Here is a 144,179-nt window from a genome sequence, read left to right on the forward strand (position 1 = left end):
TGATGTTGGACTCAGGAGGCTGTGGGAGCCACAGTGAACTGAAAAAATGTTAAAACTTTTCAGGACTTCATTTAAACAATAAGCAAAATTTTCATGAAACACATTAACATAATTACATGAAGAAAACTGCCCAACAGTAACAGCAAGAGACACTCAAATAGTAAAATGAAAGAAAAATTCCCATGTGCTTTACCAAGATGTATTTTAAACGTATTCTGAGTATGCAACTTTTGTATGTATTGTAACAGAGTATGCTAGGATTTGCTAGGATGCTAGGATGTGCTGGAATTTCTTTTGGCCCCAGAAACAAAGAACCCTGGGAATGTAGAAACCTGGGAACATGAGAGAATAGAATAGGGGATGCTATTTCTTCCTGTAGGGTAGTAGAGTGATTGAGTAGTTTGAACATGATAGCCTACTTTTAGATGTTCATCTTAAGTGAAGTGCTTCAATTAAAAATAGCTCATTTTAAAGCTTAGCAGTGTTAAGAAAAGAAATGTAAGATCGGTATTGAGTCTTATATTCAAGGTTTCAATACTGGTATTCGAAAGAAAAGGTGGTATAGTATGGAAGCATATCAGTATCAAAATTCAAATGAAAATATATTTGTATGCTTGCATTTAAATTTCCTACTCATACATGCAATGTTGAACTCAAAATGATATTTCATTTACACAAAGATTTACATGCTTTATGAGTAGCTTTATTTAAATTAAAATGTATTTTCAGAATGGCATATTCATGCTTAATGTGATTATGCCATAATTTGTCCCCTTGGAATTGTAAAGTTTATGTCTGTGTTTTGAGCAGTTTTGAGATACTGAGCTTCAAAGATTGTGCATTCCTAATAGCAAAACTGATATGTGGAACACGTCTCTTTACGTGAAAGTGACAGACACCAAAATCCTATCATATTTGTAATGAACTTTAATTGGAACAAGTCAGACTTCTAATTCTAAGAACTCACTTAGAATTATGAGGTTCTATCTGGCAAAACATGAAACGAAGCAACGATTTTCAAGGAACACAAACATAAAATTTGTGTTGTAGCAGAGTCAGTTTCATTATCAGATAGTTACAATTAATGCTTTCTATGACATTGTAATGAAATTTATTTTTATTATTTATTTATGTGTCATGACATTGATTTCTTGTTTTAGAACAAATAATTTCTTATTAGTTTCTTATTCAAAAAATCATTGCAGATTAAGTACAAAAGTCAGTTCTAAATATTTTGTCCAGTGCAGAGATCAGTTTCAGGTAGAAACCATTAGTTTCCTTTAGGTTAGACAGCAACAGCTACTGTAGCAAACTGTCCCAGCAAGTAAGCGTTGTCGGTCAGTTTAAAGGCAGTGTGAGGTTTTGTTTTATATCAGACATTTTGACTCTAATGAGCCAAAATGTCTTATTTTGGGAGAAAGAAAAAGAAAAGATGGATGAATGAATGAAATTAATGTTTATATTGTAATTAAGAGCCTATCAATTCAAATGGACACCATTTAACTACCTTTAAGGCTTAATATCTATAACATTTAAGACAACAAGACTTTTTAAAGATGATAGGCAGAGTTTCAGCAACATGTTTTCATGTTTCATAAAGTTTTATAAACTTTTCCTGCAGTCACTGAGAAGCAGAATCTGATTTGTCCTCTTGTGTGTATTCAAAGTGCTGATTGGCTTGCAGATAGAACCTTACAGAACTAAGTTAAAGTTTGACTTTGCACATAGAATCTTTTTGTTTTCTAGATAAAGAAACACCTCACATTATGTTATGAATTTGTCACAGAATAAGAATATGTGAATAACTAGTTTTGACTAAAATGTCAGATAGAACCTTATAATTCCAAGGGGATGAATTATGTCAATATAATAATTGAAATGTAATTTATCTTATATGCATTTTCACTTTCTATTAATGCAGTTGCATTGCATTATCAGAGAGAACAACAAGCTAGACAGAGGGCAAAATTCAAATGTAAATGGGAAACAGCGCCTCTTCTCTTTGCAGTTACATATTCTCGCCTGTTCTCATTCTGTGTCAAAATGCTTTGAAATGATTCGACCAGATTGCATTTTCATTTTCACTGACTTCCCAACCTGTCAATCATCCCATCAGGGCGGGGCCAACAGCACTCCCAGTGGAAAAGGCTTAATCTACGGCAGCCGATCTTTCTTTAGAAAAGGAGAAACAGGAGTGAAACAGAGCAATATAATATTTTGTTGTGATTACTTTGTCTTCATAAAGAATATTTAACCAAACATGTGGCAGATTTTTCTGTTTCAATCAGTTGATTGAAATTATTGTGTGTTAGCCAGCTGTCAGCTACAGATGTGGCAGAGATTAATTGAGGGCTATTTTCTAACTTACATATTGAACCTCAGATGTGTTTTATCTGTTTTATGTGCTTTATCTGTTATAAAAAAAATGTATTTAAAACATTATTTAGTTGTAATTGTACTGGTACACATAAACATGTGTAAATCAGACAACCATCTTGTCATAGGGGCTGAGCTGGTAACATTCACTACTGTGTTGGTACCCTGTTATATTTCAACTGAATTCAGCAGGTCTCTAATGTCCTGCTTTCCTTTTTAAAAAATAATATTGCAAAAATTGCTGGTATATGTGATTGACACAGTGAGCTGGGTCATGTTTGTCAGCTGGTAAAAGCAGCAGATGGGGTTTGTTTGGTTATGTTGCATTAGCTAGCATTAACAATGGCTTTTAGCTAGCTTAATTCTGCAGCCCTCCACAATTCACATGAGCGTATTAGCAGGTGAGCTGATAGCAGAGCAACATATCCACCTCTGCTGCTCACTATGTGGACGATATTGCTGCATGGCATCCACTTAGATCTTAGACGTCCAGCCTCACTTTCAGCCACCGTTCTCAGCTTATGAAACGAAGCTGAAGTTAGCTTCTTTTACGTTCCACCTTAAACAGTGCTGCTGTAACATTTGGCCACATTGAAACAGCAGAATGTAACTGCTGCACATGTTTAAGGTGGACCGGAAAATTTGAAAAAAGAAGTAATAATGAATATAATAACTGTGATAACTTTCTGTGAAGGCGCTTTTAGAGGTATTAAACTCTTTGGATGTCTGGTTCCTATCACTACCGCTGTGAACAAATCTGACTCAGTAAGTTTCTCTAGAACTGAACCATTATGTGGATATTTTTAAATTTATTTAAACAAAGTTACTCATAAAGCATCTAAATCATTGTGTAAATGAAATATCAATATGAGTATACCAAATTAACATCACAGTATTAAATTAGAATTTTCATTTTAGCTCAACATTGCATATATGAGTGGAAAATATAAATGCAAACATACAAATACATTAGTATTTTACATATTACATTTTCATTTTCATTTTGATACTATTATGCTTCTATAGTATCGTGTCATCTCTATAGAGTTCTCACACATACTGTAACTGCTGATCAATTATAGATTGAAATCTACTATTAAAACTGGTAGGATGGATTCTTTCGATACAAGTGAAGCTTCTTTTCCTTGAACCACCTGATCCACTGGCATTACAGCTACAAACTAGACTTTTTTCTAATTCTTACTGAGGTAAAACAAATAACATGGAAAAATAAAATCAATCTTTAGGCTAAAAACCCATCCTGATCAGGGATCCTCTACATAGGCCCCTTAAGGCTGCAATTTTAGCTTTGAGACACAAGATGGGAGCAAACACAAGTTTCTCTAGTGTACACAGTTTGGGTGGCTTTACCTAAACCCAGACATCACCAAAGCAACATTCAAACCTTAGTCTCTGAGTCCAAATCTCACTGTAAATTCCCTTTTTCTTATGTCAAAAACACCAATCACTAGCACAAATTTCAAGGTAAGTCAATCATTGAGATACCATTCAGAGTGATTTGATGTGAAATGGTTCACTGTAGAGAAACTTACCGACTCGGGTTTCTTTACAGTGGTGGTGATAGGAACCCAGGATCACAATGTCTGTAAAACAAAAATAGCCATTTTATTCACTATCCAAAAGACCAGTGAACCTACATGTGCCTACTCAGTTTTATATGTAAAATAGTGGTAGATAGGTTTTCTTGGGGCACTATTTTGCCTTGCATTGCCTGCACGCAGTTTTCCTATCGGAAAACAATGTGTCAGGTTTCAGGCAGATGTTTTATATAACTTTTAGGTAGCTTTTAAAGGCATTAAACACTTCAGACGTCTGGTTCCTATCACCACCACTGTAAACAATTCTAATTCAGTATGTTTACCTATGACTGAGCGTCTCACCTTGAACTGATATGAATGACTTTGTATACATCTTAACCACTTAAAAGGGAACAAAATTTCCGCGGAACTTAATGGTTAACATATGAACAGTCATTCCGAGTGCTTTAATGTGAAATGTGAAATGCTTTGCTCGCAGTGGTGGTGATAGGAACCAAATGTCTGAGGAGTTTAACGCCTCTAAAAGCTCCTCTCCCAGAAAAATATTACATTAAGTGGTTAGATATATGCTGCCTAATGCTGTCACATTGTCTTATGATGGTTTTGTGAAAATGTTTTGGCTTTCAGTCCTTTTATTTTCATCAATTCATGGCGGAGAGGTACATGCAGGGTGTTGTGAGGCAAAATAATCCCAAAAGAACACTAATTTTTTTTAGATTTATGATTATTTAACCATAATTAACACTACATATAAAAACCTACAATGTATGTGTTGGTTTTGGAAAATAAATAAAATGGATATATTTGTGTTGTAGACATCATAAACCCTGGTTCCTATCACCACCACTGTAAAGAAATCTGAGTCCGTTTGTTTCTCTACAATAAATCGTGTCACGTCAAATCACTCTGAAATTGTGCAATATTGGTGGAATTCCGCTTTAATTAAGCATACATTCTGGAAAACGCGAGGACTTCCTCTTTAAGGGAAAATGTCACTGAAGTGTATGTTTTACTGATTGTCGGTGAAAAATACTCACAGTCGACACAGGTTTATCCAGGATTGGGCTTTCATGTCCGGTCAAAAGGGCTCTAGCTAAATTCATCACTGAGGGCCTAAATTTGATTAATTTGGAACTCTGGAAGTTAATTCCAAACTTGTGATTCCATCCTGTAGCTACACAGCCGGTGCTACAGATCACTCCGCGCTCATTAGGCAGTTTGCCTGAGGATCACCGAGCATACAGTATGTGGGGAAAGGCCCAGCTAGCCTAACCAACCCAGTCGCCTCTCAGCAGCCTCCAAGCGGGCTCTCAGAGAGAGTTACAGCCCGGGCTAAAGGTGGTATCAACACATTTTTTTCCTCTTTTCTCTTTTTAATTAGAGTCTTCTCGCCATCTTCTCCAGGTCTCGTTAGCGCCTGTGTGTGCGCGCGCTTGGTTTTGCGCGTGTTAGTGAGGGAGGCGCGAGCCACAGACCGCAGCGCGTGTGGTTTCCGAATGAAGCTTTCTTTTGAACCGATTCACAATCAAACTGAATCGAACTTCCCAGTGGCATCAGCGCATTGTTTACGTCTTCGCGAGGGGCTGAAGACTTGCAGTGAAATTCGAAAAAAGGTCCTTCACAGGTTAAGATCACGTCGTGACATCAAACACTACATTGTACCACAGGCGGTTAAGAAAAACCCATTGAATTAGTTTATCATTTCTCTCTGTACACGGTTGCAGACTTTATCTTTACTGTATTAAGTAGAAGTAGTGGACACCAGACTCATTGACTGAATCCAGTATATCTGTATAGAATGGGGAAGATAAAGTTAACTTTAATTACTGTTGTGCCCCGCTCCAAATTCGGAGTGAAAATGAACGAATCAGATGTTTGATTCATTGAATCAAATGTTGTTATGGACGGCAGGGATTTAAATACATTCGCCTTGACTAACCGTCGTAAAAGATAAAGAGGATGGCCAGCAACAAGATGGATGCGTATCAAACAAATCACGAACATTAGGAAGCCTAATATCCAAAACAGACGACAGGACATAGAGAAACATCTATATGGTAGCCAGGAATCGGCATCGAATTGACGGCACTTAAAGGGGATGGGTTAAATGAGTTTGATGTGAACCAGGGGTCACCATGTCTAGAACACAAATAAAGCCAGTGAACCCACACGCTGCCTGCCTTCGGAGGTTTTATATGTGATGCAGATGATGGTAAAATAGTGATAAATCTGAAAAAGTAAGTTTTCTTTGGGGACTATTTTGCCTTACAACACCCTGCATGTACCCCTCCGACATGCCATGGATGGATTAAAATACTTTTTAAATTTTAAGCCAAAACTTCAGCACAAAATTGATAAAACAGTGTGTCAGACATCAAGCAACATATATCTAATTATGTCATATAATAACTTTCTGTGAGGGAGCTTTTTGAGGCATCAAACTCCTCAGACGTCTGGTTCCTATCACTACCATTGTGCACAGTTCTGACTAGTTAATTTTCTAGAACGGATATTTCAAACCTAACCCACAGTGAATGACTTTAAACATCTCAACCATTTAATTATGTAGAATTTTTTGAAAATTCGGTGGAGTTCTCCTGTAATAATAACCGTTGTATATGGGGTATGAGGCTGTTGACGACCAATCATTTTGGATATCTGTATCTGAACTGATGCTCTATGTGGAGGTGATGAGAATAAGGTTGACTTGCGAGTCAATGAATCATTGAATGGGACGACTCATTTACCGGGCAGCTGGAAAGAATCGGTTCACTAAAACCGAATCAAACTTCCCTTCGCTATAGTTCCACTCAGTTCGCCCAGGCAGGGCTGCTCGCTCCTTCGGTCTCTCGCTCCCTCCCTCTTTCCCTCCTTCCCTCCGTCGTTCCCCTCGAAATTTCTTCGCATGCTGGTCGCTTGAAACCTGCCGACGATGACGGACTCGAGTTCGGCTCCGGACGCCACCGGCACCCCGGACCCAGCCGTGGTGGACCCGGCTGCTCAGAACGGACAGCCGGACAGGGGGAGTGCCCCAGAGAGTTTCAGCGTGGAGCAGGAGATGAAGATAAGCGAGGTGGAGGATAAAGGTATGAGATGGAAACAACCTGAAGGTTTCGGAGGCACTTAGACATACCATTTTAACTGACGGCTGTCTGTTTTGTTTACTTATATCTGTCCCAGTCATAACCTGGATCACTACTAATGTTGAATGAGCTGTAAACAAAACTAGTCTTACGTTTTAAATGATATATTGAGCAGCGCAAGTTGCCTCAAACCGTTACTGACAGCCAGTATCTTACATTATACACCACTTCATTAAGTACACCTCCTTGTTTCTACACTCATTGTCCATTTTATCAGCTCCACTTCCATATAGGAGCACTTTGTAGACTGTAGTCCATCTGTTTCTCTTTGCTAGCCCCCTTTCACTCTGTTCTTCAATGGTCAGGACCCCCACAGAATCACCAAGGAGCAGGTATTATTTGGGTGGTGGATCATTCTCAGCACTGCAGTGACTCTGACATGATGGTCAATCCACTCACTGTCCACTCTATTAGACACTCTTGCCTTGTTGGGCCACCTTGTAGATGTAAAATCAGATATGATAGCTCATCTGTTGCTGCACAGTTTGTGTTGGTCATCCTCTAGTCCTTTATCAGTGGCCACAGGGTGCTGCCCACAGGATGCTGTTGTCTGGATATTTTTGGTTGGTGGACTATTCTCAGTCCAGCAGTGACACTGAGGTGTTTAAAAACTCCAGCAGCACTGCTGTCTGATCCACTCAGACCAGCGCAACACACACTAACACACCACCACCACGTCAGTGTTACTGCAGTGCTGAGAATGATCCACCACCCATATAGTACCTGCTCTGTGAGGGTCCTGTGGGGGTTATGACCATTGAAGAACAGGGTTAAAGGGGAAAACAGATGTACTACAGTCTGTAATTGTAGAACTAAAAAGTGCACCTTTATGGTAAGTGGAGCTGAAAAATGGACTGAGAGTGTAGAAACAAGGAGGTGGTGTTAACGAAGTGGCAATTTGGTGTATGTCCTAACGCCTGTAGACAGCTTTTATTTAGTAAATTCAGGTACTTTAATGTGTCCCCATTGCTGACTGGCTTTCAAGTGCACACACACAGCTTGTATATTTGCTATAGAAGAGCATTGCCAATAGAATGGGACACTCTTGATGCTCATGAGTTGTGCCCAGTGCAAAGAGTTGGCTAGAGGGGTATAAAGCCCCCAGCGTTTGGCTGTGGAGCAATAGAACTGCATTCTCTGGAGTGATGGAGCTCTATCCACTGCCTTTGGGATGAGTTGGAGTGACATCTGTGATCTAGAACTAATCATCCAAGATCAGTACCTGAACTCACTAAAGTTCTTGTGGTTGAATGCAATCAGATCCTCACAGCAACGTTCCAACAATCAGTGTAAAGCCTCCCTAGAGGAGTAGAGGCTGTTACTGCAGCAAAGGGGGGAGGGGGCTCCCAAACTTTGACGTGTAGTATATCATCAGATATGAAACTAAAGATGAATAACATCTCTAAGTGTTTACGAAATGTCTGGCTTTTTACAAATACAGTATAGGATTATACTGTTTCTTTTCTGTGGGATTAGATCTACTTGGGTTTAAGGTTAGGGTTAAAAGAGGACTAACTCTTCCAGAAATTCCTTGAAGTTCCTTATTCTTGTACTTACATATTCATGATGGTCCTGTTTGATTGAGTGAGATATTGATTTGGTTTGATTGACAGACCTCCTGGAGAGCAGCCTGCGTCTGAAACCCCACGAGGCACAGAGTTACCGTAAGAAGGCCCTGTGGGTGTCATGGGTGTCCATCGTGGTGACGCTGATCCTGGCCATAGCCGCGTTCAGTGAGTAACCTCTCCATCACTCTTCGTCACCACTCGTCATCCTCACACCTGCAAAGCAACAGTCTGCTCTCTGGATGTGTCGAATCTGGCTGAAAGTGTTTGGGTGATTAACATGAAAAATCAGATGTCAACTTTCCTAGACTGTCTGCACAGTAAACTCTTATTCTTTTGTTTTTCAGCTTTCAGACAGTGTGCAGAATAGGCTGTAGCATTAAGCAGATACTGAGCTTTGAGCTATATTCCTTGCTATGAAAGTACGTATAGCTCTCCTCTAAGTTATTTCATGCTAATCTCTGGTTGGCTGATATGGCAAAAATATAACATAAAGTCATTGTCATACTATGTCACATGTGTATTTATCTATTTATGTACCAGCTTTTAATTTAATGGTTACAACAACGAACAATGTAAGAAAGAACAGGAGGAAAAATAAAACAACTATATAAAAATAAATAAAATAAGATAATGCCATAATAAACTGACATCCAATCAGCTACTTGTTACTATGTAGATTATGTAGTTACTATACACTGGATGTTGTTGCTGTCAGGCAGTGTATCTGAATCTAAATTGGTCTTTTTTTTATTATATCTGCAATTGTTTGGAGTTTTAGGTGTTTTGGAAATACCCACAGTATACTCAAAAGCATTTTGTGATGTAATTAATCACATTAATGTGAATATTGTTGATATAATTTTTGATATAAAGCCCACTGACATTTGGGAACAAAAATGACGTCTGTAATTTTAATTCATTTTGATTTCATAGAAGGATTATGTTTCTTTATTTAAAGTATTGTAGTCATAGTTGTCTTATTTTAGTGTTAAGTTTGGTTGAAAACAAATTGGCCTGAGAAGTTTTAACCACCATAATTAAGTAGACAGTGAAATCAACCAGTCACATTTTGATGTACAATCAGTGGGACCAATTTTGAAAGAGATCATGATCCTCCAGGCCTTCAAGAAGGTCTAGATACACTATAGGGACAAAAGTATTAGGACACCCATCCTCATTATTGAGTAAAGTACGCTGCCACTGGACTCTGGAGCAGTGGAAACGTATTCTGTGGAGTGAGGAATCACGTTCTCTATCTGGCAGTCTGATGGACGAGTCTGGGTTTGGTGAATGTCAGGAGAACATCACCTGCCTGACTGCATTGTTCCAACTGTAAAGTTTGGTGGAGGAGGGATAATGCTATGGGGTTGTTTTTCAGTGGTTGGCCTAGGACCCTTAGTTCCAGTGAACGGAAATCTTAATGCTTCAGCAGACCAAGACATTTTGGACCATTGTATGCTTCCAACTTTGTGGGAACAGTTTGGGGAAGACCCTTTTCTGTTCCAGCATGACTGAGCCCCAGTGCACAAAGCAAGGTTCATAAAGGCATGGCTGGGTGGGTTTGGTGTGGAAGAACCTGACTGGCTCACACAGAGCTCTGACATCAACCCCACTGAGGATTGCGAGCCAACATTAAATGGACAGTCTTTTCAGTTCTGAGCCAAAAAGTGTTAAAATGCTCTTTATTGACTGTAATTTAGTGATTTTTAATTGACATTTTTTTAAATTAGTGTCAGATAGAACCAAAGAAGAACAATAACTGTTGGTTCTCATTTAGCCTTTAGCCCATTTTGATGAGCCTTCAAGGACTCAGCAGAGAAAGAAGACAGAAAAATCTCATGATAAAGTTGCTGTAATCTAAGTGCCCGCCAGCTAGGGAGGGGAATTTGTGCCAAATTGATAAGCAGTCAGTACAGTGGAAAAACCTGAAATGTAATGTACACATGACATTACTTACCCAGTGTGACATGAAGACCAATGGAAAACAAACCCTCTATTACGTTGTTTTCACATCACTCAACCTCTTGCTGAAAAACAGCACATGAGGATTTGCATTTTAGAAACAAAATGCTGAATTAATGTCAGAATTGAATACAATCCACCTTGGAATATAATAAAGGCTCAGTTACATTGCTTTCCACCGTGCAGCACTTTAAACAGATCTTCTTCATTGAAATGCAGTCATAACAGTGAAAACAGTGAAATGCAGTGCACACAGCATTACTTTTCCAAAGGTGACATGCAGAATACATGCCAAAATGGAAAGCAAAACCTCTATTACATTGTTTTCATATCTCTTGACCTCTTGTTTGTACTTCAAATGTATTTACTTCATTGAATTGCAGCCAAAACGCTGAAATGCAATGCACACATGAGACTGCATTTAAAGAGTAACTTGCAGAAAATGTGTCAAAATGAGAAGTTAAAGATACATTACATTGATATAACATTGTTTTAAGTGCTGCACAGTGGAAAGCAGTTTGAACATTTCAGGGTGGACTGTATTAAATTAAATCAATTGTATTAAATCCTCTATCATTGTTTTGAAGAAGTCAGGTGTCGCTAAAACAATGTAATAGAGGGTTTGGTTTTCATTTTGGCATGTATTCTGCATATCACAGTGGAAAAGTAATGTGTGCATTGCAATTCACGTTTTTCCACTATAGCGATTGCTTTCCAGTCTGGCATGAATTCCTCTCCATAGCAAGCATTCTGAATTGAGTTTATGTAAAAGAAAGACTGTATAAAAGAAGCTAAGAGGACTAAATGTACTGGCCTTCAAAACATAGAAAAGAGCTATTTTTCTAAAGAGACAGTTTTTTCTTCTCCAGCACTGCGACAGATGTCTTTGAAGGCTTCACACCCATATGTTATCCAACATTGTTCGATGTTTTATTTGACAGTAAGGCCTGAAATCAGTCTTTTGGTTTTCAGGTATGGGTTGCCTTTTAGCTGTTAGACCCGGCTTGCCTTTTTGAGTACTTTTCTTCTCTTTAAGTAAAAGTCTTAAAAGATGAGTTAAATGACACAATATTGATGTGTGTAATAATATTCTTTACGTTTTTTCAAAGGCTGCTCTATTTTGTACTTCTGTTGGCTCTCTGGTTTAAAGTCAGTATTCCGTTTCTTGGACTGCCTGGCTGCAAATGGCTGAGGAGAAATTCTGTTTTGCCTAGGTTGTTCTTGAAAAGCCAATGAACTCCACTCTCTTAACCTTTAATGACATCACCCGAGTGAAGCATGAGATTATTTGCCAAAACGTTACAGTTAACAGTGTGCAAAAAGCACTTAGTGGGAAATATACAAGGTTTATCTTTGTTTTTTTGTGGAAAAGTTTCTGTTGTATTTTGGTGTTTCCTGGCTCTGAGGCCAAGGAGTGTGACAGAGCTCGAGCCGCTGTATGGTGGGCTCCACAAGCGTGTTTGCGAGTTGATTTTCTTTCTGAGAGGGAGAGAGAGATTGTTGTTACCTTGAGCCGCATCCCGTTGGGAGCCCTTGTGACTCATCCATCTCTCTCTCTCTCTCTCTCTCTCTCAAGTCAGGCTGGGGCTCAGAGAATTCTGTTGCCAAGCTGTAAAAACTCCATCCTGTAGCAACGCAAATGAAGGAGTGACGGTTGACACTCTAGACTGTTGTTTCCTTTTTTAATCCAGCCCCTAAAATGCATTTGATATTAAACCCACACCTTTTCAAGCTCGAATCAGGTTTGATTGTGTAAACGATGCAACAATAAATACAATTCTCAGTTTCTTTCATCTGCTCAAATTGGGCTCAATGAGTCAAGACATGTTTAGTGACCGAAGTTTGCTTCTTTTTGGTTTTCACTGGAGCTTCGAGGCTAAAGAAGGCTAAAGGAAGTGTATATACCTCCAACTGGCATTATGCAAACTGAATGGCTAAATCAGGGGTGGGGAACTTCAGTCCTGGAGGGCCGGACTGCTGCACAGTTTGATGATTATCCTGCTCAAACACAGCTTGTTAGCTACATTATCTCCACCGCAATACTAAAGCAGCAACTATGGATATGAAATGTCTATTACATTTGGGGTAAGGGGAAAACTGTGTAGGCTTTTTTTGCTGAGCAAGAAGCTGCTTGCACACTCTGTGGCTGCTTTTGCAGGCATGGGGAGGCATTCTTAATTTATGCCTGAGCAAACCAAGAGACCAATTTGAGCACAGCTGTCAGGAATTCTTTAGCAGAAGGATCTCAAACTGCGGTCCTCGGGGGCCGGAGTCCAGCACAGTTTGGTGTTTCTCCCTGCCCTAACAAACCTGCTTCAACTCATTAGCTTATTAGCAAGCCCTTCAAGAGTTAAAGCAGGTGTGCCAGAACACAAAGAGAGCACCGAACAGCAGGTGCAGAGCTTACGAGAAGCTTGCTTTAGCAGTTTCTGAGGGAGGACCAGCGTCCAAACGTAAAGGCCTCTGTAAAGAGGAGAGTGTTTTACTGTGCAGACTCAGCATAAGAGGCCACAGCATTACCAAGCATGAATTAGACATTATGGCTCTCTTCTGCAGAGCCGTTAGACTCTTAAAAGGAACTGCTCCATACACTGTACACCCATTTTGAAGTTCTAATGTTTTGCCCTGTAGGGGAACCCTTGGTGGAGTAATGTAGACCCGCGAGTTCTAAAAGTAACCATTAATGAATGGATTTACCCTTGGCTGCCACAACCACGAGGACACTGAGGTCCAGACCTCTGTAGTTTTGGAAGGGTTTTATGAGATTCATTATGTGCATTTACATGCACTCAATAATCCGATCATAATCGAGAAATGTGATGAAGAAATCTGATAAAGAGAGTTGGATTCTAGCTCAATAATCAGATTTCTCAGTGCATGTGAACTCTTACTCTGATTTGCATTTTCAACCGTTTAGTGATTTTCTTGTAGCCATTTTCTTATTTGTCTAGCCCGGCGACCTTTTGTTGCACATTTTTGCTGTATTCCCTTTTCTTTCTCATAGTGATGGATGACGGAGGAAATTTGAAAATCTGTTTGTCACCTCATATTTATACTCCAGTGAAACATTGTCATGGCTGACCATTTAAGCACTCCTAATCATTCATCACTTTAAAATATAAAATATGAATGGAGTATGCTTTAGTTAGATTTTACTAAGAATTTCAAGGGATGCCCACAATTGTAGCACACATAGATCTAAGGAAAAATATTCATCACAAGATTACAAAAATTTTACAAGAAGATTTAGTTTTTTTCAAATAAAGGTTAGATTTTTGTTAATATTTTGAATTAAAGATCAAAAGAAAATGTAAGTTTACTGCGGCGCCCATATTTGTGGAGGGCACTGTGTAATTGCAATGATATATGGTACCATTATGTTCCCTATCTTATGGTACAGAAGATGAGGCTATGACATCAGTGATGCAAAGGGGTACTTTGTAATCAAACATGGAAGTTGAGAAGGTTTTTAAAGTATTGGTAATACCCACAATGAAAAACAAAGTGTGACATATTGTGATGTAAAATTATCGCAATAACGATAATTATTGTCATATTGCCCAGCTGTAGTTACAGTAACCTTCTGGTGGGCCGACTTGGGCCTGGGGGCCACCCTTCAGGCAGCTAGCTCTTCTCTGTATTCCATTTTGCTCTATATTTAGGCTAAGACACATACACAAACATACACACACACAAATACTCCCATATCACAGTGCTAATGCTATGAGGCCCACCACATGTAACTTCCTTCCTGCATTATCACTTCCGTCTTTACACACAAACGTTCTCCTGCTCTACCTAATGGTAGTCATGAGTCTCACTGTACCTGACTTTCTTTGTAGACACTAATTTTTCATACACACAGCACAGGTGATGAGCACACAGATACTGGTTAAAGATATAAGTGAACAGTGAAACAGAAATACCTGGAATAGTCCCTACACACACACACACAATCTCATTGTGCATCAGTATGTTGATGTGCATCCTGTTAGGCGCTTGGCTTTCAGCCAGAACTAATACACACCACGGCCCTTTCATCACCTGTTTGCAGTGGTATAATGGTATGCTGTGCTGAGTTAAGTATGGTGCTGTCGTCAGAGGTTCCTTTGCAGATACACTGGCACTGATCACAATCCAATTAAAAATCAACATATCCGTCCATCTGTGGCCATTATATGAGTTTGCATGAGCCAAGTGACGCATTCTTAAACAGATCTGTCCATGGTGGACCTTGTACAGTTTTATGTACCACATTTTCCATTCTGCTATATTACTCACATGTAGGAATGCTAGTTTTAATGATATATTGTGTTAGAAGTGGGAAATATGATGCTGTTTTATTTGAAACCAAAATTAACTTCATAGAATTGTACCTTTAGAAAATCTGCATAATTTAGTTGATGAGGTGTAAACAAAGTCATTCAGAGTGGTTTCATGTGAAATTCTGCATTGCAAAGAAACTTGCACACTAGGACGACTTTGTAATAGTGGTGATAAGAACCAAGAGATGTAGTTTCTGTCACCACATATGTCTTGTATTATTTTGGATTTACTGTCCAAAAAGCCCATTGAATCATTGAATCTTTTTTATATATGATGTCGATGATAGTGAAATGGTGATAAATGTGAAAAAATACGTCTATTTTATGTGCTATTTTGCTTTACAATGCCCCATGTACCTCTCCGCCATGAATGTTTTTTTAAAAACATGTTTTAGGCCAAGACTTTGTCTCAAAACTGTCATAAAACAGTGGCTCAGGCATCAGACAGCTTTTGGTTAGCTTGCTTTTAGAGACATTAAATTCAAAGGTTCCTGTCCACTGTGAACAATTTTCGGCAAGTTTCTCTAGAATGGAGAATTTCACATCAAACCACTCTGAATGACTTTGTTTACGTGTGAACAAGTTAATAGTGTAGATTTTGAAAAATCTGTGGGGTTCCCCCTTTTAATTCTTATGACTGTGTACGATTGCCAACTTTTTAAAGTCATGCTGGAAGTAAATGGGCTGCCACAGTCTCCCTGCAAAACGTGCCACTACAACGCATGTTTACATAGCTATAATCTGATTATGAACAGTAGTAACACTGATCATAATTTCATATTTATTTAAGTTTTTAAACTTCATTTTAAACATTTACAGTATATTTTAACGAGGGCTCAGAAACAGCATACAAAAACAAATGTATTAACTAAACCATTAGAACGATATGTAAACCTGGTTAAATGAGTTCTTTTTACATATGTAGGTCTAATATAATCAAATCATAAGTTTGGAAAGCTGTTAGAGCCCATTGTTTGTATTGATAAGGGCATAAATCTAAAAATAGGGATCTTCAAACTGTACCTTAAATTCAGTGACTAGTGTAAAGAACTCATTAGTAGGGGTATCCGCATACTCTTGGCCATCTAGAGTAGAGTTACAAAGCAGGTGGATCGCTAAAAATGGCCAGTGCAAGTACAAGGTAGGCGTTTCTGATAGAGTGGACAGTGAGTGTACTTCAAGGCTGTTTTCTGATCATTCCATTTGCATGCTGGGAGGGCACTTGACCAGCTCAGTCAATAGCATGAAGTGCACTCGAAGTGTACAATTACAGAGACTGGAAAATGGCTTGAGAGAGCGAGCTATGATCTGATCAGCTCTTCAGTTCTTGCATCGTGTAATCAGATTATTATACTGATCCTGGATCATTACTCTCGAGAAATGTGACACATACAAAGACCTACGCTCGCGTTCAACCACCGAGAGACCTCCGGTGCTCATATTTTCTGATTTAACTTGTCATTTTGCCAGGTGGGAATATGATTCGTGCTCATTTGGGGCTGTTTGCTGTTATTTTCTGTATTGCTGTATGTCTGCGGGACCTGTCAACTCTGTTGTTGTGAGCTTTGGCAATCTGTGGGTATATGAGGGCATGCTTGCATGCACGAGGAATAAAGAGAGAGATAGAGGGATAGAGGAGGAGAGATGGTGTAAATGTATGCTAGAGCCAAACCCCCAGACGCCTCACGGCTTCCGAAAGAGCCAATTAACACTCTCTCAGTGATGGCACGTCTACACGCATTCATTCTTACGTGCACACACACGCATTCTCATACACACAGCCTTATTTAATTGTATGTGTTTTTGTAGGAATAGCTGAACTTTGTTCCTGCTCAGATGGATAAAATATTCATCGTCCCAGATTTCACATCACGCGCCACTTACACTGTGATTTCAGCACTACAGTGATGGAGAAAAGCACACAGCATCTCCTGCAGAAGTCTACACGTCTATGCTTCCAGGCCTATGCTATAAAGGATACACATATGGGAGGTGCAAACTCCTCTGTGACCTGCAGATGCCAGAACTGAAGTGTAAATTAGCCAATCTAGCTAGTGAATGAGCTGTTTTCTTAGCTTAATAATAGTGCAGAGGATTAACCCTTAGGAGTCATAGAAGTCATTAATGTCATTGAGCTATATGTTCAATTTACATAATTATACATTCTAACGTTATGCTGTATTCATACATTTCACATGAGGCCACACTGTGCAGTTGCTAGAGGTATAATGGTTCAGTTCGGTCTCTGTTTTCTGGGTCACAGTTTGGTTTGTAAGCATCACTTGTTTTTTAAGCTTCCCTTTTATCGAGAGAGTACCAGGTAGAACAAGCTCAGATGTCCAGTTACCCATCATAGCTGCAATGAATTGTCTTTTACCCAGCTCCTTAAAAAGTTCTGCTATGTTTCTTGTGCATCTTTAGTACCATGTGTGTACTTGGAATTTCATACCACGGCTTGAGCACATTTAACTGCCAATTCCACCTGCTGGCTAGATCTGGCTGAGGCTAGTACATGCTTCCTCTGTGAGATATGAAGCAACACCGTATCTAATTGGACAGCTCATGCGCTTGGAGGAGAACACTAACTGCCAATTCTGCCAGTTTGTTAGCTAACAGATGCCAGCTTTGGCCAGCATCTCTCTGAGTAACGAGGGCCATCCCACCCAGCCACCCAGACAGAGCAAGGCCAATCGCACTCTCTTTGGATGGATGGCTGTGGCATCGTTGGGGAGTATGCGATCTCCCAGTGATGGGGAGAACCACTTGGAAGCCCCTCTTCATTTCTTTTTGTTGTGAGCTAATCTAGCTTTGTCTAATGGTCAATTTTACCTTCATCTAATGAAAAAATCACATTGCAGTAGTAGTGAGTTGCTAGTACTCGAAGCTTGTATAATCTTTATATAGAACGGGATGCTCTGGATAATCCACACATCACCATGTCCCATGCCAAGCGTCTGCTGAAGGGGTATAAAGCCCTCCAACATTGGGCTGTGGATCAGTGGAACTGTGTTCTCTTGAGTGATGGAGCTCCATCCAATACCTTTAGAATTTTTTAAGTGGCTGATCATCCAACATCACTTCCTGACCTCACTAATGCTTTTGTGGGTGAATGCGATCAAATCCTCACAGCAATGTTTTGGCTTATGTGCACAGAGCTTTACTAAAAATCAGACAGTTCAGCAGGTGTTGGGGAGGGGTTGCTGGAAAACTGATACAAAGGGAGATATATTGAAACGCAGGAGGACAGCAGAGAGAGTATGTGTGTGTGTGTGTGTGTGTGTGTGTGGGTGTGTGTGCACAGCAAGCTGACAGCAGCAGCAGGCCTGGAATGTAAATATCACAGCTTCGGATGAGAGAGAGAGAGAGAGAGAGAGAGAGAGAGAGAGAGAGAGACAGAGAGAGAGGGATGCAGACAGAAAAGAAGAGAGAGAGGGTTGAGAAAGAGAGAGGGAAAAAGCAAAACACAAAGAAAAATAGAAATAAGGAAAGTGAGCATGAGTGAGAAAGACAGATGAGAAAAGAGAGCAAGTTACAGGCAGAAAGGAAGACACAGGGTTAAAGAAAGAAAGAGAGTAAGAAAAAGAATGAAAGAATGAAAGAGAGAGACAGAAAGAGACGGAGAGAGAGGGAGCGGGAATGAGCAAGATACAGAGAGAGGGAGAGAGAGAGAGAGAGAGAGAGAGAAAGAGAGAGGGAGAGAGAGAGAGAGAGAGAGAGAGGGAGAGAGAGAGAGAGAGAGAGAGAGAGAGAGATAGAGAGAGAACCCACAGCACTCTGATATTAATGCATTCAGCACCAGCCTTTAAAAGCCAGAGCTAACCCCCAGAGCCCACAGTCTAAAAATAAGAGACAGAGGAAGACAGCAAAGGGGAAGAGGGATAGAGGGGGAGAGATAGAGAAAGAGAGGGTGGGGGTGGGGTGGGGTTATGTGCTACCACTTCTCCTCTCACCTCAGCAGGGGATCGAGAATGGAAGACTTCAGAACCTCGATTAGATATCGACCGTTTACTGGCTGCTCTGAGCGCCTTCTTCTCTCTCCGCTCTTCATACACAATCAGCTGTATGATAGGAAATCAGATTTCACTCGCTGTTGCTGTTGAAGTTTCAAAATGATCACTAAACAGTTCATACAGACCGTATGTGGACTAAGCTGCAGCAACAACGAATTTGTGATGTCACAACCATGAGCGCATTTACATACGAACATCTACTAAGCTGACAGCAGTTTAGCCACACATTCACTTTATGGTAAGGAGTCTTGTCACTGCAGTCTGTAGTTATTGTCTGTAGTTTTTGAGTAGTTGGTAGATGTGGGGCAAACAATTAAACATTGTACTGTTTCTGGCTGTCAGGAACATCTGAAAGGGGTGACTGAAGTTTCAGCTCGAACTTCACAGTTAGCTCCATGTATTTCAGCCCAGGCTGCAGGGGCTGAACATTTGTGGGCCTTAAGCAGTGTCCTACTGGAGGCCCACTACTCTCCCTAAATGTATTCCTTGGTATGAAAGAATAGAAACCGAAATAGTAAACTATTTGAACTCATTTTGATTAGGAAAAAGATATCGCCACTCACAGAGCTCCTTCTACAAACAATATAGAATAAAAATAAAGAACAGCACTGTGCAAAAGTCAGAGCCCACCATTCGTTTATTTAATTTCCAGTGAAACCATCCAAACAAAACTTCATGTTTCATGCACCATGTTTCAGAGTCAGGAAAACAAGCAGAAAACATAGAATATTTGCAGACTAAATATAATGTCTTTGTCAGTATTTAGAGAGTTCACTCTTTGTCTTTATTACAGCTTCTGTTCTTTTCAACAGACTTGCTTTCAGTTTTTCAGGGAAATCTGTAATCTCCAAAATTCAGTTTTAGAAATTGGTTGCCTTTTTGGTTGGTTGCAGCTTCTCAAACCGAGTTATCCCAAACACGTCCAATAGTGTTCAGGTCCGAGATCTGAGGTGGTCAGTATCATTGTTCTGAGAACACCAACAGCTTTTTTGTTTTTTCTTGACAGCTACACATCCTGCGTTGAGTTGTCTTCTCACAGTGGAAGGATGGACAGAAACACCTGTGGATTTTTCAGATCAGGAGCGAGAGTGGAGCTTGATTTTCTCCTCTCTCTCAAAGATGAAAGCTTTAAATACTGTTTATCTGATAGTGACAGTTTTGGTGGTCTACCAGGTCTTGCACTGTTGCTAGGAGGCCCATTTTCTTTGTATCTTTTAATAATATTTTGAAGTCCAGTTTTGGAAAAATCTGTTGTTTCACTTATTTTCTTTCAACTTTCCCCTTCCTAATGCAAGTGGATTATATTATATCTAATCTCAGGGCCAGCTCTGGTCTTTTGAGAGCCCTAAGCAGGATTTTTTGGGAGTACCCCATTTGCTAGCTGATGTACTGTAAAATTACAGGCTAACTAATAAAAATGACTACCACAAGTTGTCTAAATTCTATAAATTAATAATTTATGTTTTGCTGATGATTGGATGCTCCTATGGGGTTCTAATAAGATACAGTTTAAATTGCAGATAACTTTCTCAGCATTCTCAATCCAGGGCTCTGGTCTAACGCGGGTGGCAGTGGTGACTTTGCCTTATTATTATTATTAATGCTTGACGTTCCCCATATTTGGGTAATATGATTTGTTTTTCCTTCTTTGGTGACTCCTCCTCATACTTTACATGACTGACCATTTGTCATAAACGTCACGCTTTAATGTGCCAGAGCACAAAGATTAAGCCTGAGTATCTACACCTGCATTAAAAGAGAAAGTAGGTAACTGTGGTACAATGAATTAACCGTGTCTGTGTTTGTTGGCTTTTGTGAAGCTGAAACTCAGTCAGAAAGCCTGTCTATGTGGAAACTGCTTTGTTAGACAGATTCCATATGGACTACCTCTTGTTGTCAAACTACACATCAAAACAAATGGCATAACATTAGCGGCAAAAAGACAAAATACATTTACCTATAATCTTTCTCTCTTCATCTTCTCTGTAATATATACTTATTGGCTGTTTTGACAGGAAATTAAATCAAATGAAGAGTGGGCTCTGACTTTTGCACAGTACTGTACATACTCAGGACCTCCTAAGTGTCTGAAAATGCCACTTATAGCAAGAAACAGCCCTGCAGACAGGTTTTTGAATGAAGCACAATAGTGGGCAGCCCATCAGAACAGGAGTCATTTACATATATTGGCCTTAAACACACAGTATAAAAACAGCTTGTTTGATAAGTGATATGAAATGAACTGTTTTGGTACATCAAACCAAACAAAATGTATAAGTGGACTCCAAGAAGAGTGAGAAAAATGAGCCCATAAGGCATGGAGGAACAGGTGAATAGCTAATGGTAAATAGTGAGTAAACACTGGAAGCGGGAGCTGAAACTAGATTCGGCTGGGTAGAAGAAAGTTGAAAGTATGCTTTGCTCGCTAGTTCCAGTCTCCACAGACTTCTGTTATGTAATCATTTCTCAAAATAACATTAGCATATAGACGCAGAATGAAAAAAACCCTTCTAAACCAGAATAGTGGCCCACCTGCAGAACAGGCTTTAGGCGAACAACAAAAAAGAAAGAAAATAAGAGCCGCTCGGCCCCTGCGCTCCGTAATGAGATGGAAATGCATCCATCTATGCCTCACACCAAGGAACTGGACTAATTGTGGTGTTGTGGTGCGCTTTGTGGAACACACGCACACATTGCAGTCTCAAAACAATGGAGAATTTGCCCTATTTTCATAAAACTAACACCTACAGAGAAGCTCCCTTAGAGATCTGCGCAAACACACAGAAAGAGAATGATACATTATTAATGCCACACTTTATTACCATGAGAAATAATGAAATCTAATTAAAAACACCTTAAAAACTTCTTGTTTTGATTGTGATTAAAGCCTGTTTTGATTAATCTGGACCAATTCCAGTGTTCATTACTGCAATCTCTAAGAAGGAATCATTTTCCCTTTATTTTCAATTGCTTTTTAAGTAGTCTATCCATATCTAATGCTACTAGGTCTAATTTTTATCAAGGGCCCTTATATTTAGGACTTTCATGCTCCCTCTTTAATGATATTCAGATACCACCAGGGACTGGGATTGGGTGTTTTTTCACTGTTCACCACTGTTCATGTTGTGAAATAAATGATTTCTAGATCTCTCTTTTCCCCATGTCTGGAAACGTGTAAGTAGAGCTTGACCAACTTTTTGGAGCTAAAAATTTGGGTTGACAGTATCAGTTGTCATCAGTATGTGGTCAAAATGGTGATCATTCCCTAATATTCAAATTTAAAGCTACACTGTGAAAGTTTTGGGGATTTGGAGACCTCTCTGGTGAAAATGTGTAATTGCACACAATGTGTGGAAGAACACCATGTAACGTGACGTCAGTTGTGCTTTACTGAGCGGGTCTGATGACTGAGAGTGCGTTGAAAGAGTATTAAAAGAGAACTTAGTCAAAACTTGGTGAAGGACATGTCTTCCGAGTATGTAAGTGAATTACTCGACTCACACCTCTGAGACTCAAGACTCAAGACACAACTCGCACACCAGATACTCGAGAGTCAACTCAAACTAGCACCTCAGAGGCTCAAGACTTGACTCTGACTCACCTCCCAAAGACTAGAGACTCAACACTGACTCACCACCCAGGGACTCAAGACTCGACTAGGAGTTGCACATCAGAGACTCAAGACTCAACTTGGACTCGCACCTCAGAGACTCAGGACTCGACTTCGACTTGCACCTCATGGACTCAAGACTCGACTCAGACTCACATGACGCAACTAGTGAACAGGTGTGCTTATAGGCAAATTTATAGAACCTTAATAAGATATAAAATGATCTATAGTCACATGCAAAAGTTTGGGAACCATGGTCAAATTACATGTTTTATGAAATAAGTTCACATATTCTCTACAGAGAACACTCATCTGCTAAATTACTGTGCAGTAGTTAGGGCACATTTTCTATTTTATTTTTTCCGATTTGTTAAACGTAGCAAATAAAAAAAGTTAAATTGTACATTAAAATTAGCAGAGAAATACTATGTTTAAGTTTGTTCCCTGTGGAGGAAGTCTATTTTCACTTAGAACGACTGTATAAGTCAGGCCTTACTCACAAATCAGTCAGGCATCTTCCTCATCATGTGGCAAAATTAGTGCTTAGCATTCTCCTATGAGCGTGATGAAACTTTCAGTCTCACATTACAAAGCCCCAAACAATGTGATGATTTATTTGCGTTATGGGCTGGAGGATATGGAACGGGCCCTGTAACCGGAAGGTCACCGGTTCGATCCCCAGAGCCGACAGCACGTGACTGAGGTGTCCTTGAGCAAGGCACCTAATCCCGAACTGCTCCCTGTGCGCTGCGGATTGGCCTGCCCCCTCACTGTGTGCTCACTGCCCCCTAGTGTGTGTGCTCACTAGTGTGTATGTGGTGTTTCAGTTCACGGATGGGTTAAATGTGGAGGTGAAATTTCCCCGTTGTGGGACTTATAAGGGTCACTTAATCTTAATTAGGAACAATGTTTGTGAGAACTTGAGACTTTTATTTTAAATTGGTTGCAATTAAATTGATGGCAATATGAAAATGAGCACTCCTTTCAGCTATACTTACTAACCTGCGCCACTTGAAAGGATAATAAAGGTAATGCCCCGGCTCAAAGTAGTGATCCATTTAATTACAGTACGCTATAATTTGCAGTACGCTGTAATTAAAATGCTGTAATTATCTACTGTCACACAGCTCTAGACACCCAAGTGCTGTTCATGTGCTTTTATTACATCCAACAAAGACTTGTAAAAGGAGAATGGAGCTTCCAATTAATGCAACGTCTGAGAGAAAAGCTGAGTGCAAAACTGAGAAAGCGATACATGTATCTGTGGACTCTAGAGTGAAATTATCCAATGATCTGTTGCAGAGTTTCCAAATCCTGCTGTTAAAATAGCCTGAGTACATTTTGCTCAAACACAGCCATTCTAATCTCATGAAGGGCTTGTTAATGAGCTGATGAGTTGAGTCAGATGTGTTGAGAGCAGAGAAAATGCTCAAGGGCCAGAACATTGTTCTGTTGCGTTATGCTCACTCACTGGCCAACTTTATTAACGTCCACCTTGTACTTCCACTTACTGGCCATTTAATGAAGTCCACTAGATTTACAGGTGTACAGTTGTCATGCACAGTGTATGAGCCACCCTCTATCGGGCTTTATTGGGTGGACCATTTTCAACACAGCAGTGATACTGATGTTTTAGTGTATGGTGCTAGTACAGGTGTACTAGGCACAGTAATTTTGTTGGGGTCAGTGGAGTCAGCTTGTTTGGTAGTGCTCCACCATGCAAAATATCTGGACAACACAGGTTCTGTGCTCAGATGGCTTAAACAAAAATATGCATCAGATGCATCAACACCAGCAAGGTAAGTGTTTCTAATAAAGAGGCCAGTTGGTGTATATTAACAGCCTAACTGTATATAGATAGTGTTATAAAGACTGGCTGAGGTATCTGGATCTTGCCACATCTAGATGGAAAGCTTGTTAGATATTGTAAGCTTGTAAGCTTGGATCTAATTAGGTCAGGATGGTGTCCCATGGACGTTATCTCAGCCAGGATCAGGCCAACTTCTTTATTAAAATCTATGATGTTATGTGGGCTGCCTGTGGCAGCTGAGTCTGCAGTGTTAAGGCCTGGTCACACCAGCTTTTTTCAGTCAAATTTTGCAAGTGAAAGTGCATTCATTTCAAATAAATTTGCAGCGATTACCAGTTTCACATTTTGGGCTTCCAAATTGAATACATTTTGCATGTTGAACTTCGTGTCCAGTTCAACCTTCGTTTTTTTGTACCCAGTACCCCCCAGTTTAGTCTGGTCCAATTGCTAAGCTTCCCCCTATCACACAGTGCCACCAAGCTGGGAGGCTGGGAGACATATGAAGCCAGCCACTGCTTCTTTTTTCAAACGGTTGCTAAGGCATCATCACTGATGGCTCAACATCCCTGGAAGAGAACACTAAGCTGCAATATTGTTACGTGAGTTGGCTAGCGTCACGCTGAGTGTTGAGGGGAGAGGGAGGGCCGTCCTACCCATCCAGAGAGAGCGAGGCCAGCTGTGCTTTCTTGGACTTCCATCTACGGATGGCTGTGGCATCACTGGGGATTAAACTCATGATCTCCCGACAACGGAGCCAACACTTAGTTGCCACTTGGGAGCCCTACACTTTATGTCACAATTCAATGTGTAGCACTATTCTTTTGTGAGTGTATAAATACCTGGAATAAATATGTTTCTGTTTGTGTGTTTACTGTTTATGGTTGGTGAGTTACATGGCTTGTTAATTGCACGAAAATGGACGATAATTAACAACAGTTTCCATAATTTTCCAAACTTGTGGTCTAGCTGTAGTCACGGCTATCTGACAAGGCAACATGAAATTAAAATTACTATTGCTGACCAGTATTGGTGAGAAAAGTCATATTGTTGTAGGTTTTTCTAATAAATACTTATTAAATTCAAATAAATATTGAAAATTTTACACAAAATGGAGCTGATAATCACTCTCTAGCCATAGACAGGGTGTGATTAGAGAGAACTTAGGGCTGTAGTGTAGTTTTTCAGTTAAAATTGCACAATATAGACAATATTGGAATTGTTTGTCCTACATGTTTTGATTCCAGTATAACTAGTATATAACTAGTTTATCCAGTATATAAGTATGCCTTTCTTTTTCCAGTCTTTAGTCTGTCTAATTTAGCTTCCTTTTCACAGCTGTTTGAGTCTGTTGGTGATGGCGTTGCTGGGTTTCTTATGTTCTTTTGTTAATGTCTGATTAACCGGCGGCTGATAATCTGTCCACGTACACAGCGAGCCATTATGCGAACATGATTGCTGCGAAGCTTGTTTGAATTGTAAGCCGTATCATAGCTCAAACCTCCCAGGCTGCGGCGTCAGCACTCCTTGGAAAATTCCGCTGACCGCATTTGAATACCTGCGAACAAATGCATCCAGAATGGCTGGCAAAGTGTTATAGCGTTGACCGTATGGACACATTAGCTTCAAAAGCATATATAGTGAGTTGTTTGTCAGTGATGCCTGGCATAAACACAGAGCCATTACAGCCCAATAGCAAGCAAAGAGTCAGCAGTTCATTGCTTCAGGGATTTTAGGGGCCAATAATGATGTAGTGTGTTGTTATATTGTGTATGTGGTGTCCATAGCGCTTTTGATGGAGAATGTAAATGCATGGATTTGGTCTATTCATCTTTGTAAAGACGCAGAGATACACAGAGAGTAGTGCACGTTTTGTTTTTTGCTGAGTAATTTTTCAAATATTTGAGCAAGATTAATAACATTTTATACAAGCAACGGGCGCACAGTTCACCTGAAGGTGACGTGAATGCAAATGTATAGTGCTGTTGAATTTGTGAATGAATTAGTTCTTCTAAACTGATTCTTTTCAATCAAGTAGTTGAACTGATTATACAATCTTAACATTTTTGTAGCAAGTATATATAAAGTATACAGTACCGTGCAAAAGCCAGAGACCACCTGTCATTTATCTAATTTTAGTTTTCATTAAGAACGGCCATTACGAACAAGTTATTCATTTTTCAGCATCAATAATAAAGCAGAAAGCACACACTATATGTCCACATGTCTGTAGACATCTGCCTGTCCAGTGTTACTGAAATCAAGGCTATTAATAGGGAGTCTGTTCCCTCTTGTAAAGAGGCTTTACACTACATGTTGGAACATTGCTGTGACAATTCCCAAAGATATTGGAAAGCTCCATCACACGCAGTTACACAACACAGTTACACTGCACCACAGCCCAGGGTAAGGGGCTCCTCTGGCCAATGCTTGGAATTGGGCATAGAGACCTTACACTTATGTGTGGCTGCTCCAGAGTGTCCCATTTTATTGGCAGTGCTTTTGTATGTACAATTGAACAGCTGTGTCAGCAATAAGTGGACCTTAGATTAGCTGAATTGACCCATTAGAAGAGCATTGGTTAGACATGAGTGTATATTTGATAAATAATTACACAGAAGCCTCAACACATAAATATACAGGGTGATTCAAAAATATTCATGTGATTTCAAAATGATTGATTTCACTTGTACATCATTACACAACAATGCAGTAAATTGTAAATGGTTTAATTGAGCATAAAGTTTATTATGTCATTTTAGAAGTGCTCAATATGAACCTCCTCCAGCTGTACAGACAACATCAACGTGATAGTCAAATTCATCCCATACACGAGCATGTCGGGTGTCACTGTACTCACGGGTCTTTTAATGCGATTTCGGAGATCATCCAGTGTTGTGGAACCAACGACGAATTCTCGCAGACTGAAGGGAGCCATCTTACAGTGACAGCCAGAAACTCTATGATGCCCTCTTTCAATTGGTATGTGATTTGTTCCTAGGCGCACCTGTAGATTTTTTCAGATCTGAAGCAAGAGTGGAGCTTGATTTTCCCTCAGAGATAGACACTTTATATAAATAAATGTATGCAAATCTAATAAATAAATAAATTTATATGAACATGAAATTAAATGTCAGATGTTATTTCCCAATTGTAATTGGGGTCAATTGTAACACACTGAGGGGCTAGTAATAGTCACAAGAAATGTCTGGTAAATGTACGTAAATGCAATTAAATCAATATAATTCTGTTGTTTGATGCAGATGAGCTAAATGCAGAATGGCGTATGCATTAAAATAAATAAGATTAGCAAAAAGCAGCTGTGTCAAACCCTGGCAAATGCATTTTTGATCAGAAAGTAGAACAGCCCCCAACATTTTCTATAGATTTTCAATTTATCAACAAGCTACTGATTCTCCGCAGTGTCAGGGTTGGGGTTAAGATTACTACCAGGACCAGGATGCGGGTTACGTTTAGATTTTAGGTTAAGGTTAGAGTTACGGTTAGGCCAAGGTTCAAGGTTAGGGACAATTAAGGTAAAGTTAAATAAGTAAGTTAAATGCAAGACAAGCATATTTTAAACATTTACTACTGGCTATCCAAATAAAGTGTTGTCTTTATTGACTCAGACTTTTCAAATTAAAATGATCAGATAAAAGATTGATATTGTTATTGTCTGTGTGTGTATTGAGCTGCTAGTGAGCAATGAGGAGTGAATGGGGAGGGGTGAGAACCCCCTGCTGGAAAAACAAGTCACACCTCTCCACAAATATGGCATTGCTCAGAGAAAATGGACAGTACACTCGTAGCTTTCTTCTATCAAAAATCATGTACAACTGATTACACCTGCAATGTTTGTAACTCTGCACCTGGTACATTTATGCATATATTCTGGGAATATTCTGAAGTAGCAGATATATAGATCTGTACAGCAGATATATAATCTAAATGACTTGATCTCTGTGTTCCACTGTGGATTGCCCCACAGTTGAAATTTTACATATCTAGGTTTCAAAATATAGTTCAAATGGAAAAGCTTAACGCTAAGCTTAACAAAGCAAAGCTGTCAGCAATTAGTAACTGGGAGAATTTACATGACTCTATTCAAGAATTTTATTTTCCATTTGAATTATGCAATGTTTATCTTGTTATCTTGTTGTTTGTTTTACGTTGTCTTTGTCTTGTCTTTGATCTGTGTGTGTTTCTAACAGTGTATGTCACCGCCCTGCCTTCCCCAAGCTCTGTTGTAAAATGCAATAAAAAGTTGATCACTAAAAATCATGTACAACTGCCAGAATAAACAATAGCATTCAAACACAATGAAAAAACACTTTTATAAATGTCAGTGTGCTTACTAACCTACAAAGAATGAACATTATTAAGGAAGAAAATGCACAAGCAGAGTTCTTTATGGCTACTGTGAAAAGGGGTTAAGAACTGTGACAATTGAAAACAGTCATATCTCTCTAAAGCACTGTTTAAAAAACTGTTGCTGTATAAAATTTTAGCCCCTTACAATCTGTCAGCCACAAAATATTCATATCTTTAATAAAAGCCATTGCTTCATCTGCTTTTCCCCATTTCTGTATTTTAATATTTTATACTTATGTTAAAACCTTCTCTGTTCATTGTGCTCTTGTGTTATTGTTTGCTATCCGGTGTCGACCAGAGGAGGATGGGTTCTTCTTCTGAGTCTTGGTTCCTCCCAAGGTTTCTTCCTCTTACTCTTAAGGAGTTTTTCCTTGCCACTGTCACCACTGGCTTGGTGGCTTGGACCCAGATTTTTCTGTAAAGCTGCTTTGCGACAGCGCCTGTTGTAAAAAGCACTATATAAATAAACCTCGACTTGACTTGATATCAGTCGGGCCCTAACACACTTACACAGTCTACAGCCCAGAATGTACAGCCCAGAATATACAGCAAACCGGAGTTTATGAAGAGGAGAGAAAGGGAGGGAAAGAGAGAGAGAGAGAGTAGTAGGGAGAGCATGGAGATGAAGTGCATTTAAACACAGTTGACCCACTTAACCATGTAACTAATGAATGAAGTAGAGTGAATTCTTTATTTTGTCTGCAGTCAGTGAGGTTGGGTCTGGAAATGTGGTCCTGTGCTCGGCTGCCAGTATTGTTCAGTGAACTGAGAGATGGACAGACAGATGGAACTCTTGTTTTGTCTGTTGGTCAGTTCAGTGTGAGTGCAGTTACAACATGACTGATATGGATGAAACTAGTTGTGACCACAAAGTCTGATTGGTGGAACAGCGTTCTATTCATGCTGTCATCTGATAATTAAATGTTTCTTGTCCTTTTTAAACATATTGTAGTATAGTACATACAGGTATATAAGTACAAGAATATATTTACAGGAATCCTGGCTACAGGCCACGGCACCAGACGTGTCAGGAGACAGTGACCAGAGAGAATGACGCAACTCAGCATCTTACTCCTACTGTACTTTATTAAAACCAAACCACAAATCCATAGTAGGCAGGGATGCAAATTTAGTTTGACAAGTGAGGGGCCAATGTCGGGAAGCCAAAGTCTACATTTAGCACTTGAAATAAGAACTAGGCAAAAAAGAGTTACCATAGTCTCATATATAAATGGCTTGCAAATCATGCATAAAAATGTTTATTAACAAGAATAATGTCATGTATTTTCTGATACATACTCAGTATATCAGTTTTTGTCCTTTTACAGTAACAGATTTTGTTCTATTATTTGTCACTGAAATGTACTGAAATACTGTTTGTCTGGTCTGCATGTTGGGATGCATCAGGGTCCCCACGTTGTTCGCTTTTTTGTATTTTGTCTCATCAAGCACAGCTGATTCAACTCATAAACAACTAAACACAATACAAAAATGTGCAGAGCATAAGGTTACCAGCGCTGACATTGGAAACCCCTGTGATACTGGGATTGGGAACCCCTGTGATACTGGGATTAGGATCCCTTGTGATACTGCCATTGGAAACCCCTGTGATACTGAGATTGGAAAGCCCTGTGATACTAGGATTGGGAACCCCTGTGATAATGGGATTGGAAACCTCTGTGATACTGATATTGGAAACCCCTTTGATACTGGCACTGGAAACCCCTGTTATACTGGGATTGGGAACCCCTGTAATACTGGGATTATACTGGGATTAAGAAGCCCTGTGATAGTGGGATTAGGAATCTCTGTGATATTGGGATTGGGAACCCCTGTGATACTGGGATTATGAAGCCCTGTGATACTTGGTTTGGGAATTCCTGTGATACAAGGATTGGGCACCCCTGTGTCACTGGTATTGGAAACCTCTGTGATACTGGGATTGAGAACTTCTGTGATACTGAGATTGAGAACCCCTGTGATACTGGGATTGAGAACCTCTGGGATACTAGGATTGGGAACCCCTGTAATGCTGGGATTGGGAACCCCTGTGACACTGAGATTGAGAACCCCTGTGGTACTGGGATTGGGAACCCTTGTAAAACTAAATTGGAAAGCCCATTAATAGTTGTATTGGGACCCCCTGTGATACTGGTTTTGGAAACCTCTGTGATACTGGTAATGGGAACCCCTGTGATACGGGTATTGGGAACCAAAATGATTTTGGGATTGGGAGCCCCTGTCATAGTGGGATTGAGAGCTCTGTGATACTGGGTTTATGGAATCCTGTGATGCAGGAATTGGAAACCCCTGTGATACTGTTATTGAGTACTGTGTGATACTGGGATTGAGAACCCCTGTGATACTGGGACTTGGAACCCTTGTGAAACTAGATTGAAAAGCCCATTGATAGTTGTATTGGGACCCCCTGTGATACTGGGATTGGGAACCTCTGTGATACTGGTATTGAGAACTACTGTGTAACTGGGATTGGGTACCCCAAAGCAATAATAGGCAGAATTATGTTTGTATATAAAGTAGCTGAATGGTCTGCTTCAAATGGCACTTTTAATGACTTTTAATGGTGAAATAATGTTCGAATTTGTCCGTTTTGAAGTGCAAGCAAGCTAGTTCTACAGACATCTTTTATTCAAAAGAATTGTCAAATCAGTAACTTTACTTGTTAAAAAATATTTTTTCTTGAAGATACAAAACATTTGCTTACCCTGGGCAGCTCTCTGACTTGTGGTTGGGAAACTGTTTTAAGCCTAGTAGAACTATTGAGAAACGTATATGTAGGACAAACTAGTGATTCATTTGATAATGGCCATAAAACAAAGAGTTTTGTTTTTTGAAGTTTTTATTTGGTTTTCTGTTTCAGTTTCATTGATTTTCAGTTTATTTCAATGTGTTTTGCTGTGTGGTTTGTGCATAATGCAGAAAAAATAGCCTCCATGCATATTCTCTAAATACCACGCTTCAGTGCTCCATCCTTCCCTTATTGCTTAGTGATAGTAAACAGACAAGTCTTGGAATTTACATAGAGAAAAGTGTGAATGTAAAGTGTTTAAGATAAACAGGCAAATTCTAATTATTATTTTTTTTTATCTCAGCTAACATTAGTAACATAGCCACATTGTACTTCCCTGCATACCTTTTAGCTGAAAAACACACTTACTACCTCCGTGTGCTTATAAGCTTGGAACATTTGCTTCTATTTTATTATTACAGTGCAGTAACGTTACTTGTGGTAGAACTAAGAAATTGATAATGTTAAAAACATGTACTGCAAACTAGCTGGGTCTTCACAGCTTTAATGAAGAGCTGGATGTGGTTTTCGTGGATTGAGAGAAGTCTTGGGGATGTATTGACAAAAAAGATTTGGGTGACTATTTACTTCTATTGTTTGTTAGCAATATTAGCCTTGTAGCTTCAACACTAAACTAAGAAAGCAAATTTGGACATTTTTTTGCCGACTATTACTTTAATTCAGTATTTTTTGTACAACCCCATTTCCAAAAAAGTTGGGACTCTATATTTCATTGAAAATAGTACAAATACAACATATCAAATGTTGAAACTGAGAAATTTTATTTTTATTTAATTTAAAATTTAATTACAATTTTATTAAAAACTTTTTTAAATATTTGCCCATTTTGAATTTGATGCCAACAACACATTCCAAAAAAGTAGGGACGGGGACAACAAAAGGCTGGTAAAGTTGTGCAGTGCTAATAAAAAACACCTGGTGGTTAATCAGCAACAGGTCAGTAACATGATTAGGTATAAAAAGAGCAGCTCAGAGAGGCTGAGTCATTCAGAAGTAAAGATGAGGAGGGGTTCCTTGCTCTTTGAAAGACTGTGCAGGCAAATAATGCAACAATTCAAGAATAGTGTTTCTCAATAAAAAATAGCAATGAATTTTTGCTTTTCATCATCTACAGTACATAATAACATTAAAAGATTCAGAGAATCTGGAGAAATCTCTGCATTAAAAACAGACATGATTCTGTAGAGGAAATCACTGCATGGGGTCAGGAACACTTCTGAAAACCACTGTCTCTGAAAACAGTTCATTACTGCATCCACAAATGCAAGTTAAAACGGTAAAACGCAAAGAATAAACTGTACATAAACAGGATCCAGAAACCCACCTTCTCTGGGTCCGAGCTCATTTAAAATGGACTGAAGGGAAGTGGAGAAGTGTCCTCTGGTCCGACAAATCAAAATCTGAAATTCTTTTTGGAAATCATGGACGCTGTGTGCTTTGGGCTAAAGACCACTCAGCTTGTTATCAGTGCACAGTTCAAAAGCCAGTATTTATGATGGTATAGGGGTGCATTTGTGCACATGGCATGGGTGACTGGCACATCTGTGAAGGCACCATTAATGCTGAACGATATATACAGGTTTTGGCAACATATGCTGCCATCCAGACGATGTCTTTTTCAGGGAAGGTTTTACTTATTTCTGCAAGACAATGCAAAACCACATTCTGCATGTGTTACAGCAGCATGACTCTGTAGTAAAAGAGTCCGGTTGCTAAACTGGCCTGTCTGCAGTCCAGACTTGTCACCACTGACAACATTTGGCGCATTATGAAGTAAAAAAAATATGACAAAGGAGACCCTGAACTGATGAGCAGCAAATCCTATGTCAAACAAGAATGGGAAAACATTTTACTTTCAAAACTACAGCAGCTGGTATCCTTAGTTCCCAAATGCTTACAGTGTTGTTAAAAGAAGAGGTGATGAAACACAGTGGTAAATGTGCCCCCGTCACAACTTTTTTGGAACGTGTTGTTGGCATCAAATTCAAAATGGGCATATATTTTTTAAAAAACAATAAAATTTCTCAATTTCAACTTTTGATGTTGTCTTTGTATTTGTTTATTTGTATTTTTATTTAAATATAGGGTTTAAAGGATTTGCACATCATTGTATTCTATTTTTATTTACATTCTGCACAGCGTCCCAACTTTTTTGGAAATGGCATTGTATTTAAAGCATCAAAAAAGTGTTCTAGAATTAGTATTTAAGTAAAAGTATCAGAACTGATAACAGTATTGAAACATTTACAACAGTTCTAACAGTGATTATTTGCAACACAATCTCAAATTCTATTGCTTGGCTGCACTATGTAAGATTTTGTTTGTTAAAATTGAAAGAAGTAGCATTTCTGAGTCAGGGAAAAAAAATTGTCTGAATTAATAATTTAAAAATCAGAGGTGTCAGATCTGATTCGCTGGGTTTATGGGGAGTGTCATATGATTTTATGTATTAATGTCACATGCACAGGCCCAAAAATAAGGTCTTGGAAGTTTAGGTCTCAAATGCAAAATCAACATTATACTGATGACAACAGTAAATCATTTAATAACTTACCCAGAAGACACGTCCTTCACAAAGTTTTGACTTAGTTCTCTTTGAACACTCTTTTAAAATGCTCACAATCTTCAGATCTATCCACTCAGGAAGGGTTCAGAAGAACAACTGACATTACAAAACACATTTCCACCAAAGAGGTCAAAATCCCCCAAACTTACATGGTGTAGCTTCAAATAAAATGTGTTTTTTTGACCACAACAAAATCTGTTTATATTCCACTGTTGTGTCATCACATTTGTATATTCAGTGTTTTTACAAGTAATTGTAAAAACATTTCCTGATGCATTGAATCATTTCCTGAATTGCAATTGGATTAAGTCATTATGAAGTCAGGGAACTGCTCCACTGCAACGTGCAGTATATGGAAAACTGTGAAGAAGCTTTGGCTGACATATTTGTGGTAAAAACTGCAGCCCTATCTGGACTAGGCGGTTAATGATGATGATGATTTGTGGTAAAAGCGCTTGCTGAGATTGGTTTGAAATGTTAAACCAATATCACAGCACCAGAGAAGTTTGAAACTTCTCCATGAAAGTCCAGACACAGATGATATATTCAGGATGTCTTTTATGTCTGGCCTCAGTGGCCTTTTTATTCATGTGTCATGTTGGTCTGTTGGAAGAATTCTCTTTCTTTCTTTCTTTGTGTGTGTGTGTGTAGATGGTGAATTCAGGCTCTGCAGAAATACAGAGAGAGTGTCATTAGCCAGGTTTCCGTCCAGCTGTCGAATTAAATAGGAGAATAACTGAAATCTTGCAACAAAAATGCAAATCAGGTTGAGTTTCTGTCAGCTCTGTGGAATAGAATAAAACTGTCTATGTCTCACTGGACACTTCTTAGAAATGTGAAGCGAGTTTACAGAGAAACTTTGTGTTGCACTTTTTGTTGAAATTCTTGTTGTAGTTTTGTTTAATTATATTGCTCTGTTTTACATTGCAAGTGTGTGGCAAACATAATGACTGTTATGTCTGTTAGTCAGCTGTAGGCACATTATATCTGTCTACTGTCTAATATCACTTTTTAGATTTTTATTAGAAACTTAGAAAGGTACATTTTGAATGTCTGTCATGTTTTGTAGCTTTGGATTGGAAAAAATGGAAGTAGGAATGCACCAGTATAGGAATTGTGGGCCAATGCTGATGTCCAATATTGTTCTTGTACACACTTGAAAAAGATGGTTCTTAAAGGGTTCTTCAGTAAAGGCAATTGTTTTGTTTAGTTACTGGTTAAGCGGTTGTTTGCATGGTGAAATGTTTTTTCAGATTGATGGAGAATGTGTTGTGTGTGGTTCTATATAACACCAAAAAGGGTTCTTCTGTTGTTAGAAGCTTGACATGGAACACACAACATCACAAGCCTGATCAGAACGTGCTACACTGTGGCAAGAGACAACAAAATACACATAAAACTGACACAGGTGCTGACCAATCAGCTTGTAGATATGTGTCTCACCCGTAGTGAAGTCCAAAGATTCAGTACTGAAATGCACATCAAATGAGAGATATAATGGTCGTGACCCCCGATGTGGTCCTGGGGTGGGGTTGCAAGAGTGATGATACAAATACAGCTTAGAAAACACAGAGAAAGAATTTTGATGACAAGCTCTGCTGAATAGCTCCACCTACAGGCCACGGAACAGAGGCTAAAGCTGTAGTCACGTCGAAGTCTGGCTGGTGAAAAAGCCAATTAGCTTGAACAAGTGGTTCCCTCCAAAACCACCACAAACCAGGACGGCTCGTCATTACCTCACTTTTGTCCACCCCTGTGAAGAAAATAGCGAGCTGGCAGTCCGGCTTTTCATCCCGTTGCTAAGGGAGGGACTTGATTGAACTAAAAGATTGATTGAGTGCTAAACTTGAAATGCTTTCGCGGTGCAAGGCTAAAGATTTGTGGTTTGTTTTGAAGTGCTAGTTAAGAAATGCAGGCCCAGTCATCCCATTAAGTGGGGAGACTTATTGTTTGATTATTTCTCTGTCATTTTTATAAAGCGATTGTGGGTGAGTGTGGGGCGGTTCACAGGGGCAGGGGGAGGAAAAGGTGCAGGGGTGGAGGGTGAGTTGTGGGTATGTCACAAACTATTTTTCACCTTAAAAATGGGGTGCACTCTGAGGTTAGGAGCCCCTGGGCTATCTGTGTGTGTGTGTGTGTATTCATGAGTCCACATCCTGGATAAAAGCCTTCGTGTGTGTGTGTGTGTATGTGTGTATACTCGAGTCCATGTCCTGGATAAAAGCCTTTGTGTGTGTGTGTGTCTGTAAACACTGGTTGGCCTCATTACTGATCAGACCACTGATAGTTCAAGCCAAATTCCCTGCAGATTCCACAGAATGATGGTGAAACTCAAACACACGCATATGCACATGCGTAATAAATGTGTGTTTATTTCTGACCCAAGTATTTACTTTATTACTCTAATACATCTTTCTCCCTGAGACTCGGCATTACTTGCTTTTATACCGTGTTATTTCATGACCCTGGTCATATTAAGCAAGATTCATCACAATATACTGTTTAAAAATTGATATAAAATGTTATATGAAAAGATGACACGCATTATTGTCATTCATTATCATTTTATATCAACTTCAGAACAGAATAGTGTGATGAATTATGCTTAATATGACCCTTTTATAACCTATTCAGTCATGACCCTGGTCATATTAAGCATAATTCATCACAATATACTGTTTAAAAGTTTATATAAAATGATATGTGAAAAACTGTGCATGTTTCATTACAAGGAGATCATAAGTAGTCCTGTTTAATTGGATTTAGTGAAGTGCAGTGTGTGAACCACCGAGTAAAAATTAAAAATAAATAAAAAAAAGTCTTTTTAAATGTGGCACTGCTGGTTCTTTTTTCGTCTGTTCCAACTTATCAAACCTCAGGAAAAACAAATTTTGTGATTCATATCATATGAACAGGTAATGTGATGTTATGTTATGTATGTGATATGATGTTATGTTATGTATGTGATATGATATGATTTGTTATATTGCCCACCCATACTACACACTGCTCATGTACTGATAGTGCCCAAAAGTAGTATGCAGTATGTGAGTTTGCGAGATACCCGGATGATGTACTACTCAGGCCCAGTATTCCAGTTTGCAGTCAGAGCCATCTTAATGATTTACAGCATCCCATTCTGCAACGTGGTGATTTCACTAGGACGTAACCAGAGAGTGGGCTTGTTCAAGATAACCTGCTTCTCCTCTTGTCAGTCAGTGAGAGTAGCTGGTGGCAGTCGGGAAAGGAGCTGAGAAAAAAGCAATCAGCCGTCACCGTCTCGCGGTGTTGACATATCAGATATAACATTTCTTTAAAGAACAGAAATTTGAATTTCACACGTGACAGTAATATCCTCAAACACTACACATAATACTAGGTTACGTGCTGTTTTTAACACAGTTTGCATCTACATAGTTGTCAGCTGAGCAGCTAGCCTGTCATGATTAAGCTGTAACTCAGCTCACACTAGAAACAGTTTAACTTTTTGTTTTAAGCTGTTTAGTTCAGTTCCTTTAGGACTCGCTCTTAGGGCCCTCTAGCATTTTGCCATTAAGTTTTTGACATAATAAGAGAAATAGGAAGTGGCCATGGTCCCCTTAAGCAGGCTCTTATGTAACCATGCATCATGGTACAGAAAGAAAATGCATTATGATTACCAAATCACATTGACTTTAACATCATAACCCCAATTCAAGTTGCTCCCACTGCTGGCACTAGATCTAGCATGTGCACCAGAAAGCAAAGAACTTCTGCTTGCAATTGATAAACAGTCTGGCAGGCTCTGCACTTAGTGGAGCAGCATCTATTAGATCACTAGATCAAATGAAAGAGCAACTGTTCAGTAATAAAAAGAGCTGTGAATGTCACTGCAGCATTCTGGTTGAAAAACTGTTATATTATTTCTAATATATTAAATCAGCTAATAAATTAAAATGCACTAAAATTGGCAGGAAAGTGGCATATATAAGTTTTTCTCTGTAGAGGATGTGTTAACTTATTTTCATGTAGAAAAGTCAACAAAACATGTCATATGTCATTTGACCAGGGGTGTTCAAATTTATGTGCAGTACCAACTCCTGAAAAGGATCTTTAATAGCTCCTGGCTTGGATAGACAGGTCTAGGTAAAATATTTAATGGGTAGGTTAGGTTCTTTAAAAAAAACATTCTTCAGACGTGCACATCTGATTTATAAAAATGGTTCTTTAGAATCATCTACTGAAAGTTTCTTTAGGGAACCAAAACAGGTTTGTCTATTTGTCCTGAATTGTTGCTACTGTTGTTTGTACTGAGTGTCTCTTGCATTGTTGCCCCAGGGCAACAAACCCATTTTCCTCACTTTACAATCACACAATATATATTTAAAGATGATGAAAGGGTTAATAATGAAGGGAGTTTACATAAAAAAATCTAAAACCCTTGTTGGTCACACTATCCCTGGTGGGCATTTGTAAACCTTTTTTTTGCATGGTGCAGCTTGTGGATGATACAGCTTACTGCTCAGAAAAGCAAAATAGTGTTTTTATCTGTCCAGAAATATGATTCATATCTGTTAGAGTGTGAAGTGGATTTGGATTTTTTCTTTGTAATGTTGAATGTCATATAAATATTGTTTATGTTATGGAAAAATTGTGAAATATGTTTGTTGCCTTGAAGCAATATTGTGCGACAGTGAAATGGATTTAGCCAGTAGCCAGCTAAACTGTCACTTAATTTTACATTTTGAATTATTATTTTTTTTTTTGGAATTTGGAATTTTGGAATTATTTATTTTTTATTTGGAATCATTTCATGCCTTTGCCTATTTTGGAATTGTAACTTCTGAAGTGTTTAACATGTATGCAGTTTTAGAAAGCTTGAAGCCCCTTCCAGTCAATTATATTATGTAGCAGTCAGCATCCAATATGTTGGTTTTGTTTAGAAAATGAACGGCATTTTTTTTTTTTAATTAATTGATTCGTTCCTGATGTTTTAGCATAATTTTAATCTTATATTACTCCAGAATGTTGTATCATGATTCTTTTGAAAACAGCATGAAATGTGATTATTATCAGTTTTTTAAAAGTAAGATCAAAAGTTACTCGGTTTCATTCCAAATGTTTAGATAACAAACCCAGAGTTCTGTATAACACTCATTTATTTACATGGTTGCAGAGTGTTGCCTCAAGGCAGCGTACCCCAAATGTACTCCCTCATGTGTTATTTTTAAAAATTGTTTTTGATTTTAGTTATCAGGACCGTTTTAGTTATCTGACCATGCGACCACACAAGCTAAATAAATCTGTGCCTACACTGCTTTTCCACTTGAAATGGACACAAGTACTCAACCAGGGAATGAGTAGTTCTGGATTTGGATTTGTTACTGTACTATACTGTACTATACTGCCCAGTGGAAAAACACTATATAACATCGCTCCAAAGAAGCTTTGGCAGCTTCATTTTTAACAGTGTAGCTATCCGATCAACTCAAAACACACAAAGTGACTACGTGTAACCAGGTTCAAATACACACACACTGAGATGGAGATTGCAACACTACTCAACTCAAATACATTCGCACACTGCTGCCTAAACATTGACTATTGAGCTTCATACTCACGAGCTGCAGTTGAGTCACTACTTATGAGTGCTGCAGTGAGTTCTGTTTGTATTGCCTATGTAAATATCATTCCCCAGAGCATTCATTTGATAAGTAGAGCTGTTTATAACTAAAAAACCCAGCTGTGTGTGATTTCATACAATAAATGGGACATATTAATTAGAGTCATCCATAATTAAATTGAAAAGAAGCATTCATGATTTTGCACAGCTGTATGTTCCATTGAAAACACTGAGATGACAGCAGAAATGTGGCTCTGTTTTAAGATCAGCACCCTCCATCTGTAGACACCCCTTGTAATTATTGAGTTCGGGTGTTTTACCCACAACTATTGCTAAGAGCTGTATACAATCAAGAACATAGCCGTGCATTCTCCATAGACAGACACTGGCACTAGAATGGGTCATACTAGTGAAGAGCTCAGTGACTTTAAATATGATACTCTCATAGGATGCCACCTTTGCCACATGTAAGTTTGTGAAATGAATGCTCTGTATGTGCTATTATTGTAAAATGCATGCGTCTGAAAGCAACAGCAGCTTGAAAAAGTAGCTCTGCAAACTTGCAGAGCAGGGTAGCCTAGTACTGAAGCACATAGCTCGTAAAAATTGCCTATTCTCTGGAACTTAATGAAATCTAGTGTTAAGTGTTGGCTGGGTTGGCTGTGTAAAACATGCCGCCACTGGACCAGTGAAAACATGTTTGTGGAGTGATGAATCAAGCTGGGTTTGGTGGAGCACTGCGTGCCACAGTACAGTTTGGTGGAGGAGGGATAATGGTCTGGGCTGTTTGCCAGGGTTTGGGCCTCTTAGTTACAGAGAAGGGTAATGTTAATGCTACAGCATACAAAGACATTTTAGACAATTATATAGTTCCAACTTTGTGGCAACAATTTGAACACCTTCCCAGAAGAGTGGAGGCTGTTATAGCTCCAGATGTTGGGGGGGGGGGGCAACTCCCAGTAAATACCCATGGTTGGAATGGAATCTCTAGCATAGGTGTGATGATCAGGTGTCCACCTGCTTTTGGCCATACATATATATATATATATATATATATACATATGTGTGTGTGTGTGTGTGTGTGTGTGTGTGTGTGTGTGTGATTCTTTGGCCAAGCTGTCACTTTAAACTTATCTGGGATCAGCTCTCAGTCATGCTGACAGATGTACTTTCTGGGCGGTGGCAGAACAGAGCACTGGGGTCAGTGTTGGGGTCGATAGCTGGCCACAGGCCACACTGCAGCTCAGGTGCATCGGACAGAGCAAAGCGCTGACAGCAGGACATTGCCCATCAACCTGGAGTCTATTACCCCCTCTGTTTGTTCATACACACTTGCTGTGGACGCACAGCTATCCATGTCAATACCAACAGCATGCTCTCCTAGAGGACCGGCAAAGAATCCTTAAAGGAGTGATTCAAAAAATTATTAACACCATTTTCACCCTAAATGTAAACAGTCAGCTAAGAACAGTCAGCGAAGTTATATGTCTGACGTTTGTTACTTTAGTTCTGCACTACAGCTACAAGGCTAATGTAGCCAACAAATAAAGGAAGATTCTGAATATCAAATACTGTGTGTTAAGGGTGTGTGTGAATGTATATGTCTGTCTTTCTGTCTGCCCTGCGATGGACTGGCGACCTGTCCAGGGTGTATCCTGCCTTTCGCCCAGTGACAACTGGGATAGGCTCCAGCTCTCCACGCAACCCAGAAGGATAAGCGAATCAGAATGTGTGTGTGTGTGTGTGTGTGTGTGTGTGAAATGTGAAGGTCATTTTAACCAGAGTGACTACATTAAATACATTAAACACTCATAAAAAAGATGGTTCTTGAAGGGTTCTTTAGTAAAGAGATTAGAACCATGAGTATAAAAATGGTTCTTGCATGGTGAAATGGTTTTTCAGATTGATGGAGAACATGCTGACCTCTTTGAAAAGGGTACTATATAGCACCAAAAAGGGTTCTTCTATTGTTACGATGTCAAGCTTGTAACAATAGCAGAACCTTTTGGTGCTATATAGAACCATTTTCAAAAAGGTCAGCACGTTCTCCATCAATCTGAAGAACCATTTCACCATGCAAGAACAATTTAAGCCTGAAATGGTTCTAAATAGAACAATTCCCTTCACTAAAGAACCATCTTTTTTAAGAGTGCACTCTATTCAGTCATGCTCATCTACGAGAAATTCTCTATTGATCTCCTATGGTAGTGTTCCTCAGTCCTGGCCCTGGAGCTGCCCTGCATTCCAACTTCATGAAGGGCTTGTTAATGAGCTGCTGAGTTGAGTCTGGTGTGTTATGAGCAGAGAAAGTGCTCAAGGACCAGATTTTATTGCATAATACACTCACTGGACACTAGTAGAAACACCTGTCTTGTACTTCCACTCACTGTCCACTTAATGAGCTCTGCCATTCTTAGTCCACAGTTATAGAACTGAAAATTTTACAATTATAGACTGAAACTCATCGGTTGTCATTTACAATTTGTCAGCTTTCAAGCCCATTGATCATTTGACAGTTTCTGACCACAAAACCACTGTAGACCAGATATTATTTGGGTGGTGAATCATTCTCAGCACAGCAGTGACACTGACAGGTACGAGACAGTAGCCAGGTTTCCACCCCCATATTTTTATGCTTGCAAAAAGCCTTCATAGTAACAGCAAATATAGAATAAAATGGCAAAAAATAGTTGAATAAATGGCAGAAATAAGATGGTCTCCACGCTCTTTCGTGGTAAAATATATTCATAAAATTGAAAAAAAAAGCAATGAGAAGTTTGTTTTAAAGTTTTCTTTGTAAACTCGTTCCGTGTATTTCATAAGTGTCCTAAGTATAATACAGAGTTTTATTCTCTTACTTCAAGATGATCAGGCTTACTTTTTGATTTTTTTAACAACATTTCAGTTATTCACCTAAGTTTAATTTGGCACTTAAGTACAAACTTAGTGCCACTGCTTGGTTGAGAGTGGTCCACCATCCAAAAATATCCAGCCTAGAGTGAATCTGTGGTCAGAAACTGATGAACTGATGAAAGGATAGATGATTTCATTTTAAACAAGCAATGTGGAGCTAAAAAGTAGGGGTGTCTAATAAAGTGGCAACTGAGTATAATAAAAATATAATATTACAATACTTCAAGAGGTTTAATAAGTTAGAACGTAGAATTAGTGCCACTTTTATAAAAAATGCCATCAAAACTATGAATATGATTATTTTTATTCACCATTTCAAATACTGCACTGCACTAAATCTAGTTAAGCAGGACTAATAATTGTTCATTGTTCTTTCAGAATTTTTTTTTCGTGACGTTATGTAATTTATCACGATAACATCTACTAAATTCAAGTTAGAAAATAAAGTATGCATATGTGATTGTTATTGCAGCAAAGTCGGACATGAAAAATAACTGCTTTTCTCTCTTCTTTGTGTATTGCAGCTGTTTCGGCGATGAGAAGCAGTGCCTCAGCGTTCGGGTTTGCTGTAAGTATGCTGTCCTTATGCTGCTGCTACCAAATGGCTAGTTTGATGGCTGTGACTATTAGTAAACACTGTTTCGTCTGTTTCCAGTTTGATGCCACCCTAGACGTGCTGTCCTCCATCATCGTGCTGTGGCGCTACAGTAATGCAGCAGCTGTGCACTCAGCACACAGAGAGTACATGTGAGTCCTGCTGTCGTCATGATGCTTAGAAGTGTTTGAAGTAGATTTCCTCTTTCTCCTGGGGCTGCAGAATAGGGCTTTAAGGGCGTATATCAGGGAGAACTTAATTTCCCTAACTTTTTTTAAATAAAAGAGATTGATGTGTTATGTTAAACAACACATTTACATTAACACCAACCAGCCATTAAGGACATCATTTTCCTTTTCACTCTTTGTCCATTTTACCAGCTCTGAGTACCATATAGGTGCACTTTGTAGTTCTACAGTTACAGACTGTAGTCCATCTGTTTCTCTGCATACTTTGTTAGTCCCTTTTACCCTGTTCTTCAGTGGTCAGGACCCCCATGGACCCTCACAGAGCAGGTACTATTTGGGTGGTGGATCATTCTCAGCACTGCAGTAACACTGATGTAGTGGTGGTGTGTTAGTGTGTGTTGCGCTGGTCTGAGTGGATCAGACACAGCAGTGCTGCTGGAGTTTTTAAACACTGTGTCCACTCACTGTCCACTCTATTAGACACTCCTATCTTGTCGGTCCACCTTGTAGATAGAATGTTAGAGACAGTGGCTCATCTGTTGCTGCACAGTTTTTGATGGTCATCCTCTAGTCCTTCATCTGTGGTCACAGGACGCTGCTGACTGGATATTTTTGGTTTGTGGACTATTCTCAGTCCAGCCGTGACACTGAGGTGTTTAAAACTCCAGCAGCACTGCTGTGTCTGATCCATTTACACCAGCGCAACACATAGTAACACACCTCCACCACATCAGTGTCACTACAGTGCTGAGAATGATCCACTCCCCAGATAATACCTGCTCTGTGGTGGTCCTGTGGGGGTCCTGACCATTGAAGAACAGGGTGGGCTAAAAAAGTTAGCTAACAAAAAAAGATCCAGCCCAGATTGTCTTTTCATTGAGGCCCAATACAAGGCACCCAATTCAAGCAGAGATCATTTATGTATATCAATCTTAAAAGCCCCGTTACAAAACAGCCTGTTTAACTCTAAAGATAAAGAGAGGTTAGAAAATAGTTGTGTAAAAATGAATTGTGACTGTTTTTGGTACATAAACCCACACAAACATTATAAGTAGACCTCAGGGGAAAAATAACAAAGCAGAAACATATACTACACAGGCTCTTTTAAAGAAAAATCAGCTTCTAGTTTACAGAAAACATTGGAAACTGTCAAAACTGGGTTCACAGCAGGTAATGCTTATGCTGCACTCTCAAAAAAGGCTAAATGCAGTTTATCTTACAATCTGAAAAATGATTCAGGGGCCAAAACTCATTTCTGTTTGTAGTATATTGCCTTAATTAATATGGCAAAAAAAGAACAACATGATGCTACTTGATGCATGATGTGTCCGTATTTAGTTTTATCTTGGTTATTACTGGATTTTTATAACTGGTGTAAATCAACTCTAAGTATTTTTAATGAATAACACAGTTGTTCAATCTAGTACTGATAGGATACTCAGAAAAGCTTATCATAAATGCAGCAGAACACGAGATAAAGTGTGTTATCACAAATAACATCACCACTGTGCTTCATTTGCATCCACAAGCGGAAGGCAAGTTATTCGCAATAACACATGACCTTGAGTGCTGTATTGCTATTACACAACAGTTTTGACAAATAAAGAAGAAAGTAAAGCAAAGAAGCCCCAAATATTTGATCAAATGTGCTTTTATATTGTCAATCCCTTCCACCAAAAAAGTAGTATTCTTTTGTGTTCTGGACAGCTCAGCTTTTTCACTACCTGCCAGATTAACCTGGATGTCATTTTGTTCCAGTTCAGTCTGCAAAGCATTTCACAGGCCATCTTGTTTGTTTAAATGTATTCCGTCCATTTCTGGCTTGGTTTATTTGTTCTGCCATCACAGCTGCCGACTGAAAAGCTTCCTTAGAGGCAGTGACAAATGTTCAGAATTTGGTGCAGGCCTGCTGTCACACTCTGTTTCAGAATCTGACCAAACGGGCTGAAGATATTATACCTTATATTTCTTCTAAATTATCTTATACATTATCTTATACATTATGCTGTAGAAGTTATCTAAAGCGTCCATGTTCTGTTTTTTAAATATGCCAAAGTAGAAACCTAGAAACGTGAGTCGTTGCTTAGCACCTAGTGCTCAGTGAAAAATTATTATTGTGAAAAATTTGCTGTCTTCACAAATAACAGCACAGGTAGAACACCAGCCAATCAGATTGTGCTGTCAGAACTAACTGTTGTAAAGACGAGAAATTTATCACAATAAGAGCAACATAATGTTATATTGCCCTCCCCTACCTTCACGCAGTTTTGGATTACAATGAAGACACGATGGCTTAACAATACCGGCAAATGCATGTAATAATGTAGAGTTGTGCTTCAGGGTCCCTTTTTACCCGTCAAGCCCTCTTAGTAAATGAGAATCTGTTTGTTATCCAATATCCTTGCTGGATGAATGAATAAAATAAATAAATAAATAAATAGCTGAACAGATGAATGTCTGCACTGAACAAACATTAGCCAACTGAAGACATTTCAGCATTATATAAAATGCGGTTTACAATAAAGCAAGAGCATACTGATATTGGCTAGAGGCATTTAATTGGATTCAACATATATTATGATGAATACCAGTTATTACTGCCACAAAGTGTTTTTAGGGTGCTTATTTTTTTAGTTATGTTATCGTCAAGCAGACTTGGAGGCAGTTAGATTTGCCCAGTCAGCAGGAGATGTAGATTGACAAATGTTCCTGTGATTCAGCCTTTAAGGGTGTGCAGTGTTATGCACGTGCATATGTCATGATGTGTCGGCTGATGTTCGTAGTGTATAATTAACCTAGTTCAGGATGTGTATTTGTGTGGATAGCATTCAAAAGAGTTGAATCACTTGTTAATTTAATCATGGATAATTCTTGGTATTTTACATACATGTTTTTTATCGTTGGCTGTTTTTATTGTTTATTTATTTCCATTTTTAGATTTCTTCAGTATCCAGAGCTCACATTGCATGGGCTTAGTGAACACACTTGCACCAGTATTTTTTATTAGTCAAAGCAATATAAGTAACATTATTTGCTCTTTAATAGACCAAACTGGAATTTTACATTAACCCTAAAGCAAAAATGTGGTTTAAACTTCATTAAATCCAATTAAGTGCTACATTAAAAGTAAAGCCATTGGCTCATTAGGCATTGAATCATGCTGTGACATTTTCGTATACGTGTAGCAGCAGCATTTAAATACAGTGCAAGTGCACTTAACTGCCTCATTTTTTATGTCATAAAATTGCCAAATAAAAATAATAAATTATTATTAAATAGACACCTAACTAAATGTTTAGATGTTGTGGTCAATATTTCGACTATTTTTGGAACAAGTAAATAATAAATAATACATAGTAGAAATATTTTTTTGCCAATATTTTTGCCAATATTTTGCTTTGAGTTTTGACTTTTGAAATAAGAGGCATGCTGTAGCTCCTTTCATTATTCTGGACACAATTCATTTTTTGTGTAGTGCATTACAATAATCACAGTTAAGGGGTATTATTAGGCACATGAAGCAGAGTGAAACCCCACAATACCCATGATAAGATCACTGAAACATGTGGTCTCAAGTAGCTTATTGCTTTTATAAAACTACAGACAACATAAAATAAGATAAAATACACAATATTTCAATAAATCATTTAAGTTTAATTATTAATAATATTTGTGATAAATAATTATTCTGCCAAGAAATGTAGTTTCTTTAGATTGTTATTGTTGCCAAAGCAAACACTTTAACATTTCCCATAACAAAATTTTGCAGATTTGACCATGAAGTGAGTAGCGCTGAGATTTTTAGTTAATGCTATGTATGTAACTTGCCATGAAGTGTAGGCAGTACAGTATGAACATGTCCATTATTGAGGAAGATGTTCAGTTCCATCATCCCTCAAAGGAGTTTAGTAACACTGATATTTATGGCCAGCTTGTCACATTGATTTATCAGTCTACTCAGGCTTTAGCAAGAGCTTTAGTATTTATAAAGAAGCTGCTTATCGAGTTCTTCTTTGGAGTCTGTCTTTACACGCTGTGCATTAATTTTAAAGTTGTTAATAAACAATCATGGGTGTTTCTTTTAAACATGGAATATATTTAGTTTAGTAGCTAAGTATTCTAAAAATTGAAACCTTAACTGTATTCTGAATGCTGCCTTTACAAAATGTAACAGACTGAATACAGATATACAGATTTCATAACTTTGTGCTATTCAGGAAGGAGGTAGCTGTTAGAGATTTAGCCTGGGTTTGATGGTACTTGAGGCAAAACTAAAACACAGACATTTGAAATGTGTAAGGCATTGCACTGACAATCTTTACTTTTTATATTGCAGTATTAGTAATTAATTTAATTCAAAGACCGTGACTTTAATGGAGTTGTTTAGCCTGTTATCTAGCTGTTCAGCCTGGTTCTAAAAAGGAATAAGTTGTCCTCCTTCAGTTTAAACAAAACTGAGTTCTTATTTCATCTATACACTTGGTGGTCCATGCGAGCAGCATTACAGTCAGGAGTCCAAGAATTCAGTTCTGCTCACTTTACTCTCTCTTTCTTGGTTTTTAAACCGCTTATGCTTTTTTCTCTTGCTTTTGCTGTGAAAGTGTGAGAAAAGCTGGAGCAACTCAGATGCTAAAAGGCTAGTCTGCTGACATTTGCTTCACCTTAACTATGTCTTAAAAATAAAAAAAATAAACACATAAAAATGAAGCATTCAGAAGTTAATGAATTGTTTCAGAAACTACAAAAAATACACATTAGAGTCTGACGCCATGTTTGTTTTGGAATGCCCGCTTTTCATGATCCAATCAAATCCTGAAGAAAAAAAATTTGGCTCATCCACAATTATTTCCCACCTAAATATCCTATTTCACTCTGAAATACGTCACGTTAAGGAAAAAACTTTGAACCGCGATTATCTGTTTCATAATTATTTTAAACCTGTCAGGACGCACTAGCATATCACTATCATTTCATACATGTATCTGCAACCAAATCATACTATTGAAAACACTGTGTGAGTTTACATGTACTTAATACTCTGATAACTGCAGAAAATCAGATTTTGTCAGTAGTCTGATCAACGTGTTTACATGCACTTAAGTAATCAGACAATGGAAGACTCTGGGTCTACACGATGTAAACGTAATGTAAAACTCAAACTTCATGCTACGACTAAATCATCACCAGTTTACCTGAATATGAACATACATCATCAAGAAGATGAAGAATATTTTACCCTTCATTTCATCAAGCATGTGTTTGGTTTCAGTGTTGCTCCAAAAGTGTTTTGCTGCCATGTCTTGGCAACGCTGCTCGCTTATCTCGCTTGAGAAGTCTGAAAGAAATAAGAGTAGGAGTTTACATGCACTGAGAAATTGGATTACTGAGCTAAAACCCAACTCTCTTTATCGTTTTTATTAATCAGATTTCTAGACCTTCTGAGTATGCTGTTTACATGACCGTTTGAATAATCAAATAACTGCAGAAATCTGATTATACTCGGATTATTTAGTGCATGTAAATGCACTCATTGATTCCAAACTTTTGGACTGGGATTCCTTTGTCCTGTAGTTTATGTAAACCCATTTCACACGAAGTATTTTGTGAAATCTGGCAGTATTGTATGACAGTATTGTAGTGCATCAGTCCAGTTTCCCACTCTGCTGTAAGAAGCTGAGCTGTGGTGGAGGAGAGCCAGCCAGCAGGTCTCGAGAGACTCTGTTGAGGAAGCAGGATCCGGGCTTCAGGGTCGGAGAGCGTCCATTAGATAGGCTTGCACTGTGCTGTGGTGCGTTATCAGTGCTGGGGGAGAGAATAGTGATGGCTAAAGGTCAGCAAGGCTTTGTGTGCCATGTGAAAGGCAGAAAAGTGCAGGACAAGCAAGGAGAGAGCGAAGGCAAAAGAGAGAGAGGAGTTGAGATGTGCTACTGACTGGAGGAAGTGATAGAGACATACTTGGGGGAGGTGATAGCACTGATTTTCTTTTCAATCCAAGAACAAATCATTCAGAAATATCCTGATACCAACTCTGGCACTTTAAAAAGTTTTCTTATACGTAAAAAGAGAAATGCTTGTGATTTCTGCAGTGAAAATGGAACAACTGAATATAATGTCATTTCCAGTTTTTCCAGTATCTCCAGTATTTAGTATGTCCACTCTTTGCCTTTATTACACCTTCCATACTTTTTGGGTAGCTTACTTCTAGTTTTTCAAAGAAATTTGCAGGGATATTTTTCCACACCTCTAAAGTTCAGTCTTGGAAGTTGGTTGCATTTTCACAACCCAAGTGATCCCAAACACACACTGTTATATAGAGGTCAGTCCATTGCTCTGATAACACCAGCAGCTTCATTGTTTAATATGCAAATTTACTCCTTTTTCTCATTAATGGCTTCTTGCTACACATCCTTTCAGACACAGTGTTGAGTTGTCCGCTCACAGTGGAAGGATGGACAGAAACACCTGTGGATGTTTTCAGATCTGAAGCAAGAGTGTGGCTTGATTTTCTCCTCTCTCTCTAAGATGAAAGCTGCTGTTTATTTGATAGGGACATACTTCATGGCCATTTCAACTGGAAAATAAAAAAAATAAAGGATGGTCTCTGAGTTTTGCACAGTACTGTTATTATTGTAAAATTGTTCTCCTCAAGAAATTAAAAATAAAGGTATTAAACGATTAAAATAGCATGAGGCCTGTCATTATATTCCTGGATAAAGTCTATGTGTATTTTCTTATCCTACACATAATTTGCTACAATCTTTTTCACTTTCTTCAGTGTCAGATACATAGAGATGGTAGTATAAACCCACACTCAAGTGCAGTGTTACTTCTATAAAAATAATAAGTAAAGAAGTAAACGTAGCCTAGCACAAACTGAGTAGGAGTAAAACAGTATGAGGTCAAAAAACAACTACAGCACTGATGTCCCTGTAGAACTGCAGTGGAACTCTTTAGTACATCCAGCATCTATCAGCAAAGGAACTGAAGTTCCTGTGGTGTTAGGTTTTTCTCTTTTGGTTCTCCAAAACCCTCCAAACTAAGCAAAGGCAGTACAGACCAGGTGCGGAACCAACAGAACAGAATGAAATTAAACCCCAACAGAGAATTTGTAGCTTAAAGTGACTTAAGTACTTCAGTACCTGTCTGTGTAGAGATGTCTTTCTATTTTTGCTAATTGAGTATCCGCAAGAGGATATTCGGTTAACCAGTGGGGGGAAGAAACGCTAAACAAAACAATGAAAACAAACAACTTCATGCAAATTCAACACAGGGCCTAATTTTTTAGGTTATAACCTGTTAGAAGGCTTTCCAAATTCAGGCCTCATCCACATGAACCTGTTTCATTACAAAATTACATTATCAGCATAACAATCGGAGCAAACAGTAGAATCTTTGCATGAATTGTGTTTGTCCCCTTTCGCTTTAATGACCGTGTGCACTCAAGCTGGCACAGACTCCGGTCACTAACAGCGACAAAAGCCTCTGTGAGTAGATCAGATCCACCTGAAAGTCATCTGAACGTGAGCTTCAATAGAAGGAATAAAACTAAAAAAATAATCTGTACAAAGGCCTTAACATGGTCAGTATGGTGAGTGATACACATTTGAATAAGTTTGAATCATGATCTAGAATCGTAAACATTTCTTTTTTTTTATTTTATTTGTCATAACTTTCCTTTGTTTCCATTTATTGAAAATGTTCTGCTGTTTATTTCCAAGATTCAGTGAAAACAATCCCAGATTTTCAGTGTGGTCTCAGTTGTTTGGAGCCCACTGTCAATAAGAACGATTTTTTGCTTTTCTACATCATTTGAGGATGGCAGCTGTCCTTTATATTGTGCAAACATTTCAAGATTAATAAACTGATAGAAATGCTCCAAAATTGCTTGGAATAACCTTAACTTACATTGAAAGGAAAGAATGTTTTGCCCTCTCCTGTAAACTTAACATTTTGAATATACTTATTTTTCTTGGGACAGCGATGATATAATGGAGCATCCTAGTTTACTCTTAATAATTTACTCTTTTCAACATTCCATGACTATTCAAATACTCTGAGTCATCCTAGTATCAACATGTTAGTTCAGCTAGAGCAGTTAGCCTAGTTATTCTAAGAGCCACAGTATAGCTGTTCGGAGGCTGCTTTTGAAGGCCGATTGCATCACAGTGGCGTGACTAGGCTGTCCCATTTTGAAGCCTCCTTCATATCTCAAATTTCTCAAATTTATTTATATAGCGCCTTTTACAACAGATGTTGTCACAAAGCAGCTTTACAAAGAATCCGGGGGACATAGAGGGACATAGTTAGAAAAACAAATTAACCAAAAGCTCGACTAAACAGGTAGGTTTTTAGCCTGGTGAGGCCTGAAGCCGGACTGAAATTTTTCATATATATTACTCCTATGCAGATGGGAACATAATTGTTTTGCCACTGCTTTCTCTAAAATTTTTGATAAAAAGGGAAGATTTGAAATAGGTCTATAGTTTGATAGCTCAGAGGGGTCAAGACTAGGTTTCTTTATTAAGGGTTTAATTACACCTAATTTAAGAGATTTTGGAACATACCCGAGGCTGAGAGAAGAGTTTATTATAATTAGAAAGGGCTTAGTTATTTCTGGCAAAACATCTTTAAGTAAACCTGTAGGAATAGGATCTAGCATACAAGTTGTTGTTTTTGTAGATGAAATAATTTGGACAAGCTCTGTTTGTTGGAGTAAAGTAAAAGACTCCAGCGTCTCTGTAGTGGTTATACTGCACTCTAGATCTAGATTAGGTTTATAGGACACTGCACTGCAATGCAATATGGCTGAGAAATGAGTCCTTCTTTAGTATTGGGTAACTGAGGCAAATAGCTAATGATACAAACGTAAAAAAAAAACAATCTCATCAGTCGCCGGCAGTGAAGCATCTCCATCTCTAATGAATGAAAAAAATAAAAAACTAAAATCAGTTTCTGGCTCCATCTTTAAAGAACTTTAAAAAACCTTCAAAGGAGCAGTGTTCCGTGATACAACGGTAAGAACGAGAACAGCGGTGCTGTGACACAAACAGGAAATCCGCTGTAGAGCAGATCGTCTCATTTCTACACAGCCTTTGAAGGATGCAGCCCCTGAATTGGGACACACTGCATCTCAGCCTTTCTAGGCCAGAGACAAATTCAACGCAAGTACGCAAACGTAAATGACAGCATTCGACCAATGCGTTACAAACGCATAGCCATTCTGTACAAACTCACCATGTGTTCTTATGTTACTGTGGCAGTTAAAACACTCAGTGCTCAAGGGGGCGATAGAGGACAAATCGAAGCTACTGTTATTCCAGCAGCCTCAGAGGCCAAACATGGACAGTGGAGGAGAGTGATCTGCTTTACCTGTTCTGTTTGAATAGAAAGGCGATAATGTATCGTTTATGTTTATGTTTATGTAAGTGAACCATTTTTGCATGACACTCATCTGCTTGTCTGCTGTGTCAGTTGAGAAAGCACACTGGCAGTACAAGGCCGCTTGGCCAGGCTTGGCTTTCGTAGTAGCACCCTTGCTGTAAAACTTGGAATGTAGCTCAAAGGCTATGTTCACACAGCAACGTGGCCCAAATCTAATTGTGACCTGTATGTGACATTAGTGTGAACAGATCACACCCCTAAACTGACCCGCATGCGCCAAAGAGCAATGCTTCATGTTGCTTCATGTGGCTCATCCAGAGGTCAACAATCACGACTGCCAACAAACGCCAGTCACTCCCGGAGGTTTCAGTTTCATCTTCACCAGCGTCACAGGAGCCATCATGAAGCTTCATTGACTGACAGCTGGGCGCATCACTCAGAATGTGTTCGAGCTTGCCGTAAAAAGGCCACGGTCAATTCTTTGGTTTGCGTCCTTGGGTTCTTTAAAGTTTGCTTTCACACTTTTAACTGTTCTTTGACGCTGCAGCCTCGTTCTCTTACGGCCACGTTCGGCCGGTTCTTTCGGAATATCTTTGAACATGGAGGGGTTTTAGATAAGTCTGTTTTTGCACAATTGTACAAAAAAGTTGGATTGACATAAAAGTCGAATGAACTCAATGCAGTCACATTGCCACAAATCGGATACATATCGGATTTCAGTACCACATATGAAAGCGTCTCAAAACGGAAATGAAAATGTCAGATTGATTATGTTTTTTGCTGTTCACACTGAGACACAGACACACATCTCTGTCACATATGAAGAAAAAGATCAGATTTGAGCCACTTTTACCTGCTGTGTGAACATAGCCATATTTTCTGGTAGCAATCACTTGCAAATATGAGCAAAATTAACACATTTTACAGCCTCGTTGACACTTAAAGTTACCATTTTGCTGAATTGTTAGCCTGTTTATTTTCTATGTTTTCCCGTCAGTATTCGGATACTGGCACCAGCTTAACTCAGTACTCGCACATCCCTAACTGAGCATTAACACATACACACATTGGTCTAAGCGTGGTCTTTGCTGTCTCATAAGAGAAGCTGTTGTGATGCAGACTGTTGGGGGAGCAGGGTGACGTCATGGTGCACGCTGCTGTGTTCAGCTGGGAGAGAGAGAGAGAGAGAGAAAGCAGAGACAGGTGAGGCTGAGAGTGCAGTGTACTTCAGTATCCCTTAGAGACCCACACTGAAGAAAGCGCTGCTTTATTGGCAGAGCTGAAAGCCGGTAGTAGAGTTGAACGTTCTCCAGCCTTTCCCTGCCTCTGGTTACAGCTCCGCTTAAGCAGCGCTGCTGCCAGAACCTTCATTTCTGCTCAGCTCCAGCCGTCAAAGCACCAAGAGTCTACAAGAGCAGAAAGAGTAGAAACAGATGGGCAGAGAGAAGGAGATAAAGGGGGGGAGAGAGAGAGAGAGAGAGAGAGAGAGAACCTGGCACTGAGAAAGGCACAGTGCAGCTTTGTGAGTGTGCAGCTCGTTTGAACAGCCTCTAATGAGAAAAGCAGGTTGTCCGTGTCACTCGCTTCGTTAGCCAGCAGATCCAGCACCCACAGTCTCTCTCTCTCACACACACACACACAGTCTCACACACACACATTCAAGACAGAAAGAAGTGGAGGTGAACAAGTGAGTAAAAAAGGAGGGGAAGATGGAACGTTGGAGAGAGGATAAGGGAACGAAGATGAGGCAGCGAGGATAAGACTGCACTCATAAAAGCTGCACCCGTGATTTGTCCTTAGGGTCTACTCTTGTTTATATTTAAACTGGATCAGGCAGTGATTGGGCTCTAGTCTGTCTTACATCCTTTCAGATTTTTTGCGTGCTCTGTTCTGTATCAGTTTGGTTTCTAACATTTTGTTGTGCACGTGTCTGTCTGCATGAGGTTCTCTGCTAAATGAATAAATGTAAAGCAGTTGAGGCAGTACAGATGAAATAGTGTGGTTGGAGAATGAGGTAGTGAAGGTGAGGCAGTGTCAATGAAATAAGGAGGATGAGGTATTGAGGGTGAGGCAGTGTGGATGAAATAAGGAGGATGAGGCAGTGTGGATGAAATAGGGAGGATGAGGCAGAGAGGGTGAATTAGAGGGGATAAGGCAGTGAGGGTGAAATAGGGAGGATGAGGCAGTGTGAAAGAAATAAGAAGGACGAGGCAGTGTGGACGAAATAGGAAGGATGAAGCAGAGGGGGTGAGGCAGTGTGGATGAAATAAGAAGGATAAGGCAGTGAGGGTGAGGTAGTGTGAATGAAATAAGGAGGAAGGGGCAGTGTGGATGAAATACGTAGGATGAGGCAGTGAGGGTGAGGCATTGGGATTGAAATAGGGAGTTTGAGGCGATATAGATGAAATAAGGAGCATGAGGCAGTGAAGGTGAGACAATGGATGAAATAGGGTGGATGAGGCAGTGAGGGTGAGGCAGTATGGATGAAATAAGAAGGATGAGGCAGTGAAGTTGCAGCAAAATCAACATTTTAAATCGACACTCACTGCTGACACCAGTGTAGAATGGGACAGTGTTCAGAAATCATCTAGGATCAGTTTCTGTGACTGAGATCAGAATCATGGGAGGAATCTAACTTCAGAGTCAACAGCCGTACTCAGAGATGCTTTGTGAATCTGAGCCCTGATCTCTCTGCACACTGCGCGAGTGTAACTGATGATGACGTGAATCACACAGATGATTAATGATGACAGAGTCAGCCCTGCAGTGGCTGCTGCTCATTGATTATTCTACTGATTGCTCAGGAGAACCTGTGATCTGTCAGACTGAGAGAAGCTGTGACTGATCAGTTTTGGTTGTGGGCTAAACTTTTAGACGAGTTTCTTTTTGTCTAAAACTCACAAATACTTTCAGCTGGTGAGGAAACTGAAGTGGTTAAGGTGTGTGGCTTCTGGTTACATCAGCAGCTGGTAGAAGACATTGTCCTGCCTAGAAGCAGATGTCTACATTTCTGCCTTATGGTCTTGAATTTTTATATTTGCTGGGATTCTAGCCTACAGGAGAGCTGTCATTTATATGGCCAGCCGTGTTGCAGATCGTTGGCTAGTGGCTAGGGGCTGTTGTTGCTAACTGTTGGGTCACCATGGCACGCCAGGAGCTGCAAAAGATTACAAGACTCAAAGAAAAAGGAATAAAAAGCAGACTGTGTTTTCAGTTTAGTTGATATGAATGGTAAAGCCTTTATGTGAAGCACTTAAAACAGTTGATGCAACCCAAAAGAACTGGGTAAGAGGTATTACAGCTGAAGAGAGAGAAAGAGAGAGAGATGATGTTCTGAGACCACCTGTTGTTTAGTTAATTTCCAGTCAAAACATCTTGGCCAAGAGCCTAAACAAGAGCCAGTATGAGAATGGCATCCAAGCTTCATGCTGCCTCTCGTGGATGCCTGACACAATGTCCATTAACCCTTTAAAATCAGGCTTATTACATACTAAGGCTTATTATTCAGTAACTACAAGGACTCCAATGCATACTGGTTGAGATATTCTTAAATTATGGAAGTGTGTAATAAAACTTTGGGCCCTGGCTTTTTTAAGGGTTAAGTGCACATTATTCAGGAGTTATTTCTGTGGAGATTAGATGCAGGATAATTCACTTGCATATAGAAGCCTAAGTCAAATGGAAATAAATTAAATAGCAATAGTTTCTAAAGCTGGATTTTAAAAAATGATTAAAAGAGACAGGATATAGATATAATGGGACTCTTAATAGCCACGCAAGACCTGGCAGACCACCAAAACTGTCAGTTAAACAGTAGTTAAAGCTTTCATCTTTGAGGGAGAGGAGAAAATGAAGCTGTATTCTTGCTAGTCAGGAAAGAAGCTGCTTGTGTTCTCAGAACAATGGACTGACCAGCCAATATCACTCAATATATTTGGTATTACTGTGATCATGAAAAGCAGAAAATGCAACCAACTTCTAAGACTGAACTTTAGAGGTGTGGAAAAATATTTCTTTCAAACTAGTCTCCTGGAAAAAAAGAGAATCTGTAATGAAGGCAAAGGGTTGACACGCTAAATACCGAAAACAATTCTATTTAGCTGATAAAGCTGTTAAAATGTTTTCTGCTTCTTTTCCTGACGGTAAAAATAACTCCATAGCCATTTTAAATGGGAGTTATATAAATGAAAGGTGGTCTCTGACTTTTGCACAATACTGTATGTGCCAGTGGAATCTTACAGAAAGAAACCTTTGGCTTTTCTGCACTGCCCCAGCTTTACCGAGGCCGAGACGTCCTCTGAACAACCAGACAGTGTAAACAGATCACTCACAGTCGAACCATGCACGACCAGACAAGCACACACACACACACACACACAGAGCATTTCTACAGCAGTAATGGAGCTCTACTGTCCTGCTTTCATTTAATCCGAGTCGAAAATTCTTCTGAGACACTCGCTGGCAGCAGGCGTGTGCGTGCGTGGGTGGGAGTCTGTGTGTGTGTGTGTGTGTATGTGTGTATGTGTGTGTGTTTTGTTAATGAGAGGACCACACCAGCAGTGGCGTAGAGGGTGAAGCTCACCAAGCTAATTATCTTCCTGGCAGTACCGCAGTGAGGATGGACCCAAGATATAACCAGTCCCAAGTAAATCTGACCATTTAATCAGCATGCAGTTCTTGTAGTTAGAGCTGCAAATAAGGAGTATTTTGATATTCAGATATTGTTGTGAATTAATCGACTAATTATTGATTAATTGGCTTAAATGTGGCCTGTAAATGTGAGGAGCTGTAACAGTAAGATGTTTGGCAATGTTTTGACAAACTAAGGTGCTGTTCACCAAGAACTTAGTTACCAACATGTGGCGCTTTGTTTAAGCTGCCCATACATTTGAGCCACAGTGAGTATTAAGCAATGGCTAAAAATAAGTGAAATAATAATAAATATAGATTAACGTTGTAGCTCTTCAGACTGCAGCATCATTTAACCGGTTCAACAATTTAACATGTTAGTTCACTAGACGAGTTATGTGTGAACAGGTTTCCAGGATGTTTTTCACATGAAACTGTGTTTACAAAATTGTAAAGTTGCATTTCAAGCTAATAAACCAGCTGCTAAGTAATGTAAGTTTACATCGAAATGCATTTCTTATGTAATTTGCTGTTAAATTGGTACAGTTTTGACCAGGAGGATCTAAAGAGGCAGTGTGGATGAAATAAGGAAGATGAGGCAGCGAAGGTGAGGCAGTGTGGATAAAATAAGGAAGATGAGGCAGCGAGGGTGAGGCAGTGTGGATGAAATAAGGTAGATGAGGCAGTGAAGGTGAGGCAGTGTGGAAGAAATAAGGAAGATGAGGCAGTGAGGACGAGGCAGTGTGGATGAAATAAGGAAGATGAGGCAGTGTGAAGGAAATACGGAAGATGAGGCAGTGAAAGTGAGGCAGTGTGGATAATATAAGGAAGATGAGGCTGCGAGGGGGAGGCAGTGTGGATGAAATAAGGAGTATGAGGCAGTGAAGGTGAGGCAATGTGGATGAAATAGGGTGGATGAGGCAGTGTGGATAAAAAAGGAAGGAGAAGGCAGCGATGGTGAGGCAGTGTGGATAAAATAGGGAAGATAAGACACCTTCACTGCCTCATCCTCCTTATTTTATCCTCACTGCCTCATTCTAACTATTTCATCATCCCTGCCTTATCCTCATTGGATCATTCTCTTTATTCTTTACCGCCTCATCCTTATTGCCTCATTCTCTCTATTTAATCCTCATTGTCTCATCCTCCGTAGTAAAAAGGGAACAGCTTGTATATCTGGGCTCATTTCAGTAATTAAATTCTATTAAATTCAGTACAGCTGTATTTGTATAGTGCTTTTTACAACATTGTCCCAAAGCAGCTATCCAGGTCTAAACCCCTAATGAGCGACTCTGAGGGAGACAGTGTCAGAAAAATAGCATGAGGAAGAAATACTGAGCACAAACTAGGCCTTTTTTCCGCTGTAGTGCCAACCATTTAGGCTTTTTCACATTTTCGCATTTTACCCAAGTGTTCGAGTTTAAAGCACAAACAGTCTTACCTCAGTTTCGATGGCTTCTCAGGTAGTTTGTGCAATTAGGGGGAACAAAGGAGCAAACTTTCTCATACAGAAGAAAAGGATGAGTCACCGCTGCTGACTAACATTACACTGAAAACAGTTTGTGCTTTGAAGTTGGTGCTGCAGCTGCTCTCAGTGAAACAGTTTCATGCTCCCCCTTAAAAACTGTAGGCATTAGAGAGACCAAATGCTCGACAGTAAGTAGATTTCAGGTCACTGGAGTCGGTGGTTGTGGAAAACGTCTACAGTGGCTTTATGGACCATGACAACGTGGTACCGGTATGTGTGCTTGTTTACCTTTTTGCCAACTAGTTTATTGTTAGCAAGCTGTTTAACATCCCCAGCTAACATGGCTAATCTAGGTTTTTGGTTATGGTTATTTTCACCTGTCCATCATTTCATCACCCTGTAGATGTTAAGCTAGTTGACGTTACTGTATCCTGATAGATGTGAAGGAATTCTTCCATGAAGAATCCTTTATATAGCTTGGACTCCCACGTTGTTATGTCATTGGTGTTCTCCAACAATTCTGGACATGTCCTCGAATTTCAGTCTTGGCCACTATGATAAAGATTAAGTGAAGTGAATGATACGCACACCAGTATTTCTGAGGGGATTTTCTGGGTGATGTTTGTGACGTTAACAACAGAGATCTGTATGATATATGAGTATGAGTGGTAACCTGACCAGTGCGCTTCAGTCAGATGCCAGAAATGGAAAACAGCTATATATACAGCTAATATATTGTCGCTGTACAAAAAAATAAAAACATTTATCTCCATTTTTGTTGTTTTTTATTACTTGAACATGGTGGCTGTCCTTTATATTGTGTAAAAAATCTGTTGTCCCCTTTTTGTTATATTACCTACAATAATGAATCATACATTAGATATTGGCTGACAAATATAAATGTCCTATAAATATAGAATGTAGCTGTACTATGATCCAGTCCAGTCCAGTACATAAATTCAGTATTGTTCACTATTCATAATTAGGGTTTGGACATTGACACTGTTCTTATTCAACCCCTGCTTTTGTTAAACCTTTAAATGGCCAGGACCCACTGTTTTTCTATAACCTAAGAATAGCTCAGCCAGTTTGCTTAGTTACTGAATAATAAGCTTTAGTATGTAATATGCCTGGGATTTTAAGGGTTAATAGTTTTGCACATGCTAGAAATTTTGCACATTCAAATAACTTGCGAGAATGAAGGCCTGTTGATATAATCTCTGGATAAGATTTCTGCAAAGAACAGTATAAATATAAAACTGTTTACTGCAGTTTTTCATGTGAAAGTTCATGTGTTGACTTTAACTGAGTGCCAACTACTGCATGAACTCCTAACCTGTTTCTTTAAGTGCTGAACCTGCCTTACACTAACACTGAACTTCTCACCTACCATGTTCTCATATTTAACACAATCAGTCTGCAGGATCTTTTTTTCTGATGGTTTGTTGTCAGACATTTAGCATTAATCATTGACTTATCTTGTGGATCTTTCCTCTGCATGGCCTGAGAGCCTCTGTTTAATTTTCTTTGGAAACATATGCTACTTCTATGATAACACCGCTATCTGGCACAGACTAGGAGTTCTTCTTTTGAGTCTTGGGCCTCTTTTCCTAATCATAACCCTAACATTGTTAATAATCAACTTGTATTGTTTGTTTGTTCAAAGTGTAGTTTTTGTTACCAGCGTTTGTAGATAAGCTTTCGGGGACCATCAAAATGAAGTGTGGTCAATATGATAAATGCATCGCAGAACTTGTTAAAGCTGATATTTTTAAGAAGGCAAGGCATTTAAGGCCACACTGTCCTGTTATGTGGAAGCAGGTTTACATGGCATTATTCTAATGCAGGTATAATAATTCAATACATTGCTAATATTGAATTTCTATGGTTAAGTTCTAACTAAGCCCATTTATTTTAGATCCACAATTATATCAGCCATTATATCAGTAGCAGCTCAGATGGCAAAGCCAGTGAGCTGAGGCTCTGACCTTTTGAAGACAGGCTTCTGGTAGAACCCATTCAATTTAAGCCCTAATCACGGTGTCAGTATGTTGAGCACAGCCCTCCTGTGCCTCCATCAACTGCAGTAAAGCTTCCCCTGTAAAACAGCGCAAAGCTTGCTTACTATAGATTCTCTAAGAACAGAATGCTTTCCTTTCGTCCATTTAAGGGCCAGGATGCGGTATTTGTCCTAAGCCACCTGCACATGTACGTGTTAATTTGTATTCCACCAACTTTAATTGCGAAGCGGCAGAGCAGATGCGCTGTTCCATCATTGATGACTCTGGGGATGCCAGAGAGGATGTGAGCGACCTGGTTGCTATGGTGACCTTGCTTTTCTTTATCTGTGGATAAAGTGAAAGAGACAGTGCGAGAGGAGATGGTACACGTAAGGGGGTTTTGGAGGAGGCTAACAAAGACCAGTCTGGGTGATGCTAATGACGGTAACGATGGAGATCTGTATGATGTAGTGCTGGTGACTTTTGTTTGAGCATTTCATGACCAGGACTTGCTGACCACATACCGTACAGCAGTCTTACTCAAAATAAATAGAGCTTGAATTATTTAGTGGGAATGTTTTGAAGAAAAATATCGAATTATGGTAATTTAAATGTGATTATTTTCTATAAATTAAGCCTCAGGCTTGAAAGCTGAAAGTACATTGCCAGACTGCCAGTTCTGCATTATTAGGTTAAATTTCCCAACTTAAAACTTAAGACAATGTTGATAATAGGGGATATAAGTAAAATTACAAATTTTGTTTTTTTACTGATGTTAGGATCTGGTCACGTTCTGAATATAACTTTATAAATGTTTGTCGATCTCAGATTGGGTTACAGTTTTGAGACTGACATTTGTCATTGGGATTATAAAGTTTAATCCAGTCGCTGGTTGAGTTTCCACAGAATTTTGTTGGGCTATATTCATGCACAAACCAAACTCAGTGGAATACAGACTTGATTCTACCATTATCTTATTAGGAAACCCTGAATTAGATGTGTCAGAGTAAGGAGAACATTAACAAACTCCATTTATTAAATCCAGGGCAAAAATGAAATCCAGTAACAGGGAACTAGTTCGTTGCCCCAGCAGTCCACTGTGGGTTTGAGCTCCCTGTCCTTATGAGCCAGCCATACATCATCACACTGGAAAGGTCACAGATGAACTCATGGGATTGTAACCTGTGTGCCACTGTGAGATCTTGAACATACATCAGCTGTGCAACAATGCATTCAGGAATGACTGCAACAAGCAAAGCAGAAACTGAAGCAAAGGGTTATAAACAATAACAATACTACAAGGCCACAACCACGTGTGGTATGTTTATCATACTCTTTGTTAACAATATGAGTTGTTTATGTGGCTGTGTTTCTTGGGCTGGAAAACTGTGAGTAACAGACAGGGCTGACAGATGAAAAGGAAAAGCTAAATACATGAGTGCAGAAAAGAAACTTCTAGAGAAGTGGACTGCATAATACCAGTATGCAGTTAACATCCTACCATGCTCTGCCACATGTTAAAAATGCTGAGCAGGCCTAGATGATTTGATTTTGGATGAAGATTACTAGAAGAAAGCAAAGTCACTCCATTATTGGGTTCTGAATTTTAGGAGTTTCAGCCACAAAGACTGCACAACTGGCCGATGCCGCAATAGGAACAGTAACTTAACTGACATCTACATTTAGATCTGCAGGCAAGACATTTGTAGATTGGGTTGGAAATTTTGGTTGAAAACGCACATTGAGTGACAGTGATGCTCGTGCATTAGTGTGATATATAAGGAAAAACAGAAAAGCAGCTGTTCCTCAGGTGACTAAGAACGTCAGGGTGTGATCAAACAGTCAGCAACAACAGTCCATACACAACTACATAGCAGAGTTGCAGTGTATAAACCCCTCATTACGAAGACAAATGCACATTTGAGAGTTCAGTAGTGTAAGAACCAGTAGTGTAAGGCGAGTTTATGTGTTGTGTTCACATGGTTTTGGTCTATTTCTCCAGTTACGGTAAAAAAAAAAAACGTGATTAGTAAGGTTTTTCTGACTGAGCGCCTTCATACTATGATGAAGCATTTATATTCTAACGGGGGTGGTCTCTTCCAGGATAACAGTAACATCCACAGGGCATAGGGGGTTACTGCATGGTTTGATGAGTATTATAGCATGCGCAGTTACCAGATTTCAACCCAGTGTAGCACCTAGGGCAGATTTTGGGACAACACATAAAACAGCACTCTTCACAACCATCATCAAAACACCATCTGAGGGAATCTTTTAGAAGAATGATGTTCCATCTCTCCAGTACAGTTCTAGAAACTTGTAGAATTTATGGCAAAGTGGATTGAAGCTGTTTTGGCAGCTTGTAGAGGCCCAAGAGTATTTACTGAGTAAGACATTAAATCAAAATGGGTTGCAACACACCTGTTAAGGATTAGGAGGGAATATTCAGGGGCATCCAAGGTAGTTAGTTTTGTTCAAACTATTTTGATATAGTAATCTGTAAAACCTAATACAGTAGTATTAATGCAGTTAAAAACTTCTATTTCGATCTTTCTATTCAGGATCAACAGTAAACAACTCCTATTTAGTCTTAGACATTGTCTTGTCTTGCTTAAATGATCTTATTCATTACATATTTGTGTGTTTCTTGCAGTGCATGTGTTATTCTGGGGGTGGTGTTCATCCTGTCTGCTCTAACCATTCTGGTGAAAGCCATCCATGCCCTCGCCACCAAAGTACTGCCTGAAGTGGTAAGAAACCATACACATGCATGCACACCATCATCAGCTGTCAGAATAAAAGTAAGAACGTTTTGAAAACTGCAGTGGTTAAAGCCCCTAGAGAATCTAAATTTGAGTTTTCTTTCTAAGAAGGTTCAGCTTGTTCTTGTGGGCACACAATATACATGTACAATTAATGTCCTGTGAATAACTTGGAATTGCCCAGTAAATGGTTGATGTATTTTGCCAACGTTCTCTTCTCTTGATGTAAACTGGGCAGTCCTTTCTTGGGTCATGCGTACATATACAGTGTCCTCACCAATGACAAGACTGATGTGGCAAAACTGTGTTCCACAATATTCTTTTTCTTTCTGTTCAAGCTGCGAGAAAGTTAAGTGTAGTTCTGTTTCAGTGATGCAGCAGGCTGAGGCGAGGGGTGTCAATCACGGATGCTCATTAGAATATTAGGATCAGATAGTTCTGATAGGTCTGATGAGAGATTTTAAAGACATGTTTGATATATTTCTATATTGGTTTTTGTTTAAACATGACTGGATGTTGATTTTTGTATCATTCAGACATTTTTAATATTTTACAGTGTTCTCTGAGACTTTAAGGTGTGGGATCGGGTTACATCAGCAGCTGGTTGAAGATAGTGTTCTGTCTAAGAACAGACGTCTACGTTTCTGCCTGAAGCTCTGGGGCTGGCACATATATGCCAGCTTTTCTCAGCCATATTTCTGATTAGTCAGAAGAGCTGTCATAGCTTGCAGTGTTGCAGATGCAGAAGGCTAGTGACTAGTGACTGTTATTGCTAGGTGCTGCTTGCTCCCTGTCTGGTGCAGATACCACTAATGGCAAAAGATTACAACTGACTGACAGAAGAAAAGGGAGAGAAACCAGTTATATTACTGTTGAAAACCCGTAAGAAATGGGTGACAGATGGAGAGAGGCTGCTTCTCAAAGACATTAGATAAATCCTTTAAACAGCAGAAGCATGATGGACTGCTTTTATATTGATCTGATTACACCTTCCAAGTATACTACTATAAATCTCTAAGTAGCACAATATTTGAAACCTTGAGTATCAACCAATACTGATCTGATTTTGAATACTTTAATAACCTCAAAATAAAAGGCATTTGCCCAAATTAAGCCACATCAGCTTTTTTAAGGAGGGTTCGCTGATTTTGTCTATGTAATAATGTTAAATTGCCACATAGATAATGTGATTATGACAGTTACTAAAATTAGTCCCAGCCAAACAATCTGTACACCATCTGCATTTCACACTCATTGTCAGACCGCTTATTATTCAGTAAAACTAGCTCATATTACCAACTACAAAAGTAATTAAAATGAAATGACCCACCACTTTGAAAACCAGACGTTTACCAGACAGACAATCCAAAGCTGACATGTTATATGTTTATTTTTGGCTGTGGAGACGGGGAGAAAACAACATCTTGCCTTCTGTCATGGTATGAGGTGTCTTGAAAAAGTCACACAGGCTCAACTCTTGACCAAAATACATCCACATGTGCTGCTAAAGAGCTGAAAAGTAATTGGTGATGGCAGTGGAAAATGGGGCGGGTTTATGAGACAGGTCTGATTGGCTCAGCCCCTGATAATGGCAGTCTAGTCGCATGTCCTGTGGTGCAGTACTCTGCTTTTGTCATGTACTGGATACTGTTGCATATTATTATGAAGTCCTATTGCACTGTGCAGTGTACAGTACACAGTATGCTATTTCAAACACACCCATACGCTTTGCTGTTGGCTGTACGATCAGTTTTTCCTCAATCAGACTGCAAGGCCCAACTGCTTTAGAGAAACAGTGAATTTACTCTCAAACCAGTGTAAAAGGCCAAGGCATAGTGAGTGAGTGTGGGAGAATGTGTGAGTCAGATTTGTTGGCTGCTTGTACTAGTTTTCTTGGTGCTGTCTGGCCTCCTTTAGAGTGTACCCTGCTTCTGAGATTCTCCTAGGAAGAAATCAAACACACATACATACACTCACCATAGGCTTTATTAGAAGCACCTACTTCCACTCGCTGACCACTGAATGATTCTTATAGGCCCACTGTACGGGTGTTCAATTACAGACTTCAGTTCATCTGTTTTCATGCACAGTTTGTGTCAGCCATCTTCCAGCCTACAGGTTCTTAACCCTGGTCCTGAAGTGCCCCCTGCCCTGCAGATTTTAGTGTTTTCCTGCCTCCCAACACACCCACCTCAAGCTTGTTAATGATCTGATTAGATGGATCAGGTGTGTTGGGAGCTGGGCAGGACAGGGGGTACTCCAGGTCCGGAGTTGGGAACCACTGCTCTAACCCTTCATCAGTGGTCTTACGGAAGTCCGGAGAGGCCATGAGCTGTTGCTGTAATTTTGTGGATTTTTATCTTGAGACAACAAGATGAGTAACTTGTTATTTCAAGATAACAAAGTTGTTATCTTGAGATCACGAGACAATCAACTCATTATCTCAAGGTAACAACTTTGTTATCTTGAGATCACACGATAATTAACTCACTATCTCAAGGTAACACTTTTTGTCATCTTGAGATAACAAGATAAGTAACTTGTTATTTCAAGATATCCAGAAAATTATAACTACCTAAAATAAACTGCTAAAATAATCAGCTTGAGCTGTGGACAGAAACTGACCACTAATGAAGGGCTAGAGGATGGCTAACAAACCGCATCAGCAGATGGGCTACAGTACATGGGTGTTGCATGTCCTGTGCTTTTGTGTTTTATTCATTTGTTTACACTGTGCCTGACAGTCCTTGTATCACGATCATGCACTGTTCATGTGACAATGTTTACTGCATTATATTAAGATAATTTAATTGAGAAGCTCTTTTGTCCCTATGAGATCTGCAGTGTTAGAAATAAGATAGTGGTGTTGTATTGACATTTTATGGCTGCTCTGCCCAAAACACAATCATCTGAAGCTTGTAACAGATATTTAAATAACACATTCTTTACTTTCCTTCAGTGACAGAGAATTAGAATATTTATTTACAGCCAATGATATTTTATTTTTACATGCTTCTTTAACTTTACACAGAATTAAAATACTTCACTTTCACTGACTAACTCTCTAGCTGTTAGGATGTGGTGTTAAGTATCAATATTGTATCCAAATAGGGATTATCTAGATAAAGATGCAGGTGTAAACGCACCCAGGATGCATTTATAACAGGTGAAAATCTGAGACACATTTTAGCCAGCTGGACACCGTTTAGACTGCCTGCAGTTAACAGGGGCGGAGCTGCACCCATTTCAGTTGATGTGACTATTTCCGCCTGCATGCCAAGCTTTAGCTTACATAAAGCGCAAGTTTAATTCATTGTAATTCATCCATCTCACTACAATACATTGCATTGTAGCACACGTTGTCTATAGCAGCAAAGACTAGACTAGGAGGTTAATTTGTCTAAACAGCCACCTTCTTGTGAAGATTGACTGCCGGTTCATTCATACTAGAGACCAGATATGATTAACTGTAAGGTAACTTTCATTGTTGTTCAGAACTGGAACTAATTTAGCGAGTTGCACAGTTATACACATTAAACTGAAACAGCATGTATTCTCTAATAAGCAGAAAGTAGTGTTTATATATATATATATATATATATATATATATATATACACACACACACACCTTTGCTGGTACAGTGTGTATGTTTGATTATGAAGCTTTGAATTAAATGCCTCATCTAAACTAATGCTGGCTAAGTTTCCCGGAGATAGTTGATGTACATTTTGCATGGATTTCAGCAAAACTGAAGACAAATCATGAGTGTGAGGAACAGGGCCAAACTTCAAGTGGCTAAACTAGAGCTTCTGTTTTATTCGGAACTTGGATAGAGCCCAAGAACATTTTGCTCCAGTCTGATCTGAACCAGAGCACCAAGTGTTTTTTTATTATCATTACCTTCTTTTTGTACTTTGCCTTGTTACAGGAGACTGAAAAGCATGAAAGTAGCTGAGGGGAAAATGTTCATAAAAACTAGGGGGGTATCATGAGTGAATATTCTTTAATTACTCATAGCCAGTGATTTCATATATATAGATATATGAAATGGTGTGCAAAAGCAGCATGACCTGCACCTGCTGTTTCACTCACCGCCCAGGCTGGTACAAGAACAGGCTTGATGAAAAGTGGTGAAGCAGAATGGTGAGAGGAAGAAGGAAATGGAGGCAGTGGTCTTCCTTCCAGACAGAACGAGATTTTGATATTTAAATATTTAAAACTTAAATTTTGATTTCAAGACATTCAGGGGGTCCAAGAGGTTATTTAGACCCCCCCCCCAAGGACCCCCTGTTTTGCAGCTTGGTTTCCACTCATGTTAAGGAGCATCTTAAACCAGAATTGCTTAGGAAAGAGATGACTGAGCATGTGTTCTGGATCAGAACATACCATATATATACTCTATACACTTGTGAGAGGAGCTTATCTGGAATCTTATGGTTGTCTTTCAGTGTTCAAGTCAAATCCCCCTTAAATAAAGGTAGCTCCATGTGAGATTTGGTGCTTTGGTGGAAAAGCTGTCTTCGTTCATGTTCATAAGGATGCTGGTTTTGACTTGGTGTAGTCTCAACATTGGTTGTGGTGTGTTAGTATTGGAAAAGAACGAGTAAAACAGGTGAAACAGAAAAGAAGGCAGAAAGCAAAGAATGCAGTCTTCCTTCCAGAAGAAAACCAAAGTTTCTAAAAGTTTGTATTTTTGAACAGATACACCCCTGTAAGGTTTTAAAGCTAAGTCAACAACCCTGTTGCTCTTTAACACTTCCCTCTTCCTCATATACTTCATGTCTCTATAGTTACTTGAAGCCACGACCTGGCACTTCTGCCCTGTGCTTGAACTAGTAATCCCCTGACCGCAGAACCACTGTTCATACTACCAAAGCACAGGATTCCACAAGCAACTTGTGTGTTTTGTACATGCTTCACAAAATAAAACCAAAACCTTTGGCCTCATTCAGATTTGAACCAATAACTTCCTGACCTTGAAGGCATGGCTTAAAACAGCCGCAAGGCCTTACACTCAATTCTCTTTATTTTGGGTGGTAAGGTGGTGTTGGGGGTGGCTCTCAGATTCCCAACTTCAAAATGGAGAGGCACAAAAAAATAACTAAATGAATAAATGAATAACATACAAACAAACAAAAAACATCCCAGAACTTGTATGTTTGTCTCAACACTGACCACTGAAGGTCAGAAGCTACACTTTTCACAACGTAAGTTTTTTCACTTTGACCTTAGAGCAAATACAAAAGATGAGTCCTCAAAATAAGAGCCTAGAACCCACTGAAGAAAGTTGTGATCCATAACCTTATCTTTCTAGTAACTACTCTCTGATTTCCTCCTGAGCCTGAGGAGATATACATGGAAATATTGCTGTAAGCAGCTATTGCAACACAGACCGAACCTCAGCTTTTGCCTTGGAATATTGGCAATAATGACAGTTCTGTTCAGTTTAGTACTGTAGTATTGTTTAGATTGTGATACCTTTTATTTCTCTAGATGACCAGCTATGCTCTATACTCCTCTTAATTCTTAAATCCTACCCAGAAAAACCTTTGCAAATGAAGGTACTGAGGAGCTAAGTAACATGCAAGTGATGTCAAATAACATCAGTGATGGAGCAGCAGCTGCACAACCTAAATAGTTGAGCCAATTAAAACAACATATAATGTGTTTTTATATTATTACTGCATACTCTGAGAAACTAGCTGGATTAGAAACTGCTGGGGCAGAAGTGCTATACTCTTTGTGAAAGTGACCATATAGACTAACTATAGACCAGTAAAGTAGACATGAGTAGTGTTTGGGTGAATACTTTGAAAAAGTAGTGATGGCTGAACACTAATCAGTCTACTCAGGCTTTAGCTGACCTCAGTAACACTGAAATTAATAACCGATCTTCACATTGATTTATCAGTCTACTCAGGCTTTAGCAGAGCTCAGTAACACTGAGATTAATAACAGATCATCACATTGATTTATCAGTCTACTCAGGATTTAGCAGAGCTCAGTAACACTGAGATTAATAACAGATCATCACATTGATTTATCAGTCTACTCAGGATTTAGCAGAGCTCAGTCACACTGAGATTAATAACCGATCTTCACATTGATTTATCAGTCTACTCAGGCTTTAGCAGAGCTCAGTCACACTGAGATTAATAACCGATCTTCACATTGATTTATCAGTCTACTCAGGCTTTAGTAGAGCTCAGTAACTGATGAACTGGGGGGGTTGGTTTTGGGTTGGGTATGTTTAGTTATGTATGAGAGTGAAAATGTGAGATAAATCATAGATAACGATTGATGTTTGTTGTGTTTTGATATGTAAAAGTACTCAATTGGACGATGTAATTTAACAAAAGTAAATTATTTTGCTCAAAATAATGCAGGCCTGTCTTTAACCATTATCCATTTAGCAATGCACCGTTTGGGTAGGTAGTGAGTCTTCAGTAACGTGTGGAGAATGCAGCACAGCTGTGGTGTGAAGTGAGACACAGCAAAGGAACGGGAGAGGTGTGAAGCCGGGGACGAGTGCGTGCAGGATGGGAATAGTCTTGCTCTGCTGTTGCCAGGCAATCGGGGCTGCTTGGCAACATGTAGAGGGGATAGGGAGTGCAGATATCTGTGAGGCAGCAAAGTACTGAACCCCCACCCCAACCCAAACCCGCCCCACTCCCCCCGTTCATTATCCTCACACTGGTACTGTCTCTGAGGAGTCAGGAAGGAGGGGGTGAAGACACCATGCTAGAACAGTAGAGATAATATAGATAGATAGATAGATAGATAGATAGATAGATAGACAGACAAAGATATATATATATATATATATATATATATATATATATATATATATAGATAGATAGATAGATAGATAGATAGATATTCCCTAGTCACTTTATTAGAAACAATTACCTTCTACTTCCTCTCACTGGCCACTGAGTTCCACACACTTTACAGATTTAGGTGTACAATTACAGACACACACACACACACACACACACACAGTACTAAACAATGCAACACTTGGTTTTGCTCCCATTTCGTGGCAGTATGATAAAAATTGTTTTACGACCCACCGTGTTTTTTCTGGGGTTTTAGTAAAATCTTTTCAGTAAAAAGTGTTGTATTTTTTTTTCAGTGTCTCAGCAGAAAGTCACCCAGAGCATCACTTTGCTTTTTCTCACAGTGCATCCATCCATCCACAGCACACACGTCCCCGGCTGTCCATAACATGTAAAAGAATACGGGACTCATCGGACCAGGCAACCTTCCATTGCTTTAAGGTCCAGTTCCAAAGCTCTCAGACTCATCATAGGCACCTTTAACTGTGGAAAGTGTTTAACAAGGGCTATGCAGCCCCAGACATAGCAGGGTGTGATGTACTGTGGGTTGAGATATTCTTCATGAAACCATCATTAGAAAATTCTGTGACTTGTGACACAGTAGCCCTTCTGCCGGTTCAGATCAGACAGGAGAACCTTCCTTGCCCAGAATGCTATCAGTTGGTACTCACCACTTCTGACCAGGAGCACCCCATGAGCCTTGCTGTTTTTGAGATGCTCTGACCCAGTCGTCTGGCCATAATGATTTGGTTTGTCAAAGTTGCTCAGGTCTTCACACCTGCCCCTTTTCTCACGCTTCCAACGACTGTTTGTTTACTGCCTGATACATCCCATGACATGCCCTGCACTGTTGTTATGAGATAATCAATGTTATACATATGTATATATAACATTGATTATACATGTATATATATGTATGTGTATATATTTATGTATAAACTCAGGGAGAGAGAGATAAAGAAAGCGAGAAAGAGAGGCAGGAGGGGAGGGTGGGAGGTGTGTATGTGTGTCTGTTGGTGTTTTAATCAGTACTCTGGTCGTTCTCTAGAGGATTCCAGCTCTGCTCTGGTCTGTAAAGCCGAGTTTGGCGCATACAAGCACTCGCTAAAAATAGATCTGATATTTCTCTACTCCCTTCATCTGCTGCTGATCTCTCTCTCTCTCTCTCACACACGCACACACACGCACACTCAGTCTAGGTCTCTCTCACTCTCAGACACACACACACACACACCCCATACTCAATCTGTCTGTAGCACTCTCTCTTCCCCTCCCCACCCACTCAGACCAACCCTGGTTCAGTAATAAAATGTTAATAAGGCCACTCCCACAGAAGTGTGTGAGTGCTGAATTGCTCTCCTGTGTGTGTGCTTGTGGTGGTGTGTGGAGATTGATGCAACTGCCCGTGTGTGTGTGTGTGTACACCTGTTTGTGTAGTCCTTTGAGAGCACTGATTATTAATGATTTTGGGCAGCAGGATTGACCAGTAAGCTGCAGTGGACGCGCCAGAATACTGATTTGGGGGGATCTACACTTGTCCCTGTCTGAACCTCATAGCAGATTTAAATAGGTCTGAAACCTCTGATACACACACAACAAAAAACATCCTTTAACAGGAACTGCTTGTTTCAAATAGAGCTGCTCTAATATGTAAAACACAGCCTTTTCTAACACACTGACAAGTATTTATCATTAGAAATACACAACTCTAATGTTCATACAGACTGTCACCAAATAGACATTCACTGGCCACTTTATTAGAAACACCTGCCTTGTGCTTCCACTCACTGGTCACTTTATTAGAAACACCTACTTTGGGCTTCCACTCACTGGCCACTTTATTAGAAACACCTCCCTTGTGCTTCAACTCACTGGTCACTTTATTAGAAACACCTCCCTTGGGCTTCCACTCACTGGCCACTTTATTAGAAACACCTACTTTGGGCTTCCACTCACTGGCCACTTTATTAGAAACACCTACTTTGTGCTTCCACACGGTGGCCACTTTATTAGAAACACCTGCCTTGTGATTCCACCAACTGGCCATTTTATTAGGAACACCTACCTTGGGCTTCCGCTCACTGGTCATTTTATTAGAACACCTAACTTGGGCTTCCGCTCACTGGTCACTTTATTAGAACACCTACCTTGTACTTCCACTCACTGGTCACTTTATTAGAAACACCTACCTTGTACTTTCACTCACTGGCCACTTTATTAGAAACACCTGCCTTGTGATTCCACCCACAGGTCATTTTATTAGGAACACCTGCCTTGGTCCACCACCCTAAAACATCCAGGCAATACATCTCTGTGGTCAGAAACCGGACACTGATAAAGGGATAGAGGATGGCTACCACAAATTGTGCATTAACAGATGGGCTACAGTCTGTAAAGCAGCAAGATGGAGCTACAAAATAAGGGTTTCTAATAAGGTGGTCAGTGAGTACACATTAAGTCATGAAATAGCTATTCAGTATACTGTTTACATATTAAGGCATTTATAAAAAATAATCTTTAATTTTATTCTTAGTCTGTTTTCAGATACACTCACTGGGTAGGAGCTTATAAAGTGGGCAGTAAGTGGATGTATAAAGTAGTGTGTCTAATGACATGAACAGTTAGGGTATGTCTTAAACACAATATGCAGCAGTATAATCACAGTTAAATATTTTGCCTGTATTATATTTCTAAAATGTTTCACACCAGCACTAATGCACTTTCCAATGAGATATTGCTCTTCACTTTGTACTGCAGGTATAGTTGTATTTGCGGTCTCGCCTCAAGCTCTTGTCTTTAGGCGATGGCTGCCTGCATCCAGTCATTTCTCACTGCTTGCATCATTGTGCCATCTGCTGTCTGCACGTCTTGTATCGTCCCTGATAAGAGCGTGTGCTAAATGCACACTTGTAAAGTTGCTCTCTCTCTCTCCAGAGTAGTGCTGTGAAGATGGCTTGTCCTAATCTCTCTTCCTTTCCTCTACCTTCAAGAGATGCTGCTGATATACTGAGGCAGAACATCAACACTGTCAGTTGTGAGGAATGTTCTGGGATCCAGAGCTGCATTTGAAAATGTTAAATAGGTGTAACCCACACTGAGGGGTGAATTCTGAGTTGGAGTCATCTGTGGGTTCAGGGACGGCCTCTGAGAACTGAGATATTACTGAGTGGTCGTTATCAAGGAATAGTGATGAAAGAGATAAATGAGATTTACATTATTTTAGAAAGAGTGTTTGTGTAGAGTGGGGTCCACAAATCGGAGACCACTTTAAAAAAAACACCAGCATGGGAGAACTGCCACTCCAACCATGCAGTTGGAACAGCAGGCAGGTCACTTCTGACCATACAACTTATTCCTGTCCACTCCTTCATGGTAGACACTTAACCCAACTAACTACCACACAACCTGGCACAGAATAGTACAACCAACATGTAAACATATGTTAAACTAACAACTTTTCTACAATAAATGTCTCTCCTACCGTGAGTGAGGCACTTCCTTTTCACATGGCTACTTAGCATGGCCACGCCTCCTGCGCTCCTACAGCCGGAATGGCCCAATAAAACATTTTCATTAAATTAGAAAAGATTGCAAAACAAGCATTTTCTCTAACAGTGTCTGACTTTTGAACCCCACAGTATGTGTATTTAGATCTTTGTTGGTCCAGATGTCTCCAGGAAGATGGAAAACGTGACATTGTGAGGACATTTGGCTGGTACATGTGAGGAAAAATGGTTCTGTATGTAACATGAAGTTTTGTATGAAAAAAGTTAAATAGCCAAAAGGTTTCCTCTTGGTTACTGATGGTAGGGTTGGGGTAGCTGTAGAACAGCAGCATTAACACAGTAATATAGAAGTAAATGGAAATACCCCACACATACAGGAATACAAATGTGTGTATGTGTGTGTGTGTGTGTGTGAGAGAGAGAGAGAGGGGGAGAGAGAGAGAGGAATACAAACGTGCGCATGTGTGCTCGAGGGAGGGTCTGTGTCGTTTTTCACTCCTAGCGAGTCACAGACGAAGGCCGCTGGGTTTCTATTTTCAGATTTCTTCACCTCGCAGCATAAAAATTGATGAGTTCTTCAGCGCTGAAGATTCATCACACTGTTGAGCTCGGAAAGAACAAATTGATACGTTTTTCTGTTGTGTCTGTATTAGAGAGAGAGAGAGAGAGAGAGAGAGAGAGAGAGAGAGAGAAAGAGATAAATGAGATAAACAGAAAAAGAGAGGATAGAGAGACGTACAGATAAAAAGACATGAGCAGAAAGAGAGTGAGAGGCAGAGAGACAAGGGAAGAAAGAAGAGAGGTAGAGAGAGAAGGAGATATATAAAGAGACGAATAGGATATAAAGAAAAGAGTGATGAAGAGTGAGAAACATTGATAAAGGATAGAGAGAGAAAACGACAGAGAGGGAGAGAGAAAGGACAGAGAAACATAAAAAGAGAGATACATAGAAAGGGAGAGATGTAGAGAGAAAGACTGAAAAAGGTACAAAGAAGACAAGTAGAAAGAGAAAAGATAGAAATCAAGAGAGAAAAAGAATAGAAAGAGAAAAGAGACAGAGGGAGGGAGAAATAGAGGATAGAAAGAAAAAGGACAAAAAAGAGAGTAAGAAAATAGGATAGAGAGAGAGAGAAAAAGATGATAGAGCTAGGAAGAAATACAGAAGAGAAAGACAGGATGGAGAGAGAAAGAAAAAGGAATAGAGAGAGAGAGAAAGCGAAGAAAAAAGGATAGAGGTAGAAAAAGGACAGAGAGAGGAAAAAAGACAGGTAGAGAGAAAGAAAAGATAGGGAAAAACATGATAGAGTGAGGTTCATGGAGAGAATGATAGAAAGTAGAGTGATACAGAGAGACAAAAAGAAAGGACAGAGAGAGAAGAAAGAGATAAGAAGAGAAAGAAAGAGAGGGATGTATAGTGAGAGAAAGACTGAGAAAGTGAGAGAAGAGGAAAAGAGAAAGTGGTGAAGAAAGAGACAGAAAGATGGAGAATAGAGAGAAAGATTAGATAAAGAGAGACATGCAGATAAAAAGAAACATAGGCAGAGAAAGAGAAAAGAGACGGATAAAAACAGAGGCAGAGAGAGAGAGAGAAGTGCTGTGTTTGATGCAGTAACCTTGCAGCGCTGCAGTTTTTCATGCCTGCAAGGCTGGCATGCAATATTAATGATTCTGCTAAGACAAAGAATGCAGCTCTCATCCTTTCCCTCTCCCTCTCTCATCTTTCATCTCTCTCTTTCTCACTCTCTCACTCTTTCTATCATCTTCCAGGATGATTTCCTCTACAGTGTGTCGGTGATCAGCGGTGTGGTGTGTGTGATTCTGGCCGTGCTGAAGTGCATGCTGGGGAGAGTCCTGACCAGCAGAGCCCTCATCACAGACGGTACGTTGCCGTAGCAATGGCCAGCCGGGGTTTTTCCTCTTTGCAGCGTCATAGCAACTGAACCTGCATCTGTCTGCCTTTTAGCCACTCCCTCGTTGCTGCTGACCAATAGGGAGCCGAGAGGTTTTAGGGTGGAGAGGGGACTGTCCAAATTGTCACTGTCGTGATAAAATCTTGTATCTCTGAAATAGTTAAAGGAGGCAGGAAAAGACTATTTTTAATGTCTGTTAAAGGAGTAGTTTGGCGAGAAATCCTTCACTTACCCCACATCAGTCACTCAACCAAGACATGTTTGGTGTCCTAATTTTGCTTCTGTGGTTTAGTGCTGGAGCTACGAGGCTAACGTTGCTAAAAACACTAGAAGTCAATAGTCAACCAAATTCTTAATGTTAATACATCCCCAAAACATCTCTCAACCGACTCAGAACACATCCAGCTCTTCATTAAGGGTCATAAAGGACACAGTATGACCAGCAGCACTGCTGTGTCTGATCCACTTATACCAGCACAACACACACTAACACACCACCACCACATCCGTGTCACTGCAGTGCTGAGAATGATCCACCACCCAAATAATTCCTGCTCTGTGGTGGTCCTGACCTTTGAAGAACAGGGTAAAAGGGGGCTAACAAAGAGAAACAGATGGACTACAGTCTGTAATTGTAGAACTATAAAGTGCACCTATATGATAAATGGAGCTGATACAAATAGACAGTGAGTATAGACACAAGGAGGTGTACTTAATGAAGTAGCGAGTCAGTGTATGTACACGGTTCCTTGGCTCAAAGTAAGTCATACTTTCCTAAACTACATTAACAAGTCTGTGTAACCTTAATGAAGATCTGCAGTTTGAGTGGGTTGAGAGAAGATATGGGGGTGTGTTTATCGAAAAGATTTGGGTGACTATTGAGTTCGAATGTTTGTTAGCAACATTAGCCTTGCAGCTCCAGCGCTGAACTAATGAAGCAAAATTCGGACATCAAATATGTTTTTGCTGATCATCTGTATCTGAGGTTAGTGGAAAATTGACTAAGGCAGAATTTTTGGTCAAATCATTACTTTAATGTAACCTTTTGGACCATTTCTATCGGACCATTCATCAGTAAATGCTCACAGTGTAAAGGGCAGCTGGTGTTGTTTTCAAAAGGTGTGAAAAAAAGAACAGCCAAAAAAGTTTGTGATATGACAGCAACGAAATGCTGCCTAGTACTTATGCAGAAAACCAGGGAGGCAAAAAGACAGATGGTCCAGATGGACAGAGAGACTGGACAGTAAAAGATGGACGGACTAGCGGGCCTACAGGCCCATTAGCAAATCCGCATCCACTTGCTGATGGGGGAGTAAGCATAAGAGGCGTGGTGCGGGATCCATTTTAGAAATTTTGTGCCATCACACCACACCCCCAACCAATCACATAACAGTTATCATAAATTCAACCAATCACGGCACTGCCTGCTGAACTGTTGTTCATGCTGTTCTGATCTAACTTTGGCTGTCACATAAAATTCTGAAGAAGACAAAAAGAGCTGACAAAGCAAATGAGCGGCTCTTGAAGGGCAAAGAATGTTCTAGACGTTTAGGCAGCTTTTACAGGCTATGAACAGAGTTCTGGTTGGAGTTACTGTCCACTGTGTTACCGTGAGAAAGCACAGAGGTTATTCTCTCCGGCTAAAGCAGAGCAGACACTGCTGGGCCAGCTGACACTACTGAGACTGAAGTGTAGATAGAATAAGCAAATATACATCACGCACACACACAGACCCACAAACACGGACTCGCCTGTGACTAAATTTGAACCTGGTTCACAGCAGAGTGTGAAATTCAACACCTGCGCTGAGAAGTTTCTTCCTAAACCAGAGCACATCATTATAGACTCTTTTCTGCCTCTAACAAATTCCTCTGGGTAATCATCAGTAGTATGAGCACAAAGGGGGAGAACAAACATACAAAGACACTATAAAAAGGCCTTATAATATGTTTGAAGAATAATTTCACCATATATTTTGCATAATTCAATCTTTAAGATGTGGTCAAAGTCATTTAGAGTGCTTTGATATGAAATGCTCCATTCTAGAGAAAATGACTGGAGTCAGAATTGGTCACAGTGGTGGTGATAGGAACCAGACTTCTGAAGAGTTTAATTCCCCTGAGACATTGTTTTATGACACGGTTTGGGCCAGACATTTATTTTTCAAAACCCCTTTGTGGTGGAGAGGTACATGCAGAACATCAGGGAGACAAGTAGACAGATGGTCCAGATGGACAGCCAGACTTAACGAACAGCAGACAGACTGGCAGGCCTAAAGACCTACAAGCAAACCAGCATCCAGGTGCTGATGGGGGGTAAGCATAAGAGGTGCAGTGAGGGATGTGCCATCACACTCCTCCCTGTCAACCAATCACATTACAGTTCTGAAAAATCCAAACAATCACGGCACTGCCTGCTGAGCTGAGACATCGCTTTATGATAGTTTTGTGAAGTTTTTGACCAGAAATATATATTTCAAAACTCATTCATGGTGGAGAGAAATATGCAGGACATCATAAGTCAAAATAGATTTACCACTGTTTTATTACCATTTATCAAGACACACAGGTTTACTGGTCATTATGGATAGTAAATAAAATAGCTACACCTGCTTCCTAACACCACTGCTGTAAAGTTTCGGCAGTGCACCATTTCGCATCAAACCACTCCGAATGACTTTGTTTACATCTCAACGATTGAGTTATGCATCAGTTTTGAAAAATGGATGGAATTACCTTTAAGTCTGAATAAGTGAACACAACACCCTCTCACTGTAATTATTCCCTCATTATAGTTGTCTTTTAATTGATGTGTTTGTTTGTTTACCTGCAGGTTTTAACTCGCTGGTGGGTGGAGTAATGGGTTTCTCTATCCTCATCAGTGCTGAGGTGTTCAAGCATAACCCTAAAGTCTGGTACCTGGACGGTGCCATCGGCGTCTTGATCGGACTCATCATCCTCGCCTACGGCATCAAGTGAGGTTTTAGAGAGACACAGCTAAATTGGACACAGCTAAACTAATACTAAACCATTAGCATCTTGATAACTGCATACCTGTCATCGCTCACTTGCCTTGTAATCTACAACAGACCTGTAAGATAATAGATAGGCTTCAAGATTTTACAGTAGCTAACAGTATGTCATCCAGTGTCAGAAATCACACACAAATCTATCTGAGATTGCTTAACAACATAACGTGGTTTGAGGTGAGTGTGTTATGATTTAGGCCTGTTTCACACATTCTACGAGGTGTGAGTGGCACAGAACATCTATTTTTACAGCATTTTTACATTTATTATAAAGCATTTACACAGCCTGCCAGAGCAGCGAGGCAGAGCATTCCAGACTTTTCAAAGAAGTACCGCTGCATTAAGTCTAAACAAAACGATAATTCATAAATGAGCATGCTGCATTTGTTTACCCTCAGTGATCATTTAAAGTCAGTAGATCTACCAGAAAACATGCGACTGGCCACTTCACTAAGCACACCTCCTTGTATCTAAGCTCATTATCCATTCTATACGCTCCATTTACCATATAGGTGCATGTTGTAGTTCACACACTAACACACTACCACCACATCAGTGTCACTGCAGTGCTGAGAATGATCCACCACCCAAATAGTACCTGCTCTGTGGTGATTCTGTAGGGGGCCTGACCATTGAAGAACAGGATAAAGGGGGCTAACAAAGTATGCAGAGAAACAGATGGACTACAGTCTGTAGTTGTAGAACTACAAAGTGCATCTATATGGTCAGTGGAGCTGATAAAATGTACAATGAGTGTAGATACAAGGAGGTGAACTTAATAAAGTGGCTGTTCAGTGTTTGTAGCACCACATGGTTAACTAGTATTTTGTTTAATGAAAGACACAAATCTCATTTTAGAGTTTTTATTTAGTTTCTAAACTTGATTATTTTTATTGGTTTTCATTCAGTTTATTTCATTGCTTTACTTGACGCCTGAACTCTGCTGAGGGTAAACGAATGCAACATGCTCATTTATAAATCTTTTTAGACTATGTGTGTCTTGGCCGACTGACTACATTTGGAGAAAACTGTAAATTTGTTTCTTTGCCAAACTATTTAAATATAATTAATAATTTTAAAATGTCCAGGCTTTTAGGAGCAGCAACTCTTGAGTAGTACAGATTTCATTTAGTTCTCTGCCATCCACCATGACAAACACCTCCCAACCAACCAACTAGCCAACTAACCAAAAGTTATTACTTTAATAGTTATTACTTTGTCTTCTTATTTCATCTGAAATAACACTCTCAAGTGTTACGCTGCAGCTCAAAGTCTGTACAAAAAAAACAGCCATGTGCAGCTTTTCCCACTGATAACCCCTCCATAACAGACACCTGCTCCCACTGAGAGAGCCAATCAGAGCGCTCCAAAAAAACTGTTCCCAAAACTGGAAACTGGTATCCATATCTATAGGATGGAAAGTTCCAGATGGTAAATTATGTTCCCATAAACACAAAGTATGCTCATTCATTTATGACCTTGAACTTTGTCATTTGAAGGTTAGCTCAGTTAATAGCCTAAAGAATGCAAATGTGGCAATACGAGATGACAGAAGTTATGAGTATTATAATAATAATAACCTACACCGATCAGGCATAACATTATGACCACCTCCTTGTCTCTACGCTCATTGTCCATTTTATCAGCTCTACTTACTATATAGGTGCACTTTGTATTACAGACTGTAGTCCATCTGTTTCTCTGCATACTTTGTTAGCCCCCTTTTACCCTGTTCTTCACCCCCATGGACCCTCACAGAGCAGGTACTATTTGGGTGGTGGATCATTCTCAGCACTGCAGTAACACTGACGTGGTGGTGGTGTGTTAGTGTGTGTTGTGCTGGACATACTTGGTATCTGAGGTTTGCTTGTTAAGTTTTGTATTTGAGCTACAAGGCTAATGTAGATAGAAATAACAAAAGCTTACACATCCTCAGTTAACATTGTGCTGACTGCATGCCTGAATCATCACACAACTGGAGAAAGAGCCATGCAGAAGCCTACATTTTGTCCATGTGATAGATAACAGCATAACAGTGACAGAAACCATAAACTCAAGTCTATCAAGTTTACTTAACAACTCGACTCAACTTTGATTCACCTCATAGTTCTAGTACGACACTAAAGATCGTGGCACACCAAACCTGTTTTGACTGAATGCATTTTTCAGAGGAAAATTGTGCAGTTTAGATTTTCTGCTAAACTAAATTATGTGGGATGGTAAAGTTAGTGAAGGAAAAGTCAGGGCCACAGAAATGAGACAGAGGGAAAGTAATCAAACCAGCAGCTTTAATGTTTATTTATGGCCTTATCAACTGGCATGTAGACCTGTGAGGTCATGTGTCTTTCTGTAGTTGACGTCATGCCCATATTAGGAATTCTGGGTTTAAGCTGGATTTCTCTACAGCAAAAATGAACAGGAGTTTTGAAAATTGCTGCCATCATGCACTGTTGTAAAGAAAAAGGCTCTAATCTAATCCAACAGTCCTAGTATATAGGCTTTAATACTGTGTATTTCCCCTGCAGCTATTGGTATATGTGCTAAAGATTTAGTCAGGACATAGACATTCTGTTGCATACAAGGACACACCTACAAAAGACATTCCGTTGTAATTCAGGAAACACATGACGAGTCGTGTGTATCTGTTGGATACACAGATCAATCAGTAGTTGAGGTAGACATCTGCTGTGATGAGACATTTATGAGCTCTGCAATTTTAAATGAGGAAAAATATAAAGAAAATATGCAAAACTAAGGTAAAAGAAAAATACTTCCACACTTGCATGCAGTAAGATTCATGTTTTCACTCTGTACCAGTCTCATAATTCAGGAGAATCCATTGTCATTCAGAGGAAAAATGTACGTAGGGAAAAAAATCTATTGAGTTTGGTACATTTTTGTTTACCACAGGGCATGAAAATGATCATTTTAAAAAATCTCATTTCTTTTTTTCATACACAAACCCAACTTAGACCCAGAGTCCCTAACATGGGCATGACGATACTACTTCAGTGGTCTATTGAAGCAAAAACTTAGGTCAGCTTACCCACATAATAGAAATAATTTATTCTGTTGCTATGCTAACTCTCATCCCTCAGGCTGCTGACGGACATGGTGCCCCGCATGAGACAGACCAGACACTACGAACGCTTTGAGTAGGACACAGTCGGCACAGCAGAGGGGCGCAGAGAACGGACCCTGTCCGCCCACATGCACTGTTGTAGAGGCTCTCCCGAAGAAGGAAAACACCCACACAAGCGCGCACACACACACACAAACACACACACATACATTACGTATATATATGTATATGTAAAAGTGTGTGTGTGTGTGTGTATAGTATCACACATAAAAACTGCACAGTGCCTCATAGCAAACTCTACATGATCTATCATCAACAGCATCTCTCAGAGAGGAGGAGGACGAAGAAGAAAAAGGTAGAGGAGGCCTAAAGAGATGAAACAAAATCATTCTTTGCGACTCTGTCTATGGAGTGGGCTGGAGGATTTGTCTCAGCTGCAGCAACACACCTCCTTAATGTTATGGAACTACTGGGTGTGTTTGTATTTAGCAACTATTAGTTCATCCATCCATCGTTTGTGAAGCCAACGTTGACACAGTAAAAATACACCTGCACTCACACGTTCATCATGCATGACTGGAGAATACCTGGGAGTTCACTGGAGAAAGAGAAGAGAGAGCCCAAGAAATGGTCACGGATACAGATATGTTTAGCATCCATTCATCTTCAACAGGACCAGCTGTTGAAAAAAGCTTAATTGCCATTAGCAAGAAACTCATCATGTTTCTTTTCTTGGATCTGATTATTATGAGTGTATTTAAAAGAACAATCCAGCATTTTTCAACTTAAACTCCATCTGCAGCATCTGTATCGTATTCTTGATTACTGTGAAGAATAATTTTTATGCATTCCTCTTAAAAATAACAGAAAACGCAAAATACAGTAGGTTTTACACAGATTAATACAAGACTACAAAGGCTTTTCAATGGCAAATCACCATTGACTGTAAATACAGTCCTGTACTAGGTTTAATCTGTATGTCATGCTTATCCAGTGTTTCTTCTGAAAGCAAAGGTTTTCATGTTTAATTACCTTACTACCCTTGTTATTAGTTCTGGATCACAAAAGCCACTCCCACTGGTTCAAATGGTATTGGTGGTCCATTTTTCAAGAGAACATACAGGGCTGTGGAGAAGGGCTACTACACTGGAGAGCTCAGCTCCAACACATGGCTCTAATATGCAGTTGCCCCTGAAGGCCTTCATTACCTGGTGTTAGGGTTGGAGCTAAACTCTGCAGAGTGGTAGATCTCCAGACCCAGGACTGGGAACTCAATGATTAAAGGTGTTCGTACATAAAGCTCTAAATCTGTATAATTTGTTGTTTTAGAGATGGAACTAGTTTTCCAGATGATAGAATCTATAGTAATTCATCACCAGTGAACTAGTGAGGTGGAGTTTTCACAGGGGAGTGTGTTGAAATTTGCAGCAGTAGTAAGTGACAGATAGTGATTAGGTTGAAAACTGCTGGAATATTTCTTTATCCCACGTGACACACGTGAGATTTCTACCTCTTTTTTTGCAGACGTGGTGGTTGCCGTCATGTCGTAAACTACAGTGATGATCCTTCAGCACATACAGTTTAGTTTAAAACCAAACTTCAAGTCAAATGAAATTGTGCACAGGAAACGGAGCACACTTACTGAGTACAGTCGGTACACTGTCAGCAGTCTCCTCGTATTTAAAGCACCACTGCACCGCAACACTTAGAATAGCACAGCTGTAGTGCAGTAAAGTAGCACAAACATTACTTAATCATGTTCATAGTACAGTCACACTTCAATATTTATGTACTTGATGTAAAAATTTGGAGAAATATGTGCCGATGGACTTTCTATACATTTTCAGTTCTGAAGAAATATTGTTATCAATGTTGTATTCATTGTAAACATTGAGATTTAATATGGAATATCAACTTTTTGTGCAGGAATCGATTAATAACTCATGTACATACTCACAATAGTGAATGTATCAATAGTAGGTCGAGAAGTTGGACGTACACATTAGAGCAGTACTGTTGTGTTATGTTTAGGGATAAATCTGTGAGCAGTTCTTGTTTTCTGTATCGTCACATACGTCATACAAATGATCTGAACGAGAGGGTAAACGTACATAATATGTACAGAAATGTTCAAACACTTCTGAGTCTGTTTTCTGGGCACATGTTAAAGGTGTGCTCCATACAAAACCTGTAATTTAGTATGTGCTACCTTACTGTGTGGTCAGTTTTGAGGACTTGAGTCAGCAGTTTGAGTCACTGGGCACGCTGTAGGTAGAGGAAACAAGGTTGTGAATTAACTGCTAATCATGTGACCTGAATTCAAACTTATGAAATGGAAACCAGTCTCACCATCTACTTCATAATGTCCACTCTATAGGTGAACAGTTACAGACTGTAGCTCATCTGTTGTCATGCACAGTTTGTCAGCCCTCAAAGTCATCATTGGTCACTTTCTGACCAGAAGACCACTGTTGAGTTGATATTAGAATTCTGTTTCCAAAAAAGTTGGGACGCTGTGCAAAATGTAAATGAAAACAGAATACAATGGTGTGCAAATGATTTAAACCCTATATTTCATTGAAAATAATACGAAGGCGACATATGTTGAAACTGAATTTTTTTCTTTTTTTTAAATATATGCTCATTTTGAATTTGATGTCAGCAACACCTTCCAAGTTGAGACAGGGGCATGTTTACCACTGTGTTTCATCACCTCTTCTTTTAACACTAAGTGTTCGGGAACTGAGGAGACCGACTGCTGTAGTTTTGAAAGTGATGTGTTTTCCCGTTCTTGCTTGATACAGGATTTCAGCTGCTCAACAGTTCAGGGTCTCCTTTGTTGTGTTCTTCGTTTCATAATGCAGCAAATGTTTTTAATGGGTGACAGTAATTGACTTCAGGCCGCGCCCAGACTCTTCTACTATTGAGTCATGCCTGGAGTAACACGTATAGAATGTGGTTTGACATTATCTTACTGAAATAGTCACGGCCTTCCCTGAAAAAGACGTCATCTGGATGGCAGCATATGTTGCTCCAAAACCTGTATATATATCAATCAGCATTAATGGTGCCTTCACAGTTGTGCAAGTCAACCATTCCATGTGCACTAAAGCACCTCATACCATCACTGATGCTGGCTTTTGAACTGTGCGCTGATAATGAGCCGAATGGTTCCTCTCCTCTTTAGTACAGAGGATGCGCTGTCCATGATTTCCAAAAAGAATTTCAAATTTTGATTCATCAGACCACAGGATACTTTTCCACTGCCTCAGGCCATCTTAAGTGAGCTTGGGCCCAAAGAAGACGGTGGTGTTTCTAGATCCTGATTATATATGGTTTCCTTTCTGCATGGTAGAGTTTTAACTTGCATTAGTGGATGCAGTGACAAACTGTGTTCACAAACAGTGGTTTTAGGAAGTGTTTCTGAGCCCATGCAGAGATTACCTCTTGACAATCATGTCAGCTTTTAATGCAGTATTGGTTTAAAGCCTTGTCTCTTTCATACAGAGATTTCTCCAGATTCTCTGAATCTTTTACTGATGTTATGTACTGTAGATGATTAAATCTCAAAGTTCTTTGCTATTTTATGTTTAGAAACATTATTCTTGAATTGTTGCTGTATTTGCCTGCACAGTCTTTCACACAGTGCTGAACCCCTCCTCATCTTTACTTCTGAAAAACTCAGCCTCTCTGAGATGCTCTTTTCTCAATCATGTTATTGACCTGTTGCCAATCAACCACCAGGTGTTTTTTTTTTATAAACATTACACAACTTTGCCAGTCTTTTTTTGTTGCCCTGTCCCAAATTTTTTGAAATGTGTTGCTGGCATCAAATTCAAAAACAATTAAACTCAGCTTCAACATTTGATATGTTGCCTTTGTACAATTTTTTTTATTAAATATGGGGTTTCCAAGATTTGCATTGCATTCTGTTTTTATTTACATTTTGCACAGCGCCCCAGCTTCTTTGGAAACAGGGTTGTATTTGGGTTGTGGAGCCGATGAGTACGTTTTTGTCACAGCTCTCACATTTTATGGTAGCTGTCATTATTTGTTATGTATTACACATGAATGTATGTATCTTGTATGGAGCACACCTTTTCTACACTGTTGGGGGAATTACCAATTGAAAATGCTAGAGATGGTACAATACCACTTTTAAATTTCTGATATCGATGCTGATATTGAATTCTTGAGTATCGACTGATGCCGATACCAGTCTGATATTTTGTGTATGTAAAGTGCCAATTGACCTGCTAAATTATATGAATACTGTTTATCTGTTAATAATGACACAAATATATATTAATTGACAATGTCCATTTGAGTGCTGGAAATTCAGGATAGATTTGTTAAAGGATTGGACTGGACAGTATTTTTTGCCACTCTGATATCCCATCCAGCATTTTCAGCTGATATCAGCCCGAAACTGGTATTGGATCACTGCCATCTTTAGAAAAGTCAGTAACACTTTACTTGACCTCTGCTACATTGACACAGCCATGCCATAAACATGCCATATACTGTCATGAACTGTCAGATTTTGTTGTGTTGTCTTTACTAGTAATTGTCATGACAGCTGCCATAAAGTTTTATGTTATGACAGCTTAAAAAACATCATGGCGTCTGTCATAACTACTGGTAGTAGAAACACAAGACCGTATTACATCTGCCATGACGTTTATGGCATATTATGTCAATGCTTAATCTAGGACGAAAATGCATCCAGAAAACTGGCCCACTGCAAAGGTTATGCTGTCACAGGCCTTACTCTGGACCCTCGAGAATGTGAAACGTGATGTTTATGAAGTATTTTGTAGACTGTTGTAATTCAGGCTTTTTAAGCAGGCTCTTTGATTGTATATTTGGAGCTCTTTTCCAGGTCTCTGAGCGTCACATGTAGCAAATATAACGTTACTTAGTGGAGGTGGGTGCACTAGTGATAGTAATTAGTAACCCTTTATGTACAATACAGTGTGACTTGCATATTATGGTAATAGAAATGCACTGCATTGCTCTTTGGTGTAAATCCTTTGCGACTTGTATACTGTATGCAAAGCAATGTCATAGGACTCATTAGTGCAGATGTATATTTTGGTAGGGATTTAGCTGTGCTCCAGTACTGTTTGACTGCTGAGTTCTTCAGCCCTTGTCAGAAACACCGGCTCAAACACACGCCCATGCAGACGACATCTTTGCTTTGTTGATACAGCAGGTTAACCACTTATACGAGTGTGGTTAGGACTTATGCTGTCAGCCTAAAGGCATTTCTGCATGGCTTAAACTGTCACGAAAACGCCACATAGCACGGATGCTGGCAAGGAGCCTCTAGGACTCGGTTCCAGTGTACATAATTAAATGATTATAAGGCCGACGGGCCACTCTGTGATCAGAACAGGTGTGTGTGATGTATAAAATGTACATACTGAAAAGCTTTAGAGTGCACAGTCACAGCTTCCTGTCGTCACAGAAAAGTTTATTGAAAAATAAAGATATATCCTGCTCATCAAAAAAAACAATGAAAACGAAACATTTATCCTTTTTTTGTCTTCATTATGGTCTCTATTAATAGATCTCTTCTAGCAGTGTCCACATAAAATGGCCCAAAGGAAATGAAAGATTGACAAGTTAGCAAATGATGAGTGGATGACAAAAAACAAACAAAACAAAAAAAAGGCAAAAGAAAGAAAAAATTACCAGATACCAACCTCAGGATCATTTGCATTTATTTCCAACAGTACAACAATACTTACTGGAAGGGTAATTACTGACCATAATGCTTTTCTAATCCTTTTTTTTAAATGAAGCTTTAGTGACTGACCTGTGGAAGGCAGCGCAGATGATCAGTTATAAACACAAACCCCTCTTATCCACAAGTGCACCTTTCATATTCTATTCCAACAGCTGTAAACACATCTGCATGATCCTACTAAACTAGATATTTGAGTATTTTCATCACCACCACCAAAACATTTGGCAAAACTAGTTTACTCACAAACGTTCACTATCCTTTGCTGTCTCTATTAAACAGCGGTGTCTGGTTAGCTACCATTCCTCCATCCGCACGGCTCTCTATCTCTGTCTATCTAGACACAAATGAATCTTACATCCACTAACCATCAGAAGGCACATCATGAAAAGAACGTAAAATCAGTAGCTTGGCGTTAACATCGTTATACACAAACAGATCTCAATGAAGGAAAACAACAAAAAGTGAAGCTGAACGGCTGAAGTCGTCAAATAAGTTAATAGTACGCGGAGAACTCGGAGAGACCCATCTGTATTTACAAATGTGCAAACGCGTAAAAGGAATCCGACATCAGAGACGACGCTCATGAGGTTCTTGCTGGCTTTTTAAAACCCAAACCAAACCAGGAGTGCGGTGCTTGTCCAGGACAGGGACACTAAACAGAAAAGAATGATATGCTCTGCAACATTATATCATATATGGTGTCACTAAATCATCCACTGTGCTTTGGAATTTTATGGACCTTTTAAAATCATTTCTGAAGTAATTTTTGTAAAAATTACAAATTACCAATTACTACTGACAATATAATTTTGACTTCTATGTATTTGTACTGTGCAAAAGTTTGAGACCACCTACATTTTTTTTATTTCAAAACAATTCCTTTTAAGTTATTAATTTTGAGGAGATTTAAGATAATCCATAAGGGAGGGGAAAAAATTGAGTTAAAAAATATAAAGATCTATAGAAAATGGGACTCCTAATAACTGTGCAAGACCTGGTAGACCACCAAAATAGTCACCATCACACAAACAGTGAGATCAAATATCCACAATAACTTCAGATTTGAAAAACAATCCACACATATTTCTGTCCACCCTGTGACTAAAAGCTGTCAAGAAAAAGTGCAAATCAAGCGAAGAAGCTGCTGATATTCTTAGAACAACCAACTGACCACCCCAGAGACCAGACCCCAGCATCGTTTTTGGGACAACATTGAACGTGAGAGGCAGAAAATGCAACCAACTTCTAAGACTGAACTTTGGGGGTGTGAAAAAAACATCCCTACAGATTTCCTTGAACAACTGAAAGCAGGTCCCCTAAAAATAACTGGAAGCTGTCATAAAGGCAGAGTGAACACAATTACACAAATGAACGGTAGTCTCTGACTTCTGCACAGTAATTTGTGTATATATATATATATATATGTGGTCCTGGACAACCACCTGCACTTAAACACACTTTAAATTACTCTGATAAATAATATTTCCCTCTGTCAAGAAAAAAGTCACTTCTCTATAAATAAAAAATAAAAATCACCAGAGATAAAAGATCTGTATATAAAATAAATTAAACAAACAAAAAACTATCATTTGAAAACCCTTATGAACAATTTTACAGTGTTACATCTGGTGTTACATAATCAGTAAATATGTTAGGATAGTGCATTTTCATTCCAGAAAAAAAAATTTAGGGTGATTTTGACATTTTTGCAGGCAAATGAAGAATTCAAGAATTCTGACCTGAAATGATGTTAAAAAAGCAACAGAAGAGTAATCATGTTTTGTCAGAATTTAAAGTGGCAATCTGTTGCGTAATATCTACACGTGTGGGTTTTTAAATGCTTTACAGAAATAAAACATCAGTATTTGTCTTAGAGACCAATCTGTGATGGAAGTGTATGTTGAAATTACGGTAGCTGGCGTAATTTGAACATAATTCTTTTAAAGTCAGTGATGTGAAATACTGGTGTCACTGCCGGCCAGCTCTGTGTGTGTGTGTGTGTGTTAGTTTATACTGGCTGGTTTTTGGTGTGTGTGTATGTGTGTGTGTGTGTGTGTGTGTGAGAAAGAGAATGATTAATATTATTTACTGGCAGTTGTGTTTTTCGGTGCTGCAGTGATGAGTGTGTAGCACCTCTCATCACCGACAACCTCTAATGTGTGCTGTAATGTATGTGGGGGGGGGCAGATCTGTATACCTGTAATAGCAACACCACGTTTCTTGCAAAAGTTCTCACTAGCACAAGGCTAGAGAGCGTATTCACGGTTCAGTAAATAAAACAATCCACCATGCACATCATGGCAGATCGAAGGTCAGGAAATTTAAAGGAATACTCCAGTATTCAAGCTAATATTTATCTACATCATACAGCTGATTACCACTGACAGTGTTTCTGCTGACTTTAAACTCACTTACAATGGAAGCCAATGGGCAGCTGCTGAATTCCAAACGTGAAACGTGAAATCACAATCATTACACTTCAGCAGTTCAGGTGTTAGACTGAGACAGATTGAGACATTTCAACGGTTTTCACACATAGTTTGTCAGCTACAGTTGGGGTTTCTGTGACGCTGTATCTTTTTCATTGAATTGGTTGGTTTTTACAATGCAAAGGCCAAAGTGCACCAAATTATAAATGTGGCTGATTGGTCCGAAATTTGTCTGGGATATAAGCACTATTACTTTCACAAAGCCTGAATGACCATTTTAATCTTTCATTAGCCTATCACAGTAGTAAACCTGATCTATCACATATTTTCTCAATATAGTACTATAGTACAGCACTGTGCAAAAAGCTTAAGCATATAAGTGCATTATTTAAAACTATTTATCTTCCCAATAAGTTTGTATTTTCTTAGCTGATAAAAACAGTACCATTTTATCTAGCCTGAAGAACAAAGTTTGCTTTAGCACACATGATTTAACAAAGAGCTGATTATCCAAATCATGTATTGGGTTGGTAACCATTGAACAAACTCACATACATAAAATTACTATTTATCATACTCATATTTTTGTATTTATTGTAATATTGTTTTACTGCCCAGATGAACAGCTTTCTAAAATGTCATTTTCTCAGGTGTGTAAGACTTCTGCAAAGTACTGTAAAATGTATTATCCTACCCCTTCTATTAAAACAGAGATGCTTAAAAAGCATGACATCTGCTTCTTTATGACTGAATGCTTTGTCAGTTCAAATTTAACCAATCAAGTCTCTGATGCTTGGCCAAAAAAACATGCCATGACCCATGTGCCAAATTTAAATGAAATAGCTTTGCTATGATTTTATTGCGCGTCTGCCATTAGCAGAGGCACGTGCTGCAAGAACCATGTGAGCATCAGTCAAAAGTCAATTGTTAAAAGAGGTAAACTATGAGGACAGTACAGTGATCATTCATGACCTTATCCAGTACACATCAATGAGCAATCAGGAAGAACGCAGATTTGATTCCTGACTTCTTAGTAATATCCAGCTGTTGTCTGAATGTGTGACATTCCATCAGAAGCACACCTGATTTAATTTAATGAAGGACTGATTAGATAAACTAGGTATTGGACGATAACTAAATACTGGCCTTCCTCAATGAGAACTTTGGAAATGGTTAAGCTAATACATCCAGGTCAAATCATAATGGCCTGTTTATGTGTTTCTGTGTATTTATTCTAATGTTGGTGTTTTTCCACAACAACTGCCTGCTGGCTTTACTTATGAGTGAGTTTCGTGAGTTTTGTAATGCACATGCTGCGAATGCAGTAGATAAAGATGAGGTTGAAAAACCAGAGTATTCCTTTAAAGTGTACGCGTGTGTGCTTGTACGTGTTTGAGCACTAAGCGCTGCAACACCTCTATACATATTCAAAACTAGTATCTACACTTGGATGGCCCTCTCTCCAGGCAGCCTGAAAAGAAGAGCTACAGTGAAAAGTCTAGAAGCTTCCTTTCCACAAACACACACACTCTGCGTGCTGTGTTTTCCGGGGGGTCCGGAACTTCCAAAAACGTTCCTGCCCGGTGAGGTTGGTCCCGTGATGTCGGCGAGCACAGAGAAAGGGAGAGAGAGGGAGAGAGGAGACCTGGGGAGGAGAGAGAGAAAGAAAATAATGCAGCACTGCAGTAGCATCTCCACACAGGCAGGGGGCAGTGTGGAGATTCCCTGCAACTCCTCTTCAAGTATTTCAGGCCTTATCGGGTTCTCCGAGTCACAGAAAGATTTGAAAATGAACAAAAAGAAAACGTTCAGTCCAGCACTCAGTCTCTCCTCTCTTTTTTCTCTCTCCCTGTTTTGTCTCCTTCTGTCCTTTCATTTTCAGAGCGATCATTTTTTTCTGTTCAAGGCGTTGAGGTGGAAACGATCATCCTCAGGCCCGTCATGCCAGGTCCCAGAATGTGTGGTTGTACATTTGACTGTCAGTCTTAATTTCTACAGTACTTCCGCTCCCCTTCCATTTCTGTATAAGCTATACAAATGCAATAGCTTAATCGGCTAATGTCCGCCATGATCATCTGTGTAATTATATTCAGGGAAGCGTTTCAAATGTCCCCATAACGTTCCCTTAACGTCTCTGTAACGTCCCCTACAAAACATATAACTGCTCACATTTTTAAATTTCTCTTTTTCTTCATTCGATTTCTTTGAATTTCTTGTCTTTAAATAACTCAACTGCGAGATTAAACGCACTGTCCCCCCTGCAGAGAAGTGCGAACTGAATTCAGCCCCATGATTTCACTTGCTTGTCATAAATGGCCTTTAAGTCGACTGGCTATAGTATACAGGCAGCATAAATACCCATATATATGTCACACAGAGATGAACTACTGGAGTGTTCTTTGGCCATCAGCAGGCAGTGTGCCTCCGGCTGTCCCTGTGGCATAGGCAGCATCACACTGATGTGGTTGAGACTGAAGATTGACGAGAAGAAGGGGAATTCAAACAGGAAACGCTATACACAGCCCACCACCAGAAGCTGTACACAAACAGACAGGAGCTGCATCACAGCTGTGATCCTCAGTTCAGGGGGAAACACTGGAGTGCGTGAGTGTGTGTGTGTATGTGTGTTATAAGCAGCCTTTGCAGAGCGCAACCTGGCCCTTCATGTAGTCCCTGCAGGGGCAGATGCGCTGTAGAGAGTGATGTGCTCCGGCGCAGCTGAAGAGAAGCAGGTCAGACTGCAGCACGCAGTGACGTGCTGAAGCACTGAAGGCTGGAACCACGATGTCGCCCACACTCTCCACTGTTTTACACTCCACCCCAAACCTGCAGAGACACATGAGGTGGAAGGAGGAGGGAAATAACATATCTTTACTGTGCTGATGAAGTCAAACTAACACAGCACTCATCATCAAAGAGAGCAACAAAACTACCCTCTATAAGGCATAAGAATGTGATGACATGACAGAACTCAAAAATGACTTCTTTACAAACACTGAAGTTCCTGCTAAAGCCTGAGTGGACTGATAAATCAGTGTGATGAGCTGGTTATTAATCTCAGGTTTTTTAAAACTCCTTTTAAGGATGATGGAACTGAACAGTTTACTCAGTAGTAAACATGTTCACAAGTGATAACCTTAGGATCTGTGTTGTGCTGGGCTTGTGTTAAAACTTGCATATGTTTGCATATTGCATATAATTATTATTACTGTTAATAATCATATTAATATTGATAATGTAATTATTATTGCTACTGAACATGATCAGCACTAAACTTCACTATTTTTATTTTTGGCAACAAGCTTCTCTATAGTTATGCCAATAAACCCATCTTAAACTGAACTGAACTGTGAGAGCTATAGACAGAGAGAGTAAAGGGAGGATGAAGGGAGAGAAGAAAGAAAAAAGAGAGAAGAAAAGTTGTGTGAGAGGAGAAAGTGTGTGTGTGTGTGAGGGGGAGAAAGGTAGAAAGAGGGAGAGAGACAGAGAGACAGCGATATAAATCTCTGGTCTTCTCTGGACTCGTAGACATACATACTTGATGTGTGCGTTACCGGTAAAGTCTACAGGGCCATAGGGCTCTAATTCTGCCATTCATTTAGGTCATAAGGGGGTTAACATGGACCTTCAGGGACCTTTCAGAGAGACTGTTTGGGCTGCGTCAGCAGATTTTGCTCTTGGAATTACGAGAAACTATAGCAAAATGCTTGTGATGACAACCAAACGGGAGAAATTCCAAAAAAATTATATTTTAGCCAAATAAAAAATGTATTCCAAAGAAAGTAATACATAATTCATGTACAAATCTCACTCTGAAGTGATCAGCCTTTTCATAGGCTTGCAGCCTTGTGGCCTTGCAGATCTGACATGATGACGTAGAGTACTACAGCGAACGTCACAGAATGTAGGCCCAAAGGCCGTGAGAACGGAGGCCATGGGCCGGAGTCCGGAGATTTAGTTTGGGCAAGGGAAAGAGACAGGTCAGTAAAGTAGACGGTGTCACCCCCATGTGGTGTAGAGTTGTGTTACAGAAACAATATTACAGAAACAAGAGAAAAAAATGCTACAAACATTAATCACACACAACTGGCACTGCACTGCCTTCTGCTGGAATATGTAAGCATGGCAGGTGACATCATATTTTAGTACTGTAATGAGCTCACTGAACCTGTAGCCTTCATTTTTTTGTCACTGTCTGCTTTGACTGAATGTATGTGTTTGTTTGTCTGTGTGCGTATGTGCAAACTGACCTGGCCAGGTCCTTGTCCTTGTTGAGGTGCTGGAAAAAGGATGGCTCACAAATGAGCTGCTCCTCCTGACACACCTGCTTACAGGATTTCCCCACTGGAGCCAGTTTAACCTGCAGAGCACTGAGCGGAGGCCACATCACCTGACCATGACAGAAATCCTGCAGAGAGAGACAACATATGATGATATTTCATTTTTCTGAGGTTTGGGAAACTGTTTGGAATAAACAAAACACACCAGCAAAACAGTAGTGCCACTGAAAATCTGAGTACAATCATCTTTTTTTAATTCATGCTTTTTTTTTTAAGACAAACAAATATAAGAAGGTCACAGTGATAAAATTGATTAAAATAATAACATCAAACACAAAAATACACAGATGTACCTGGTTCTCTATGAAAGCGTTGACTCTCTGCAGCATCCCTTCACAGGTGAACTCATACGGCAGATACGGCTCAATCTGGCCAAATACAAAATTTCACACAGTTACATTTTCAATCTCTGTTCTTTTGAAGCAATCAGCACCAATGAGCTACTGCAATAACTGTAAAAGATATAAGTGTATGCACAAACGTCAGTGATGTATGTTATATGCGTGTACCTTCTGGCTGAGGATGCCTCTAATAGCTCTCTCCACTTCTGCAGGGTTCTCTATATCCACAGTCCAGACGTGCGGCTGCCCAATATATACTTCAGCATACGGGTGCTGGGAGGTCAACTAGAGTAACATAGAATAAACAAATTCTTAAAACCACCACAATTTAATGACCAAACCTCCAAAATGGAGCCAGACAGCTGTATAAAGCAAAACAAACAAAGCAATTATCACATTATCTAATGATCAATCTAAATCTCCATCAACAACAGATCAGCAGAGGGGAACCCTCAGGCCTTCCAGACCTTTAGAGAAGGCCTAATGAAAACACACATCTTTAATTTTTATTTCATAGAATCATGATGCTTGTATTTCAACTCTGCAAGTATCTTATTTCATTGTTAAGTTTTGGTTGGAAATAAAAATTATGATCTTGAAGTTTGTAAGTAAAAACATAACACTAGCAGAAATTAGGATTATCATTTAGTTGGTTTTAATTTACTTATTTTTCATTTTTTAACCAAGTTTTGACACTTGTGTCCCAAACTGAAGGCCAGGCTCTAAAAGTCAGGCCCCCTTTTCAGTACCGGTTTTAACAAGTCCTCGCCCACTCGGCCTTTTTTTATTCCCTCAGGGGAATCCCTGGTGCCATCTTCAGGGCTGTTCCATTACTTAATTAGCTGAATTGAAGGGTGTTAGATGAGCCCTCAGAGAGGTCGACTTTAGCAGCAGAACTTCCCAGAAATCATTGCAACCTGACGCATTTCCCTTTGCAAACCCAAAACTAATGGGGAACAAAGCTGTTTCTAAGCTACAGCAGTAAACTACTTTAAAATGCTTAACATTTCAAAACCATACCATTCGATTTGCTGGGCTCTGAGTCACAAATTACAAATAATTTTAAGAATTACATGGCTAACAATAACAAAAGGAAAGAAATGTCACCACAGTTCTACTCCAAGTTTATTGCCAGACAAAACAATTAATCACACACATTGTATTTGTTACACAGACTTAAACGTTTTGCATTGTAAAGTTTGAAGGCTAGCTAATTAGTTCCCTGAGGCCTACTTGCCGAGGGCGAGTGTGTTTAGTTTGAATAATCCTCACTGTCACCTCCTCTCCTTTTTCTGCGAATGGCCACCTGTGTAACACAGGTGTGACACACATCCGAATGGTGAGTTGAAGTGGGTGAGGTAAAGTTACCAAAAGAACTGAAATGGGGCTACGGTCTTTCCTGAAATCCTCTAATGAGTCTGCTGTCCATCAGGGCCAATAACCTCACTGGACCCAGCCTTGTTGCTCCAGGACCATTGCCCATAAGTTAATGCATCTGATTTGTGGCAGTCATGGTCAGCGGTCTCTAACTGTACACTAGCAAGATGGAGCTGCAAGGGTGGGTCCGGTTAGAGACTGTTAGCCATGGGCTGATGCATCTGATTTGTGGTAGTCATCCTCTGGCTTTTCATCAGTGCTTGGTTTCTGACAAAAGAGCCGCTCTTGATTTGATATTTTTGGGTGGTGGACCACTCTCAGACAGTGACACTGATGTGTGTAAAGACGCCAGCAACACGTCAAAAGCATGCCACTGCTGATTACTGCCCACCTCCCAAATAATATCTTGTCAAGAGCGGTCCTGTGGTCAGAAACTGATCAATGATAAACGGGTTAGAGGGTAACTGACTAATTATGCATAACAACAGATGGACCACAAACTGTACTTGTACACCTATATAGTGACCTATAAAGTAGGCGGAGCTCATTAAATGGCCAGTGAGTGGAAACACAAAGTAGGTGTTTTTTTTTTGTTTTTTTGTTTTTTAAAGTGGCCAGTTAGTCATCACTGTCCAAAAAAAAACTCCAAAAACCCAAAACTTCCTTTACTTTGTTTAAGTTCATACAAAAAGGTTTTATTCCAAGCAATTTTGAAGCATTTCTATTGGCCCATTCCTCATGAAATATTCACACAATGTGATGGGCTGCTGCACTCAAATGATGTAGACAAATAAAAATCAACAAAGATGGAGATATTTCTTTTCTTTTTTTGGACAGCAGTGATATGCGTTTGTATGCATGTGTATGAAAAAACAGGTACCTCTCTTAGAGTGGGCTTGCCCTTGAAGAAATCTGTGTTCTTGCTGCTTTTAGGTGGGTTAAACTTCGGGTTCAAGAAAGCACAGCCATTGGCTATAGCCTCCAGAGGGGCAGGGCCTTCATAGGGGAAGGACAGTCCCACGAACAACTGAGGAGGGAAAAAAAAAAAAACATCAGAATTTCCATAATGCAGCAAATGTTGTTTTCATGCTACATTTAGCGAGCATGTCTTCAGTCATCCAATAGCAAAGGCTGAATGCAAACATGGCTTACACTGAAAGCAAACTATCTGGCAAAAATGACAAGCTTGCTTTCAAAACAATCTCCCTTCCCCAGGGGAACAGCTAATTCCATGGCTGTCGATTCATTTCTCCAGGCAGCATCTGGGAAACAAGGCAACATTAACATGGTTGGTGTAGATATGCCCTTATATCTCTGTGAGCCAAGTACATTTTAGTATTTTGCTTGCCTGGTTTTGAAATTCTGAAGCTCTTCAGGTCATTATTTTTACATTTTATGGTTTTCCTTTTACCACTTTGAAGGATTTCCTGCCACTGATAGACCACAAGTTTTTCTAGGCTTGAGACAATTCAGAAAAATCTTCAGTGCAGTGGCCATTTTCACACATGTGGATGAGCTACGGTTGAGAAAGCCTAACACAACCATCATAAACTGGACAATACAGATAAAGCAAGAATTGATCATCACAGAATCCTAACAACAAATGCTTTGCTCTTATCAGAACCTTTCAAATCACTTAAGTTTTCAAAGTATCACAGAAATGGTTAACAGTTTTCAGTGGCACAGAAAACTAGCCATTCAGCATATGTATATTTTAATCACTGGGTTCTTAAAAGATTTCAATGGAGACTTCTCTTGTGCTCAAGATATTAGTGATATTTTTATTGGGTTTTTTTTTTGCATTTACAAACTACAAACTATTCCTTTTAACCTACATCTGATCCGTTAATGTTCAAGAAAGGCATATGCACTAAAAATAAAACAAAGTAGGTCAAAGCTGCAGTGAACTGTGTGCTTGGTTAATCAATAATCACAATTTTATTTAACTGGAAAATATAATGAAAACATTTTAACTAGAAAATATCATTATTTTTAGACATCATCCAGGCCAAGTTGCATATAAAAGTTTGGGAACCCTTGGTCAAATTACATGTTTTGTTGATTTTCTAAGTGAAAATATGTCCCATACAGAGAACACACTTCTGCACAAGTTCCTGTTTATTTGCTGAATTTAACATAACAGGAAACAGTAAAACATAACACGTGGTTTTTTCCACCTTGCAAATAAAGCCCAGCAAATAAATAGGACTTGGGCATAAAAATGTGCAGAAACACTGCAAATTTAATTGTGTTCCCTGCAGAAGATGTGTTTACTTATTATTATTTAGAAAATCAACAGAACATGTCATTTGATCAGGGGTGTTCAAACTTTTGCATTTGTCTGTAATTGGGGAAGGAAAAGGTAAAAAGGGCAAAGAAACTGTGACGAAGGCAACAAAACAATTAACAGTGCATAGATTGCGTAGGCCGTTCACAGACATCTTGTTCTCCTCCTCCTCTCCCATGTCTGCTGTTTGAGGGCATCCACCTCCTCTCTAGATCACAGGGCTAATCGCACAACAGACTCTTATTCAGCTCCATGACTTGAGCAAATATTTGAGAAGGCCTAGGCTGTGATGCTTGCATGGGGGGGGCGGCGCTGAAGAGAGCCACAATAATCTGCTTGTGGAAGCACTCAGGCCTCAGGGCCTTTAGCCTAGTGCAGGTCTAAATGCTGGACACTGAGCACAAAGGGCAGTCTGTGCTTCACTGGACAGATGACCACACGTTCACAGCCCAGCAAGTACAGAAGAGGGCCTTCAGGGGGAAAATATGCGAATACACCACAAGGCTACAAAAATACACTTAAAACATGTTCCACGAGACCACACCACACACCACACACACACACACACACACAACTAGGCCTGTACAATAGGCAATGATATTACTACATATTACGCTCATGTCTTGCAAAATGTTAAAAGAATTAACTGCTGAATCAATAATGTGAAATGCCTAAAGTAAGTACACTGCATGAAATGGTTCTTTTTTTTTTGACATTTGTGGACATATTTGATCTTCAGTAAAAGTGCATGAACAGATAAACATATATAACAGAACAAAAAACAGGAAATTTGACTTATTGGAATAATTAATTAAAAAAACAACAAAAACAATATTTTACTGATCTCTGTGTCGGGGTTTTATTGACTGATATGATTGTCTAACTTGTCACACCTGTTAAACTTCAATAAACAGCAGAAATTCATGGTCGTAAATAATAAAAATACTGTAACACTTTTGGTTTCTGTATATCACCTCTTACTCTCACTAATTCTTATTTCTCACTCATTCTCTTTACACTAGATGTTGGAAAAGAGCATTAGTGAGGTCAGGTACTGAATGCCGAATGATTAGCCACTCCGACTCATCCCAAGTGTATTAGATGGAGATCACTTGAGAGAAAACAGTTTCACTGCTCCACAGGCCACTGCTGGTGGTCTTTATACCCATCTAGCTGACACTCGGCATTGCGCATGGTGACCTTTGGCTCATGTGAGGCTGCTCCACAGATGGAGAATATACAAGCTGTGTTTTTGCAATTAAACCCATGTGCCAACAATAGGTTCATCATAAAGTAGCTGAATTCACTAATCAGAAGGACTGTCTGGATACTACTGTGTACCTCTAATAGTGTAGACATTATCAGACATTTTATGACCTTCAACTTCAGACCTCTATTTTAATAGACTTGTAAAGGATCCCTGGATCCCTGATTTATCCATATGCTTAAAAGCTGTAATTTACCAAATACAGATTTTAGAATTACAATTGCTGCCAGCAGGGGGCAGCACAGCTTTAACAGTCCGAAATAAGGAGGAGGTGTGAGGAAGTAAGAAAAAGAAACAGGTGCTATTAATAGCAAACTGTGCTACTGGCTGTACTGAAAGCTACAGCAGAGTGTTGACAGAGAGAGAGAGTGAATGAGAGAGAAAGAGAGAGAGAGAGAGAGAGAGGGAGAGAGCGAGAGAGAGAGAGAGAGAGAGAGAGAGAGAGAGAGAGAGAGAGAATGACCCCTTCCCTTGTAAGGTGAAAATTCACCAAGCTTGACATTAAAATGGCTGCAATAAACGTCACTGGACACAAACGACCTCTGCTCTGCCTGTTTGCTGTGCCCCACAGAGCAATATGCTTGTACTGTAACAGAGGTATGTAAATGGTGAGGAAGGTTTGCTGTGTGAAGCAGTGCGTTTCACTCACAAAAGTGCCTTAAAACCTGTGACCATATATTACATTATCAGCTCTTATCTCAACACAAATGATACCATGTGCAGAATAATCACACCCAGTCATAACCACTAAGATAAAAAGAGAGAATAAGAATGAGAGACAGCGATATATGTAGAGAGACTGAATGAAAGAAAGTGAAGCAGAGAAAGAGGATAAGAGAAAGTGATAGAGCCAAAGATTTCCTCAAAACCTACTACTACATAACTCATCTATATATACACAGCACTATGCAGCACTATGGTCAGAGAGTACCCTTCATTTATTTCATTTCCAGTCAAAACAACCATTAAGGACAATTTATTCTTTTATATTTTTTTTAGGAAAAAGCAGAACATTCACACAGAACCCTCAATGACTAAATATTATATTTTTGTCAGTATTTAATGTCTATCATTTGCCTTTATTACAGCTTCTACTTTTTTTAAAAGACAGTTTTTCAAACAAAATCTGCAGGGATATTTTCTCACACTTCCAAAGTTCAGTCTTAGAACTTGGTTGCACTTTCTGCTTCTCACAAATCAAGCAGAGGAGAAGGGCCTACTTCCCTCAGGGCCTTCTCTGAAGGCCTAATGAAACTAAGAAATAAGACTGTAATTTTACATCATGCTTGTGTTTTAACTCTGAAAGTATTACGAACTTAGCCTTGTTTCATTGTTAAGTTCTAAATGGAATCAAAAGGGTTAAATTTTGAAACACTCAGCAGAATAGTTTTTTTTCTGTGGTAAACTTTCCTATTGGTTAGGACTTTAGAGCTGGAGAGAAGTCCTAAAGCATTACATTAACCATCAGCTTAAGTATGAAGTGACAGAGGAATCTGTGTGTTGATTTCCAGTAGGTAGGACCAATTTCATGAGACAAAAAAAAAAATTCACCCAGGCCTTCTGGAAATGCCAGATACGTCACTGACCGCATACAAGTGTCAGCCTAATCAGTGGGCTGTTAGAAATGGTAAACAGCGGCGGCAGCTCTATACCAGAACACTCTACTGAAAGTGTCACTGTGAAACTGCTACAAGGAAAACTACATGCTAATGTGTCTGTTACCAGTTTCAAGTAAAACACACATAAACAGACAGACAGATACACAGACAAATATCTGTGTATAAATAACGTCCCATAGGGATGGTAGACATAAGCAGTTTTGTAGAGGGGTTATTTCTTTATGTTTTTAACAAAGTTTTGACATTTATGGTCCAGCTCTAACAGTCATGGTTCACCACTGCATCTGAGAAATTCCAAACACAAAGGACCATTCTTCTGAGAACACCAGCAGCTTTTTTGTTATGAGCTGCCAATTTTCTTCGTTTTTGTCTTTCTTTTTCTCAGTAACGGCTTCTTGACAGCTACACGTCCTTTCAGACTCAAGTTTGTTGAGTTGTCTTCTCATAGTGGAAGAATGGACAGAAACACCTGTGAATGTTTTCAGATCTGAAGCAAGAGTGGAGCTTGATTTTCTCCTCCCTTAAAGATGAAAGCTTTTAGTACTGCGTATCTGATGGTGAAAGTTTTGGTGGTCTAGCAGGTCTTGCACGGCTGTTGGGAAGCCCATTTTCTCTGTAACTTATAATCATTTTTGTTCCAGTTTTGCTAACTCTTGTTACTCTAAGAGCTTTAGTAACTCTTGTTTTTTCACCTTGACTTTTTCCCCATCTCATGAAAATTAAATAAATCAAGAGCGGTCTCTTCCTCTTGTTCTCTCACACACATTTCTTCCTAAAATGGCGGCTTATATTTCCATATCCTTATTATAATATGCAAATGACCCTCTGCTAACACTGAGTCCACAATCCGCTCACCTGCATTCATTTGCACACATTTGCATTGCGTGTAATTCACGGCTCTGGGCTGGACAGCGCGGTACTGACACTCATGCAGCTGATTAGAACCTGCTGACATTTGGTATAGTTGTGATGTTATTAACAGCACAAAACAATAGGAAAGTTAAAAAATGACTATTTGTTGTGGGGATGTCCAAGCTCCACATTATTTATTTAGCAGCACTACTGAGCCATACTTCACACAGCAGCAAGACTTAAAGAAACCTAAAGCAGTCTATAAGCTACAAAAGCTTTGACGCTGAGCAGCAGCAGCTGGAGTATTTACAGTATCAGCAGAAGCTGTACACTGTAACAGTACAGGTATATCAGCATGTAATTCTCTGAAGTGTAATTACCTAAAACATGTACATGGAACAGCCCTCACTTCTTGTGCAGCGCACAGCTGGAACAGCTGTTCAGGCAGTTAAAGGTGTGTTGAGAGCTGGGGTAAGGGGTCTTTAATGTTTTTTTTGGGCGTGGGACGTTTGGATGTCTGAGAGATTATCTAGTATTTTACACACACATTAACATGAGCATATGATTTCTAAAAGTATTTGGTTTCTTCAGAACCTTATGTACTATAGGTTTTTATTAATAAGAATGAAACATTTAAAGATAAAATTAGTCATTGCCAATATTTGGTTTTGCCAAATGCTTATGTATTAATCTAGATGGTGAGAGGTTAAAATAGTAACAGCTAACAAGATAACAATAACAATAATAATATGATGAAGAACAACTGTGGTTTTATCAAATAATTTATCAGTGTAATGTCTCCTGCTCAAATATCTAACCTCTGAGCCGAAAACACTAACTCTATCTTATTAATAAACCTTTTATCATTTCTGGGGACCAACTTGGATGTAATTTGAAACATGATCCTCCAGGTTTAAGTGAAAAAGTCTGAGGAGGAAGCCTTATTTAATTCATCAAGAAATAAAAACAATCGGTGATAATTTTCATTCCCCAGTGGGGCGTATAAAGACACCAAGTGAAACCCCAGAGACAGCAGTGAATGAGGGACAGCGAGGGAGAAAGTGAAAAAAAGGGAGAAGGAGTGATAGAAGGAACGTTGGAGGGTACACCGAAAAGCAGATGTAAATACTCAGGAAGAGGCTGAGGAGATTAGAAACTTCAAAGATTTTTTTTTTTTTAAGAAAAGAAGTTCATAACTTCACACACAGGAGGCGTTCTTGAGTTTTGAAGCTCCACCACACTGAGGACTCTGTGCTATTAGTGAGCTATCTAACTCTGAATATCCAACTTATAACAGAAGCTTCTCTCCTAGGACACTGTTTAGAGAATTTGCTTAATTCAGCTTCATTCAGCAGATTAACAGCGCTTGGATGTTATTCTTATTTGATGAAACTATTAGACTGCTCACTATACTTTAGTTCATCTCCAGAAGTGCCAGAAGCGATCTCGTAATGAGAATACGCATCTGGGGACAACTTGTTAAACTTTTGTTCCTGGATTGTGGCAAAATTCACTGCTAACAAGGGTAATCTGCCATTGCCTCAAGTCTTCAGTTTGTTACCAACATGCCAGCGTTTGAATTTGAAGCCCAAGATGTGAGGGGGATGTGTTTTCCCGATTTTCTCCCCAATTTAGTAGTTTTCAATTCCACCCGCTAGTTAGGACTCCCCCAATCACACGATGCTATCAACGCTAGGAGGGTGAAGGCTAACACAGGCTTCCTCCGAGACCTGTGAAGCCAACCACCGCTTCTTTTCGAGCTGCCACTCACGCAACGTCACTGGACAGCCGAACGCGCTCGGAGGAAAGCGCCAACCGCCAGATCTGTTACGTCAACTAACAGACGCCTGCGCTGACTAGCATCGCGCTGAGTGATGGGGGGAGAAGGAGGGGCCATCGTACCCACCCAGAGAGAGCGAGGCCAATTGTGCTCTCTCAGACTCCCAGCGACGGATGGCTGTAGCATCACCAGGGATCGAACTCGCGATCTCCTGATGATAGGGCCAACCCTTAGACGGTTGCGCCACTCGGGAGCCCGTAAGGGGGATGTTTAAAACTGAGATTCCGTGCCAAAGGGTATGTTGTTTCCTTCTCATCCAAACCAAAAAAAATTTTAAAAACATTGTCAGCATCATTTTTTCTGTGAATTTGGTACTGACAATGCTCTTTTACTACGTGATAATGTCAACATTACGTCCAATATCTTGAGTCATTACAGGTAAGAGAAAAATAGACAAACACTTTTCATGCCTGCTGTGTCAATATGCTTTACCGTGACTGATCAGCTGTCTGATTTTTATTTAGTTATGTGGGTTGTGTTTATGTGAATCCAGGGCAAAGATGGAGGAATAGGCAGGGTGATGACTGCTGTCAGTAATAGGCTATAATAGGGTTGGGTCGATAGATGATGCCATTGTCCATTGTCAATGGCTGAAAGACATGATGTTGAGTCAGCATCGAGATGACATAACCCCCACTGCCCCCACTGACAGTGGGGACGCTTTGGTCACAGGATCAAGTTTACAGCCTAATATTACACCAATTATTCATGCTAATAGTTTTCATTTAATTTAAACATTTTAACTGTGTTTACACAGAGTCAGGTACAGGCACAGGACCATGAAGTTTTCTCTTCTCACTGAAATATCTAATGTTGAAATCTGTTTTTTAAACCAGCATTTCAGTAAATGTTTGTATTTTCACCATGGTAGCTAGCTATATTTGGGTCAAGCTAGCGGTATAAGCTCTGTGCTATTTGGTCATTTTATGTCAGCTCTAGTCTGTCTAGACTGCGGTGTGTGAGTACTTACTTTAGTCTCTCTCAGTAGAAATTGCAGGTCTCGGCCGCTGAGGATGCCGTGGTTTTTGACGTATGTGGGCAGGTGGACGGTGCTGGTGCCGTGGACTGTGCCGTGCACCTCCATGTATGAGTGGATGATGTCCAGATACTTCTTCTTATCCTAGCACACAGAAACAACACAACATAGACATCAACAAGAAACTTACACACAAGCAAACACATAGTATATATATATATATAAATAAAAGTTTCAGGAAGCTAAGAAAAGGAAACAAAAAAGGAACCAAATTTGCAAATTTCATGCATGAATTCCTCAGACTATTCCTCAGATTATTAACCGACCATAAATAAACTCAATCAATCTCCTAATCAACCACAACTGCATAAAGACAAATGTGTAGAGCATGTAAAACTCAGTGCATTCACATTTTTTAAATTATTTTTAAAAGTAACTCCACATGATGACACTACTTCAGGCCCACGCGCGTTTCATGACACCGCAAAAGCACAACCACACTTCAAATGATCTACAACCTGACCTGAAAAACAATATATGGGAAACACCGCTCCACAAATGCAAAGACACATTATATAAACCAGATGCAAACAGCAAGCCACAAGCAAAGAAAACAATTACACAAGTATATAATAAACCATGCACAGGTAAACAACAAACCACATGTAATGAAAACACAACAAAAAACCAAGAAGTAATAAAAATGGTATGTCATAAAGCAAACACCAAAAATGACGAAGGCACTGCAAAAACAAGGTAAACAAGCATAACCACAGGCAAACATACAAGCACAGAGAGAAGAGAAAACAACACTCAGGTAAACCAAACCAAATCATACTAAACAAATCATAACCAGTAATAAAAACTAACAAGAAAGTCTAAGACAGAGATGAAAAAAACACAAAACGAAGACCACTATTTTGCATTCGACAATCGTATCATGAAGAGATTTAAAGTGAACTAGAAGGTATTAAGGCATTTCTGCTGTAGCTCCTGTTTTACACCCCTCTCTTCTGATGTTGTGTCCCGAATCACACTAATTCTGATAATCCCAGGATTACAGTCTGTTACGCCAGGTCGCCATTTTTTGATAAGAGATTACCCTGGCACTGTTCTTCTGAGTTGTGCCAGAAACACACGTGTGTGCATGTCATAGTAAGGCCTATTCTAAGGCCCCATTGACATGTATCCAGGTACATGCACGTAATTCCATCTCTACGTTTTGGCCTCTCCTCCACGCGGTAACTGAAAATGGAGACTTTTCAAAACGCTCTCCAGAGTGGAGATTTTTTTCTGTGTTTTCATGATTTCTAAAAAATCCACAAAACATACTTAAAGACATGTGACTTGATAATCATTAACTAGAGTTGGGCAGTAACCCCTTTTTTTAACCCATTCAAACTCCAAATATTACAGTGATGGGTGTCACATGGTCACCGAATAAGTGAACACAGTGCACAATTTTCAGGTCATTATTCAATAAATTTCAACCCATCTATCTAACAAATGCTAAAAGTTAAACAGTGCTGCTAGCAAAGAGAGAGGAGCTGCTAGGAGTATTAGCTAAGCTGAAATTTTAACAGCTCTGCTCACCACAGAACATGTTCGATTCTGGCTAAATAAAGCTAAGTGGCTAACTTGGTTGGCATGGATAGATCAGCTGTGACCCAGCAACGGAACTTCTTCACAAACGTAACGAGGATTAGAATCTCCAAAAGCAGCTCAAACTGGGCTACAAATATGACAGTTATATGTGGAAGAGCTCAAACTTTCATCTGCTGAATAATGCAATAAATCATTCACTTTACTTTCACTTTCCTAACATAGAAAATACCCTAGAAGCACTGTTTGCTTGTTCTTGTTCCTTCTGCAAAAAAGATCTTCTTTCCACTTAAAGTTATTCATCTGTTTTATACTTATCTTATACTTACCTATGTATATGTTGTGTGTAACTGTGCAAAAGCACTCCAATTTTAGCTTCTGAACGAGGTGGAGAAACTCTGTTTTCCTTTTGTTTTTTCAAAGTGGAAAGAATTGGGCTCAATGTCACTGCTTGCTTGTTTAACAACAACAAACAAATTGTCGCGTTCAGCGTGTAATTTTGATTAAAAAAACCCCTACATTTTCCTGCCATTTATTCATTCTGTGAAAGTCGAAACTGAACATGTACTGTGTTGTTTATAGCTCTTCCCCGTTTCCATCAGCACCACCTATTGTTCTTACAGCACCAACCAGTGAGCCCCTCTAAAATATAAATGGGTTGAATATGTTTATTTAGCCGTTCAGATGTGGAATAGAAATCTGAGGCATGAGAATTTTGAAGTACTGTCATTTATACTATACATTTGTAAATACCAGCTAAATGATTTGCCCCCTTTTTTTTTTCTTTTTTCTAATTTTAAATTAAACAGAACATGTCAAAGTCCTATAATGAGGTGAGAAACGACAACATGTACAACTAACTGACACATCAAACTACTGCTCCCTTGTCCACAATGAACTTTATGCAAATGAGATGAGCGGCGACCAATCAGGTTGTTGTTTTGTGGCATGGTAACCAATTGTGTCACGCCCACAGCCACACACTGAGATATAATGTTGAAATGCACACAGAGCGGGAGAAATAGCTGTTGATAAATGTTTTTTTTTAAGTTTAAAAACAATACTAGGCTGCTTTGGGACTCACAGCTAGCCTATAACTCTGCATAGACTTTCTCTCTTTGAACCTCAACTTCGAACCAGCCAGCTGTTTTCATTTGTGGTTCATATTCTTTCTTTACTTCCTTCATGCTAGAGCTCACGAATGACCGAACACGAATACTTCAAATACTCAACCAGAACAGGAGATAACCAGATATACACAGATATACACATGGCTGGTCATGCGTTTCCTGAATGTCTATCTAGGTATAAGAGCCCGTTTGTTAGAACTGTTATCATCCTAGTGATCTTGTCAATCAGTGTCTAAGGCTACGTTTACGCAGCAGGTAAAAGTGGCCCAAATCCGATCTTTTTCCTCAAATGTGATACAGATGTGTCATTTGTGTGGCAGTGTGAACAGCAAAAACGCACTGAACCTGACATTTTCAATTCCGATTTGAGACGCTTTTATATGTGGTACTGAAATCCGATCTGTATCCGATCTGCGGCAATGTGACTCAGTCTGAACAGCCAGATCGGAATTCATTCGACTTTTACGTCAATCCAACTCGACATTCGTGATAAACATTTAGGCTGATGTTTCTGTACCAAAAAATTAGAGGAGACTCATCCAAACCCTCCGTGTTTGAAGAGATTTCGAACGAAACGGCCGAACGCGGCCGGAGGAGGCCGAGGCTGCAGCGTCAGAGAACAGTTTAAAGAATCCGAGGACACGAACCAAAGAAGTGGCCTTGGCTGAATAAGGTGCCCTTTTTACTGCGAACGCGAACCCATTCTGGGTGATGAGTCCAGCTGTCAGTCATTGGAACTTCATACTCGCTCCTGTGATGCTGGCGAAGACGAAACTGAAAGCTGCGGGAGCGACAGGCGTTCACTGGCCGTCATGACTGTTTACCTCTGGACAAGCCACGTGAAGCACTGTTCTTTTGCGCATGCGGATCGGTTTAGGAGCTGATCTGTTCAGACTGATGTCGCATACAGATCACATTTAAAAGATAATGTGAACAGCCAAACCAAAAAATCGGATTTGGTGAGAAAATCAGATTTGGGTCACTTTTACCTGCTGTGTAAACGTAGCCTAAGTGATGACAGTTTTTGATGACTTGTACGCTCAATAAAGATCATCATTCTGCATGTTGGTCTCCTGACTTCTCTCCTTTGCACAGAAAAACTTTTACACTACATGACGATGTAAACTAGCAGGACTCGTAGGACTGCATGTAAAAAGGTGCAGTACTCATGCTCATATTCTTTTTGAGGACGCAGAATGTTAATCTAACAAATGTGATTTATTACATGGCTATGTAATATAACTAATTATGTTGTGAAAAATAAATTAATTACATCTCATGCTCAACGAAAAGGGGGGACTGAGTCAACACTGTCTGATGGACAACAAGCATGGCATTAGTCCATGGACGTAACACAAGTTAGTATTACATGCAGAGTGAGAGGGAAAACAGTTCTGCCAACAAGTGTTTCATTAGCTAGCTTGATTTGTTTGTTATTGATTGTTCTCACAGAGCATGAACAGAGGAACTTAAGGTGGGTCACAATTCAGCACCAAAAGTTTAATAAGTTATACCCAGATGTGTATTCACATAAAGAAATAGTGAGAGTAGTTACTGAAAAACTGATTACTGCATTGCAATTGTTGCAACGATTCATCAATTATGGGAAAAAATCATTAGTTGCAGCTCTAGTTAATAGATTTCAAAAGTATAGCAAAATGACAATAATAGCTCTCTTCTAAGGCTTAAATTGAGTTTATAGGTTTGTTTCAAGATGATAATGAGCTAAGATAGCTGGGTAATTTCAGTACACAGTGAGGCAGTGAGAGCTGAAGGGTTGGAAGGATGAAACACAGCTCGTTCTTTTGAAGACTATCAACATAGATACGTGACTTCTCAGTCTTTCAAGTATGAAAGAAGATTTAAAAAGGTGATTGGCTGAGTCTCTGTAGTGATCTGCCACACACACAAATTCTTAGTCATACTATCTGAAAGAACAGGCGCACCAATCAGTGTTTTTGGGACCGATACCAATCGACTTTCAGCACGAACAGCCGAGAGCTGTTCGTGGGGGGGTAGGGAGGGGCTGGACTGTTAAAGCCTATTTACACCAAATTACACCAATTGTTTCAGACAAAAAATGGATGCGATTTTAAGGTAGTGGATCTTTAACCTCTGCATTTTTAGTCAGCATTTGCTTGTCACCCTGATGTATGTTTGTTTGGGCTGCAACCATGACAACGGAGCCTGATTTTAACGCATCCAGGCTCCAATTAAAAATCCATGCAGCGGTTCAGGCCGTCAGTTTCGGACCCGGTGTGAAAGACACCATTAATATGTGTGTGTTCATTTTCAAAACTTGGTGTGTGTTTTTTCGTCTGTAAAAATTGGGCTTTAGTCCTGTAGTCAAAAGTCAGAAGGTCTGTATTTCCATCTAGCATTTGAACAAGGAACTGCAGGGTCCTGTGACAAAGGAGCCTTATGCAGGGCTGCAGCAACCCTTAAATATGGCTCATATGTTCTATGTCACTGATCAGGTCTCAGGACTGTGTACACTTAGCCAACCCTTACTGAACTGCTGCATGTTTGGGCCCACTTTCTCTACAAAAAGCTTAATTTCAGGCTGCCTCATCTTCTAGGTCTCACATGCTTCTATAACAGCCATGCACATAAAACTTTGCTTATTTGTTTTAAGGTTTGTGTTCTCTGAATCTTTTACTGTTGTGTTACTGTAAAAACTGAATCAACTACATCAGCAGCCCATCACATTTTTTTTTTTAAGTATTCCAACAGACATCTGACACTAAACTCAATGATTTTTCCATGGTACAAGAGCCTCTGCCTAATCTTCCCTGTAAGCATGTGCTATTTGTATCAAAACTCTACAGTCCAGTGCTTCATTGCTACTCTTGGCTTTCTAGATTTGCATTTCTGTAAAGCTACTTTAGAACAATGTATGTTGAAAAAAAGAAGCACTACGTAATCTCCAGTATGAATCGTTTACTTTGTGGCAGTATGTATGTCCTGCATCTTCAAACCATCTTCAGAATAGAACAGACAGATGAGCTGAACTGGATCTCTGGTGTGAATCTACTACTGTGGGCCAGTCTGCTGGAACTGACTGTAGGAACCAGATATCTGGTGGGAATCTTCCGGTGGGCTGTCCCCTCAACAAGTTAATTAATCAGTCATTGCGTTTTTGGCTGAGTAAGACTCACTGAAGGAACTGGACCTCAAGTATAAGCCTTCTATTGTAAAACTGTTTCTCCAGTGTGACTCTTGTCACGTAAAACAGGCTACAGAAATTGTATTTCCAGTGTGAATGTGCTGCAGTGGACCAGACTGTAGAAAGTGGATCTAAAACAGGGGTGCAGAACTCTAGTCCTGGAGGGCCAGTGCCCAGCACAGTTTGGTGATTTACCTACTCAAACACACATTCCGGTACTTAAATGTTAAATGGCAGGTTTAGTGGGTGTGTTTGACTAGGGAAACCTACAAACTTTACCGGATGGTGGCCCTCCAGGACCGAAGTTGTGCACTTCTGATCTACAGTGCAAATCTTCTATTGCAGAAAAACCTCCAGTAACTGGATCTCCAGTGTCATTCTTCCGCTGCAGAACGTAGTGTAGAAACTATTAGACCTTCAATGTTAATTTTAAGTTGTACAATCTCCTATTGGATAGCTATCTATAAGAACTGTATCTCTAGTTTGACTGTTGGAACTGTATCTCTAGTGTGACTGTTGGAACTGTACATCCAGTGTGAATGTTCTACTGAAGAGTGTAGGAGAAATATCTTTATTTATTTCTTTACTGTAAGACATATAGTAAGAACAGGCTTTCCACTGTGAAAGGCAAACAGTGGCACAACCTACAGACTGTTGCTCTATTTTTGTGCGCCCTTCTTATATCCAGAGGTGTTGATAAGAAAATGCTTGCGGCTATGAGTCATGGGCTCTACCGCAGAGCTTTCAGCACATACACGCAGTCTACTGTGGTAGAGCAGACAGACTTGCACAGAGTACACATATATAAACACACGCTGTTAGCAAGCATCTGTATTTATCTGGACCAGTTTGGTGAGGGGCCTCAAAAACATTATTAGTCATGCCTACTCTGTCATTGCAAGTAAATGCAGTGTTTGTTGTGAGACTGTATGGTCTACTGTCTGCAGAGGCGCAGTTAAATCCAAGCAAAGCCGAGCTGAAAAGCCCCAATCCCGATCATGACTGTGTGTGTGTGTGTGTGTGTGTGTGTGTGTGTGTGTGTGTGTGTGTGTGTGTGTGTGAGGTACACAGAAGCGAGAGACTGATGGAATTCGAGTCTCAGGAGGGAGGTTTAATCAAAGGGAATAAAGCAGTTTTATAGACCCATAAAACAGCAGTGGGACAGACAGCATTAACTGCGCCATGAGCTGCATACTGAGCAAGGATGTGTGTGTGCACGGCTCAATGTTCGGTATTTAACATCCTTATTTTCACGTGTTAACAATACTGGTAAGTCAAACAGAAAGATATAGATAAAGTACTGTGCAAAAGTCAGAGATTACCCTTAACTGAGATCATTTCCAGTCAAAAGTTATTCTTATTTCAGCATCAAGAAAAAGACAGAAAATTACACCAAAGCCTTGGCAAATGAACATAATATCTATTTTTTCAGCATTTAGTGTGTCCAGCGTATGCCTTCATGAAAGCAGCCATTCTTTTCGGGAAACCTGCTTTCAGTTTTTCTAGGACATCTTCAAGAACATTCCTGAACTCACTGAAGGTTAGTCTTAGAAGTTGTTTGCACTTTCTGCTACTTTTCTTCAAATAATCCCAAACACATTCAATCGGGCTCTCAGTCCTTTGTTCTGAGAAGACCAGAAGTTTCTTTGATTTGTGTATTTTCTTCTCTCAGTAAGGGCTTCTTGCACAGCTGCACATCCTTTCAGAACCATAGTGCTGAGCTGTAATCTCACAGTGGAAGGATGGACAGAAACGCCTGTGAATTTCTTCAGATGCTCTCCTCTCTATCAAGATGAAAGCTTGAAGTGGTGTTTTTCTGAGGACTGTTTTAGTTGTCTATCAGGTCTCACGCAGTTATTAGGAGTCCCATTTTCTCTGTATCTTTTAATAATTTTTTTAAATAATTTTTAGAAAAAAAAAAATATTTTTTTTGTTTTACATTTCCCTTTGACTTTGTCCTTCCTTATGTGAGTGGATTGTTATATCTAATCTCTTCAAAAACATCTGAAAAATGTGCAATTATGTACTTAATTGAAGTGACAGAGAGAGAAAGAGAGAGAGAAAAAAAATGTGTATGAAAGCCTGTCTGTTAGCACCACAGACAGCTCAGTGTGAGTGCGTGTGTATGTGTGTGTTTGACTGCGGCCGCTGACAGCCTTTATTAGCATTTCAAAAGCCTGCAGACATATCCTCTGATCTACGGCCAGATGACCCTGTGCGCTCTCTCTCTCTCTCACACACACACACACACACACACACACACACACACACACACACCCTCACACCCTCACCTCTCTTTTACCCACCCACGCCTGCTGGAGAGAACAGCACTTCCTAATTCCGGGTCGGCACTCAACTTTGTTTCTATGGAAACCTCTTATTGAAAGACCTTGCAATTTCAGCGGCTCTGTCTCTGTCTGTCTGTCTGAGTCGGACTCTAGGTAGTGAGATGAGTAATTGAAAAGGTAATGTCAATATGTGGCTATAGCCAGCTGACTAAAAGTTCTCAGCAGACGAGCAGAAGAAACTGACAGCATGGTACTAAAGCTATGCTGCTGCTGCTGCAAGTTGTGTGTGTATATTTAATGTGATATTTTGGTTAAAACATCAAATTTACATAATCTTTCCACTTAAACTAAACGTAGTCGGTCAGCCAAGACAGGTTTGATGTCCAAAGCCTGCTTCTTTAGTTTTCCACTGGAGCTACATGGCTAATGTAACTGACAGGGAAAAGGAACTTCTAAATCACCAATTAGCACTGTGTAAACTGCATGCAAACTCACACACTTGCAAATCTATAAAAATGGACAGACTTATAGCCTAAAGGCCTTCACACTTTTGGACATCAAGGAATCAGCCTGTCACTATCAAGAAGTTTAAGCTGAAAATGAAGCTAATTGCGAATAACAATTTAATTGTCTTTTTTTTGTTACAAATGACAAATGACAACAAATAAACAAACATTACTCACTCATGTCCTCTAAAGGTGTTAAGATGCTCCCAATTCACATTCTCTTGCAACGTAAACTTTGACTGTGAATACTAAAAACTGTGGAAAACAAAAGTTGTCAGCTAAATAACTGTAATGAAGTGATTATGTAATAATTTCGACAACCCCAACAAAAAATTAATTTAAACGTGAATAGCTCATGTAATCTGGCATACTAAATGACAATATTATTTCAGATGGCAACATTATTTCATTCAGCCTCTGTTCAATTTTTGTGAACTTTCTCTGGCGACATGAACTCACTGGCCATCTTTAGTGTTGGCATGGCGACAACCAAGATGACTAATCAGTGTCCCAGCAAGTAGAACTTCAGTTTCACAAACGTCAAAAAGATTTCTACTTTGTCATGGATGGTGTTTGACAAAAGTAGCTCAAATGGGGCAAAACTGAGTTATATACGAAAACACTCAAAGTTCCAGCTCTTGAGTTAGGCGGTGAAACTCTCCACGCTACTTTTATGTTTTCAAACTGGAAAGTAGCCCACACGTTGTCATTCATCCATTTTCGGAGGAGCGAAGAATTTTCAGAGGAGCGAAGAATTTCTGCACTTAAAGACATCCTGCCCGACTGCCCGAACAACATGGTGAAAATTTCAATGCGAAAAAAAATGACCAAAGCGTTTTGCATTTACATGACATTTATTTGCATCACATGCACTTAAAAGAGCTGAACCTAATTGAATTAGGCAAAGGATTTCCAAAGAATTCAATGGTCTTCTTTAACAATAAGGCTTTGTTGTGGATCCAAAGTAATTTACTAAAATTGATCAAAACTAATCTGCTATCATATTTCTAATTCAACTCAAAGTTTGGTGACCTTGATTTATTAGTGTTTTCTTAACTCATACAAGAACTATTTCTACGTTTCTGAGTGTCAGGGTTCAAGATGGCAGCTATTTTACTAAATTATTTTAATGCTACTGAGAACCAAAAAAATTGTCTTCAAATTTTCAACTCTAAAGTAGCCAGTTTTAGCACTCATGAGCCAATAAGCATGGTTCAACATCTAGACTGCTGATAGGCTGTCTAAAGTACATTGTGTACGCATGGTATTTTCAGCTCTTTTTGACTAGCCTACAAACCCTTTACTGTTCAGTATACCCACTTCCAGCAACTCACACTCATTCTGGTTCAAGCCCCACCTACTTTCAAACTGTAACTTAAAAGAAGGTATCAGAACAATCAGTACTGAAGTCAAATCAATCAAATCTTTTTAATAACAGCTGTGACTACTGTTTTCAGCAATGATGTATTTTGCCTTGTAGCTACAAAAGCAAACCACAGACACCCAACGTGTCTTGATGTCTGAAGCTGTGAAAAGTTGATTTCTTTGCCAACCTACTGCTTTTTACCACACCATAAAGGAAGCGATACGATGAGACCTCGGCCGTACATACTTGTACACATATTATACATGTAATAAGGATTTTCTAAACCTACACCATGGATCCTTCTAATCCTACTAACAGACTTTGGAAAAAAATCAACATTTTGTTGTTCCTCATGCTATAGGTTACCTGCGCTTCCTGAAAATGTTCAAACACAGACACACGCAAACAATCAGAAGGCATCTGCTTTTTATTGTAAAGTGGCAGTTCTACCTCTCAGCAACACATCACAGAGAGCCTCCGGCACTAACCCAAAACCTGTTCCAGGCTGAACAACCTATTTATAACGAAACTCCGACCAGATCAAAACTTGCAGCAAAATCGCAAAAGCTGGAGTCGTGCTGGCTGACACTGACTCCCCTGGGGCTTCATTTCCCCACGGCATCAAAAGATGGAGCGAGGAACAGCAGAATCACTTTGAGCACTCTCTCTAAGATGACACCTCTGGAAAGCTGAATTCTAGGCGAGGCCCCTAGAAACTGCTGAAGTAATGCTGTTTGTGCCACAATGGTTGAGGAATATGAACAGTAGAACTGCTGATAGTACTACATTATAAAAAAAAGTAAAAGCAGTGAGAATGGTTGTACTACCCTCAAGTTCTTACTTCTAGTTATCGGACAGATGGTCTAACTGCAGAAAGATCGTAAAAAACCTTTTCTTTAAAATTATATCTTATTTTAAAGCAACACTGTTTAAGAAAGGTGCTATATAATAAACAGATATTATTATTTGCTGTTTAAAATGCCTATTATGTTCTGTTACACAATCATAAACACCTCAAAGCACTTCTTTTACACCATGGAAACACTCTGGTCATGGTTGTTCTGTCATGATGTAGTAAACACTATAAAATGTCTAATTTGTTTCAGTTTAGCCTCCAGTTTAGCCTCCAAGTGCAGGGAAGAGCCTTTGCTTTGGAGTATTTGGCAAAAACACGCTTTACCTTCCAAACTTGCCAAAAAAATCCTTTGGCAGAGGGGCGTGTAAGCGGAGGAGTTTATCGCTCTCGGAGGGCCTGAACATTGGAGCGGGCTCGAGTGTGTGTGTGTCGGTGTGGGTGCGTTCAAACAAGTGTGAGCACGGGTGTGAGAAAGATTCGGTTTTCATGTGTTATCACAGCCTGCGTGTGCGCTTGCACAGCAAGCCTCTGCTCCACTCTCCATTTCAGCTCCCTTTCAATAGGAGCTCCATCTACAGAGACAATGACCGACACTTTCCATTTGAAAGCTAAAACCTGCTTCCTCTTAGCAAATTTCTCCAAGTGGCCACTGACCCTGGCAGGTATGGACTCTCTCAGACTCAATATTCACACATGCTGAGAAGCAAAGAACTGTGTGGGTCCTAATGGCTTCACCAGGCATGAGCTCACAATGGAGAAATGCGTGAAAGACAAGCTGGAGGCCAGTGAAACTGCACTGAGAAACAATGTGGTGGAACTATTGAGAAGGTTCTTAAAGGACAGTTTGAGCAAATGCTTTTCCACAGCACTGTTTTTCCAAGTTTTTATGGTTTTCCACATGAGAGGATCAAAGCGAAAGAAATGGGTTGTGCTTTCACACATGGTTTTCCTCCTGACCTGCTATTGCTGAACACGTTTCTCAGCTGTTGATCGTTTCTGTTGGTAAGCAAGAGATAACTAGCAAAACAACATGATCATGGACAAGCGGCCTAAATTTTAGATAATGCAAGTAGTTAGAATTTTGTTTTCCTCGTCCTGACTACTGTAAAGCATTGCTCACAAAAGTCTGAACAACACCAACAACAAATTACAACTAAACGAGTGCTAACCTTCTCCAGATTCCACTTAAGAAACTTTATGACCCAAAGATCTGGAACAAAACATTTGTTTGTATTTGATGCATGTTTTACTATTTTTTTATTTTGATTTGTTTCTTTTTCTTTCACTGTTACACTGTAAAGCATTTGGGGATATTTTTATATTTCTTAATAGTACAGCAATATACATCTCTGAATACCTGGAAAACTATGTTGTCTTAAGACCATCTAATCTCCATATTTTACTTACAAAATTTAAAAAGAGTGGTGTAGCAGCTTTTTGTGTTTATACCTTTAGTATTTATAATAACATTTTTACTGTTATTATTTTTTTCTGTCACTGCTTTTATTTTGGGCATGTTTATATGGGCCAGTTTTAGTATTGTGCTTTTTTTTTTGTTTTATATGAAAATATCAATAAAATTCGCTGTTAAAATTACTACTAGTAGCTAGCAAAGGCAGAGGATCATACACAACCACTTGAAAGTTTGGAATATTCATATTAATAATTTTGTTTTTTATTCAATAATAACTAATACAGTGCATCTCTAAATATTATAAACTAGTCTCCTGGTGATATTTTAAAATGCTTTATTCAAGTTTTTAAATGATGACATTTCTGAAATACATATTTACAGTTTTCTACCAATTACTGGACCTCTACAAACTTGAATATTATTACCACACTCTTTTTTATATATGTATATTGGTGTTTTTGTTCAATTTTCTCCAAAATTGAGCGGAATTCAATTCAGTAGCTAGGTCTTCCCCAGTCACACGATGCTGCCCAGCTGGAAGGATGAAGGCCAGCATGTGCTTCTTTTGAGAGACATGTACCACTGCATCTTTCTGAATGGCTGCAATGTCATTTGGCAGTTCAACATGCTTGCAGGAGAACACTAACAGTAAATTCTGTTACACCAGATAACAGCCACCCACAATGGCTAGCACTGGGCTTAAATGGAGGAGGATCCTTCCCACCCACAGAGAGCGAGGCAAATCATGCTGTCTTGGACTGCAGACCATTGATCAAATGTGCAATCTTCTAATAAAAGGGCCAATGCTTAAACATTTGCGCCACTTGAAAGTTTTGAATGGAAGTGTACATTACAGGAAAGCTGAAGCAATCATACCTTCCAGAAGTTATCCACTTTTCCATAGACGAGCGACTGGTTCTGTCGCTTGATGTCATCGATGTGCCGGATGTCGCTGGCGTTCAGGTGCTGCTCCACCACAAAGCCCAGGAAACTGTTATCAGGGGTGTGAGCTGTGGGAGAGAGCAACAACCAATTAAACAGAAGGACGAAACAAAACAAATCAATCTGTATGGAGAAATTCAGAAAAGAGAAGGGACATATAATAACCAATCAGAACAGACAAAAGAAACAAAACGACCAATCACACTGGAGGGAATTTGAAAACAAATTGAACACGGAGGAAAAAACAGGACAGGAATGTTATTTCATCTGTCATATTACTCTGTAATCCACAAAGGCCAAACGGTGATGCAGAAAACGAATAGCTTTTAAGATTAACGGAATGGCCGATTTTAATTAAGATATGATCCTGGGTTAAACGATTTTCTAATCTGTCGTCATGGTTACAGTGGTTGCCAACAGGTATCATGAAGAGTTAAGATGGAAAGTGAAGAGTTCAGATTGTGTTTGTGTGTAGGAGAAGGATCAGGGTGTGTATTGATGCTGCCAGAGGGAGAGGGAGAGAGAGAGAGAGAGAGAGAGAGAGAGAGAGTTACTATGGGAACAGTAGGCCAAAAGATCGCCTGGGTAACAGGGCGCTGGCAGAGTTTCACCTCCGTGCCATCTGTCTAAAACTTTAAATCCACATTACATGTCTGCTTCTCTGCACACAATCAAATATCCAGATACTTGTGGGTGGTAGGATTGTCAATTATTCAACTAAACCCAAAAAAAAAAAAATTAAAATGTAGTCTGCAGTGATTAAGTGGCAGCATGCATGATAATAATGCAACCTTTAAATTCTACTGGTCTCTTTTACAGGCCAAAAAAAGAAAAAAAACATGGCAGACACATGCCATGTTTTATATCATATTTGTTATATAGTCTATTCCAATGTAAAGTTATTGTACATTAAAACAAACAATTATTCAACTAACAGATACTTTATGTATCTGCTGGGTTTATTCTCTTAGTCTTAGGGACAAGAAGAGTCTTCAGTGTTTAGTGACCACTTACTCTAAAATACAGTACTGTGCAAATGTCACAGACCCTTTCCAGTCACTAACTACAAATGACTAACTACAAGATGTTAATTTTTTAACATGAGGAAAAAGACAGAAAACATACTTAACAGAACAATACAACTAAATATATTGTCTACTTTTTTCAGCATTTAGTGTGTTTATACAGTTTTGGAAACTGCTGTTACATCAGTCATTTTCCAGGGACTTTCACCTTCATTATGCAAGTGGACTATGTAATATCTGATCTAATCTAATCAGTTTTGACTGGAATTTAAACAAATGACTTGTGGGTCTCTGACGTACCCTCTGACAGTACTGTATGTGCAACAGTTTAGCTTTTCCTATAACCCTGTGATAAACAGACTGTTGCCACTAGTGCCGGCCTGTTTGTAAGAGGTCAAAATTTGTACCGCTTTTGTGAACAGGGTCATCTATCCTTCCTGTACATTTATTTGAAGGACTCCTGAAGCATTTTTCCTTTTGTGTATTGAAGCACTTGGTGTCGGTTATGGTGTAGTGTGTGTTTTATATCCGCCATTTAAAGCCATTTAAACTTACATAGTGTAGCTTTAAATTGCCCTTTGGGATAAAACTTTAAAGCAAGCAAGTAAGTAATCAGCACATTACCTGATTACTATTATCATTAACAGTGACAGTCCTAATGGGCAGATCCATCATAAAAGCAGAGATGCTGTTTACTGGATGTACAGCGTTACTGCCTGCAGTCTTTGCGTGTGCGTGAGTGGATGTATGTGCGTGTACGTGTGTGCATACACTGTAGCTGAGCCTGAGGGAGCAGCTGGACTGTGTTGTTGCAGCAACCCATCAAATCCAATCAGGGTGCAGAATGAGATTCAGAAACCAGCCGCCCCATAATGCAATTTGTGTAAATTTGGTGGAAATCAGAAATGGCAATAGAAATGGAACAGAACCCCTCCCACTCTGCCTGCTCTCACCCTGTCCCTCCTGCTTTACGCTAAATGACTAGATGCTGCTAGCATTCTAACTGTACACCAATGCTGCAGCACACACACAGGCTGTCAACCACAATCACATTCAGTAGTACAAATCTGAATGCACTGCTCATTTCAGAGGCCTGGAAAATGTTTGCCTTCTAGACCTCCAAATAGAGCTGTCATGATACAAGAATTTTTACTCTGATACTGATACTAAGCGTAGTAGGTACGGCTTATAGAATTATTCAACATTACTGATAATACTGACAAAAAAAAAACAAAAAAAAACTTCCACTGTCGTTTTATTCTACTCTACAGTCAAATAATGCACTTAACCTGAATAGGGCAGCCATTCACTTAGTGTCAATCCAATGTAAGCAGATAGTGAAAGAAAAAGAACAATTATGGTTGGAATTTAAAAAAGTCTGGAAGCTTCTCCTTAAGTGAAGGATAGTCAATTACAACATGAGCAAGTCTGACTTATTTTTCCACAGAGTGTTACTTTCACCCAACAGAAAAGAAAATATGATGATATGGATTCTGAAGCAGGAGAATGGTCAGTAAACAGTAGCTTTCCCTCAATGTTGGTGTTCTTACAAACTGAAAAACTCTGAGGACGTGCAGTTCACACCATAAGTGATCTGAGAATGAGCTAACGTTAGCCTTACAAAAATCACTAAAGTTCGTTATGTTTCATTATCTAACTACGTACAACTGGTTTATTAACTTATTTTCTAAACATTGTTTTCATGTGGAAAAGAAATGCCATCCATTCATCCTGGAAACCTGTTCACACTTAGCTCGTCTAGTGAACTAGCATGTTCAAATGTTAAATAATAGAGCAACCTGAACAGCTATAAAGCTAATCTACACTTTTATTATTATATCATTAATTTTAAGCTATTGCTTGATACTTACTGAATGAAAAATTATAGGCAGCTTAAACAAAGGGCCAGGTGGTAATTTGGCTCTTGGTGAACAGCACCTCAGTTTGTCAGAACATTCTTAAACATTTTATTGTTTTAGCTCTTCAGTTTATTACAGGCCATATTTAAGCTGATTAATCGTTATTAGGCGATTAATCCAAATCAATAATCGGATATCAAAATAGCTGCCCTACTAGTTTAACAAAACATAGCTATTGCACAGTCGTCACTGTCTGTCTAACTGAAGTGCCTTTAATGCTAAACAAGTTGTATCATGTGGCTTTGCTATGTAAAAAGTGATACTTAAAGGATGTATGAAAGCTGTTCATCAGTAAACTGTGATTGGTAAATGCAACATTAATGTTGAAAAGTCAGGATTCATAGCTGTAATATGCAGACTCTACTTGCAAAATTTAGGCCCCACTATACTTGCAGATTGATTCAGAAAATTATGATCGTCATTGTATGCATTGAATGTCTTGAATGTAAATAAATTCTATAGAAATACAACACATCATAAAATTCAACAGTCTGTTTAAAACAAACATATAATGGGTTAAACCTCTTGTTTAATCTGTATAAGGTCACATATTTAACCTGGATATTTTAAACATGCTAGAAAGGTGCATTTCTACCCTTACTTGGTGTTTTCCCAGAAAATACTAGGCTGACCACTCTACGGACTACCACTACAGAACTCATTACATTTTTGGCTAGACTGGAATTGGAAGTCAGCAACTCCACCATCATATCGCCAGTGAGTTTGGGATGTTCAGCATGCCTTTAAGCTAGAAAAAATAAATGTTGAAGTTAGACAGAAGCCTGTTTTTTTTCTAAAAAGCCTGGGGACAATTTATAAATTACTTTAGAGAGATAAGTATTTTAGAAAAATAAATAGTATTATTAGTTTGTTCTGCCAAAGGCATAAATGTAACAGGTTTTATATTTCTCCCCTTTCTTTTACTTATTTATTTACATGCATTTATATTCATTTTATACTGGCACTTCCTCATGAGTGTTTATGTATGAGTGCATTTTTTTACCTATGTGTACTCATGTAGGTAAATACATGCAATGCTGTTTTGTTATATGACATTATAACGTGTTGTGTTATATCCATTGTTTACCGAAGTACACCCTCTCCACTTTACGTTTAACAGTTAGCTGCTCACGTAACAATAGTGTAATCTTGGTAACATGTGTACATTGCTCCAACAGTTGTACATCCCTATAGTTTGTTTATGCTTAATAACATGTCCTGGGACCTTCCACTGTAAACATTAAAATGAAAATGAAAAGAAAAAGTCTTTTCCCATCTATGTTATTCAAATGAACATGCACAACCTGATTCGCCTACAGGCTGAATACATCACTGAGTGTTAACCTATTTAACCTATGAAAGACAGAGAATTGAATTGTTTGGCACATTTTAATGTTGAAAAGTATTTATTTTTGAGACAGTAGTTCTAAAGCTCTCTCTCAAGCTGAACTGCTCGTTCTCCCTGCAGTCTGCACACTGCTCCCTCTGTAAAGTCAAATAAACACAAACAACGAAGACATGTAACTGGTGTCGGGAAGCTGATGTTTACACTGTAGGAGTGAAGTGCTACTAATTAGCAGAGACTGGAGGAGGAGACGTGGGAGAGAGAGAGACAGAGAATTTACAGAGAGAAAGAGAGAGAGAGAGAGAATGTGAGGGAGGACAAATGAAGTCATCCTTTAATTTCCTCTACTTTAATGAATGTAGGGGTGAGATGGAGGAAAGGTAATGAAGAATGTCATTTAGCTTTACTAAATAAAGGCTTCACCTTGCCTTCTTTTGAGCATTTCTGAGAAACGCTTGCTGTTCACTGCTACCTCTCAATTTAGTAGCAAACAAAAATCTGCAAAAGTTTTGTTAACATTAAAAAAAATCTGGGCAGGTAAGTTTCTCTACAATACACCTTTTAACATCAAACCACACATCTCAACAATTGAATTAGGCAAAATCTATGGAAAAAAAAAAAACAGCTATCTGCTAAATATTTGTCAGTATTTTGAAACGTTCAACTTCAAGTTCACCAAAATGTCCTCATTAGATGGAAAGGTAGGTTTTGTCAAAATAATAATTCGAGGGTTTTGTTTACTAAACTATTACTAAAACCAAATATTGAAAATTCAGAGATGCTGCCTGTTCACAACTGTGTGGGTGTGTCAGATCACATAACTGACAGTGGCATCTCCCAGGCAACTTAAACAACCTGGTGCCACTGGCAGTATTGAGTGACACCACCAATAATGCTAGAGATGGCACACACAGCTGTTAGAACCGGCTTGGTTCAGCCCTACATGGTTGATTTTGAAGAACAAGAGCCCCCTGCAGAAAAACACACCACTTTGCTCTTTTCGAGGGGTCTCTGAATAGTAAACGGGTAACAAGCTGTCTAGAGATTTTTTAGAGATACAGTTAATGTCCAAGGTTTTCATCTTATGATAGGCTGACATATCGTGTCCAATATTTGAAGGTCACATGACCTTAATACGGTCATATCTTATTGTTTCTTATTGTGCACCATGCCTGTAAAGTTCAATTGCAAGGAAACACTGTAAGCTTTGATGTTACGGGGAGTGGCTAACATATAATTTTATTCCTAAAGTGGACCACTAGCTATCAAGCTCTGGTAAATGAAGTTATAGTAGATTCCTGCAACAGGTGGCACAAGTAGGGTGCAGCATCTACCTACGCTACAAACATCGGTGTAACAAACCCTCATGCCAAGCACTGTTAACAAATTTAGAATTTTGTCTGAGACTCAGAGCTGCAGGAGAGTGGTCACTTCATGTGAGGGAGCGGAATGCGAGTAGCTGATGTATACATATTGTTAACTTTGGTAGATCTGACATCACCTGCACCAAATTTAGCCCCACCCAAGTCAAATCGATTTGAAGAAAATAGCAGAAAACATTATTTAAAATCTCTCAACAGAAAAGACCAACAGCAATCTTCCTCTGCCAGTTCATAGTAAAAACATCACAAAAACTATAGATAATAGAAGAAATCATGAAAAGGAGTAGAGAGGGGCTTTAATACATTATTGCAAACTGACCAAGGACACATGCTCTTTTTTTTTTTTTAAAGAACTTTTTGAAAAATGAAATGTCCCCAATCTTTTAGTAAATAAAATATGTACATTAATAAACACTGGAAATATAAGACAAATCACAGATAATTAAACGCAACAGTTCTATTTGACTAAACTAAGTTTGCTGTATTGCTTGTTAAGCTACAACAATGTTACAAGTACTAAAAGGAAAGGCTCTTGTTAAAATGCAAATGTGTTCTTTTTAATGCTGAGCACTGCTGTTTCTGTTATTTACCCCAAATTAAGGAGAGAATAAATAAATAAACAAGTAAAAGTGGGGCTACCTTGCTGTTCAACATTGTGTTCATTTTCTGTTTGGGCAGATGGTGACTCCCCATGAGCGATTAATAATTCAGCCTCATAAACAGCTGATTAAGATCAATTAGGATCAGACGAAAGCAATTAAAGGGGAAGGCTGCAGAGAGGAATGTTGCTAATGGGTTTGTGGTTAACGAGGGCACAGTCTGACTCCTTGCCTTTAACTGAGATAATAGATCAGGTCATGTTAGAAGGGGTGGGTGGAAAAGTTGATTTCTAAAGTTTTGTGACATTTAGGATAATTTTGTGTGTTTTCGCTGTTATAAAGAGTTCTATAAGACTGATTTCTGTTCCAGTCCAGTTTATAATTTCTGTTTTGGGCAGAATTACAAAACTCATGAAGGCAGCAATTAGGATGGTGCTTTTGCCCAAGCGCAGTTTTTACACTGAGCACAGGGGGATATGTTTCAAAGTCCAGTTTGTTTTTATTCTTTCTGCTTTCAAAGTTAGCTAGCTATCTTCAGGGGAAACTGCTAAATAGGACAGGTCTACAGAACTATAGATAGGTTCATTAATAAAAATACATGAGAAACTGACTACACCACTGAAAAATGGATCAGCTACACTCTTTTGCATGGTTATACTACAGCCATGTAGTATAACCATGAAAAATACACAAACGACAGTGTCAAAGTACAAAGTATAAGTACAAAATAATGGAAGTATTTGCTTTAGATGATCAAATGCTCTCTGTTGTTGAGGACGCTGGACTTTGAGGAGATTTTTACACAATTTTCACCCCAGTTTAGTGTCAACTCCACCCGCTAGATAGCACCCCAATCACACTACGCTACCAATCTGGGAGTATGAAGACTTGCATTGGCGACGCACTAAAGTTCTGTTATACTTACTTTCAAACATGAGCAAAACCTTCAGGTTTCACTGTTTGTCTGTATAGCTGCTCAGTCTTCCTGTGACAAAATGTAACAAATACCTGAATACTGGCACCTTGTAATAGAGTACCGGTGCACATCCCCAAGCGCTGAGCAATAAAAGAGGAAAGCACATCATGAAGGGAATACTCCATTCTGTCAGCACTAACTTCAGGAACATTTCAGGTTTTCTGGATATGCATTATCAGATAAACAGTAACATGGGGTGACTGACTTAATGTTGCCTAATGCTGCCCCAGTGGTAAGCTAGTGAAACTGAAGTTAGCTACCATCCATGGCTGCCAATGTATGGTGGAATGCATGATATACAACTGCATGCAAAAGTGTAAGAACACCAAGTCAAATGAAGTTTTGTTTATTTATGTGAATACAGGTTAGCATATCCTCTACAGAGAACACATTTCAATGCATAATTTCTCTCCAAATTTTAGGGCAAAATCTTTATTTATTGCTGGGTTTAACATATCAAACAAAATCAAATAAAATGTTGAACTCTGCTAATAAACAGCATTTGTGCATTAAAATGTAGAGGATGTGTTAACTTATTTTTTGAAAATCAACAAAACGTCTCATTTGACTAGGGGCGTCCAAACTGTACCTTTTTTTTATTGCATGCAGGTAAAAGCTCTTGGCTTCATGTACCACAATGGAAAGGAAGATGATTTGAAAGAAGTTTTATCTGAAACATCAATCTAATACTCTTCCTGTTTTCTTGAGCGTGCATGTGTTTCTAAAATACGCTTCAACATAAGCAGGTTTAAGAACTACATGTTATGTTTTTGAGTACAATAAAAGGGGCATTTCTTCATTCTAGCAGGTAACTGATCTTACACAGACTGGAGTGTGTATGTGTGCTGGGGATGCGCCTTTGTTTTTGTAATACTAACTTTGCATTCAGATTAACCAGACATAAGCGTTCGCCATATTGTGCTGTGAGGTTTTGGTTGCACTCAGCAGTGGGAGCATTAGTGAGATCAGGTACTGATGTAATTAATTCTGGATCACAAACACCAATCCATCTCATCCCAAAGGTTTTGTTTGCTGCTCCATCACTCTCAAGTTTCACTGCTCCACAGCTCAGTGCTGGGGGTCTTCATACCCCTCTAGCCTACACTTGGCACTGGACATGGTGACTTTAGGCTTAAGACTTAACAACTCAAAGCCGTTTGAGACAGGAGTGTGATGATTTAAGGAAGTCATTTCCACAATACTGAGTGATGTGCATAAGCTTCGATTACTTGTTAGCTACACTACCAAATACCAAACATGTCTTGGCTGATTGTCTGCATCTGGGCTAAGCTGGAAACTGTGCAAATGGGCTTTTTAATTAAACTGTTCCTTTAAGGAAAAGTGGTCACTCAAACACTTATCGGACAAACCCAATCCAGATCCAACTTGTAATGTCACAGGCCTGTCTTGAAGCAGTATTTCTTGCTTAGCCAGCTAATTTTAAGCTTACTTCATTGTTCTCCTGATGGCGAATCACTTTTTACATGCATCGCCATGACAACTTACGCTACTCGCCTAAAGAGCTTAGGGGCAAGTTAGGCTTGGGATCTTGGATCATAAGCGGCTCATGGATAAATCAGAGCAAGCTGCTGACGAAATATCTCCAGTGCTTCTCAGGGCATTTGTTTGGTATCAATCGTGAAGAACACTGCCTTTTGCTAGAGGAAACAAATCACACTACATATTGTTGATGTCAGAACAAAGCTCCAAAAATTTACAGGAGGAGGAAAAAAAATATTTTGAACTTTCAATGTAAGTTAATGTGACAAGATTTCATACTGAATTAGTCAAAAAAAAAAAAATAGCAACAAAATTCTTATTTTTCTTTTAGGCCAGGCTTAAACAAAGCAAAGCAGTCAACTACTGGTAAATGGGAGAATGGGGCCAAATGTTAAAGAGAACACCAATTTTTCAGTGGCAGTATTCTAACATGTAGTTTTACCTGTATTTTGTCATTTTTATCTTCATGCTGTTTATTTTCTATGCCTTTGAGCTGTGAGCCACCTGACCATTGCTTGTTATTGCCCTGCCTCCCCAACCTTCCTCTACTTAGACCTGAGCTAAATGAGTGAGATAAACGGGCAGGATATCCAACACTATGCACAAACAGCACTACCTACTTAGTTTACATGTTATTCAACATATACTTATATAAGCATTATTATGGGATAATGAGTCCCCCTTAAAAGATAGATTTTCATAAAGACATGGACCTGAATACTGAATAGCTATTGTGTATATACATACTGACACAAATACACACAAACATACAAATGAGGCAAACAGACCCACCCACCCCTCACACACACAGACAAACACACACATACACAGATGTATTTGGTACTACACCTGAATGAAAGCCATCACTGTTCTCCCACAGTAAGCTAAGTCTCAAACCCCTTTCGAAGTGGCCCTGACTGGAAAATCCCCTGGCTTATAAGAACATCATGGACCATCTCTAAACAAAAGAGCTTTTCATTCTAAACACTACCTGAGCCCACCACTCCCTCATCTGACCTTAAATACAACCCAGAGCTAACGTTTCACAGGCCAAAGGCTAAGGCATAAGGTTCAAGCATGCGAACGCATGCGCATACACTGACACACTTACGGAACATGGTGTTGAACTGCTGGGGGTTCAGGTTCCATTTGCCCCACGGAGTCTTGTGGCCTTTAGACTGGGCGTACTGGGCGTGGTTAAACTCCGGCTCTGTCCCAAATGAGTCTAGTACTCGGAGCATACACCTGAAACAAGAACAAACAGTTACTTTAGAAATACACTCAATATAAGAGCTTTAAACATGTACTACAGTCACACATGATGACATAAGAATCACATCGATATTAGACAGATATGATGATTTTTTGTACTCTGGAAGAGCAGAATGTTTAGGTGATGTATTAAAATATCTGCATTCTGTTCTTTTTACTGCATTTGAAACCCAATAGAAACTATTTTTGCATTTCTCTGTAATGCTATCCAGGTGGATCTAATCCCAATTTACTACCAACATCAGCAGACGTACATAATTCACGATATTAGGATCAGCCCACAGTTCCTACTTCATAAATGTTTATGTACCAGCATCAGTACCAGCAGATATGTATTTGGAAAAAAAAATAAAAATCTGATATCACTGTCGGCCCACAGTTCCCATTTTATAATGTTTATGTACTGGCACTGGTATTAGCAGATATGTCCATGAAACATATCTGCTATTGGCAACACCCCAAAATTCCTATTTTATGAAAGTTTATGTACTGGCATAGACAGATATGCGCATGGAAATTATCTGATATCAGCATCTTCCTAAAATTCCCATTTTATAGTTGTTTATGTGTCAGCACTGGCAGATATGCACATGGAAAAATATCTGATATGGGTAAAAAAAAATCCCATTTTACAAACATTAATGTACAGGCACCAGTAGTTATTTACATGAAAAATATTTGATTTTGGCAAGGTCTAAAATTTCCATTATATAAATACTTATGCACATGCATCAGTATCAGCAGATGAGTATATGAAAAATATCTGATGTTGGCACTGGCCCAAAATTCCCATTTTATAAATGTTTATGCACCAGTATCACAATTGGCAGAAATGTACATGAAAAATATCTGGTATCAGCACTGGCCTAAAATTCCCATTATTATAAATGTTTATATAACACATCAATATTGGCATCGGCAGATATATGCACAAGAAATATCTGACAACGACATTGTTCCACAGTTCCCACACTGATGCATCCCCATCCAAAACTATGGAAGCAAGCAGTGAATGTTCTATATTTTAATTTTAAAGATGTTTTACAATAAGTCTGCCAACAACCAACACTTACGGGTATTTAATTTAAGTAAATAATGTTCTCCAGATCATTCCATCCCATACTTCACAAAAAGAAAAAAATATATAGAGCTTTTGTGACCTCATCCTGTGTTATTTTCAAAATCAAAAAAGAATCAAAATGAATAATGCGTTTACACGGTCAACAAATAGGTATACAATTTTCAAGTCATCAAATGTCAAACCATCTATCTAACAATTGCTAAATGGTAAACAGTGCTGCAAACAAGTAGAGAGAAGCTGGTTAGCATTAGCTTAGCTAGCATAATAGCTCTGCTCACCACAGAGCATGGTTGATTCTAGTTAACTAAGGCACTGACACAAGTTTAGATGATGACTCCAATTTGAGGAAGTTAAGTCAACTGGAACTGAAGGGAAAGGAAGGCAAATTTATACTTTTTTTGTGGTGTCTGAATCTGATGTTCTATAGCTAACTTGATGTTAGCTTAGTGAACAGGCTACAGACTGAAACAGTGCCACACACCACAGCACAGGTTTGATTCTGACTAACTACTGCTCAACTGACAAGTTCAGATGATAAAAACTAATGTTTGTGAGAGCAAAAGTCAAGTGACTGGTGCTGGAGTGACAGAAAACCGAAATAAAATGTGTCTTGGTTTGTTTGGGACTGTAGCATTTTGGTTAGCAAATGAATGCTTACTTAGCAGGCCAAACGTGCCACACAGCACAGCACAGATTTGGTTCCAGCTAACCGATGCTGAAACAACACCTGTTTAGAGGATATCAGAGAGCTGAACATGTTCTGTGGTGAGTGGAGCTCTTAGCCATTGCTGCTATCATGCTTAATTTTTCTGACCTACTTTGTGGTGAGATCCCACACCACCAATCAGTGAGCCCCTCTAAAGCATAAACGAGTGGACCCGTCATAATCTGGAAATACCGTCATCATTTTTAAATACAGACATAATCTTTAAACACTGCGGTACACATTATCACTGTTATACTGCCCAACCCTAGCACAAACACATAAATAATGAAAACAATATAAAAACACATTAAGTCTCCTCTCATTCAGTGGGAAGTCTTCTCCCTTCTACGCAGCAGTCAAATGTTCCATGGTTACATAATGACTGTAGAATGTTTGGATGTATTTTTATTGATCAGGAAGAACAACGATGGAAATGACTCCAGAACGTACAAACAAACAAAGCATGTAGTGAAAGTGTGTGCACATATGTGAATATGTGTGCTGCATAAGGAAGCTCTATAAAGCTACACAGCAGATGACATGGTGTATGCACATGTGGGAAAGATTGTTGGGTTGAAGAAAACACAGCTTGGCTGCACACATGGAGTTGCTGGAATACTGGTATCTAGAGAGAATAATAAATTTGTCCTTGTCAGATTAAGCCTGGTTTTAAGGATATTACTTCATATTTCATGCTCAACACCACACAGGCTGTAAACTCGTCCAAAAGGGCTTAAAATCGAACATATCAGGGGACTGTTAAATCTTAATGTTAGTACATGAGCTAGAGGCTTATAAAACAGCATGGTTTTTCTATTCTGCTGAAGACTTACTGTGGCTTCAGAGGCTGATTTCAGATAGCACGAACTACAAAGGTCAATGCAGAGTGATCGACAGTAGCAGTTCACTGATAAGACTGTAGACTGTGGATTGCTGCGGAGAATAAAGTCATGCAGCATGCAGGGCACTAAATGCAGCAGCAGCAGGTCACTAAAAATACCAGTTACAATCAGAAAACCTTCCTGAGTTGAGTATTTTGTTAAAACTTGAAATTGCTACTAAAAGACAAAAACATGAGACTGACAGATTTTGGCTAGTATCCAACTAGCTATAGATCCTCATGTCCAATGTTCAAGGCTGTTCTAAACATAAGTAAGCAACAGGTTAAAGGGACACTGGTCAACAGGACAAATGTAACCATTGCTACATCTGCTGTAAACATTCTTACCTGCATCCTACAGCGGTGCTGTAGTAGTCTCTAGAGTGAGACTTTCCAGTTTAAAGACTAGGAAAACTCCCTTTCGATGTATCTTGAAGGTGGGAGGAACCTACAATTGCTGCAGGGTCGATTTTTGTTGTAAAATGTCTTTTTTTTTGTCAGTTTGTTGATACACAAGGAAGGCACATAACACTACAGCTAAGCAGCTGATTTTTTTTTATTACAGCAGCATAACTGTAGTAGTTCTCTTCAAATTACCATTAGACTGGAGAGGATGGATTACTTAAATGACAGAATAAGTCACTGGCAAGGTAGCTACTTGTCAATCTATAGATCTTCAGTTTTCTTTCTGGCTGAAAGGGTAATAAGTTTGTTTCTGATTGTTTCCGTTTTGTGCTGAATAAACAGAGTCAACGTTTACTTTAGAATTTTGTTTGATGACTGAGGTAAGCGTTACACTAATGCTAGCCTGGTTGTATTCATTAGCCCATACCTACACCTAAATCCAGGAATACCTACACCTGGAAAGTGGTTAGGCTAGCACTGGTTGACACCACACAGACACCCAATGGTTGTATGATGTATGGTGTATTTCAGTAATGCATGCTGGGTGTTGTAGTGACATTAAATGAACACTGAATGAATGAAAACAGTATGGAATGAATGAAAACGGTATAAAATCTAGAACTATGTTGAATCAAAGAGGATGAGGGATGCAATGCTGAGCTACAGAATACTGCATAACATGGCAAATAACATATTAAACCAATTAAAGGTTTAATGAAGAGCTACTGTGCTTGATGTTCTAAAAGAACAAAGCATGGTGAAATAGTTGTAAAAAAAAAAAAAAAAAAACACAGGAGCTATTTATCTAATATTAGTTAGACAGCCAGCTAACTGCATACCTACAAACTTCCTTGTATTTGTCTTGGTGGTTTTATGTTGTGTTCCTGAGCAGAATGAAGCAAGTTTCTAAGAACCCTGTGGTTAATGTGGTGATAAAGTACTGCTGCACTTGGAAACTCAGGTCACTTTGCTTTCAAAACTGAAACATGCTACTCTGAAGTAGGTGATCTGAAATTAAACGGACCTTTTTTTACCTTGTTAGATCATGTTCCTGGGTCATATTAAAATTGCAATATGTAAGATTTTATGTTAAAATTTAAAGAAGCAGCATTACTGAGTCAGTAAAAATAGTAAGTTAAAAGGCCACTACGATGGGTTGGATTTTGTGGGAGTTTTCCGGACCATGTCATATATCTTGTATTAAAGTCACACACAGGCTCAAAAAGAAGGTCTGGCTCGATGTTTAGGTAAAGATATGATGACAATGGTAGATAATTCACTTATGTCTTCAGAAGACATGTTGTTCTCCAAGTTACTGACTGCATTCTCTTTGATTACTCTTTCAACATGCTCACAAACATCAGATTTATCTGTTCAGAAAAAGGGTCTCAAGCAGAGCCGACCTTACAAAATATTCTTACGCACACTGCTTGCAATTACACATCTCCACCAAAGAGGCCTCCAAATTCCCAAAATGTACGTAGAGCAGCTTTAAGTAATCTTTCATAAAAACGAAGACATCTTCTGAACATCTTCTGATTTTTGATTTTGCACCAGAGGGTGTGAAGAAACAATATTATCAAATATGTCCCAACTAACATCATGAGAAAAGGCTCAGCTAGCTCAGAGATGACACAGTGCAGAAGGAAAATACATGTTGACAAATGATGACTTTAAAAATGAAAATAGCAGAAAAAAGGTGGAAAAAGCAGAGAACAACAGAAAGTGAAATAAGAAAGACACAAGAAGAAAAACAGAAAAGGGAAAAGAATAAGAGAGGCTGATCTGAGAAGAGAAAGTCAGCAAAAGAGACTCAAATGTAGGCTAATTTCAGTAGGCTTTGTTCAGTCAACGCTGATTCTCTTTAGTAGCTGCCACAAAACCAGAGAAAGCACTGACACTAGGTCAAACCAATGACAAATACACACACACACATCTTTTTCCCTCCAGCACACCAGCACATCTGCAGTCTAATCCCACCTGTTCCCAGTGAAAGCATGGGAGCAGCTCAGTGCTTCTCTCATACTGCTGCTTTAGAGGCTTAAAGCATTGTTCGGGGATTTCACAACAACAAAGTGGCAGTCCCACCACTGAGGTTTTCTAAAACTGAACGCGACGGTCAAGGGCATGTACACCGAAACCAGCATCTATGGCTGTGTTTGCACCTAGATTGTTAGCTGAAGTCACTGCACTTGCGACAATGTTTTTTTGTTTCATTTTGCTTGCTTTTATACTGTGACAGCTAAAGTGCACCAAATTACATGTGGATGTTTGTTTACTGGTCAACAATTTTCAAAGGATACAAGCACATAGTTACTTGCACACTTACCACCACAAAAACTGAAAAATAGAAAAGAAAGACATTTAACATCTGCAGTGCTCTCCATAATGTTTGGGACAAACTTTGGCACACACACACGTGTGTATATATATATATATATATGTGTGTGTGTTCTTTGCAGAGGATGTGTTTTTTATAAAATATAAAGTAATTATCTCCGAATAAAATCAACAAAACATGTAATTTAACCAAGAATGGTGATCCAATCACCATGACTGCACCAAGGTGATGTTAATACCAAGTGTACATAGGGTTGATGAGTCCCGGGGGAATTCATTCTTTTTGTGTACAGATGTTTCTTTGTCAATGTATGTGCCGGGAGTTATCTTTCCATGGAGACTAACTCAGGCGGGATGACCTGTGCATCCTTTAGGTAAGTCTATTCACTCTGCAGTAATCTTGGCAACAGCTCTGGGCAGTCACTTCCAGCCATACAAGATCAGGCTCTTATGGGGAGAGAACAATAAATGCTAAGCTGAAAGCCACATTAACATTTCAGATTTTTGAAATTACTGGTAAAATCTGGTGAAAGTAGTTTTAAGAGTTTGTAATCCCGTTGGCTCTTTTTATTGAAGCGTGGGACTTTCCCTGTAAACATATGCCATGTTGAGCTGGTTTTGTTTTTCGACCAGTCTACCCATCTCCTCCTCCTTTATATCCCTTGGCTCAGCTGTAAGTGATTTTTACTTACTGGTAATGCACCCAGGAGGGCCCGAGAGTCTTCTTAAACTGAGACAGGCCCACAATGTCTATGTAGATGAGCTCCACCACTTTATCACCCTGCGTGGGACAGCTGGACTTATTCCCCATCACTTTCCGCATGATTCTGCAGAAAGAGGACAGGGGTGAGAGTGAGGAATACAAGTACAAAAAAACAGTGAGGGAGAGAAAACAGAAAATGGAGAGAACAGATAGAGGACAGAAAAAAACAGACATAAAGGTTTATGAAAAAACATTTCCAGCTTAATAGAGCTGGATTAAACGTACATTAATATTGCATCACATTGTCATTTATAAGAGAGGCTTTTTGTCAACATTGCAGCCAATAATCTGCCTTTATCTGTGTGTACACTGAGTCTTTCAGTTCAGTCACTGAAGCTGAAATGTAAACATCGTGTTGCAGTAGGTATAAGGTCTTTATGAGTGTGTACATGTGTTCTATTCACTCTTTAAGCCCAGTGACTAAAGCAAAGCTACCATGTCCCAGTAAATGTATTTGTATGGTGAGGAGTGTGTATGTGTGTGTGTGTGTGTGTGTGTGTGTGTGTGTGTATACTCACTCTTTTAGCTCAGCAATGGAGGCTGAGATGCGGATGTCGTGACCCAGCAGGTACAGGGTGGTGATGAGGTCACTCCACTGCACCAGCTCCCCCAGTGGACCCCCGCTGAATGCATTCTCTGCTATCTTAAAGCCAGACTCCTTCGTTAGCAGCCCCAGATGAACCAGGATCTAGAGAACAAGTTCAAATATACATACATTTACATAATTACTGTACAGAAGTCACAGAGTACCATTTATTTAATTTCCATTTAAAAAGAAAAGTACAACTTTAATTTTTCAGGAGATATTTCAGAGGAGATTCAACAGATGACAGTCCACCTTGCACAAGGAAGGGGAAAGTGTAGGCTGGAGTTCAAAAAAAGATTAAAACGTGCAAATAAATGGAACTCCTTATAACCATGACAACTCAATGCTGCGGGTCTGAAAGGGTGTGTAGCAAGAAGTTGTTACTGAGAAGAAAAAATAGAAAATTTGCACTAGAACACCAAAACTGGACAGACCTCAACATCACTGAATGTGTTTCGGATTATTTGATTCGTGAGAGGCAGAAAATGCAACCAACTTCTAAGACGTAAGTTTGGAAGTGTGAAAAAATATCACTGTACATTTCTTCTAAGCACTCAAAGCAAGTCTCATGAAAAGAATGGAAGCTGTAATAAAGAGTGAACACACTAAAAAGTGGAAGAAAAAAAACATACAAAAAAAGAAGAAAGTGTTTCTCCCAGAAATGTAGCCTAATGTCCATTCATCTGGATTTAAAAATTCCATTTATTGCTGCCTTCATTTTGTTACAGCTTACACCGGAACTACAGTATTTTGTTTGGTGAAGCAAACTGAAACATGGCAAGGGGAAAAAGTATGAAATCAAAATGAAGGCATCTTATTGTGGTTTATAAGAAAAGGTCTAAACAAAATGCCTTTCAAGCAAGTTTGACTTTGAAACTTTACCCCATGAACTTACTTCACAGATTCCAGCATTATCCTACAGAACCAGTGAAAAATTTGGACACACCTGACTGAATAAAACTTTTGACATTTTGATTTAAGAGCTTATGCTCATATTCTTGAAACTGTCTTGAAAAAATGAGTGTCTTTCTAGGAGTCCAAACTTTTGACCGCTACTTATAAAACATAATAAATGTGTGTATATGTAGCTGTATTTTCAGAAGGCAGCTTGTGGAAAGACATCCTTTATTACCTGTCCTATTAATCTACTCTGAAATTTTATAGACGATAACTGCAAGTCGTAAAGCCTCATATTTGGGTTGTCTTTATGTACAGTGACGGCCAATGCACTGTAGCAATTTTTATTTCACTGGTATCTCCAACAACCTTGACCTTTCCCATAAGATACTGTATATGATAAGTAGACTGCACTAGGTTTGTCTAAGCTAGTGCATGTATCGTTTTCAGCTAATAGCTGTGGGTATTGGATTAATATCAGGTGTCCATTGTGAGGGGCTTAAAAGGAGAGAACAAAGAGCTCGTCAGGGTCAGGGTGTTACATTCATGTTATGGCAATCATCTCCATGGACACACTGGGTTACAAAGCTATTGTAATGCTCTATGGTGAATCTGTGGTTTGGACTGACCATGGAAATGGTCAATAGTTATGGTCTTGGAAATGCTTTCACTGTTCACTGTTTTGTGTTTCTTGATCTTGTGCGCATACATACACTACTAATACAGATTTACATTAGCACTCAATCTATTAAAAAATCCACCCCTCACCCAGCTTGAAAACTGCATAACAGAAATTAAAACATGGATGAAGCACAACTTTCTCATGTTAGTGACAAAACAGAACTTATTCTAATAGGATCCAAATCAACTCTCTCTAAAACTTCTCCTTTCTCTCTTTCCATCGACAATGGAACTCTGTCCCCTTCCCCTCTGGTGCGAAATCTGGGCGTTCTCTTTGACTCAGCTCTCTCATTCAGTGCACACATCAACTCTGTAGTTAAAACTTCTTTTTTCCATCTCCGTAACATTGCAAAAATTCGATCCTCTCTGTCTGCTGCAGAAACCCTTATTCATACATTCATTTCTAGTCGCCTGGACTATTGTAACTCTCTACTTGCTGGTATTAACACCTCCCTTTTATGCAAACTCCAGATGGTACAGAACTCTGCTGCTCGCCTTCTCACCCGCACCCGTGCACATCAGCATATTACACCCATCCTGCAACATCTCCACTGGCTTCCTGTAAAATACCACATACAATTCAAAATTCTTCTCCTCACACACAAAGCTCTACATAACCTTGCTCCTTCTTACGTCTCTGATCTACTTATTCCCTACAAACCAACTCACACTCTCAGGTCTTCCTCTGCTGGTTTACTCACTGTCCCACCTTCCAAACTACATGGGTACGGTGATCGTGCTTTCTCTAGGCTGGCTCCCCGACTCTGGAACTCTCTTCCCTCACATATTCAACAGGCCAACTCTGTCAAACCTAAACCAGCCCTTTGCCAAGTCCTGCTATGTTTTGCTTGTGATGTTATGACTGTGCTTCATGTTCTCATGTTTGTCTTTACTGTTCTGTATTTCGAAAAACCTGTAAGCGTCTTTGAGTTCTTGAAAAGCGCTATATAAGTATAATGTATTATTATTATTATTATTATTATTATTATTATTATTAATACTTTCAGTATTTGATGTGTCCACTTTTTGCCTTTATTACAGCTTCTGTTCTTTTCGGGAGACTCGCTTTCCTTGTTTCAAAGAAATATGCAGGGATATTTTTCAACACCTCCAAAGTTCAGTGCACTTTCTGCTTCTCAAGATCCAAGTAATTCCCAACACATTCAACTATGTTAAGGTCTGGACACTGGGATGAGAACACTTTGCAGCTTGTTTGCTTGACTTGCAAATCTTCTTTATTGTCTACTTTCATCTGTAACAGCTTCTTCCCAGCTACTGATTTTCATACTCAAATTGCTGAGATGTCTTCTCACAGTTGAAGGATTGACAGAAACACCTGTGGATTTTTTCAGATCTGAGTTGAGCTTGACTTCATACTATCTACTCAAAGATAAAAGGAGGATTTACTGTTTATTCAAAGGTTCAGGACTGTCACAACTATTACATAATTGCTTTACTGCAATTATTTGAGATTGGTGCAATTTTTAAGCTGACTGCAATCATTTTCCACAGTTGTATGATTTCACAGTCATATTATATACATATCATGACCAGAATGTGAATTGGGTTTGTTGGGTTGAGGTAAATAAATGTAAACAAAAGAGAGCAGTAAATGCATTCCTTGAGATGTTATGGGGCTTACATAAACAAAAATATTCTAACTTCTAGCATGCAGCACAAATATTGTTTGTTTATTTGATAGCTACGTAGCCAACTGTATCGGTTTTAAGCATGTCTGCTAGCTGAGTGTTTTATTTTCTTATATTTTCTCTTTTGAGGAAAACAATTCTGAGTAACTGCAGATATTTGTGTATGAGTAAGTGCACACAACAGTGTAGTGTATCATTAGTATGTAAATATAGCCACTTTAGGCCACTTGAGGCCTGTATTTTAATAGTTACCTACACTGAACAAGAAAAGACAAACTGTTAAGCAAAATTATTTATATGACAATCGTCAGCTAAAGTTTCATCACTGAGACAGCCCTAGTAACAGTTTTAGGGGTCTACTAGGTCTTGCATGAATGCCAGGGGAGCCATTTTCTCTAGATCCTTGAATATCCCCTTAAAAAAAGAACAAACTGCACAGTACTGTGCGCACACACACACACACACACACACACACACATCACACACACATCACACACACACACACAAATCACACACACACAAACAAGCACAATGTGTCATTTAAGAACTGATCTCAGAGAATTCTGGTAAACAACACTTCGGTAACATTTTAAGTGGGACTTTTTCAGGCAGGAAATTAGGCAATGTCTTGTGTTTTTCCTGGGAGAGAAAGTGTGTGTGTGTGTGTTTGGTCTGTTGCCACGGCTGTTGGCTGCAGGTGAAAGAGAAGAGTCTCGCGTAAACTCTCCAGGGAGAGAGTGTCCTGGATGGTGTGTGTGTGTTTGTGTGTCTCTCAGCACGACGCGTGTGTGAATTATTCAGCTGGAGCAGAGCAGAAACACAGCGTGCATTATTAAAAGGTGGCAGGTACGCAGCACAATGGGCTTTCCGTGTTCTTCTCACAATAACATACCTAGCACACCTAATACAGTAAGTCTGCAGCAATATATTGACAACTGATGAACTAATACTAAAAAAAAAAACAAAAAACTCTTGATATCAGCCAACAATAACTGCACATCTGTTTTACCTTGGAATTTTACACCTTTTTCCATGTTTTTATAAATTGTCCTGTATTTATGGTTCAAATGTAAATTATATTGTTTTGTTTCACTATGAAGAAGAAACCACATGTCTCTAAGGGCATAGCCAGATTATAATCTAATTTCTGGTACTGGGTATTGTAATCACTGGGGACGCACCAAAATTTCAGCCACCAAAAATGGTTGAAACTGGCATGGTTTTTGGACAAAAGAAAAATTTATGCAAACTCCAGATGGTACAGAACTCTGCTGCTTGCCTTCTCACCCGCACCCGTGCACATCAGCATATTACACCCATCCTGCAACATCTCCACTGGCTTCCTGTAAAATACCACATACAATTCAAAATTCTTCTCCTCACACACAAAGCTCTACATAACCTTGCTCCTTCTTACCTCTCTGATCTACTTATTCCCTACAAACCAACTCGCACTCTCAGGTCTTCCTCTGCTGGTTTACTCACTGTCTCACCTTCCAAACTACATGGGTACGGTGATCGTGCTTTCTCTAGGCTGGCTCCCCGACTCTGGAACTCTCTTCCCTCACATATTCAACAGGCCAACTCTGTCTCCACTTTTAAATCTAAACTTAAAACCTACCTCTTTTCTATTGCTTATAACTGTTCTCAATCCTAAACCAGCCCTTTGCCAAGTCCTGCTATGTTTTGCTTGTGATGTTATGACTGTGCTTCATGTTCTCATGTTTGTCTTTACTGTTCTGTATTTCGAAAAACCTGTAAGCGTCTTTGAGTTCTTGAAAAGCGCTATATAAGTATAATGTATTATTATTATTATTATTATTATTATTAATACTTTCAGTATTTGATGTGTCCACTTTTTGCCTTTATTACAGCTTCTGTTCTTTTCGGGAGACTCGCTTTCAGTGTTTCAAAGAAATCTGCAGGGATATTTTTCAACACCTCCAAAGTTCAGCGCATTTTCTGCTTTTCAAGATCCAAGTAATTCCCAACACATTCAACTATGTTAAGGTCTGGACACTGGGATGAGAACACTTTGCAGCTTGTTTGCTTGACTTGCAAATCTTCTTTATTGTCTACTTTCATCTGTAACAGCTTCTTCCCAGCTACAGATTTTCATACTCAAATTGCTGAGTTGTCTTCTCACAGTGGAAGGACTGTCAGAAACACTTGTGGAGTTGAGCTTGACTTCATACTATCTACTCAAAGATGAGCAGATGGACATTAAGCTGGAGCACTAATCTGGCCCTGACTATGAGTGCACAATATATTGGTGGTATTAAATATCTGGGCCTACACCAGCTACCAAAACTAAGCAAAGCAAAAAAACAACACCCAAGTAACAGTATATGGGCTATACAGTCTTGGCCAAAGCAAGGTGTTAATTATTAGTTGTTGTTGTTGGCACACATATTCTGCAGGGCACGTCAAAAGCCAGGAACAATCTACATACCTGTAAAACGCTTTACATACGTAAGTTATGTACTTGTGACATATGTAACCCACTAATCAAACTATTAAGCATCTTCCAGATATTTAGCTGGTTCCTCAATTTTTACTCACCCTGTATATCAGTGTCTGCCCTCTCACTCTACTTTAATCCTCAGCAAAGGGTGTGTAATCAACTTAAATATAATAGTTATTATAGTTGATTAGTTGATTAATCAAATAATAGTCAATAGATTTATCAATTACACAAATGCTAGATACAGCCTTAATCTCAAGAGAATACAAGATTATTCAGTACCTTTTTCCGCTTGCGGTTCTGCAGGTCCTGCTTAGTGGACAGCGAGCGAATGGCGCTGACCCACGGCTCCTCCATCCGCTTTATCCTCAACATCATCCAGCGGAACTCTTCCCGCCGAGACATCACTCGATACAGCTCATCTAAGCTGGTTCGGATATCAGACTGGACCAAAACCAGGCAAAAAAAACAAACATCAGTGTCTATGCTGACTGTCTAGAGCACGTGTCAGGCTCCAGTCCTTGTGGGCCAAAAACCCTGCAGACTACCTCATTAAACACAGCTGATTTAGCTCATCAACTAATTAACAAGGTCTTCATGAACTGAATTCAGAGTGTAAGATGAGGGTAAACACTAATCTCTGCAGCACTCTGGCCTGGTATGGCCTTATTTGCTAATACTTTGAGCAGAGCAGATTTCACAATGCAATTTTTTTTTTTTAACAAATTATTTTTATTAAAAGCACATATTAGAAATCTTTTGGCCCTTGGTGGTTTCATCTTATCGTCAGCACTATCTTGGGAATGTGTGGAGTCTGGAATGATTCCCAAGAGAGTACTCACACTAAGATCGCCACAAATATTTACACATATTAAATAGTTTATCTATAAACAAAACTGCTTAGCCTATATTCACTACAGTACTTTGAAACATGACTGGCTGATAAGCATTCTATGAAAGCTTGACCACATTTTTAAAATTTCTTCAAATATTACTCATCTTGTAGTTTGTAAGCTAGCAGCAATTACCAGCACAGAGACCATTTAATGGGACTATTTTTCTTTGCAGAATGTAAAACTTTTCTGTTTATCATACTTTTATATAATAATTGTCTCAACAGCTGATCTTAAATATCAATAATAAAACTGTGATACAACGAAGATTGTGGCATAAACCATGTTTAAAACATATTTATGGCAGAAAGGTGCATATATGGTGTTGTATGGCAAAACAGTCCTCAAAGAAAACTTTCAGATTTTCAATTGTAAAGAAATTTAAGGTGGTATGTTTCTCTACAATATACTTATTTGTATTTCACAGAATCGTGTAATTTCTGCCCATGTTCGAGCTACAAAGTGTAAAAGTATTAAATGAAAGTAAGTACTGTAAGTGACATGCTAGCCAGCTACATTTAACAGTAGTGACATGAGTGATGACTCCAACGTTAATGATGCATTGCCTTTCTCAAAACAGTGAACTCTCTGTTTTAAGCTTCATGGTTTACCTGTGTTGTCTTTGCTGCAGTTTCACAGCTATAAATATAAATCTCACGAGTTTTCACATTCTTAAAACAAGGCTAATTTTACAAAACTCTGGTCTGCTACATGGCATCATTGCAGTTACAGGCCAAGCCAGTCATCTATGTATTTGGATTACACTGACCAGCATTATTAGCCAATACAGTCACCTCAACTGAAATACCATTTGCTCACTGCCTTTTAAAAAGCCTACCAAAACGGACGTACAGGAAAAGCAGCCAGCATCTATGCATTGTACACTTGCAATAAAAAAACTGTCTGAATGGAGCATTGGTCCATTGTCATGACGATCGTCTAATGGAGTTTGATCCATCGTCAAGCAAAAGAGCAATGCTCTTTTTTTTACAGCACTGGCATGCTAAAAAAAATCACTGTGTTATGGGTGTCTGACAGTACAAAATGCTTTAATGCAAGCTACATGCTCATATAACACAGTGCAGCATTTAGAACAAACCCAATATACATGCACAGATCTCTGATTGTGTGAGATTTTATAGTGTAGTGATCAACATCTGTATCAGCAGACTGAGCAAATAAATAAATAACTAAAGACATGATTTGAAATAATGACAGTAATAAAAAAGTTAAAACTGTAATTATATAGGGCTTTAATAATGAAAGAAGAGTTCATGGAACGGTGTTGAGGGTGACTGGGGAGCAGTATAACTCACTGTTTTGATCAACTTCTACAGGTTTTCCATCATCCACCTCCATATGCTAAACTAAAGGAAATCTCAATCGAAAGTAAGAAGGTGGTTCTTTGCATAAGTTTGGAGTTGAGAACACCATCCTCAATTTCTGAGTAGGAATTCCTAGTTGCTTTTCTTTGTTTTCTCCTAGTAGTATGTGTGAAATTCCAGTCAAATGCAGCATAAGTATTGACAGCTAGGAAGCAAGATTTTTGGCATGTGCTTTAATAGCTGCATACAGTGACCGAAAAAAGATAATTAAATTGTTTATTGTTATTTATATGGCAAATAATCATCAGCTGAAACGTCATGATTGTGACAAGCCTACCTGTCCCTTTTTTTCCAAGTCATCGTTAATGTTCGTGGTCCTCCAGGGTAGTCGAGGGCACCAGTTCTCCACCTGTGACAACCAAACAAGATCCAATTAGAATGCATGTGTATGTGCCTACAGCTGCATGTGGCCATGTTTGCACATTTCAGAGTAGTGAGTGTGTGTTTGTGTGTGTAGATGAGGCCTGATGAGCAGGCAGATAAGCGTGTGTGTGTGTGAAAACACATGTCACAATGACAGCTCCTCACCTCCTCTCTCTCTCTTTCTCACTCTGCCCTTCTGTCTCTGCTCTGTCTGAGCTTGTGCATTTTTCTCTGCAGGCTCTTCATTACTCCACACATTGTCATTTATCCAACCAGCAGGTACACTCAACGACCCTCCACCCCAACTCCCCAACCCAGAGCGTTCTGCCTGACCCGTGTGCCATCAAAACACCACCGATCTTCCTTCCATCCATAACCAGCACAGAATACCTCCTATAATGCACGATGCCACATAACCAACTATAATACCACTTATCAAGAAATTGGCAAGAAATAAAGGTGATGCTTATCAAGATGTAACTGTGTATCACACATATACTCAGATGCCACATTATTAGAAACTATATTATTAATTTTTCCCACTTGCATAATAAAGGGGAAAGATTAAAATATATAGAAAGAAATGGGACTCCTAACAACAATGCAAGACCTGGTGGACCACCAGAACTGCTATCCTCAGACAAACAGTACCTAAAGCTTTCATTACTGGGAGACTAGGATTAAATT

At 39.3% G+C, this 144,179-nt stretch overlaps 2 protein-coding genes across 2 annotated transcripts in view; one reads left to right on the forward strand and one right to left on the reverse strand.

Moving 5' to 3' along the window:
* Positions 1–6,735: 6,735 nt before the first annotated feature.
* tmem163b (transmembrane protein 163b) lies at positions 6,736–84,609 on the forward strand. Its single transcript, XM_036561097.1, has 8 exons — positions 6,736–7,021; positions 8,692–8,811; positions 43,167–43,210; positions 43,298–43,389; positions 63,557–63,653; positions 75,779–75,890; positions 78,754–78,895; positions 82,048–84,609. Exons 1-8 carry the CDS (start codon positions 6,868–6,870, stop codon positions 82,106–82,108), a joined length of 822 nt encoding a protein of 273 aa, XP_036416990.1. The 5' UTR covers positions 6,736–6,867; the 3' UTR covers positions 82,109–84,609.
* A 6,179-nt stretch (positions 84,610–90,788) lies between these two features.
* mgat5 (alpha-1,6-mannosylglycoprotein 6-beta-N-acetylglucosaminyltransferase) overlaps positions 90,789–144,179 on the reverse strand; it is a 147,029-nt gene continuing 93,638 nt past the window's right edge. Inside the window, exons 6-17 of the mRNA XM_036561089.1 lie at positions 143,407–143,478; positions 141,134–141,295; positions 135,093–135,262; positions 134,504–134,638; positions 128,239–128,372; positions 118,316–118,449; positions 105,106–105,255; positions 97,151–97,297; positions 95,062–95,178; positions 94,846–94,920; positions 94,463–94,620; positions 90,789–93,038 (exon numbers count right to left, since the gene is read on the reverse strand). Of these exons, the coding sequence (XP_036416982.1) occupies positions 92,840–93,038; positions 94,463–94,620; positions 94,846–94,920; positions 95,062–95,178; positions 97,151–97,297; positions 105,106–105,255; positions 118,316–118,449; positions 128,239–128,372; positions 134,504–134,638; positions 135,093–135,262; positions 141,134–141,295; positions 143,407–143,478 (1,653 nt within the window). The 3' untranslated portion in view covers positions 90,789–92,839. The remainder of the gene's footprint in view (positions 93,039–94,462; positions 94,621–94,845; positions 94,921–95,061; positions 95,179–97,150; positions 97,298–105,105; positions 105,256–118,315; positions 118,450–128,238; positions 128,373–134,503; positions 134,639–135,092; positions 135,263–141,133; positions 141,296–143,406; positions 143,479–144,179) is intronic.

This window comes from Colossoma macropomum, unplaced genomic scaffold, assembly GCF_904425465.1.
Source record: "Colossoma macropomum unplaced genomic scaffold, Colossoma_macropomum, whole genome shotgun sequence".
Classification (NCBI taxonomy): domain Eukaryota; kingdom Metazoa; phylum Chordata; class Actinopteri; order Characiformes; family Serrasalmidae; genus Colossoma; species Colossoma macropomum.

What these genes read in the sequence shown, in the direction of transcription:
- tmem163b (XM_036561097.1), top strand. Translation starts at nt 6,868, where the DNA reads ATGACGGACTCGAGTTCGGCTCCGGACGCCACCGGCACCCCGGACCCA. An exon ending in CCTGGCCATAGCCGCGTTCA is followed by an intron (nt 8,812 to 43,166) that starts GTGAGTAACCTC and finishes TGTGTATTGCAG; the next exon opens with CTGTTTCGGCGATGAGAAGC. An exon ending in CCTCAGCGTTCGGGTTTGCT is followed by an intron (nt 43,211 to 43,297) that starts GTAAGTATGCTG and finishes GTCTGTTTCCAG; the next exon opens with TTTGATGCCACCCTAGACGT.